General features: G+C 42.0%; 1 protein-coding gene across 1 annotated transcript; it reads left to right on the top strand.

The window, feature by feature from the left end:
* Positions 1-68,379: 68,379 nt before the first annotated feature.
* On the top strand, positions 68,380-143,362 carry STT3B (STT3 oligosaccharyltransferase complex catalytic subunit B). Its single transcript, XM_072153575.1, has 16 exons — positions 68,380-69,139; positions 101,961-102,069; positions 107,562-107,849; positions 116,451-116,516; positions 117,406-117,505; positions 125,321-125,419; positions 126,438-126,584; positions 126,759-126,807; positions 128,673-128,827; positions 131,648-131,859; positions 135,067-135,254; positions 137,476-137,647; positions 138,665-138,838; positions 138,975-139,088; positions 139,240-139,452; positions 141,858-143,362. The coding sequence occupies exons 1-16, from the start codon at positions 68,856-68,858 to the stop codon at positions 141,936-141,938; spliced, it is 2,451 nt and encodes an 816-aa protein (XP_072009676.1). The 5' UTR covers positions 68,380-68,855; the 3' UTR covers positions 141,939-143,362.
* Positions 143,363-144,179: the final 817 nt, after the last annotated feature.

Genomic DNA, 144,179 nt, shown 5'->3' with positions numbered 1-144,179 from the left:
TTTGGCCACTGTCCTCTCATTGCCATTAATGTGTGTCACAGTTAATCATCAGCTTAAAAAACTATATAGAACAAAAATACAACAGCATAATAAAATACAAAATAAAAGATAAGAAAAAACAACTAAATCTCAAGTCCCGATACAGCCATAAAGCAGAATCGGGGCCATAAGCCTCTTAGGGCCTAGTCAAATCTCAACTTTGCTTTTTGGGAGTGTCGGGAAGAAAGTCTGATTAAAAATGTTGAGAAGCAGCATCACATGGTGCGGCAATACGTACTGCCAAATATTGAAAGAAGTATCCTGTACACTGAGCGGCTGAAAATGGGATTTAAATAGAGATGAGCGAACATGCTCGTCCGAGCTTGATGCTCGGTCGAGCATTAGGGTACTCGAAACTGCTCGTTACTCGGACGAATACTTCGCCCGCTCGAGAAAATGGCAGCTCCCGCCGTTTTGCTTTTTGGCGGCCAGAAACAGAGCCAATCACAAGCCAGGAGACTCTGCACTCCACCCAGCATGACGTGGTACCCTTACACGTCGATAGCAGTGGTTGGCTGGCCAGATCAGGTGACCCTGGGATAGACTAGCCGCTGGCCGCGCTGCTCGGATCATTCTGTCTCTGGATGCCGCTAGGGAGAGAGCTGCTGCTGGTCAGGGAAAGCGTTAGGGTGTTCTATTAGCTTACTGTTAGGCAGGAGTGATTCTCAAAGAACCCAACAGCCCTTCTTAGGGCTACAATAACGTTATACTTTTTTTATTTTAATTTGCATCTTTTACCATTTTGTGAGGAATTAGCAGGGGGACTTGCTACCGTTGTGTTTAGCTCTTAGTGGCACACATATCCATAGCAAAGACCGAAGTGGGAAAATTCAGTAGGGGTTGGATTTCTATTAGGCAATAACTCAGTGTCATCTCATCTGGCATAGTAGTGTGCTTCCTTTGATACTTGGCTAGAAAATAGCCATAGGAGAATACAAACAGCTTCTTGAAGCCTACAGTAGCGTTCTATATATTTGATTTCTGGTTGATCTGCTGGTGGCTGTAGTTTCTGCAGTGCATGTACTTGCCAATTCTGAGCAATTTGTAGTGAGACTTGCGACCGCTGTGTTCTGCGCTTAGTGGCGCACATATCCATAGCAAAGGCCGAAGTGGCAAAATTCAGTAGGGGTTGGATTTCTATTAGGCAATAACTCAGTGTCATCTCATCTGGCATAGTAGTGTGCTTCCTTTGATACTTGGCTAGAAAATAGCCATAGGAGAATACAAACAGCTTCTTGAAGCCTACAGTAGCGTTCTATATATTTGATTTCTGGTTGATCTGCTGGTGGCTGTAGTTTCTGCAGTGCATGTACTTGCCAATTCTGAGCAATTTGTAGTGAGACTTGCGACCGCTGTGTTCTGCGCTTAGTGGCGCACATATCCATAGCAAAGGCCGAAGTGGCAAAATTCAGTAGGGGTTGGATTTCTATTAGGCAATAACTCAGTGTCATCTCATCTGGCATAGTAGTGTGCTTCCTTTGATACTTGGCTAGAAAATAGCCATAGGAGAATACAAACAGCTTCTTGAAGCCTACAGTAGCGTTCTATATATTTGATTTCTGGTTGATCTGCTGGTGGCTGTAGTTTCTGCAGTGCATGTACTTGCCAATTCTGAGCAATTTGTAGTGAGACTTGCGACCGCTGTGTTCTGCGCTTAGTGGCGCACATATCCATAGCAAAGGCCGAAGTGGCAAAATTCAGTAGGGGTTGGATTTCTATTAGGCAATAACTCAGTGTCATCTCATCTGGCATAGTAGTGTGCTTCCTTTGATACTTGGCTAGAAAATAGCCATAGGAGAATACAAACAGCTTCTTGAAGCCTACAGTAGCGTTCTATATATTTGATTTCTGGTTGATCTGCTGGTGGCTGTAGTTTCTGCAGTGCATGTACTTGCCAATTCTGAGCAATTTGTAGTGAGACTTGCGACCGCTGTGTTCTGCGCTTAGTGGCGCACATATCCATAGCAAAGGCCGAAGTGGCAAAATTCAGTAGGGGTTGGATTTCTATTAGGCAATAACTCAGTGTCATCTCATCTGGCATAGTAGTGTGCTTCCTTTGATACTTGGCTAGAAAATAGCCATAGGAGAATACAAACAGCTTCTTGAAGCCTACAGTAGCGTTCTATATATTTGATTTCTGGTTGATCTGCTGGTGGCTGTAGTTTCTGCAGTGCATGTACTTGCCAATTCTGAGCAATTTGTAGTGAGACTTGCGACCGCTGTGTTCTGCGCTTAGTGGCGCACATATCCATAGCAAAGGCCGAAGTGGCAAAATTCAGTAGGGGTTGGATTTCTATTAGGCAATAACTCAGTGTCATCTCATCTGGCATAGTAGTGTGCTTCCTTTGATACTTGGCTAGAAAATAGCCATAGGAGAATACAAACAGCTTCTTGAAGCCTACAGTAGCGTTCTATATATTTGATTTCTGGTTGATCTGCTGGTGGCTGTAGTTTCTGCAGTGCATGTACTTGCCAATTCTGAGCAATTTGTAGTGAGACTTGCGACCGCTGTGTTCTGCGCTTAGTGGCGCACATATCCATAGCAAAGGCCGTAGTGGCAAAATTCAGTAGGGGTTGGATTTCTATTAGGCACTAACTCAGTGTCATCTCATCTGGCATAGTAGTGTGCTTCCTTTGATACTTGGCTAGAAAATAGCCATAGCAATAGGATAGGATTGTTTGGTTTTAAAAACTCAAAAAAAAACAAAAAACACAAAAAAAAAAAAAAAAAACACAAAAAAAAACAAAAAGAAGTAAAAAAAAAAAAAAGTTATAACTCTCATTTTAAAAATGTTTAACCCGAGGGCTAGGGGTAGAGGACGAGGGCGGGGACGTGGGCGTCCAACTACTGCAGGGGTCAGAGGCCGTGGTCCTGGGCGGGGTGAGACACCACCTGCTGATGAGGGAGCAGGGGAATGCCGCAGAGCTACACTCCCTAGGTTCATGTCTGAAGTTACTGGGACTCGTGGTAGAGCACTGTTGAGGCCAGAACAGTGCGAACAGGTGATGTCGTGGATTGCTGACAATGCTTCGAGCAATTTGTCCACCACCAGTCAGTCTTCCACGCAGTCCACCCATGTCACCGAAATCCCCACTCCTCCAGCTCCTGCACCTCAGCCTCCTCCCCCCCAGTCTGCCCCCTCCCAGGAAAATTTGGCATTTGAACCGGCATACTCTGAGGAACTGTTTTCTGGACCCTTCCCACAGTCACAAACCACTTGTCCGGTTGCTGCTGAGCAATTTTCCGATGCCCAGGTTTTCCACCAGTCACAGTCTGTGGGTGATGATGACCTTCTTGACGTAGTGGAAGTGTGTAAAGAGGTGTCCGACGATGAGGAGACACGGTTGTCAGACAGTGGGGAAGTTGTTGTCAGGGCAGGAAGTCCGAGGGGGGAGCAGACTGAGGGATCGGAGGATGATGAGGTGACAGACCCAAGCTGGGTTGAGAGGCCGGGTGAACACAGTGCTTCTGAGACGGAGGAGAGTCCTCGACCTGAACAGGTTGGAAGAGGCAGTGGTGGGGCCAGACGGAGAGGCAGGGCCAGAGCTGGTGCATCAGCGCCACTGTCAACTAGTGAAGCTCCCGTGGTGAGGGCTCTTGCGGCGAGGGCTAGATCTTCAGAAGTGTGGAGGTTCTTTAAGGAAACACCGGATGACCGACGGACTGTGGTGTGCAACATTTGCCAAACCAGGCTCAGCAGGGGTTCCACCACTACTAGCTTAACTACCACCAGTATGCGCAGGCATATGAATGCTAAGCACCCCACTCAGTGGCAACAAGCCCGTTCACCTCCGGCCGTGCACACCACTGCTCCTTCCCCTGTGTCAGCTGCTAGTCAGCCCCCTGCCCAGGACCCTGGCACAAAAACCCCATCGTCGCCTCCACGATCCTCCACAGCATCCACCAGCGTTCAGCTCTCCATACCCCAGACGCTGGAGCGGAAACGCAAATATAGTGCAACCCACCCGCACGCCCAAGCCCTTAATGTGCACATCTCCAGATTGCTTAGCCTGGAGATGCTGCCCTATAGGCTAGTAGAGACCGAGGCCTTTCGCAACCTCATGGCGGCGGCCGCCCCTCGGTATTCGGTCCCCAGCCGCCACTACTTTTCCCGATGTGCCGTCCCAGCCCTGCACCAGCACGTGTCAGACAACATCATCCGTGCCCTGACCAACGCCGTTTCTGACAAGGTCCACCTGACCACGGACACGTGGACGAGTGCTGCCGGGCAGGGCCACTATATATCGCTGACGGCACATTGGGTTAACTTGGTGGAGGCTGGGACCGAGTCTGACCCTGGGGCTGCTCATATACTGCCGACGCCGAGGATTGCGGGGCCTACCTCGGTCCAGGTGTTTCAGGCCTACTATGCCTCCTCCTCCTCCCACCCCTCCTCCACCTCCTCCTCCGAACTACCATCCGTGGGCACGGCGCCATCAGTCGGTAGCTCTAGGCACAGCAGCAGTGCCGTCGCTAAGCGACAGCAGGCGGTGCTCAAACTGCTGAGCCTAGGCGACAAAAGGCACACCGCCCAAGAGCTATTACAGGGCATCACGGCGCAGACTGATCTGTGGCTGGCACCGCTGAACCTCAAGCCGGGAATGGTTGTGTGTGACAACGGCCGTAACCTGGTGGCGGCTCTGCAACTCGGCAGACTGACACATGTGCCATGCCTGGCCCATGTGTTAAATCTGATAGTGCAGCGTTTCCTCAAGACATACCCCAATCTGTCTGATTTGCTCACGAAGGTGCGCCGCATCTGTGCGCATTTCAGGAAGTCCAGCCCAGATGCTGCCACTCTCAGGGCAGCGCAGCGCCGCCTCCAACTGCCCGCTCACCGACTGTTGTGCGACGTGCCCACGAGGTGGAATTCAACACTGACCATGTTATCCAGAGTTTACCAGCAGCGCAGAGCGATTGTAGACTGCCAGATGTCAACTTCCACCAGAACTGGTAGTCAGGTCAGTCAGCTTCCTCAAGTCTACAATGAGGAGTGGACGTGGATGTCTGATATCTGTCAGGTGCTGAGTAACTTTGAGGAGTCAACACAGATGGTCAGTGGCGATGCCGCCATCATCAGCCTCACCATCCCGCTGCTTGGCCTGTTGAAAAACTCTCTGGTCAGCATGAAGTCGGAAGCTTTGCGCTCGTCACAAGAGACGGGGGAAGAATATTCCCTTGTTGATAGCCAAAGCACCCTGAGGTCTGTTTCTCAGCGCATATCGGAGGAGGTGGAGGTGGAGGAGGATGAGGAGGAAGAGGAGGAGAATGTTGGCGAGACACAAGAGGGGACCATTGTTGAGTCCTTCACTGTTCAGCGTGTATGGGCAGAAGAAGAGGAGTTGGAGGAGTTGGAGGAGGAGGAAATGGACAGTCAGGCCAGTGAGGGGAGTGAATTCTTACGCGTTGGTACTCTGGCGCATATGGCAGATTTCATGCTAGGCTGCCTATCCCGTGACCCTCGCGTTCAAAGAATTTATTCCAGCACCGATTACTGGGTGTTCACTCTCCTGGACCCACGGTACAAGCAAAATCTTCCCACTCTCATCCCTGGAGAGGAAAGGAGTGTGAGAATGCATGAATACCAGCAGGCCCTGGTGCACAAGCTGAAACAGTATTTCCCTTCTGACAGCGCTAGCGGCAGAGTGCGTAGTTCTGCGGGACAAGTAGCGAGGGAGAGTAGGCGAGCAGGCAGCTTGTCCAGCACTGGCAAGGGTACGCTTTACAAGGCTTTTGCCAGCTTTATGTCACCCCAGCAAGACACTGTCACCTGTCCCCAGTCTCGGCAGAGTAGGGCTGATCTTTACAGAAAGATGGTGAGGGAGTACGTAGCTGACCATACCATCGTCCTAAATGATCACACAGCTCCCTACAACTACTGGGTTTCAAAGCTGGACATGTGGCACGAACTGGCGCTGTACGCCTTGGAGGTTCTTGCCTGCCCTGCCGCTAGCGTCTTGTCCGAGCGGGTTTTCAGTGCAGCTGGTGGCATCATCACCGATAAGCGTACACGCCTGTCGACTGACAGCGCTGACAGGCTGACGCTTATTAAAATGAATAAAGGCTGGATTTCTCAGAATTTCCAATCTCCACCAGGTGAAGGAAGCTCAACCTGAATAATTGATCCACTCCTCCTCCTCCTCCTCATTTTCCTCCTTCTCCTCCTCTTTGTACAGTAAAGCAGAGGAAAATGGCTATTTTTTGACAGGGCCCACTGGCTCTTGCTATAGTACTTCATGCATTTAATTTTTCTGGAGGGCCACCTACCCGGTCCTCTGTTTGAAACAATTTTTGTGAGTGCCACATACAGGCACTCAATCTATTCCATTTTTCTGGAGGGCCACCTACCCGGTCCTCTGTTTTAAAAAATTTTTGGGACTGCCACATACAGGCACTCAATCTATTCCATTTTACTGGAGGGCCACCTACCTGCTCCTCTGGTTTGAAACATTTTTGGGACTGCCACATACAGGCACTCAATCTATTCCATTTTACTGCAGGGCCACCTACCTGCTCCTCTGGTTTGAACAATTTTTGGGACTGCCACATACAGGCACTCAATCTATTCCATTTTACTGGAGGGCCACCTACCTGCTCCTCTGGTTTGAAACATTTTTGGGACTGCCACATACAGGCACTCAATCTATTCCATTTTACTGCAGGGCCACCTACCTGCTCCTCTGGTTTGAACAATTTTTGGGACTGCCACATACAGGCACTCAATCTATTCCATTTTACTGGAGGGCCACCTACCTGCTCCTCTGGTTTGAAACATTTTTGGGACTGCCACATACAGGCACTCAATCTATTCCATTTTACTGCAGGGCCACCTACCTGCTCCTCTGGTTTGAACAATTTTTGGGACTGCCACATACAGGCACTCAATCTATTCCATTTTACTGCAGGGCCACCTACCTGCTCCTCTGGTTTGAACAATTTTTGGGACTGCCACATACAGGCACTCAATCTATTCCATTTTACTGGAGGGCCACCTACCTGCTCCTCTGGTTTGAAGAATTTTTGGGACTGCCACATACAGGCACTCAATCTATTCCATTTTACTGGAGGGCCACCTACCTGCTCCTCTGGTTTGAAACATTTTTGGGACTGCCACATACAGGCACTCAATCTATCCCATTTTACTGGAGGGCCACCTACCTGCTCCTCTGGTTTGAAAAATGTTTGGGACTGCCACATACAGGCACTATCCAAATTAAATTGTCTCCATAGCAGCCTCCACACGTTGTCTCCATTGCTACCTCCAAAAGTCGTCCATATAGCTGCCTCCATACATCGTCCCTTTATCAAACGAGGTGTGTCAGGCAGAAATTTGGGTTGTTTTCATGGATTCCACATCAAAGTTGTTAACTTTGTCGCCACCCTGCTGTGTTATCCACAAAATATACTGGCAAACTTTTACCATTTAGGGATATTATTTCAGCGCTTCTTGCGCATCTGTTTACATTCCCCTCACCCGGCATATCCTAAACTTATAAGAACGCTACTACACTTGATCTTATACAAAAGGTTCTTAGAAGTGCTGTTTGGGGAGTAGCCTAGAGACAGGGGCTTGGATTGGCGAAAGCTCGCCTGGCAGCGGAACGCCAGCTCCATGCGCATCATGCGCTTCTTGCGCATCTGTTTACATTCCCCTCACCCGCCATATCCCAAACTTATAAGAACGCTACTACACTTAACTTGGTGCAGGCTGGGACCGAGTCTGACCCTGGGGCTGGTCATATACTGCCGACGCAGAGAATTGCGGGGCCTACCTCGGTCCAGGTCTCAAAGGCCTACTATACCTCCTCCCACCCCTCCTCCACCTCCTCCTCCTCCGAATTACCATCCGTGGGCATGGCGCCATCAGTCGGTAGCTCTAGGCACAGCAGCAGTGCCGTCGCTAAGCGACAGCAGGCGGTGCTGAAACTGCTGAGCCTAGGCGATAAAAGGCACACCGCCCAAGAGCTATTACAGGGCATTCCACATCAAAGTTGTTAACTTTGTCGCCACCCTGCTGTGTAATCCACAAAATATACTTGCAAACTTTTACCATTTAGGGATATTATTTCAGCGCTTCTTGCGCATCTGTTTACATTCCCCTCACCCGCCATATCCTAAACTTATAAGAACGCTACTACACTTGATCTTATACAAAAGGTTCTTAGAAGTGCTGTTTGGGGAGTAGCCTATAGACAGGGGCTTGGATTGGCGAAAGCTCGCCTGGCAGCGGAGCGCCAGCTCCATGCCAAGATCCAACTAACATAGTTTTAACTGCAGCACCTTTAATCTACTACTAGTTCACTGCCTCCATACATGGTCCCCTTATCAAACGAGCTGTGTCAGGCAGAATTTTGGGTTGTTTTCATGGCTTCCATGTTAACTTTGTCGCCACCCTGCTGTGTAATCCACAAAATATACTGGCAAACTTTTATCATGTACCGATATTATTTGAGCGCTTCTTGCTCACCTCCTTTGGTTCCTCTCTGCCACCCATTGGTTTGAAGCCTGAGTCCATTTAGGGTATGTCGCCATGACACTCTCTAGCCTGCTGCCGCTGCCTCTGCATGCCGTCCCCTATAGTGTCAGGGTCAATTATTGGATGTTTTAGATGCTATCTAGCTTCATTCTGTCACTCTGTCATGGCCATGCTGTTGCCCATAATTTTGGCATAATGGTGCGATTAGGCAGCCTCAGAGGCATCCATGCATGCTGCCCCTGCTGTTTCCTGTCCATTTCCGTGGTGTTTCCATCCTTTTCTGAGGTTCCCAGGTGTTTGGCCAAGCTTCCCTGTGCAGAGCCTTGGTCCCCTTGAAAAATGGTCGAGTCTCCCATTGACTTCAATGGGGTTCGTTATTCGAGACGAGCACTCGAGCATCGGGAAAAGTTCGTCTCGAATAACGAGTACCCGAGCATTTTAGTGTTCGCTCATCTCTAGATTTAAACCTCTTTTTGATGTTCATTCACATTCAGATGACTCGGCATGTATTAGCCACTACTTTGAAGCCTTGCACACCCCATGAGATAACCCCTAATGGGTTTAATCTACACATGCCATAGACTGTATAATTTATTATAGGATAAATAAATTGCATCTATACCATATTCCGCTAACATCAAAGAGATATATGTCCTACATTTTCTATCACAGATTCCAATGAAAATTCCAATTACAGTACTTCTTTACTCAGCATTAGATTATATGCTTATAATTCAGTTTTATGTGCAGAAGACTACATACTATATACTGGTCAACATTGAAATTGGCACTGGTACAGTATGCATGATTGTTTCTGCTATTCACAGACCGTGTATTCACAGACCCTGTACAGTAGAACAATCCTTGGGCCTGTGATTGGAAAGCCCAGATCTGAGATTTACCATCTACTAATATGTACTGAACATTTACAACACAGGTCATTAAGCCTGCATGGAAATATATTACAGGTTGAGGCCTTTCAATACAGGACAGGTGTCTGCTGTAATATACTGCAGCCTCACGCTATAAATAACCCCCAGTCAGTGCCGATACTGTATAGTAATCCTTTAACCTTCTAAGGACACTGCCCTTTCCATGTTTGTGTTTGCATTTTTTACAGTGTTCTTTCTAAAAGTCATAACTTACTTTTCAGTTTAGAAAGATGTAAGGACTTAATAACTGTGATCCAAATTGTATTTCCAAGCAGCACCATTTAGTACACATTGTACTGAGAATTTTACTTGATTTCTTTTCCAAAATGCATTTTTATTCCCACTCACTGAGTCTGATGCGTCAATATATAGGCTTAAATTGTATTCTCCAAATGTTTTCTCCTGTTACTATACAGAGTCTTAGTGGTGATGTCAGATAGACAGCATGCGCCCACTACATCCGTATTCCATGATACTTCCACATGTTATCATTGGTGTGTGCTGTCAATGAGACGTCATCGCTAAGCCTCAGTACACCAACATAGGCCAGTGCTGGTGGGAGGTGCGTTACTGAACCGGAGGTTTGGGTTTTTTTACATCTAATATAAAAACAAACACTAATATAAAAGCAATGATCCAGAACCACTTTAAGCAGATTTTTGGTTGATTGGATATAAATTCAACGTAAATGAGTTTGGATGACACGTTGCAAAAACATAGCCAAGGGTTACACGTTGACCAAGCAGGCTACTTCTCTGACAGTTCTAGGGAAGAAGGGAAGAGAGCAGCCACCAGTGAATGTGAGAATAAGAATTTACAAAAAAGAACTCAATCGAGATGTTTCCTGAAAACACATTTAAGGAAGCAATTATTTTAGCTTAGAATGACGCAAAAATTAAAGTGTGCTCTTTTGCGGATTTTCACCATTGATGTAATGTAATGCTTTAATTTGCAATGATTTCTTTTCTAGTCCCATTTTTGCAACAGTACAACCTCTTTGACAAGACTGTCCAATTTTGCACAGAAATTTGTTTTTTTAAAGGGGTGGTCTGCTCAAATGGGGGTACCACCTAAAATGCATAATGAGAGAAAAAAAACTGGACACTTAAAAATTCATCTTTAAGAGGGGGGTCTTCTGGAGAGGTTTCATCATACTAGGTATTAATTAGCACATTACTTAATTGGTCTATCAAATTTGCTCTTTCTGTAGCATTTCCTAGTATATTGTTTGCATGTTTATTTAATTGGTCTATCAAATTTGCTCTTTCTGTAGCACTTTCTAGCATATTGTTTGCATGTTTATGATAGTTTATAGGTCACCAGCTCTGGAAATCCTCTTTGATATAAGTATCTTACAAGGTTAGAGGGGGGTTGGTTTAATACAAAAGAGACTTTCACAGTTGTAGTTCAGTACCAGTTTAGGGATTTCAGCAGGAGACATCCTTTTTTTTAACTTCTTACTGTGCGATTGACAACTACAGCATTTAGGATCTTTATTATTTCTTTTTTCCATTCTTTCTCTACAAAGGAGAATTTATTATTCTGAACGTTTCTGTCAGCTGCCTCTGAAAATTATGGTTTTGTCAGCATAAAGGAGAAATTTCACTGTTGCTAGTTTTGGTATGGAAGAGTTAGAATGATTATCTGATTGAATTCTCAGAGATCTCCCTATTTGCATCGATTCTCCCTCAGCCGGCAAATTAAATTGCTGTGGAAACCATTTTGAGACGACTTGAAATAATTAATCAGTCTTTATTTTATCTAGCAGCCTTATCATCCTGAATTCACATTCTCTTCTGGGTTTCGGCAGAATCTTGACGTAAATTATTTCTCTAATTAATTTTCTCATTTTCTCTCAATGGAGCCAAGTGCCCATGCTGTGGTGTTTTCATACCCTCGCTGCCCTTTGGAAAGTAAATGTCTTCTGTAAAAGGTTTATATACAGTAAGAACCCATAAGGTACCCAGACACCAGAAAATGCCATTCATATACAATCATCATATATGGATAAAACAGATGCATAACAATCAGCATGAGATGCTAAAAATAATAACATCTCTCTGCAGATTCAATTATTAATGTTCTTGCAAGAGTTTTTTCCAACTTGCATAACACTTAAGGAGACATTAGGGATTACCAGAATGAAATAAGAAAACAGCTAATGAAGAGCTAGGCTCTGATGTGCTCCCATTTCTATAAATACTGCTATTTTAGACAAAGACCGGTCTTTCTCAGATGTGTGAGTTTAACAAAACATTTGGGAGAGAGACAGGTGAAATTTGGCTTCACATTTGCCAAATGGTCAGCATATACAGTAAGCAAAAAAAAGAGTTAACATTCCATTGAATAATGTTTGTGAACACCATGGGTAAAGGAACACTGCATTCAAAGATAATTCATTAAAGGGATTTTAACATGAAGAAAAGTTAGGCCCTATCCATGGGATAGGACCTAACTTGCTGATCAGTGGGTGTCTCAGGGCTGAGACCTCCACAGATGGCAAAAACTAACCCCTCGTTGCTCTGTCAGACTAATGGAGAAGACGGCCGTGCATGACCGTTCTGCTCCATTAATCTCTATGGAACTGATGGAGATTGCCGAGCGAAGCGCTCTACACAAAGTATAATTCAATGAATCTGCTTTGTCTGAAGTGGTCCTGAAGAGCTCTACGGCCCAGACTCATAGGCTGAGTCCTCTTCATACAAGGGTGGGGGTTGTTGCATATTGCAGCAAACCCTCAACTCTAATAACTGCGGTCGGCGCTTGCACCGATCGCGGCTATTAACCCTTCGGTTGCCGCCGGCGGAGTCGCCACCGTCTTTATTCCGATCGGAAAATGAAATAATTAATAAAATATTAAAAATTCAAATCACCCCCCTTTCCCTAGAACCGATATAAAATATAGTAAACAGTAAAAATCACAAACACATTAGGTATCGTCGCGTCCCAAAATGCCCGATCTAGCAAAATATAAAAACGGTTACGGCCGGCGGTGACCTCCAAGACGGGAAATGGCGCCCAAATGTCCTTTTTACATCACATAAAAAATGGAATAAAAAATTATCAAAATGTCGTACAGACCTCAAAATGGTAGCAATGAAAACTTTGTCTCATTTCGCAAAAAAAAGACATCACACTGCTCCGTACCCCAAAGTATGAAAAAGTTATTAGCATTAGAAAATGCGTTCTTTTTTGTACACATTCGTTTAATTTTTGAAAATGTACTAAAACGCAATAAAACCTATATAAATTGAATAAATACCGAACCAAATAATAAAGTAGAGGTGTTATTTGGAGAGCACAGTCAAAGCCGTAAAAACTGAGCCCACAAGAACGTGACGCACATGCTTTTTTTTTTCAATTTTTCCACATTTGGAATTTTTTTCCGGCTTTGGAGTACATGGCATGTTAAAATATATAACATTACAGGAAAGTAAAATTTGTTACACACAAAATAAGCCCTCACTCAGCTCTGTACACGTAAAAATGAAAAAGTTATGGATTTTTGAAGGTGGAGAGCGAGAAATTAGCAAAAAAAACCTGCTTCCTTAAGGGGTTAAAGAATAAACTTGGTATAACCTGGAATTTTTACCACATAAAATTTATGACTGGCACAAGGTACATAGAGACACATTACAGACTTTTCTTTAGGAGCCAAAAGCAAATAATTGGAAATTAAGTCGGGAGGAGTCAGAGAAATAAAAGCTAGTTAATAATTCTAAGCAAATATAATGGGACTATCAGTACTTGAGCACCATAGAAGGTGATCACAGTTATTTGCTCAAGAACATGGAGATCCAGCTCATTCCTCTTAACAAGTTGGACTACTGCCATCCAGGTGAATGGGATGAAGAGTGCAGCATGGTCTAGAAGGAAAAATTAATCTGTAGAGGCTGCAGTGGAGACATACTCAGAGGCAAGTCTGGCGCCAGCACTGGGCATACCTGGGCAAGTGCCGAGGCCCAGGGCTGCTGGAAGGGCCTACTTAATGCTGTACATAAGAAATACATGGGGGTGAGGGACTTTATATAAAAAAGGAGAACTTCAAGCTCAAGGAACATTGAAAAACGCATTGAAATTGCATTGAAATTGCATTGAAAACACGTGAAAAACTGAGACACTGAACAAACTCTGACTGAAAACTGATTGCACTCTGATGCAAAATGCCAGTTTTTCACTGGCCATACCCTGATCGCACCCTGATCAAACTCTGACGTGATCTGCAACGCAAGTGTTGAAGGGGCCTTAAGGTCTTCGGCATGATTACGGTGGGAGCAGGAGAATCTACAGCAATGTCTAAACACAGGGGGCTGTCCTAAATGAGTTAAATAAGAAATTGTTGCTGCCCATCAATTTGTAAAGAGTTATCAAAGTGAGAAAGAATATTTGCAAGTGGAAAACATTCAAGACAGTTGATACTCTAACTGGTACAGTAAATTTACGGTGAGGTCAGACCATGCAATAATCAGAGATTCTGCAAACAAAAAACTAAATCTTAGAGTTTAAACGAGGTCCAATTAGCATATTAAATATTTAAATTCTGACACAAGTAAAATGAACACAAATGAAGAATAGAAAATAGGCCATGAAAAGGTTAAAGGCCAGATTACCATATAAATTAAAGAGGGTTATCAAAAATTTACATCAACTTTATAGTTTGTTATATTTTTGGAATTACAAATGCAGTTTAAAAGCAAAACTGAAAGCACTAGGCTGATATACTTCACAGATGATAAAGTTCCTACTTCTCAGCAACATATGCAATATGACGCAACACTTTTTGCAGAAATTAATTTATTTTCCTTTTTTCTCTCTTATGAAACCCTGTCTGTAATTAAAATGTTTCTTAGCTGCTTATCCTTCAGCTGCAACAGCTGGCATTATAATGTTAGTCAATATTTGCATTAAAACTTCATCCATTTTGTATTGCATTACTTTTGTATTGGAGAGAAAACATGATCAGATTCGTCACTTCAAGGGGAAGACATCTGCTCCTTGAATAAATTAACTTGCAATGTTGTTTGGTTTGGAATGACATTCAGAGGGACCATCGGAATTCTGCTATACAAACTGATATCACACCAATGTAACTGTATGCCTACACTCAGAGACGGCTAGATACACACCTTACACACTTAGTACATATCCATCACTTGAGCATCTTTCAGAGATGCTAGACTTTACATTGCCCGTCTACACTCACAACCTTGCATATCATTTTGGCAAAATTGTTTACATTTACTTGCCTTATGAAGTTTCTTTTTAATATACTTGTTATCAAGAGTGAAACAGATAATTTTAGGGCTCATCTTGTAATAGAGCCTCAGTGTGGAATTATAGGTCTCACATTTTGCTTTATGTAGCTCTAATATGCATCAGTCTGAAACCGTTTTTTCCTTTTAGACTGTCAGAACTTTCTGAATTCGGCACCATCCTTGCTCCTTGGTTATTGTTGGAGCAAAGTCCGGCGTTGGTTCTCCAGGCCTCTGCTAGAGGCTATGTGAGTGATGGATCTTTGTCTCAGGTGGCTGTGTCTCAGGTGCCAACTGGATTGACGGATGGCTAAACCAATAGGCAGGTGGAAAGACGATGTTCGGTCATTCCATTTATACCTGCTAGTTTAATAAAGTCTTGCCTGTTATTGATTTTGTCTTTTTGGCTCCTGTGATATCCTGCTGTGATTTGGACCTTTCACCCAAAACTTACTATTAAAATTTACTATTTTTGTTACCTGGTTGTCTGCCTTGTCTCTACTTCTCTTTCTGAACAGTGCACCTATACAAAATAGGGAACACATCCATCTAGTTTAGCATAGGGCCGTCAAGAAGGCAAAGACAATGGTTGTGGGCAGTGCAGGGATCACAATTCTTCCATGTCTTGATTATTTTGTGTACAATTTTTAGGTGTATATTTAACATACGATATGTTGAGAATAAATAGCTGGTGGCTTCTGGAAATCTCACGCAAACTTCTCTATTGCGCAGCCAGCGGACTACCAGTGCAGCTGCGCAAGGGATAACAGAGGGGGTGAATATTAATAAACCAGGGGGCGTGCATAATTAAGTAGCGGAGGAGCTATGAGGCGCTCAGGTAACATGAACCTTGAGCGTCTCAGGCTAATTTACATTTCTTTAAAAAAAAATTTAAAACCTTATTTTCCCTGGATTATGCTGAAGATGGTTGCATCATCCCCTAGAGGTAAGCATTCATAATAGGACAGCCTACCACCGATAATATGGTGGTAGATGTACTTTAAATATGTAAGTTAACATTTAATATATACTTTTATATATACCATATAAAAAAATGTGCTGATAACCCAAACTCGAGTAAAAAAAAATTTAGGTTTTACCTGGTTTCTGTGGTAAAATTAGGGGCCTCGGCTTATACTTGGGTCGGCTTATAATCGAGTATATGCAGTAATTTATATTTTGATTACAGTTTGAAATATTTTATAATTGCAGGTCATTATTATACCTTGTATGTCAGTTTTCTGACTCACGGCCATGAAAGTGCAACTTTGTACTTTTCACACCCTTAAATCCACTTTTTAAAAAAGGATGCCTTGGAAAAGGTGGATGGGGCCACCACTTGCTTGCCACATTTACTGCTACAGGTTATAGCTCTAATCTATGCCAGGTTGAAAATGGCATAAATTACATTCCAGAGCACAAGTGCAGCACTGGATTATTTAGCGGCCAGAATCTCTTGGTAAACCCTTCCGGCTGTTGTGTACCGATTCAGGGCAGGTTGAGCAACTTCTCCGGTATATAGCATCTTAAGTGTCCATAAACATTTTATGAATGTTAAGTTGACCGATTGAATGAGGTAAAGCATACTATTTTCTATTAATTGTGCATTATATAAAATGGCTGGATTATAAATCGTGCAGATATGTTTTCACTTTTCATAATGAAATAAAACCCACTTCAATAAAAAATAAACCATTCCTTTTCAAAGCACAATTCTGAATAAGTAAAAATTCAATTACGCATCAGCTGTACTTTTCTCCTATAATTTTAATTGAATTGGTGAATGAAAATCTATGATGATTTAATCCAATGTTAATTATATTACCTACTGTTTTAGTAAGGATTCCTGTTCTAATTAAATGGAATAAGTTATGCCATTGTTACAAAGATTGATATTTACCATGCTAACATTATTAAATGCATATTATAAATGTAAAGCCATCTATTCAATTATTATTTAATTGTGTGGCGTGTAAACAGCTGAGGCTTTTTACCATGTTGATCTAAGATTTGAGACAGGATACTTTTTTGACCCCCCTTCCCCACATGTAAATCATCAATTACATTAACTGCCAGCACTGTTTCAGTGGGCACCAAGTGACCATGTGTTTTGGCAAATTCCCTATCTTCTTTCAATAAAATGTTAAAAACATATAACATAAACATTTCAGATTAATATGTGTAGCTTTGGTTTTACATTTGATATTGCTCTCTTTCTGTTTTCCCCCGATTGCAAAGACCATACCTCCCAACATCTGTGAAAGGGAAAGAGGGACAAAATGGCGACACGCGTAGCGTGCTGCGGCGATCCCCCTAAGCCACACCCCCAATCACTCCCTGGCCACGCCCCAAATTTTAGCCATATTATAATAATAAAAATCATCTCAATTAAAAAAAATTTCCTCATTGGGATTTGAACCTAGAACCTGCCGTGTCCATGATCAATAATAACACAGCGCCCCAACCCACTGAGCTATTAGCTCTGTGATTATCAAGGATTAGAATTTTGGTAACTAACTCCCGGGCTGAGTCCTCTTCATACAAGGGTGGGGGTTGTTGCATATTGCAGCAAACCCCCACTGCTAATAACCGCGGTCGTTGCTTGCACCGATCGTGGCTATTAACCGGTCCGTTGCCGCCGCCATCTTTATTCTGATCGCCGCGCCTCCAAACGTCATCGGGGGGCGGCGATCGGTTGCCCTGGTAGCCTCGGGTCTTCGTTTGACCCGAAGCTATCTGGCTTCTGCAGATTCGTTACAATGAGCCAGTGGCTCATTGTAATGAATGAGCTGCAAAAATGCCATATATTGCAATACAGAAGTATTGCAGTAAATAATAGGAACGATCTGACCATCTAGGGTTAATGTACCCTAGATGGTCTAAAAAATAGCGGAAAAAAAAAGAAAAAAAAAAGTTTAAAAAAGAAAAAAAATTAATAAAATATTAAAAATTCAAATCACCCCCCTTTCGCTAGAACTGATATAAAACATAATAAACAGTAAAAATCACAGACATATTAGGTATCAAAATATAAAAACGGTTACGGCCGGCGGTGACCTCCGAGGCGGGAAATGGCGCCCAAATGTCCGAAATGCACTTTTACACCTTTTTACATCTCAGAAAAAATGGAATAAAAAATGATCAATATGTCGCACAGACCTCAAAATGGTAGCAATGAAAACGTCGGCTCATTTCACCAAAAATGACCCCTCATAAAGCTCCGTGCGCTAAAGTATGAAAAAGTTATTAGCTTCAGAAAATGGCAATTTTTTTTTTCTTTTTTGTACACATTTGTTAAATTTTTTAAAATGTATTAAAACACAATAAAACCTATATAAATTTGGTATCACCGCGATCGCACCGAACCAAAGAATAAAGCTGAGGTGTTATTTTGAGTGCACAGTCAAAGTCGTAAAAACTGAGCCCACAAGAACGTGACGTAAATTTTTCTACATTTGGAATTTTTTTTCAGCTTCGCAGTACACGGTATGTTAAAATAAATAACATTACGGGAAAGTACAATTTGTTACGCACAAAATAAGCCCTCACACAGGTCTGTACACGTAAAAATGAAAAAGTTAGGGATTTTTGAAGGTGGAGAGCGAGAAATGAGCGAAAAAACCCTGCGTCCATAAGGGGTTAATGCCTTGGTATATAGAGAGGGATCTTCTCAGAGATTATTGTAATTATTGCGACTATTATTATTATTATTATTATTATTATTATTGAGATGATTATTATTATTTTTTCTATTATTAATAATCGTCTCCATAATAATAAAAATAATAAAATTTATAATAATAATAATAATAGTCTCAATAATTACAATAATAATCTCTGAGAAGATCCCTCTCTATATATCAGTGCATTAGTCTGTGTCACAGTGTAAATGGAAGATAATACTTCTTAGTTACCAGAAATCCTCGTGTATAAGCCATGTATCACTGGGCTTATAGCTCAGTTAGCTAAGCTCCTGTCTGCAGTGCAGAGGGTCCCAGGTTTGATTCTCAGCCTGGCCAAAACTTTATGTAATTTAATTAAATAAAGAGGTTGTGTCTGGGGAAGCCCTGGAGACCATATATGGACAGATGCTGATCTGACCTGATGACGTGGTCCCTGCTCTCCGGCTAAGCCGACACTTCTCTGAAAAGGATTCCTTCCCGATGTCTGCTCTGGGGAACCCTAGGAGATGCAGTGACCATATATGGACAGATGCTGATCTGAACCTGATGACATGGTCCCTGCTCTCCGCTAAGCCCGACACTTCTCTGAAAAGGATTCCCTCCCGATGTCTGTAGAAGCCATTCTGTACTGTGAGTTCTGGCTTTCAAAGTATTTACTATGCGGACACAGCGGGACCTGGGGGGAAAATCCGTGACAATCTCATAGCTGCCCGTGACGCGGGGCAGAGGTACGAAAAACGGGAAAGTCCCGTCAAAATCGGGACGGTTGGGAGCTATGGCAAAGACTGTCGTAGCTTTCCTCTGACAACACTGTATTACAGCTTCCTCTGTCCTTAAAGGGGTCTTCCACTTTCAGCAAATAATTGATATTGTTTGTGTAATGAAAAACATTTCCCAAAACATTTTCCTATATCCTTTATCAATTCCTCACTGTTTTCTCAATCTTTATTTGCTGTCATTCTCCAGGATGCATGTTGTTTACTTCTTGTTGATAAAAATCTTTTCACAGGTGCATGCACGGATCATTATATCACAGAGATCTATGATGTGCCGTGTACCTGTGTGACATGACCAGGGAACAGTTTTCATACACAGGAAGTAAACAATGAACCTTCCTATTAAATGACTGCAAGCAGATATTTAGAAAACTGTTATTAATTGATACAGAAAGTATATTGTAAAATTGTATAATTTTTCAGTAAACAAATGATCTGGGCCATTCCTTTTTTTGTGCAATACCTTAAAAATTTTTGCTGAGATTATTATTTTTTTTAATTTTTTTTAAATTTCTCTTCCAGCAGGTGGCCCTAACATAGCAATGGTGCTTTCAATCCATAAAGACTTGCTCCTACCAGAAACGCTGCTGACACTTGAGTGAGTAGCTTTTGAGTAAGCCCTCCTTCTACCAATGCCACTGAGCAGTCTCTCCTTATTTTGGAGGTTGCCAATCCACCAACTTTAGCTTCAGCACCCTGGCTGCCCCTCAGCAGAGCACTAACTTGTCACTGAGAGCCTCCTCACATGTATGGGGTAACTTCTCCGACCCCTGCTCCCCAGGGCACAATGCATAGGATCACAATATAAAACTACTTGTTTCCAACCAGCAGACAAATATTTTTAGAGAGCTACAACAATTACTCCAGGGAATTTGGTCTGTAGTTAACTCCTTACTGAGCAAAAGATGGCTGAGATAACAGCAATTCACAATTATTTGGTGGATTTTTCAACAAATATGGAGTATGAGTTGGAGGCTATTAAAGCTAAACAAGTGGATATGGAAGACTAGAGGAATAAGTGAAATAATCAGCAGGAATTGGTCAAGCCTGAATCCCTAATGGACCATTGCCTTCCTAAATCTAAAGCGCTGCCATCTACCATTCCAAGGGATAACATAGCACGTGTTCTTTTTTTTTCATGTAAAAGAGAAAATAGCTGCTGCAGCCATAGCAGGAAAGTAAATGCCAGAGTTGTTTAAGCAAATTTCTATCTTTGCAGATCATTCCACAGTGACCCTAGCCAGAAGGAGGACTTTCAACTACATCACCATTATTTTCAGAACCCAGGGAGTACCCTGGGCTTCCAAGTAATACTGTTTATATCCAGGAATGGATCAGTATGTAGCCAATACTCAAGAAGAAGCTCTTGACCTTTGCAAGGAGTGAGACTTATGAAGAAGCACCTACCAGCCTTATCAAGAGACAACTCTCCACCACCATTTCTAAAGAAAGGGTTACAGTCACATGTGACAAAAAAGTTCTGCTTGACATTTTCTTTCTGAAAGTCTTGGTTGGTCGTGGTAAGACAGGGTGGAATATTTGAATTTCTTTTGTAATGCTGTTCTTTTTTTAATTACACTTATGCCACTTAGTGGCAAGTGTTTTCCGGTCACATTTTGACTTGGAACCCCTATGGACAATAGCTCTTGGTCTAAAGGATTTGTTTTTAAGTTTGTTCTCATTAGGATATTGATGTTTTAGTCTCTTTCGGTTTTAAATATTACTCTCCGCTTATTATGATTACAGGGCTGGGTACCTCCCACCTCAACTATTGCTCTACTCCTTAATTTAGCATTTATCATCCCACTTTCCCATGGTAGTAAGACTCTTATATACTTGTATATACTCGTGTATAAGCCAAGTTTTGCAGCACAAAAAATGTGCTTAAAAACCTCACCTTGGCTTATGCAAAGTCAATAAAAAAAATAAACTTACATACTCACCCTCCGGCATCCCCAATGCTCGGCACGGCTCCCGATCCTCCTTGCTGTACTAGCTGGCAGAGATGCGTCGATGCGCCGTCCAGAAGATCGCATGTACGCGTCTCTGATGGCTAATACAGCAAGGAGAAGAAAGAAGAGGAACCGCCAAGCATCGGGGATGCCAGTGGGTGAGTATGTAAGTTTTGGTTTTATTTTTATGTGCTTGCTTTATGTGTGGGCTGGCTGGTTGTATACTACATGGGGCTGGCTGGCTGTATACTACTGTGGGCTGGCTGGCTGTATTCTACATGGGGCTGGGTGGCTATATACTACTGGGGGCTGGTTGGCAAAAAAGGACACAACAGGAATCCCAATGGAAGGCTGATTTAGTCCACAAAGAAGCTCTTTTAGCAGCCCGACCTACCATAGAGCTCCTCAAAAAAGTGATAGATCTCAGGGCTAAACTGAGAGAATTAGCGATGTTTTGCATAGAAAGGCTCTTACTTTACACTAAGCAGAAATATTACAAAAAAGGGAACAAGGCTAATACCATACTGGCCAGACAACTGAGGGAGGACTCTGCTAGATCCACAGCTCAAGCCCTACGGCGATCTGTTGGATCAATAACCCATGACCCAACTACAGACCCATAGCCCTGTTGAACGCGGACTATAAGCTCTTCTCAAAAATTTTGCCCAACTGACTGCTACAGTGGTTTCCCCAGTTAATCAATAAAGATCAGCTGGGTTTTGTCCCAGGGCAGACAGGCCAGGACAATACTAGACGCACCATAAACTTAGTAGATGCAATTAACCAAACTAAGGGAGAAGCCCTATTATTGGGGCTAGACGACGAAAAAGCGTTTGACCGCTTGGGATGGCCTTTCTTAGTTCACACTTTGGAGACATTTGGGTTCAGTGGCACATTTCTAAAGGCAGTTAGGCCACTTTACTCAAACCCATCTGCCTCTATTAAACTACCCCATGTTCACTCGCCCAGGTTTGAGATTCAAAATGACACCCGTCAAGGCTGCCTGCTGTCCCCACTCTTGTTTGTGCTTTGCATTGAAGCACTGGCAGCGGCCATACGACACTCAACAGACATCCAGGGTATTTGGTTACGGGATAGGAAATTTACTGTTTCTATTTTCGCAGACGATGTCCTTTTAACCATCACCCAGCCCTTGATATCCCTCCCCAACCTACATAAACTACTGGACCATTATGGTTATAAGATAAACCTGAGCAAGACCGAGGCATTACCTATTAACATCCCAGAGGATACCTTGGCCCAACTCCGTTCCTCCTTTAACTACAGATGGCAGACGTCTGCACTGACATACCTTGGGGTTAAAATCACCACCTCATATAGGACCCTATATAACCAAAATTTTCCACCCCTCTTTACATCCCTAAGACAGCTTCTGAGCAGGTGGGATAAACTGCCCCTCTCATTCTTTGGCAGGATTGCAGTGGTAAAGATGACAATTTTACCGAAACTCCTATACTATTTTGAAACTCTTCCGGTTCCAATCCCCCTACGCATACTAAGGGCCTTCCAGGCCTCTCTGCTACAATTTATCTGGAATCAGAAATGTTACAGAGTATCTGGATTAATAGTGACATTACCCAAGGACAGGGGGGTTAGCATTCCCTGACATGATCAAATACTACTGGGCTGCACATCTAAGAAAGATACCAGCCTGGTCCACCTTATATGCATTCACCAAATGGATGGAGGTGGATAAATTGTGGTGTGCCCCGATTCACCCTAATGCTTTTCTTTGGGTCACAGCCCCCATCCCTCCACCCAGCAGATTGCTAGGCCCCATGACTCACACCAGATCAATCTGGAAATATTGTGCCTCAAAATTCCAACTGCAATCAGAGCGCTCTCCAATGACCTCCTTTCTTCTTAACCCCAGCCTAAGGTCCAGTCTGGAGGGACAAATGATCAAACCGTGGCTTACAAATGCCTATTTAGATTTGCAGACATAGTAGATTATCAATCGAGAGAGATAAAAGACTTTCCGGACCTACAGAGCAGGTTCTCCTTGCCTTCCTCCTCCCTATGCAGTTATCTACAATTAAATCCTTCTTATCCACTACAAATGGCACAGCATCATTTTCCGTACCCACGGAGTTTGAGAGGTTGTGTAAGGCAGGTACCTCTACCGCAGGTCTCATATCAGCGATTTATAGGATACAAATCCACCCCTACTCTAAAGACCCACCCCGTCATAAGTATCTGGGCAGAACCCTACCCCCTCAGTGTGGAGCTCCATATGGGACAAAGCAGCTAAGACCTCCCAGTGCATCCAATATAAAAAAAACCAATACAAACTACTCCTGTTATGGTATCATACCCCTGCACTTCTCCATCAGATCTACCCATCATCTCCTGATATCCTCATATTTTTTGGACCTGTGCCCTTAATATCCCTTTTTGGCGCATAGTCGAAAACCTACTGGAGACAGTAATAAGTAGCGCAATACCGATGGACCCAGCTACATATCTACTTAATGTCTTCCCACTGGTTCTTTGAAAGCAGAGCGTCAAACTCTTATTTAATCTTCTAACAGTGGCAAGGTGTCTCATCGCTGCTAAATGGAAACAGGTTCCCCCGCCATCAAGACTTGAGTTAATCACTCGTATAAAGGAAGTGAGAACAATGGAACACCTGACGGCACTTTTACTAAATAAAGTTGACAAATTCGACATGGTTTGGGCTCCATGGGATGAGTACTGGTCCAATACGACTCAGGTCTAAGAATGTTTTCACCATTAGCGTGTCCGCTCCCCTCCTCCATTCCATAATTCTTGGGTCTATGGTCTGCCTCTTCTTTCCAGTTGTTTTTCCCTGTGTCTCCTGAATGTCAGTCTACTGTTTGTCTGAAGATAAGTTGTAGGTTTTTCTTCAGGGTTTTTATACTTATCGGTTTTTATGTTATGCTACTGGTCGGGTCGGTTGCCTTTAGTCCCCCGAGAGGGGTGGTAGAGCTTATTGCAAAAGGAAATACATTGTCGATGCTTCTTTCTATATCCCTCCTGGGACAGATGTAATGTGCTTACAGAGACCGTGTTCAAATGACCATTCTTGTATGTATTATGCTGTTGCATTTGATAAAAAAAAAATTTGAAAAAATTTTCAATAAAAATACAGTTGAAAAAAAATATCTATTTTTAAGTTTCTAATGTGAAAAATATTTTAAGAATTGTTCTCATATTTCTCATGTCGCTCTTATATTTAAAGCAAAGCAGAATATTCTGTAATTACCCTGGCCACTAGGTCAACAACTGTACTATAGGAGTGAATTGAATATAAAACCTCTATGGAAAACAACACCATGATTGCCTTTAATGCTGACAATAGATGATGTCACAGGTTATTTACACCACCTAAATGCCTTGAGCATGTCTAGAAAACTCACCAGGGACCTTATTGTGTCACTTGCAGAACATTGTATGCCCATGAGGCTTCTGTAAAGCAGCCAAGGTGGCAAAATGAAAATAAAAAAATCTACAATCTAAAAATAATAACAGACTACAATGAAGTACAAGGCAATCTAGACTAAATGACTGCAATATTGGAAACATACACTTTAAATGGTGTGAAAAAGTGAGAAGTGTCATTTGGGAGAAAAGCTATCCATTCTAAAGGCAGATAAAAGGTACATGGTAAAAGCCCTGGATTTGTCTGCACTACAGAAGGGTTAATGCAGACATGTGGTAAGCAGGAGAAGTCTGTTTGGTCTAGGTAGCACAGACATTTTTGGAATGTCTGTACTGGGCCTGCTTATTATGGATTAGGGGTAGACTGGTAGTGGGACACCTACTCCATCCAGGCTTTGGTCCTGGGTTTCTGTATAGCCCATAGGTGCAGGTCATAGGTCTCTTTAGAGCCTGATTTAGACTGCAGGCCAGAAGAAGTAAGAGAGGCACTACCAGGAGAGCTAAAGGCTGGTCTGAGTTCAGACAGCAAAAGTAACTGAATGCCTCCATATATCTTCTAGCCAAGAGCAGGTGCTTGGCAGACAGGTACATGTATAGTTAGGTGCTGTTATTGTATTAGGCAGTGCCCAGTCGGGCAGGGTTTATTTTGTATGTGCCTAATCCAAGGCTGAATTTGTGTTTTGACAAAGTGAGAATAAAACACTTGTTTTGGACTTTAACTCTGCCTGTGGCCCTGCTTCCTACTACCAGAGCAATTCCCCACAATGGTTATATAAATGCCCAAGCAATCTAAACGTATAAAGCAAAAAAACTGGTTTAAAACAGGTCAGTAGTTTCAGTTGTCTCCAATTGAAAAGAACAGGTAGCAATTCACTGTAAAATCAGTTCTTTATAAAGCTCTTTTCATATTGTCAAAAGCCCCATAATTTCTTTAACAGCATTGCAATCTGTGTCAAGTGAAAAGAATATAGTAAAAAAGGCATTAATTAGGATTAATATAAACATACATCTCTACATAAATGATGGCGTTCACATAAGGTCAACAATGTAGCATCACTAAGTAACTAAGTAATTATGATGGAAATATTTACAGACAGCGTACTGTCATGTTAAAGCATGCGTACAAAGTGATCAGCACAGCCGAGTGCAAATCTAATGGACTTTTTTATCTGGGTGAGCAAAATTATTCACTGAACATCATGACTAAAATTGCTTCACTGCAAGAATCCCTGCTGAGATTTTACAAATAGTAACGTCTCCATAACAAGTTGAAGTGGACACATAATTATAAATGTTATTTTATGCAACTGCCATTGTATTTATGGACTTTCTGTAAAAGTTGAACATTACATTTTGGAAAACAACTTTTGGAGGTTTCTGAAAAATTGGAATGAAGTGGCCCCACCCCTTGAATATGGCCTTTTAAAATACCTTTTTAAGGGTGGCTTCACATGTGATGGTCAAATAACTGGAAACAAGAGCAACTTGTCTAAAGTTTCATCTACCACTTCTCTGGTAGCAACTACCAAAGGTTTGGCATCTAACTTGTACACACTTAGCCCCCCTACACACAAACATGAACATTGGACATGTGCTAGATGGTGTTTCAATGGCAGGCACACATCCCCGTTCACTTCTATTGATTCATTCAGATGTCCATGGATTCCATGACCAGGTGTGTGAGACGACTTTGGGAGCTAAGCAGATCCTATCACTGCTTACTCACTTGCGGATGACACAAGAGACACAAACAACAGTCAGTGGGACTCTTTTTTTTGAGTCCTGTGAAACTGCACTTGTCTTTTGCAGAAGACCTTAAATTCCTGCAAATAATTGATATTGTTTGTGTAATTAAAAGTTATACAATTTTCCAATATATTTTCAGTATCAATTCCTCATGGTTTTCTAGATATCATTCAACTTTATTGGTTATTTCCGGTGGTCAGGTGATGTCACAAAGGTGCATGACACGTTATATCACACAGCTCTGATAAATCTTAGTATCGCGTTATATCACACAGCTCTGATTACTCTCTTTGATACTAATGAGCCATGCACCTATTTCATAATCTAAGATTTAAAACAACCAAAAAACTGCTTAAAGGGGTTGGTCACCTAAAGTAAATAATTGACATTATTTGTGCAACGAAAAGTTCTACAATTTTTCAATATACTTTCTGTATCAATTCCTCATGGTTTTCTAGATCTCTGCTTGCTGTACTTTTATAAAAGCTTCTATGTTTACTTCCAGTGGATAGGATCTGTCCATGGTCATGTGATAGACACGCAGGTGCATGAGCCATTATTGTCATTGAGAGTAATAGGAGCTGTGTGATAATAACGGCTTGTGCACCTGCATGTCCATCACATCACCATGGACAGATTTCTATCCACAGGAAGTAAATAGAGAGATAAGCAGAGATCTAGAAAACATTGAGGAATTGTTAGAGAAAGTATGTTAGAAAATCATGTAACTTTTCCTTACACATACCATATCAATTGTTTGGTGAAAGTGGACAACCCCTTTACCCCCATTACTAGTGATGCCATACTCCATGTCCATTATCCATTAATGTATACATTTTAAATTACTCTGGACCTTTGGTAATAAAACAGAACTTCTTACAAAATTTTAAGTAAGCATGCTATGATACAATTGGTTGCTGTGATCAGAAAAGATAGTTTTTCTTTATTGAAATGAATGTATACATTGGAGAGAGCAGGAAGCAGATGGCTGCATTTCCCATATTGCTGCTGGAATATACTATTTTACTATAAAGTATGAAATATGGGCTATTTATCTTCAAATGGTTATAAAAGGACTTTATTTTTATGACTTATTCTTAGAAGAGGTCATTAGTATTTGAAGGTCAGTAGTCTAGGTCTCCTGCTGATCAGCCCTTTGAAGCCGTCACATCATACACCCACAATTAAAATCATTAAAACTGGTATAAATATGAAAGTTAGCTCACATTTAAACCATTTTTACCTTTTTTTGACTTGTTCTATAAAGATGAGTGGCCTTTTGGAAAAGGTTGTGGTCTCTAGAAAAGGGGCGCGTCTTTGTGCAAAATAGTTTGTCCACCAAAATATGGAGGGTATTCCACATAGTAGTGCACAGTTTAGACCAGCTAAAAGTAGGTCTAAAATTAGAACCCACAGGCTCAATGATGAATCTGTTGCCGCAAGACTAGTGTTCTGAGCTTTGCACCTTTTATGCATCCTCTCATTTTTATAAGATGTAATGGGGCTTTGAATTAGGGGGTGACATTTTTATGAAAATTGCCAAAGCCTATATTTAGAGGGACCTGCTCATCTTTTAAGTAACTTTGAGAAGTCTAAATAACAGTAAAACCCATAAATTACCCCATTATAGAAACTCCAACCTTAATGTGTGAAAAACAAACTTTAAAAAGTTTTTAACCCCTTTGCTCTTTAAGAAGGGTTAAAACACAAGGAGTTGTAATTTACAATTTGTAATGTAATGTTGTAATTTATCATTTAGTTTTAAACATTCACAATGGATTAAATGATGAAAAGCTCCGCAAAGTTTGATTTCTTTTGAGTTTGCTGATATATGTGGTACACGGCAGGGCCTAGAATGGAAGAAGCACTATTCAGAGCAGATTTGCATTGTCACAATTTACAGGCTATAAAATGTATATTTTTTCTAATGTGGATATATGGGGGCTTATTTTTTTCTAGGATGAGATCAATAGAATATCTAATAGCTAATTGATGAGATTTTTTTTACTCTTTTTTTGGTGGGGATAGAAAATAATTAATTCTGATTTGGGCTTTTTAGCTTTTTTGTTTGCAGTGCAGCATACCATAAAAATAAATGTTTACTTTATTCTATGGGTCACCACATTTACGGTGACACCGCCATTTAAATAGCTTTTTATGGTTGACTTGTTTAGCATAATATAGAACTGATTTGGTCAGAATTTTTCTTGTTTTTGCATCGTTGTGTTCTAAGAGGCATAACATTTTTTTTCCTGGTTTTAAAGGGCCAGTGCGCCGATAATTGCCACTGGCCAGATGCCCTTCTCTATATATTCCCAGCCGGATCTGTGTGCCTCCCAGCCTTAGAAAAGCTCCCTAGCGATTATCCTGCATTCCTGCGTCTCCTGCGTTCCTGTGTATCCTGCGTCCTGCTCCCATGTGTTCCTGCTTCTGAGTTTCGGGGTCCTGTGTCCCATGTGCCAGTGTTCCCATTCCCATCTGCCTGACCTTTCCATGCTGACCCCAGATTGAACTTGAAGTTGCATTTATGCCGCCTGCCCTAACCTTGTGCCTGGACCTGACCACAAGACTGTCTTCTGTTAAGGTACCTTGACTTTGGCTGCCACCTCAGGCTAGTCACACCTGTGGAACGACATGGTGGTACCCTGCCGCAGCAAGTCAAACCCACTTTGCGGCGGGCTCTGGTGAAGACCAGTTGCCACTTAGACTCTGGTCGCAGGTGTCAGCTATTACCACCTCCCGCAGTGGTCCAGTGGATCCACACATCTCGAATCCTGACACACAAGACAACAAGAGGAAAGAAAAGGGGGGGGAAGGGCTAGTAGTAATCTAAAACAACCTATAAGAGTAGGTTTATAGAGTAGGTTTCACAGTTATTTTCATCATCATTTGAGCTATATGGCTCCAAAATACAGTCATCCCTGGAAATGTCCATCAAATGTGGGACTTCATTCCCATCTGACCACATCTTCTAACGCACAAAGGGAAGATTTTATGAATACGTTCCGGTACCAGATAGGTGAGTAAATGGTTTTTTAATTGTATGTCTTGGAGTGGGGGACATAATGGTTATATACAGGGGAGAGGCTGGCTGGCTGTATACTTGGGGGGTGGCTGGCTGTATACAGGGGGGGCGCCTGGCTGGCTGTATACAGGGGATGCTGGCTGTATGGAGGCTGGCTGGCTGGATATATAATGGGGAGGCTGGCTGGTTGTATACAGGGGGCTGGCTGGCTATATACTGGGGCGGCTGGCTATATACTGGGGAGAGGCTAGCTAGCTATATACTGGGGGGGCTGGCAGGCTATATACTGGGGGGCTGGCTATATACTGGGGAGGGGATGGCTGGCTATTTACTGGGGGTATAACTACATACTGGGTGGGCAGGCTGGCTATATACTGGAGGGGACTGGCAGGCTATATACAGGCAGGGGTGGTTGTATACTGGGGGAGCTGTCTGGCTAGATACAGGTGTAGCTGTCTGAATACTGGGGGGCGGTGTGGCTATATACTGGGAGGCTGGCTATATACTAGGGGACTGGCTGGCTATTTACTGTTTAAACATATAGTATGGCTCTCGCAGAGTTATGTTTTTAAATATGTGGCGCTTATGGCTCTCTTAGCCAAAAAGGATCCTGACCCCTGGGGTAATTGTTGCTTTTTGATCACTTTTTATCCTGTTTTTATGAGTTTGGATGTGAAAATATTGTCATTTTTGCACATTTTACAGCATTTAGCGTACAGGTTCAGTAACAATTATGTAGCGTTTTGGGGGTGGTTTTTAATTTTTTATGTTATATATTCTTTAATATTGGATTGGGGAATTTGGGGACTTTCATTCTTTTATAAATTTTTTGTACTTTTTAAACTTTTATTTTTCCCAGTGTGGGACTTGAACAAGTGGTTTTTTGAGCAGTGTAATATACTGTAATACTGAAAGCACAATCTAACAGGCATCTTCTGAAGGCGTTCAACAATTGTGATGAACTCGCATCACACTCTCAGCGAGTGCTGCCTGCATCTCCCGGCCTGAACGCTGCAAACCGGAATTGAACTCAGGAGATGCAGGCAGCACTAGCTGCGAGTGTGATGCAAGTTCATCGCAGTGTGGAACAAGCCTTACTTTAAAGTTAATGTTCAATTACCTGAATACACAGTCAAAATGCCCAAAACCCTCCCCCCACGTAAATATAAAGAACACAGTGAGCAGGTAAATGCTGGTGACTGAACTATATTATGGGCTGTGAGAGAGATATTCCTCTACAGGCGCCATTTTGGATCAAGCGGGCGCCATTTTAGTCTTAGCCGGGGGTGCTGTTGACCACTGTCAGCCATGTTGTAAAATATCTATTCATCTCATGATTAAAACATACTTTTGTTTAAATCTGAGAGGCAAGTCTGTCCTTCACTCTTGTCCTATATTTTTGCTTCAGCATCAGATTATCTTATGTTTTGGCTTGACCGAGTCTTCTTCTCAGGACTTTTAGTAAAAGCATTAAGTCTCCCTGGAGACAGTGCTCGATGTGAGAAAAAATATGTAAAGTTTGTCTATATGTTTTGGGAAAGTAGATTTATGGAGAGATATTCAAGCCTATAGCATTGCAGTATTATATCACCTTTTCACACCCCTATGAAACTGATCTTCTGTGTTTTATATATGCGGCTGCATTTATTAAAGATTGAGATTCTGCATTTTCTAAGAGACTGGTGTGTCTTAGTGTGTGCTCTAATCCCGGTACCGGGGAGCCATGAAAGGGTTAATACGAACGTCGCCTTGCACCTGCAGTGGGGTTTGAGCCCCAGATGAAAATCTTGGGCATAACCCCATACTGATAGAAAGGAATAAGTGAACTGACAAGTATAAAAATATCAGTCGCAATATCCACCAAAGAATCAGACTAGTAGGTTAAAACATTGATCCTACTGAAGAAAGAAAAAGCTATTCACTTCTGACATTGTATCTCAAATGATACTTTAATATCTATGCTGGCGCACATGAGCCTAATAATACATACCCAGCAGCTGAACCTACTTGCCCCTGCAGATAGACTCACTTCAGACCCTGTATAAGTGGTGTGAACGGCCTTTGATTTGTTACCGTTTTCTTTGTAACATAAAAGATCAAAGTCATTTCATCTTGGCAGAAGTCTGTTGTATTCATTTATTGTAACTGTGAAATAAATAATCCATTGAAAAGGACTGATTCAGTCTAACTGACTTTACATCTAAAGGACAATGGCAGAGAAAAAATAATAATATTAATCTTTATTTATATAGCGCCAAAACACAGGGGACATATACAAATAAAATATTACAGAGCACAAACAGTCATGTGGAACAATAGGAGCGAGGGTCCTGCTCACAAAAGGTATAAGGGCTTGTATAATGGGAGCCAATTCTTTATAAGGAAACAATACAAAATAATTTAATAAGTAAAGATGGTGCTCTTTGAACCAGCCATCAGTCTCCATCTTATATACAAAGTCCAGAGGCAATGGGATTGCAGAGAAGCCTATAGTTTGGTATTTGGACAGTGGCGTAACTAGGAGAGGCTGGGTCCCATGGCAAACTTCTGCATGGGACCCCCCTTCCCCTGAAAAAAATGTATACATATTTGCACAGACATATTTATAAACACATTTATATACTTATATCTCCTTCACGCTCACGGGGTTCATAAAGAGGTTTGGGTAACTGCATATTGCAGCAAACACCCACTGCTAATAACCACCATTGGTGCTAGCATGTATTTTGTGGGCGCCGCCATCTTTGTTGAGTTCTCTGTTCCCCGTGACATCACTGGGGAGCAGTGATTGGTTGCCATGACAGCCTTCGGTCTGCGTCAGACCCGATGCTATATGGCTTCTGGAGATTCATTAGAATGCACCTGTGGCTCACTGTAATGAATTCTATGTAAAAATGCCACATACTGCAGAAACCTAAAAATTCAAATAACCCCCCTTTCCTTAGAACTGATATGAAATCAAATAAAAATCACAAACACGTTAGGTAGCGCTGCGTCCCAAAAATGTCAGATCTATCAAAATATAAAAATGGTCAATGCCAGTGGTGAATCCCATTATGGAAAATAACCAAATGTCTGAAATGCCGATAGGGGGGGGGGGGGGCAGGCGGGATGACTGGAGTTTGTGCTCGGCAGGCTGGCCGGTGTTTGGCCCCTGCCTTCAACGGGCCCGGCCGCGGTCACACCCTCTGTGACCATGATTGTTACGGCCCTGTCAGCCAGAGTGATAGGCTTGCCTAATGAGATGGGTTTTAAGAGCATATTATAAACTGATCTGCTGATGGTTAGTCCAATGGGGAAGTAAAAAGAGAACAGAGAAGAGGACCTAGGACTGAGCCCTGAGGAACCTAGGCTGTGAGAGTAAGAGGAAAAGAGAGAAAAGGAGACACTGAAAGTGCGGTCAGAGAGATAGGAAGAAAACCAAGAGAGTACAGGCCGATGGAGCTAGACATCCTGAGTAGTAGCTGCCGAGAGATTAATAAGCGATAATAGTAACCTTTATATTTAGCAGTGAGAAGATCATTGAAGACCCTAGTAAGAGCAGTTTCAGTGGAATGTATAGTATGAAAACTATATTGTAGGGGTTCCAGGAGGGAGTTAGCAAAGACATAATGGGTAAAACGAGAATAGACTAGGCATTCCAGAAGTTTGGGGATGAAAGAGAAATTAATGCTGTCGGTAGTTAACAGCATTGTGCGGAGGGTTTCTTTACTATGCAACAGCATATTTGAAAGAAGAAGAAACAACACCAGAAGAGAGAGGTTAAAGATTTTACTGAGGTTATAAGTGACTGCTGGGGAGAGGGACTGTATGAGATGTGAGGGGATGGGTTCACAGATACAGGTAGTGGGGCGAGCAGAGAAAAGGAGCCTGGACACTTCTTCCTCTGTGAATGGCTCTAAGGAAGAGAACAAACAGGGTGAGGTTTTGGAGGGAAGGGAATTAATGATGTGAGCAGATTGAGAAATTATTTCCTGGAGAATGCAATCAATTATATCTTTGAAGTATTTTGCTGCAAAATAATTGTATGTATTTTTTGAAAGAATAAAACAATCATAGGTGTAGTTATCAGTTGAATCAGTCGGATTGTCCCACAGCACGACCCCTGATTCCTGAGGCATAAAAGCAAGAACAGCTGTGGCAAAAACTGATCGCGTGCAACACAATCCCAGCGCAAAACCCTTTTAAATACCCGCTAATCCCGAACACGGCACACAGTCCGATGAAAGTGAGCAGCCCGACCCTCAGTAAATAAGCCCCAATGTGCTCGAGACCTTACCCCCTAACAGGTGCTTTAGCAAGATCCATTGGGGCACGCTTACTAAGGGTCCGCGGACCGCATTTCCGTTGGGTTTTATCGACTATTTCCGTTTTGCGCCCCATTTTACAGGGGTTTTTGCCACACGTGATCAGAGTTTGGCACAATCATGCCGACTTTCATGCAACACAAATCCATGGCCAACAGATTTGGACTAAGCGCAGGATTTAAAATTCAAATTGTGTAAAAAGACATGCACTCACATACACTAGGAAGAAGATGGTGAATTCCGGCGGACCTGAGCGGGGAAGCGACACATGCAGGATCTCGGGCGCACGATCTTAGTGAATCACGGCAGACTTCATCCTCATCGGACAATGCACCTCGGGGATCACACAGGGACCGGGTAAGTAAATGTGCCCCATTGTGTTAGAAGAAGTAACATCAGGTATGGCCTTATTAATCTCCACTACACAGAGAATGTCTGTGAGTAGATGATCATTAAGATGCCAAGAAAACATTATAGAGGTGACCAAGCTAGGGCAGGTTGCTCCAGAAACTAGGGCATGATCGGAACACAGTATATTATAAGTAGAACACGTAGGGTGCAGGTAAAGAAGGGTGTAAAACCAGCAGGACATCTATTCTATCAGTATTGTGTACGCTAGAGTAACAACTAAAGTCCTTTTCTTTGAGATGGAGGACTCTTCATAAGTCAACCAACTGGAGTTTAGAAAGCTGGCTGAAAAGAAGACCAAAGACTTACCCTCCAGCGGGGAATTGATATCCCCACCTAATATAGTAGCCAGGCCCACTAATATAGTATAGTATAGAAGTCCTTGAATATTTTAATGCCATGAAAGTCTTGACCTGTATAAGGAAAGTAAACCGAGTATACACAGATCCTAAAATTGAGATAACTAAATGTCTATCCTTAGGATCAGATTTGGTAGCTAATAGCCCAGGGTTGAAAGAGATGTGGAACACTTTAGAGACCCCCTTGGAATTTTGCAGAGCATTGGGCATATGATACCAAGAGTTCTCAAATTCACTTCTGAAGTTTCTAACACAGGAATATTTAAAGTGGGTCTCCTGAAACATTGCAAACTGGAAGAATTTTTTGTGCATCTTGTACAATATTTGACTTACCTGGAGGATTGAAGCCTCTGAAGTAAAGGTACAGAAATTTAAGTTAGCCATGATTGTGTACCTCATCAAGTAAGGGGTGAAAAAAAACAATGCAGACAAGACAAACTATGGAATAGATAGGGACAAAACAGACATAACAAATTAAATTCAAACATTCTAATATGACAATAAATCTACATCCAGGCATTAGTAAGAACAATGGGACATAAAAACACATCTCCTACACGGGGAGTGGGAGAGCCAAGAAAAACAGAACATTCTCCTGGACTCCCATGGAGTGGTTGATATTAGAGGTGGTTCTTATAGTAGCTTTGTAATGGCTTACCTAAAGTTCAATCAGCTACAGGTCTCTTAGAGTTGTCACTATAGGTCACGAACTTCTCTGGGCTTTATGCGGCATCACAACCTCCCATGAGGTTCTAGTTGGCAGGGGCAGTAGTGATCTCATAGTAGGCTGGTTAGGTAAGTCCCTGTGAGGCAATGCAAGTGTACCAAGGAAATGTGGCATATCTACAATATTCTTAAAGGTACTTGGTCAACCATCTTTCTAGACTATCAGTTGAAAGGGGAATCCAGACCAATATGCAATGCCTTTGTCCCACAATAATTGAGTTAGCAGCTTTAAAGCCTTGCAGAGTACCACGAGTGTCACGGGTGCTCCCGCGATCCATGTCGCGGATTGGGGGTTCACCCATGCCTCGCTGTGTGCCTGTCCCCGTTCTCCTGCCAGGACTTACCTCTCCTGGCTCCTGACTGTGCTCTGGGTCCCGGCGTGGAGGCCGCACGTCTCCTGCCTTCCAGGCCGCCCGCTCCCGCTACTACGGCGCGCACTGGCTTCTTAGAACTTAAAGGGCCAGCGTCCTTCCCATTGGTGCTGGTCACTTCCGCGTTTCTTATATAACCCAGCGGCTCCCTTTACTCCCGGCCGGATCTTCAAGTCTTCCCACTGAAGTGAAAGCCTCCCGTGTGTTCCCGTGGTCCCGTTCCTGTGTGTTTCCCAGACGCCTCCTTGTTCCTGTGCGTTCCCAGACGCCTCCTGTGGACGGTATTCAGTGGTCCGTGTCCGGTGGTCCGTGTCCAGTGGTCCATGTCCGGTGGTCCCTGTCCGGTGGTCCCTGTCCGGTGGTCCATATCCTGTGGTCCGTCCCCGTATGACTGTGCTCCTGTTGTTCCGTTTAGGGTTTCCAGCCCAGAAGTGACCCCCTGCCATCCTGTTCTTTTGCAGTTTGCGACTGTCTTATAATTTCTAGCTGTAAAGCAGATTTTTGGTTAATTCAGTTTTTGTTTTTATGACATTTATTCATAAAAAACGTATGACTATAAGGAATCTATAAACTCGTGTAAATTTATTACATTTAGGTGTGAAGAGATTTATCTTTTGTTTGGGGCACATTTTTACCATCAAAGCCAATTTTTATGCATTTTTAATAAAATTTTATACTTTGAATTAAAATTGCATGAAGGTGCTTATATCTATTTTTAGAAGTGGGGCAAATGTCTGCTTTAAAAAATACTGTATATGTTTTGTTGGGGTTAAGATTATATTTTTTATGCTGTAATTTCAGTTTTATTTGTATACCGTATATAAGCCGACCCGAGTATAAGCCGAGGCCCCTAATTTTACCACAAAATACTGGGAAAACCTATTGACTCCAGTATAAGCCAAGGGTGGGAAATGCATTGGTCACAGCCTCCCCAGTATATAACCAGCCAGCCCCTGCCCCAGTGTATATAGCCAGCCAGCCCCTGCCCCAGTGTATATAGCCAGCCAGCCCCTGCCCCAGTGTATATAGCCAGCCAGCCCCTGCCCCAGTGTATATAGCCAGCCAGCCCCTGCCCCAGTGTATATAGCCTGCCAGCCCCTGCCCCAGTGTATATAGCCTGCCAGCCCCTGCCCCAGTGTATATAGCCTGCCAGCCCCTGCCCCAGTGTATATAGCCTGCCAGCCCCTGCCCCAGTGTATATAGCCTGCCAGACCCTGCCCCAGTGTATATAGCCTGCCAGACCCTGCCCCAGTGTATATAGCCTGCCAGCCCCTGTCGGACAGATCGCACAGAAGATATACAGGGGTCGCCGGAAAGGTGAGTTTAGATATATTTATTTTTTTGACTCGAGTATAAGCCGAGTTTGGGGTTTTCAGCACATTTTTTGTGCTGAAAAACTAGGCTTATACTCGAGTATATAAGGTATATCAAAATTGTAAAAGTTGTTAAACGCTTGGCAGAGAAAGTCAGGGGATTGTTTATATTATAATGGATTTAGGGGAAACAGTATGTATAATATTTATTTAGTGGCCACACCATATTTTTTTATTAAGGAGAATGGCTTGGAGAAATTTCTAATTACGTTCTTAAAGACACATAATCATAACCTGTTAGTAGCGAGATGACACTTCTAACTGGCTTTGACTGTAGACAGTGACTAATCTCCTACTGTGGAAGACAATAGATATGTGATTTAGTGCACATTGTTAAATTTTAACGTACATTGGGATGAGGCGGGCACTAATTTTTCCTGTATGGGGCTTGAAAATTTCCAATGGCAGTCCTGCAGGTCTCTGATTAGAACAAAGGTTTATAAGTTCCTAAATGCCACCATAACAACCTGGACATTCACATTTATTCATCTGCCATATTCATACATTTCTTCTTGTAGATGTTATTAAAAATATGTACCTGAGTGAAGTTTATTTCCCATAAATATAGTCATATAGGGGCTCATTTACTAAGGGTCGCAGATTGCACTTTTGTCAGACTTTGCACCTTTTTCAGGGATTACAGGGCTTGCACAGGTATTTAACAAGTGTCTGCAGTGGGATTGTGGTGCACATGATCCGTTTTTGGTGCAGCTGCGCTGGCTTCCATGTTACACAAATTGGGGGAGGGGCATGCCGTTGGATGATCCGACTGATTCGGACTGAGCGTGGGATTTAACTTTCAAATTGTGTCGCAAGCCCAAGCACTTGCAAGCACCACTAAAAAGATGGTGAACTCTGCCGGACCTGAGCAGGGAAGCGACACATGCAGGATATCGGGCACACGATCTTAGTGATTCGCAGCACACTGCATTTTAGTTGGACAATGCACATTCAATGAACTACAGCGGGCAGGTAAGTAAATGTGGCCCATAGACTCATACAAACAGAGGACAGCTGTCCTTAAATAAGACCACCATGGCTGGAGTAATTGCACAAAGAAAACAAATAGTTTTTGCATAAGAAATGTCCCACAACCATTTTATGGTAATAAACATTGAATTAAGGTGGTCGGGCAGTCCAGAGCATAGGGGTGGTCGTAACCAAGGATAACTTTGTTTTGAAGGGACATCATGGCTACATAAAATATATGGAAAATTATCCCATTTTTGGAAATTATATGCAACTGTAGACATGTACATATATATATGACAGAGGAAGTAAATTAAATGTGAGTGCCTAGGTTTTCCTTTTGCAAGGCAGGATGGGTGTAGCTACAAAGGACACTAGTTTAAGGCCAGAAACATTAAAAATGAGCTAGTTAATCTAGGGAGAAATAAAAAAAAACAACAACCCAAAGTAAAAAATTTGACGTTTAAGCTCCCCAATGGAAATATTTTCAATAGCTCAACTGAGGAGCTAAATTATCGCATTTTTCACTTTGGGTAAAAAAAACAGCTTTTTTCACAAGGAGTGCTGCCTCGCCTGCATTTTTTGAATTTTCATCTATCTACCTGGGAGTTGGGTTTTGCTGTGCTCTGCCACTCATTGCCTTTTCTCTCTCTCTCTCTCTCTCTCTCTCTCTCTCTCTCTCTCTCTATATATATATATATATATATATATATATATATATTCGAGACTTCAGCATCTGGGTTAAGTTGATAAATCACATATACACATATAACATAGGAAAACTCAGGCAAACTCTGCAAGTAGTGTTTTTGTCGCAAAAAAAACTGCAGAACCACCAATGCACCAGAAAAAGCTGCAAAAAATGCACAAAAAACTAAAAGTATTTAATAAATTCCCCCCTTGAATGCTTTTCGAAGTTCTGCATCTCTCCATCTTCATATATGTAATATCCTTTGAGTGTTTACTGGATAAGAAGTTTAATAATTGATATCCAAGTTAAGCTAATTTAATGCTTGCTGAGGTTATATGTACTTTTTTACTTATCACTTTCAGGATTGGGAGAAGGAATGCAATATCTAGCTATTTATTTTACTATTTAAATCTTTAGTTAAGCCCTGTCTTGGTATTTGTAATATTTGCTCAGTTTCCAATATACCCAAATCTGTTTTAGAAAGATGCAGATAAATCTTGCTCTTAGTACTTTTTAAGTGGAAATGTGAATAAACTGTAAAGCAGATGTCTAATCTGTCTTAAAAACATGTTTCACTACCTACCCCTTTGTTGTAGTTCTTATATTGTTTTAGGACTCCACACCAATAAGTGACGACACTAAAGCTGCATTCCTGCCACAACTTGTCATAGGCAATCCATGAACCTATTCTCTATTAACCCCAGACAGCTTGAAACACTATTCCGTCTATGGCTGGTCATATGGCACACAGGCAAAAGAAAGGGCAGGAAAGTATTAATATATATATATAAACCTATAGCCATTTTTCCTATCTCCTGACCTGTACTTCTTCTGCCCTGACCCTGGCTTGTTCTTGACCATCCATTACCCTGATCCCTGATTGAGTTATGTATCTGTGCCTCTGGGTCAGCTGCTGTGTATACTAAGGACACCTCCAGAGATAGCGAACTACCTATTTTCCAAATTAAAACTTATTGTAAAGGACAGCGAGTTCCATTGTGGACTTCCACAATGGACAATAAGTTCCACAATAAACATAGAAAGTGTTATGCCACTTGGAAAATGGTGATGCAAAAATTATAGATGTTTCCCCACATCAGGTTTTATATTCAAAATAGAACGTAAAACGTAAGAAAAAAAATATAGAAATTTGGGTATTGCTGTAATCATACTGACCAATAGCTTAAATATAACATACATCTTAGGGTATAAGACAGTGATGGCCAACCTATGACACGCGTGTCAGTGCTAACACGCATAGCCATTTTCAGTGACACGCGGCCGCCGGAGAGTTAAGTTTCATCCTCGGCTCCTACACGGCCAGGTGCAGTAACCGGGAGGCTGAGAGATTGTCCAGCACATTGTAATAAATAGATGTAGTATGGCAGTACATGGTAGGATCAATCACACAACCTAGGATTAAAGTACCCTAGAAGTTAAATAATTATACATATTTGTTATTTAAACTATAAATATCACACGCCACCAGAGTTATGCTCGTTTTTTTGGTGAATTTTGACACACCAAACTCATAAGGTTGCCCATCACTGGTATAAGATGAACACCAAAAATAAAATGTCAAAAATCAATTGCAGAATTTATGTTTTTTATACGCCCCCCCCCCCCCCCCCCCCCCACACACACACACACCAAAAAGAGTTGAAGGGTTATTCTCCTCTGGTTATTGACATTTCATTTAATTCATCTGCCATACACATATAATTATGTAAATAATTGGATGTTATTACAAAACAATCTAGAAACAAGACTGTTGTTTGATATAGCCACCTCTGCTGGAGTGATTGCACAAAGAAGCAAATTATTTTTGTATATGAAATGGGGGGGGGAGTTACTGCATGTCCCAGAGTTGTACCATGGTAAAGATCATTGAATCATGGTGATCAGGCAGGGTTCAATAGCATATGTGTGGTCAACACTGTCACAATGCAGGGGTGATCATATCCAAGGACAACTATCTAATTTCTAAGAGCAAAATTAACATATATGGGGACACACAGCTATTTTTTTAATAGAATGAAATAAAAAAAAGGTTTATATATGGCAGATTAATGAAATATGAAATTTACATACCCTATGTAAAAATACACATATGCATGTTTTTATCATTATTTGACTACCTGGGTTAGTTAGGATTACCAAAATAGTCATATGTGCCAAATGCCAGAATAATGAAAGAGATAATTTTAAAGGCATTTTTTTTAAATAATATTCTTTATTGGTTGATGACAGGAATACAGGCAAGGAACAGGAACCCAGTCCTCATTATATCCAGTAAAATGTAATCCAGCAAAATATATCTGCATGAATCAAAACATGTTAACCAGTTTATACAGTTTAGTATAAAAAGTTTATACAAATTTTATGGAATACCGTATTTCGATAGTGTAAGAATTGTGTCCAAAAGGCCTATAATGAATACCATATCAACTTTCTTCCAAAGTATAAAAGGGGTGTTTTTACCCATATAGTAAGTAGTAGTTTGCATTTCTATGCCCACATTATTATGCATGCCGCAGTTCTCCTGCTCATCTAGGAAAAGTGTTAAATGATGTATGTGCAACCTGGACTGACTTGTCTCCTGCTCAAGGAAAGTAACTCGTTCATCCATTGCCGCAGCAGCATTTTCCACATCCTCCCCTAAAACCCTCTAAGGCCTGCTGATGAGATAATTCAAGCTGCTGGATAGAAGAGACTGAGTCCTGTCAGGTGGGAAGAGCTTGTATGAGCTCCCTCAGGTGTTGAAACTCAGAGTGCATGCCCATAGATCCTGGTCCCTGTGGTTGGTATTGCAAGGAAGCCCTTGATTAGGTTAAGGCTGGGCTCTCTGGGCACCCCATGTGTGGGGTTTGGGGCATTGTCAGTACCTGAGCTTCTCTAGAGCTTCTCTGAGTGCCGAGAAGGTGAGCAAATTGGTGGTAACAGTGCCTGTCGGGATAGAGCCCATGCAATGAGCCTCCTCACGCCACCATTGCTAAGCCACACCCCCTTTAAAGGCATTTTTATCACTTTCCTCAAAGTCAAAAATTTATATATAACAAGATTACCATGCCTTTAAACAATTTTGGTTGATTAGAGATTTTATTTTATTTGTATTATGGTTTATTTTATATTGTATTTTAAGGAACACCTGAAACACAATACTTCGTTGTGCAACATTGTGGGAAAATCTAAAGAAATCGGCCATGCTACCAGGAAGAGAATTTTGGACCTGCACAAGTCTGGTTCAACCTTGGGTGGAAATTTTCCAGATAATTATGCGCAAATACATACAAGATGGGAATGTACAGACATCATACCACTCAGGAAAGAGACTGTTCTGTGTCCAAGAGATGAACATGGTCCAAAATGTGCATATAAAACCAAGAACAAAAGCAAAAGACTTTGGGGTACATTTACTTAGAGTAGTGCAAACTGCACTAAAAGTGTATTTGCCTGTGTATAATGCAGGGTGCGTCACAATTTGTGTCTCGTGCGTCACAATTTGTATCTCGTGCGCCAGAAATGTTTTTTTAGACACTTCTTAAATGCTTGTGCAAACAGTTTGCACTGAAAAGAACATGCAAAGTCAGACAGACATAAAACTGCTGCAAGGACCTTAGTAAACATGCCCCTTTGTGAAGTGTTGACTGAAGCCGGTAAGAGTGTGTCTTTATCCACAGTGAAACAATTACTGTATCTACATGGGCTGAAAGGGCATTTTGACAGGAGAAAGCCAATACTCCAAAAGAAACATAAAATATGGTTTGCAAATGTACACAGGAAGAAATACCTTAATTTTTATTCAAATGTTCTGTGGTCTGACAAAACTAAAATTGAACTGTTTGGCCACAATGACCATTGGAGGAAAAAAGGAAAAGGTTGTGGAATTATATCCAAAATGCTAAACCCAAGAGCAATGGTACCAAATAGTAATGAAATTTGAGTAAACTTTGGTCTTTAAAGACAGTAATAAAGATGTCTCTCTCATTATTCTGGCATTTGGCAAATATAAATAATTTTAGTTATCCTAATTGACCTAAAACGGAAAAGATCTAATTACTAACCCATACCAAAGTACATTAGATGTAAAAGACTCTCTGTACCCATGAGGTTTCATTTTTGAGTTTGTTAGGATTGCTGTTATTCCCTAGATATGTCAGACAGTAATTGTTTCATATCATAAATGATGGAAATACTCTGTACACTGCCCCCGGGCTTATAAGTTATTTAAACATTTTAGATTAATAAAGCCAAAGACTCAGACAAATGATTAATTCTATTGTCATTGATTGTGGAACAGAAACACTGTTTCTAGGAAGTAACATCAATCACAAAGAATCTTATGTCATAACAGAAGAAAATTGTCAATGTCCAGTTAGAATCAAATAAATAAATAGAATGTAGAATGTAGCAGTAAAAAAGATAAACATTTTTAGAATTTATGAGAAAATATCAGAAGTATATAAGTATCAGTAAGACTTCGGATCAGTATAAATTAATACAGAAGTTCTAAATTAAGTATATTTAAAATCAGTAACATTGTTTCTCGCCCCAGTATGGCAATCTTAAATGGACGACCATTGGTTATAGTTGTTCACAATTTTAGAAAGGAAAATCCAAAGACTCACTAAGATTGGTCTGGCCCTAATGGAAATCAGCCATCAGATTTACTGATGTATCCTGCCCAAATTTATATGCTCGTTCTTTAATCTAGGGGGTGGCAACATCTTTCATATGTCCAGGAAAGGCTGGATTTGTCTAAAAAACTTCTGTATAAAAAAATGCAGATGAGTCTGAGGCCTAAATCACCAGAGTGCCCTTGGCTCAGCTGTCTGATTATTTATGCATTCTGTTAGGGCAGGATACCATCAGTAAATCTGAAGGGAGGTGTACTTTAAAGCAATATTTGTGACTGATCACTAAAATAGAGTGGAATTTGTACCAAAAATAAATTATAATTATGCAACATTTTGGGGGGAGAGGTTGCTGTTTTTGTATCATTTTTTTTCCAGTATAGTAGTAAAATATAATTTTGTAGAATTTTCCATAGGGTTTACTTTCAGACTTCCAAAGCGCCTGAAAATACACATGTAAAAACTTTATATCACCAAAAATACATATTTATCATATTTTTAAATCAACTTTTATTTGTACATTGACAGCATAAAGATAAAACATATCCCAGACCCCTCCAACTCCCCCTAAACTCCCAGGTCCGCCAGTCGCAGCTTCTTTCTTGGTCCTACATGGTCCTAGCACACATAGTGCATCTCCGAATATATATACTGCCTCTCTACAGCCCTAACACCCTCTCCAAGTTCAGCAACAACCAGCCTCTCCCCAGCTCCTCAGTTGCCAACCCCGAAAACTCCACCCAACTAGACCACTGTTTTCAAATTATTGAATACTCCCCTTCTTCTCCCTCTTCTAATAGACTTTCATATCCATCCATATAGTCCTATTGCTCATAAGTACCGGCCCTCCCGGGGTGTCTTTATGCCTAGCTATACTTTTCTGAACCTGATATAAAAATTTTGCCACAGCTAGGCATCCATTTTAGTTCCCCTGTATACCATCCATACAGCTCAACAGACAAATCTTAGGATCATGAGGAATCTTATATTATACACTCTGCCTATCAAATATTCTGCTTCTTTCCTTGGACTTCTTTGCATATATGCATTTTAATGTGTTTGTTGGGTGGCTATTAACTAATAAAACTGATTTAAGTCTGTTGGGTGTGCAGAGTGCTGATGTGTCCTTGTTCTTGTTGTTTATGTGACTACATTGTTGGACTACTTTGCCCCCCTGCTGTGTGCTCACTTTCTTAGGTTTGCGGATTCTTATATTATATACTCTACCTATCAAATCTACCTATTTCTTTCAATAGGCTCTCTATTGCAATACAGGACCAAAACATATGCCATCTGTCAGCTCTCTCCTCTGAGCAGCAGGGGCAAACAGTATCTCCCATTTTCCAAAGCAAGAATGGTGTCTTGTAGCAAAAACAGTTGAGATCTCCTCTGAGCAACGTTCATCAATAAACTACAAGGAGAGCCTGTTGCCTCTGACCATTGCTCCCCCAACATTTCTGTTACTTCTTACTTCCTTCACATTCTGATCTCTGCCATGGGATCCCCCAAGACTTTAGAAAGAAGAGAGCTGTATAGTAAGGAGATCGGTAAGGAGACAATGGGGGTCATTTATTAAGGGCCCGATTCGCGTTTTCCCGACGTGTTACCCGAATATTTCCGTTTTGCGCCGCTTGTACTTAAATTGCCCCGGGATTTTGGCGCACGCGATCGGATTGTGGCGCATCGGCGCTGGCATGCGCGCGACGGAAATCGGGGGGCGTGGCCGAACGAAAACCCGACGTATTCTGAAAAACCGCCGCATTTAAAAACCGAAAATGTGTCGCATAAGGACCGCTTACCTTCACCTGGTCCAGCTCGGTGCATTCCGGCGCGATGAGTTTACTTTCAGCGCAGCAGCGCCACCTGGTGGACGGCGGAAGAACTACCTTATTAAATCCCGGCCGGACCCGAATCCAGAGCGGAGAAGCCGCCGCTGGAACGCGAATGGACCGGGTAAGTAAATTTGCCCCATAGAGTGACAATGAGTGGGCTTGCGTCTGGAGGGCATCCCACAAACATAAGTATTGAAAAAGCCATGCATGCGGTAGATCAAATTCCTTCCCTAGCTCTTGGAAGGATTTCAAAAACCCTCCAGAATATAACTGGTTTAGGTACCATACTTCCCATCTTAGCATACTTTCCAACATCAACAACTCCCCCAAAACAGGGTTATTCCACAACGGCGTATATTTAGTACAACCTTACACCCAATAAATGTTTACAGACCTTCCGAACCTTTTGCAGCAACCCTAAAGTTGGTCTATTCCCGGCTACCGTCCCAAACATTGCCTCCAATGTATCTAACTGGGCCAGACCCCCTCCCAAATGTCACAAAGCCTTTGGGCAGTGAAACCTCTCTTCTCTAGGCCACCCACTCAGATGCTGGCACTGTGTTGACAGAAAATATACCCAAACATTTGTCAATGCCAACCCACCCTTAGGTAACTGCAATTTTTCTAATTTGATTATCGGCAGCCCCTTATTCCACACCAGGTTACAAAATAAGTTGTGAAAGCTGCAGAACCAAAACTTAGGAATCCACACTGGGGCATCAATATCATTTTAATTAAGTTCATCCAGCCAAGAGCTGAGAGCTGCAACCTATTCTAAACTAAAAATACTGCATGGACTTTAATGTGCACATTAGTTACATGTATATACTACATGTAAAGTAAAGTTTATTATTACTATTTTTTATGAAATGTGTGTGCTTACTAAACTTTGTAAATGTCAAAAGGATATTCTATATGTGTATTAAAATAAGTGACTATTATCTTTCATTGGTCTATTTTTTAGGTTTCTGGGTTTTTTTCACATTAAAAAAGGAATAATCCCTTGAAATTATAGATACCATTGAAGGTAAATTACGTCCGGATTATACAGCTATTTGTTTGTTAGTCATTAAATTAACTTCAATTTTTCTGTAAATTAAAGAGGACCTGTCACCCAAAAAAAAGCACTAGGAGCTGCTTACTTTAGCGCTACCCCATTTTTAGCAGTGATAAACTGCTAACTTTATCGGAACCCTCCCGTACAATAGGAACAACAGACCGGATTCATGAGGGGACGGGACTACAAGGCGTTGACTGCCACATGAAACCGGGCAATCACCGCCGGCCTGTGGTGTGAGAGGGGGGGTGCAGGGAAGAATCGCTGTTAGTTCGGTCCTGCATACCTTTTGTATGGCGCCGCAGTGTCTGCTAGCTTTATCAGAGGGTTCCGATAAAGCTAGCAGTTTATCACTGCTAAAAATGGGGTAGCGGTAGGAGCTGCTTACTTTAGCTGCTTACTTTAGTAGTGTTTTTTTGGGTGACAGGTCCCCTTTAAGTGCTTTGGGGATATTACCAGAGCTCTTCCAGGATCCGTAGCCTCTGGCTCCCTGCTTCCACAGCACTCGCCCCCCCCTGCTCTGTGCCAAAATCTTTCAGCAGCTAGGAGTATCAGCTCTGTGATGCCACAATATTTCAACCCAGAGGGAAGCAGTGGGCACTGGTGGAGCTTTGGGAGGGTATAACAACGAGAGACCCCAGAGCCCTAATCTGGTGGTAGTCTAAGTTAGGTTTCATACAAATATATGGTACATTCTATTGTATTAAAATTTCTTAATGCATCTTGGAATAATAAATAATTTTAAATCATGTATTCTTTTTATTACACATATGGGGCGCCTCTCCAAAAAATAAAATTTCCTAATTAAAATTGTTTTTTTTCCAGTGGGGAAGTTAGTAGCAAATATACACAACAGAAAAGCAATAAATATGTAAATAGTTTGATGTTTTGTCTGTTTATTGTGAGGTTTATTGTTAATCCTCTAAATTGCAAACAGAACCTTGCTGTGTTTAGTATTCAATGCAGCAAAGGCTTTATATAGAGTTTATTGGTCTCATTTGTAAGAGTATAATACATAAAGATAAACGAACCACCAGAGTACAATGGAGTTTGGGGATCTCAATATAATTTACAGTGTATACTTGAGTATAAGCCGTCCCAAGTATAAGCCGAGGTACCAAATTTTAGCGCAAAAATGGAAAAAACTATTGACTCCAGCATAGGGTAGGAAATGTATTGGTCCTAGCCTGCCCCAGTATACAGCCAGCCAGTGCATGCCCCCCAGTATGCAGCCTGCAGCCCCTGCCCCAGTATGCAGCCTGCAGCCCCTGTCCCCCAGTATGCAGCCTGCAGCCCCTGTACCCCAGAATGCAGCCTGCCAGCCAGTGTATGCCCCCCAGTATACAGCCTGCAGCCTCTGTCCCCCAGTATACAGCCTGCCAGCCCCTGTCCCCCAGTATACAGACCCTGACCAGCCTATAAGGAAAAAAACAAAAAGAGCCGCTGACATCACAGCTCGAGCAACAGCAGCGCATGGAGAGAGGGAGCCGGAACATCGTTGAACAGAAGAGGACCTCCCGGGGTGAGAGGTGAGAAGGTGAGAACACTTTTTTTTTTCTTTTTGTATTTTTATATATAGACTCGAGTATAAGCAGAGTTAGGGTTTTTCAGTACATTTTTTGTGTTTAAAAACTCGGCTTATACTCGAGTATATACGGTAACCTAAAAGACAAATCCAGTCGTATTCAATATTGTCTAAACATTGCAGTCAATAGGCCCCATATATAATAGTTCCTTTGCCATTTTTTGACATGTTTTGCCTTTATGTGCAACTTTTTGGGGCCCATTGAATTTTTCTCAATGTTTTGTGGGCCAGTTTAGGGGGATATTGTTAGCTTGTAGATTAAAGCACGGTGAATAAAATATTATTTTTAATTCCAAAAATGGAAAAATCTCAAATACATACAATAATAACTCATAAGCTAGCACAGGCTAATGCATATGACCCATTGACATGTAAACACCAGACACATAAAGGACACATAGTTGCGCCTAAATTCTGGCGCACTGTTTTGCCAGAATTATCACCAACTTTGATAAGGTAATTTCCTGCCTCTTATTAATCACTTTACTTTAACACAGTTTAGGCGCAATTTTGGCGCAGTTAAGGTGCGATGTTAGATTCGGGCAGCTACATGTGATCCTGCTACAAGCTCCTCTCTGCTTCTCCCACATCCCAGAATGAAGATAACACTCACAGCAGCACCCAGGTGTGTGACACCCTGCACCCAGTCATCTCCTCAGCAGGGGCTTCTCCAAGAGGGCATCCCCCAGTGCTGGTCTCCTGCTGCACCCCTGTAATTCTGCACTGTATCCCCTTCAGACACACTAGTGTCTGAGGGGGATACTGTTCAGAATTACATGGGGGACACTTGTCTGTACTATCTGCAACATTCTGCAAAGTTCTCAGCTCTTGCCTTGAGCTCAGGATTTTGCAGAATGTTTTGTAAATAGAAGGTGATGAACTGTAAATAGAGTCTGCAGCTCCTGTCTGTAGTGTATATATTATTTGTATTAGAGCTCATTCACATGGCCGTCTGCGGGAACGTACATGCGGGCGCAAATTTGCGGCCGCATGTACGTCCCCATAGACGGCAATAGCGACACGGCGCAGAAACGGTGCCACACATGTGTGGCACCGATCCGGGCCACATACCGCAAAAAGATAGAGCATGCTCTATCTTTCGGCGTGTGTGCGGCCGTGTGCCGCTATTCTCTATTCTCTATCCTCCTCCTCTCCAGCACACGGCAGTATGCCCGCATGGCAGGCATACCGCGTGTGAATGTACCCTTTTCTGTTCTAGCTTCTGGCTGAGCTTTGCTGCTGGGAATGAGCTGCTCTACAAAGGGGCACAGTGCATGCCACCTTCAGGCTAGAGTATGTTTTTGCGCCGGTTTTTGTGTCTAAATAAAAAGTAGCAAGTGATGAATATCATTAGGCGCAGCAAAACATCTGGATTGGTAGGATGAATAAGGGAAAGCTGGTTATTTTTGCTGCGCGTCTAGTTTAGCGTTTAATTGCAAAAACAGTGCGCCAGTATGAAAAGGCACAAAAATAACAGAAATAACGAGTTATACATGTGGCCCAAAGTAGCCGATTCATCAAAAGTTGCAAAGATCTTTATTAACATGGGGCACCCTGCACTGCGCATAACGTTTGCACCAACTATTTTTGGAGCAACTTATACATAGAGAGTGCGCCACAATTCTGTTGAGTTGCAGTAATAATGTGATACGGCCCGACTCTTTACTGGAACGCCCCTTTATGTGCAGAATTTTGTAGTGTGGCAAACACATTGTCGTTGAAACTCAATACTGGCGGTAACACTTCAATGAATACATGTACAAGCAGTTTGCACATTTTCTTTAGTGAGAAGTCAGACAGAAAACTGTTGCATACACTTGGGCCAATATGTTGGCAGAAAATGCTAAACCATTCTTTAAAAGTTTACTTCTGGCCCACTTTTTGTTTTGCTGTTGTAAGGTTTGACTAGTTATGGTGCAAAGGAAGATATTTCAGTAAAGAAAATTAGGACAGCAAACATCTTTACCCGTACACATTGGGGCACATTTACTTCCCCGTGCATTGTCCAACGAGGATTTGGGTGTGTCGCGATTCACTAAGATCGTGCGTCCAATTTCCTGCATCTGTCGCTTCCCCCGCTGAGGTCCACCAGAGTTCACCTTCTTCTTCCCGGTGCATGTAAGTGCTGATCTTGCGACACAATTTGCTTTTTAAATTCCGCAGATTGTCCAATTCAGTCAGGTTGTCCGACGTCCACGCCCCCCGGTTTGTGTCGCATGCAAGCCGGCACCGATGCGACACAATCCGATCGCGTGCGCCAAAAACCCAGGGCAATTCAGGGCAAAATGGAAAAGAATCGCGAAACCCGACGAAAATGCGTCGTTCGGACTCTTAGTAAATGTGCCCCAATGTGTGCAGTTCCTCGGGGCAAGCTGCCCAGTAATACCATACAGTATAATGTGGCCACACAGGAGCCATGTGTTTAATCACATGGCTAAAAAAATGGTCATGTGCAGAAGGGCTTACTCTTACATATTTCTTTTATCCATCTCCATCTTCATGAAGAGATAGAAGTATCAGAATAGCAGAGCAGAAAAAAAATCCTGGGTCTTGCTCTCAGACTACCTGCCGACTATTTTTAGCTCCTCTTTAGACTTTCATAGACTGCAGCACACATGAGTAGCCATATCTCTATTCTACTGGACTGTGAGCTAATAGACCCCGTACTGCAGATAATTCTGTGTCCTAGAGGTGGGACCTGCACCCATCAAGTTTTAGTGTCATATCATGAGAAAGGCAAATACCCCCTTAAGCCCCCATACACTTGTATGGATACCCTATCATAGATTTGTCAAACTCACAAGGCCTTGTGCATGAGTCTTTATTCCAGTTTTGTTTTTGCAGTACATTTTCTTGTTTGTTTGTAAAGCGTGAGAGCAGAACGCCAGTCTCAACATTATTTAAGCCACTAATGATACAAAAAAAATTGAAAGCAACGGAGCACATAACATACCGTCCACATCAATAGTGTGATTCAGTGCAAAGCCCTTGAATGTGACTCATAAAGGCTTGATTACTAAAATACGAAGCAAATGAACTCCATCTTAAATACTCTTCATCAACCATAAATGTAATTAATTAGAATTACCTTATAATTAACAGAAGCATGGAATGAGAATGAAAAATGAACCTTCGGGAAGCTGTTTTAAATAAAAGAAATCAATAATTTGCAGAGAACACTTAGTTTTAAAAGGACAATGTTACCAGATATAGATGCAAACACGCAGAAATCATTACAAGCTATAAAAATTAAAAAAAAAAAATCAATAGTTTTTGTACAGCAGGGGGATATAAACTATATGATAAACTCATTGTTCCATGGTAAATTGATTATTCATTTGTCTGTTTTTTGCACACAGAACAATCAATTTTGGTAAACATCACGACCCTCTGCTGGCAGGCTTGTGAGCCACATCCAGCTTTTCTTCAGTATCTCTGAAAAGCTGGGTGTCTTTTGATTGTGCTCAGGGCTGTACTGCTGGGATGATTGACTCAGGTCCTTGCCAGATACCTGATGTAAGTGGTATCCTGCGGCTTCATATAAGACTGCCCCTCAGGTGTCTCAGGGCAGATCATTATGCCAGTTGCTGGACCAGACTGTGCTGAGGTCCGCTTTGTCTGTGTTTTCTGCAAACCTGAACACTGAATCCTGCCAGCGGATCTGGAACTCTCCTTGTTTCCTGCCAGCATCACTAGGACTTGGTATTTGTGCCATCCTGCCAGCAGCCCTGCGATTCTGTGCCCGTGCCATCTTGCCAGTAGCCCTGTGACTCAGTGTCTGTGCCATCTAGCCAGTGGCCCTGGGACTCTGTGTCTGTGCCATCCTGCAGCAGCCCTGGGATTCTGTGCCCGTGCCATCTAGCCAGTAGTGCCAAATCCCAAAGAAAAGGGTAGGAAGCCCAAGCAATGTGCCACGTAGAAAATGGACTTAATAAAATGGGCCAATAACAAAAAAGCATGGTCCCATAATGAGGATATAATAAGCATACTATTGTATAAATAGAAAATTTAAAAAAAGTATAATGTTAACAATTAAGAACTAAAATGTTTGAATAAATGCAAGACTATTGCTAAGGTTGCATATCACTGAATGCTATTATGAGACCTTAGGTAAAATGGCAACCGTCATGTCAATGTACTAGAAATAGATTAAAATCTTCAAATAGAAAATAAAAACATATTAGAAAAAATTTAAAAAATTTTATTGGTTTTAATGAGTTAAAGCATAAACTGGTGGCACATTTTCTTTGAAGCAGATAGGTTGGTATCCTACTCATATCTGATATCCTGCAGCGGTTGTTTTCTTTAGCATCTGGTATGCTAAATTGGATGAGATGCATTACCAGCATATCCACCCCTGGCTACATTTCATAGGATTTCACAGGATTTCATTGGGTAGAGTTGTATGACTTTGCAGGTGACTATACAGGTATAGGCTCATTGTCAGAAATGGTGTAAGCGCAGCTCTGTAGATTATTTCTCTGGGCTAAGAACCACATCCAGGTGAATTCACTGAGGAAAGCTAAGTGACTAGAGATGAGCAAGTATACTCGTCCGAGCTTGATGCTCGTTCGAGTATTAAGGTACTCGAAACGGCTCGTTGCTCGGACGAGTATTTCCCCTGCTCGAGATCGAGCATTTAATTAAAAAAACAAAGTGAAGAACAATGAAGAATAGAATAAAAACAGTGAACACAGTGAACACAGGATCATTTAAGTGAAAAACACAGTGAAAAACACAGTGAAGAATAGATTACAGATGTTCGGCACATCTGCTTACCTGTCGGAAGATACGCGCGGAACGGTGCGAATAAAATAGTATGTGAAGAACAATATATATGTGTGAAGAACACATTGAAGAACACGGTGAGCAGGACAGAGACAACGGGGAGCAGCACAGAGACACCGGGGAGCAGCACAGAGACACCGGGGAGCAGCACAGAGACACCGGGGCAGCGGCAGCAGCACAGAGACACCGGGGCAGCGGCAGCAGCACAGAGACACCGGGGCAGCGGCAGCAGCACGGAGACATGGGGCAGCGGCAGCAGCACGGAGACATGGGGCAGCGGCAGCAGCACGGAGACACGGGGCAGCGGCAGCAGCACGGAGACATGGGGCAGCGGCAGCAGCACGGAGACATGGGGCAGCGGCAGCAGCACGGAGACATGGGGCAGCAGCAGCAGGGAGACACGGGGCAGCGGCAGCAGCACGGAGACACGGGGCAGCGGCAGCAGCACGGAGACACGGGGCAGCGGCAGCAGCACGGAGACATGGGGCAGCAGCAGCAGGGAGACACGGGGCAGCGGCAGCAGCACGGAGACACGGGGCAGCAGCAGCAGGGAGACATGGGGCAGCGGCAGCACGGAGACATGGGGCAGCGGCAGCAGCACGGAGACATGGGGCAGCGGCAGCAGCACGGAGACATGGGGCAGCGGCAGCAGCACCGAGACATGGGGCAGCGGCAGCAGCACGGAGAAATGGGGCAGCAGCAGCAGGGAGACACGGGGCAGCGGCAGCAGCACGGAGACATGGGGCAGCGGCAGCAGCACGGAGACATGGGGCAGCGGCAGCAGCACGGAGACATGGGGCAGAGGCAGCAGCACGGAGACATGGGGCAGCGGCAGCAGCACGGAGACATGGGGCAGCAGCAGCAGGGAGACATGGGGCAGCAGCAGCAGGGAGACACGGGGCAGCGGCAGCAGCACGGAGACATGGGGCAGCGGCAGCAGCACGGAGACATGGGGCAGCGGCAGCAGCACGGAGACATGGGGCAGCGGCAGCAGGATGGAAACATGGGGCAGCAGCAGCAGGGAGACATGGGGCAGCGGCAGCAGCAGGGAGACATGGGGCAGCGGCAGCAGCACGGAGACATGGGGCAGCGGCAGCAGCACGGAGACATGGGGCAGCGGCAGCAGCACGGAGACATGGGGCAGCGGCAGCAGCACGGAGACATGGGGCAGCGGCAGCAGCACGGAGACATGGGGCAGCGGCAGCAGCACGGAGACATGGGGCAGCGGCAGCAGCACGGAGACATGGGGCAGCGGCAGCAACACGGAGACACGGGGCAGCGGCAGCAACACGGAGACATGGGGCAGCACGGAGAGATCAGGGAGACTTCAGTGGAAGAAGAGGAGCGGATCCTGGACCGCGTATCTCCCTACAAGTAAGCAGATGTGCCGAACATCTGCAATCTATTCTTCACTGTGTTCTTCACTGTGTTTTTCACTTAAATGATCCTGTGTTCACTGTGTTCACTGTTTTTATTCTATTCTTCACTGTTCTTCACATCTGCTAACTTGTCGGGAGATAATATATGCGCGGAACAGTGAAGAATAGATTGCAGATGTTTCCATTCATCTGCTAACTTATCAGAAGACATTCTTTTTCAATTAAATAACACATTTTATTCCTGAACCATGGTCCCTTTGAAAAATGCTCGAGTCTCCCATTGACTTCAATGTGGTTCGTTATTCGAGACGAGCACTCGAGCATCTGGAAAAGTTCGTCTCGAATAACGAGCACCCGAGCATTTTAGTGCTCGCTCATCTCTATAAGTGACCCTCTCTGGCTGGGGGTGTGTCACAGGTGCCAGATGGTCTGAGGAAATTCTGTGCTAATCACTTTGTCTACCTGGCATATGTAATTCTGTGCTACTTTTCTGTGATATTTCTGTGTTTTTGGACCTGACCACTCTTACAATTCTGCACCCTGCCGCCATCTTGGTTCTGGTTTGTGTGACTTTGCCTAGATGTCTAGTTATCTATTTGTTTGTCTGTCCTTCTGTTCTCAGAACATACCGAGAGTAGGAAATGTCACCCAGTTGTTGCTTGTGATTTAGTGTAGGGCCAGCAGGCAGACAGGGTCAGTGGTTGTGGGAAGCACTAGGCTTGCACTTATTCCTTGTCTTGCCACTCATCTTATCTTTTCATGAGGCAGAATTATTATTTTCAGCAGTGGGAAAGTGTCTGGAAGCTGCCAGGAGAAATTTAATATGTGATTAATTAATTTGGTCATTCAACAGAAGTCAGTCACACAAACTAACCTCCTGTCTACAAAGAAAGTTAGCTATGGACTAGTATTTAGAGTGGTTATCACATGACTAGGTATGAAAAAGGAGTTTGGCATACCGTATATGGATGTAATTATGCTGGTATGATAAAAATTCCACTTGTAGAATAAAGCTGGAGTGTTAGAGTTATTTCTTACATGGTAGAAATGTCCTTATTTACATAGTTGCCCATTACCTTCCAGTTCTGTTTGTTTCTAGGCACAAAGGTTCAGGAGATATAGGTGTTTACGGTGTGCACCCCTCTAGCCATTCAGAATTGCAGACAGACATGCACCCACTGCATCCGTCTCTGAACCTGGGAAAGGCTGATGGAATAATGCTCTACATATTTATAACATAGTTTTGTAAAAGTTACTTCTTATTAAAAACACTTTAATTGGAAAAATAATTTTAAAAAAACCTTATTGTTTTACATTTGTAGTCAATTATTTGCAAATTTTAAATATGGAATTATTAACACTTTAATATCAAGAGTCTTAGTCTTATATAAAGTCTTACATGTTTTGAAAAAAAAACGAATTAAAATTTGTTATGATATGTAAAGCTTTTCCAGAGTTGCCTGCACAGTTGTATAGCTGACTCCTGGCTGCAGCACTCATGTTCCCATATGTGTGCAGTTTTTGGCACATGGCTTCAAAGTACAACTTGAAAACAAAAATCACAGAAAAATAGTTCTTGGAATAGTAGAACAACATTGCCTATATTACCTGTATCCTGCTCAGTTTAGCCCAGTCCTGAAGTAGCTCTTTCCTCTGTCTGTGCTGACAAGCCCTGTAAATCCATCCTGTAAACAAATCTACAAAATATAGATTTAGAATATAGAGCTGCTCCATGCTCACAGAGGAGGCATGGAGGGGGTGATCATGTGACACAGCTGTTTGTGTGTGTGTATGCATTGCTTAGTGTTCTCAAGACTGTGGATATAGACAGGGCCGATTCTAGCATTTTTGCTGCCTGAGGCGAATATTAAAATGCTGCCCCCCCCCCCCGCTCCCTGTTAAGTAAATGCGGAAAACTTTACTAACAATTAACAACCCTACAGACAGCTCCCTGACACTGTGTGACTGACTACATGATCTGAGAGGCATTAGTGACATCTAGTACCTTATAGATGACAATCTCTTCCATCAGGAGGACTTTATTCCGGGTTCTCCAATCCATGACGTATCAAAGGTGAATTCACGGCCGGATATCTTCAGCTCCATGCAGCATCTCCACCCGGCGTCCCTAAAAATACCACAGTCACTTACAGTATGAAGTCTCCTGGAAAACAACACTGTGCTCCTAAATAATATATACCCCTCACAACACAACTGACCGCACTCTCCCCACATATAACACATCCCTTCATTATCCCTGCTCTCATATATTTAAAGGCCTCGTTATTCACCACCCAATTAAATTATATACAGCTCCCATATACAGATCCCCTACAGCTTAAATAAAATTTTGCCCCACATATACAGCCCCCCAGCTTAGTAATATACTGTATCCCATATACATCCCCCCAGCTTAGTAATAGACTGTATCCCATATACATCCCCCCAGTTTAGTAATATACTGTATCCCATATACATCCCCCCCCAGCTTAGTAATATACTGTATCCCATATACAGCCCCCCAGCTTAGTAATATACTGTATCCCATATACTTCCCCCCAGCTTAGTAATATACTGTATCCCATATACTTCCCCCCAGCTTAGTAATATACTGTATCCCATATACAGCCTCCCAGCTTAGTAATATACTGTATCCCATATACAGCCCCCAGCTTAGTAATATACTGTACCCCATATACATCCCCCCAGCTTAGTAATATACTGTACCCCATATACATCCCCCCCAGCTTAGTAATATACTGTATCCCATATACATCCCCCCCCAGCTTAGTAATATACTGTATCCCATATACAGCCCCCCAGCTTAGTAATATACTGTATCCCATATACTTCCCCCCAGCTTAGTAATATACTGTATCCCATATACAGCCCCCCAGCTTAGTAATATACTGTATCCCATATACAGCCCCCCAGCTTAGTAATATACTGTATCCCATATACATCCCCCCAGCTTAGTAATATACTGTACCCCATATACAGCCCCCCAGCTTAGTAATATACTGTATCCCATATACAGCCCCCAGCTTAGTAATATACTGTATCCCATATACATCCCCCCAGCTTAGTAATATACTGTATCCCATATACATCCCCCCAGCTTAGTAATATACTGTATCCCATATACCCATATATCCCATATACAGCCCCCAGCTTAGTGATATATAATATATAGCATCCCCCCCAGTATAAAATAATTATGGCCCCATATAATACATATAGCATCCCCCCAGTATAAAATAATTATAACCCCAAATCCCCAAATAAAATATAGCATCCCCTCCCCCTAGTATAAAATAATTATGGCCCCAAATAATACATATAGCACCCCCCCCCTAGTATAAAATAATTATGGCCCCATATGATATCTATAGCGTCCCCCCCTCCCCCAGTATTAAACGTTTTCTAGCCTTATATAGCGCCCCCCCTCCCCCCCCCAGTATTAATTATTAGCTACATTTAATTAAAGTACTTGAAAAATAATAAAATCATACTCACCTGCAGGCAGCTGCTCCCTCGGCGCGGCTCCGGTCTTCACGCGGCCTTCACTCCGGTCTTCCTGTGAGCCGCGGCTCCGCAGTGACACAGGCGCATGACGTCATGACGCCTGTGTCACTGCTTAGGACGGAGCGCGCAGCTGCCGGAAAGGCGCTGCGTCGCTCCGCATATAAATCGCGCCTGTGTCTTAAAGAGACAGGCGCGATTTATTTAGCTGGTGGGCGATTCGGGCGTTAATGGACGCCCGAATCGCCCACTTTAGAGCGGCAAATTTCGCCGCCCTTTACAGGGACCCGAATTCTGCCGCCTGAGGCGAGATTTTCATCTCGCCTCATGGCAGATGCGGCCCTGGATATAGATGTATCCTACACAGAATAGCGAGGTACAAAAACTTCCTTGTTCACTATTAGGCCCTACATGCTTTTCTGTGATTCTACACAACTTTTTCTGTCTCTCTCTGTTCACCTCATTCCAAACCCCCACCCTCACCTTGTATTTGGCACTTTCTGCACCGTAAAGAGAAGCTTTTAACCCTTCGTGCTCACACACCACAGACAATGCACTTAATGTAGCTGTTTTACTTATGATTTCTACCACTTACTAAATGTTTCAAGCTCCTTCATGTGATGAAAGCTGCCAGGCTTGTCTCCATATACATCCTGTATGTACAATATGCAGTGTTCAGTGGATTTACTTGTAGGAATCTCACTAGATTTGATGCTAACTTACTTATTGAGAGAACACAAGGTATCATAGGAATTGTGGGCAGAGTGAATTGGACTCAGTATCAGGGCAAATACATGAAGAGCTTAGTCTCTGCCCACTTCACCTCTGGTGAGAGACTTTTGTTAAGCACTTCATTTACTAAGGGCCCGATTCTCGTTTTCCCGACGTGTTACCCAAATATTTCCGATTTGTGCCGATTTCCCCTGAATTGCCCCGGAATTGCCACGCGATCGGATTGTGGCGCATCGGTGCTGGCATGCACGTGACGGAAATGGGGGGGGCGTGGCCTAACAAAAACCCGACGGATTAGGAAAAACCACCACATTTAAAACAAAAAATGTGTCGCGGAGCTTGCACTTACCTTCACTCAGCCCAGCTCGGTGTATACCAGTGCGTTTCGGGGAACTTCAGCGCCACCTGGTGGACATCGGAGGAACTGCTTTAATAAATCCCGGCCGGACCCGAATTCAGCGCAGAGATCGCGCCGCTGGATCGCAAATGGACCGGGTAAGTAAATCTGCCCCAATATCTGCATCATTCTGTTTGTTTTGAAAGTGGGAATCACATATGACAATATGGTAAAATCATTATAATGTTAACATTATCTCTTCTTTAAATATAAAGGAAGATCAACAGCTAACAACTGAAAGAAAAACAACTAAAATAAAGGTTAATGTAACCAAAACAAAATTTCAACAGTGGTAAGTCACTATTCATTTGTTTTTACTTTAGGGAAAGCAAACTTTAACCATATACAAATAAAGCTGCTATGTATACTGTATAGAAAAAAAAACATGCAAAAATAAAGCCCACAAGAATTGGTTTTACTTTGCTGCTGTTTGTATTGCCTCCATTAATAAACCTGTCTTTGCTGTCAATCTACTGGTTCTATCATTATATTCCCTCTGGCATAAACAAACATTAACAATAAATTCTATCAAGTGGAAAAATTCATGAAACTCTTACAGCAGCTGCTATATGTGCTAGTAACCTATGCTTCACATATTTGCCATTGTGTATATTTTAATGTTCGGATCTTAAAAAAAAAACATTAATTAACATATGTAATTACACTCATTGATAAATAAAAAACCCAGATAAAAATATTGGTTTGCTGCAAAAACCGGAAAGCAGTTTTGTCCCAGGTTGCGTTTAATTGCTGTATCTGAATTGCGTTTAGAAACGCAATACATAAGAAGAAGGGGGAGCTTCATCTCATTTACATCTACAGGTAGACCTAAAGACTTGCAATCAGGAACGTGCTACATTTGTTTTGCATTGTTTACTGGGAAAACATGTGCAATTAGTTCTTGAATGCAACTTTTTAGGTCTAATTACATCAGTGATCAGTAGAAACTTATCCGCACTGCACTTGAATTGCATTCCTAAATGCAAATCAAATGCAATGCGTGGATGCATCCTTTCATACAACGTGTGCCAGAATATTGATATATATTTATATTTATTTTACTGATATATTAACCTGTATCTTGATTGCATCGTAATCAGTTTTGTTGTTTTAGGTGCAGGTTCTGAATTTAACAGGTGAAGAACATTAACTACACAGATGATTCTGATTCAGAAGCAGAAACCTGTTCAATAAATGTAAATGTAAATCAGAAATTGACCTAATATACTATTAAAAGTATGTTGTCAAGTAGCTTAACACATTCTAGATCATGTTTCTTTCATGGGCCAACAAGGTGGCATCAATCAGAAAATAAACTTTGAAGTGAGATGTAAATTGGGTATGTAAAGTCAAGGAGGCTAAGAGATTAACACTGAAGTCAAGCTCTCCTTCACTGTTATAGATGGTCCTACATCCAGAGACATTATTAATCAGATCTCTCTGTAGTCCGGTGGATGATGTCAAATACAGAGGACGAGGTGTTCAGCATTGGGGAGAGCTTGACTTCAGTGTTAAACTCTCCACCTCCTTGACTTTATACAACAAATTTACATCCCACTTCAAAGTTGATTTTCTGAATGATGCCACTACACTGAACCATGAAAGAAACATGATCTAGAAGGTGCTAATCTGCTTGACAACAAGGCTCTTAGAAGACCTATTTTGGACAGAATACTAATTCTTCGTGTTTTAGGACTTGTGTTAGCTTTTAAAATTCCAAGCCTACTTCCCGATGTATATTTATAGACACAAACACACAGCTGTGACTTCCTCAGTGTATGAGCCTACTGCCCAAACTGCAAAACATAGAGCATGTCCCATTCTTGTCTGTGTTTGCAGCTCTGCCTCTCCATAGAAGTGTGCTGGAATGTAAAAGATGAAGATGCCACACAGGTGCCATCCATGTGCAATCCATATTTGAAAATCAGTTGCTATGTAAGGCTCAGTTCACAACTGTTCTGAGGGTTCCTGTTAAACTCTCAACTTTAGAGTAATGAAAATTAAGAATGGAATTTGAACGGAAAGTCTCTGTCTCTTAAAGTCCCCTTCCATTTTCCATTGACTTCCAGGTATAGAATGTTGGCTTCTGTTACAATTCCAATGTTTTCTGCTATTTCATAAAGGAAGTAGGAACAAACCTTCCAATCATATGATACTGGATTGGGACAAGCTATTGGCATCAATAGCCTTGTCCCAACCAAAATATACGAATGAAATGCAAACTGTTTTTGCAAACATACTTTAAAAATACTGAAGACATAGTGCCCGCAAAAAAACAACAAGTGATCCTTGATTTGCAGCCAGAGAAAACTAGTGTTTGTCAGCAGGAGGCCTTCGTAACAGTTTCATCTCTGACAGAGAAGAAGAAGGATGGTCATTTTGAACAATTGCCTACCTATTGCCCTTAACTACCGATTACAGCTTTTTATTTCTTAAAATTTGTAAGAATTTAAATATTTTGGATATCCTTGATCTAAAGGGCCTAAAAGTGCCAAAATAAAAGTGTCATATAGTTATTTCCATTGTACAACCAGCGATACTATATGATATATCTGCTATACAGATGACACATGGCTGCACTAGATGGTAAATAGTAGAGCATGTTCTAGTCATACCCGTTTTTCACAGATCACACATAGGTTATAGTTCATGGGATCTGGATGCCATATTGAGGCAAATTAACCGGATGTTAACTTCTGTTTTTCATAGCTCATTATTTATTAATTGCTATGTATTGTTAGTAGACTAACACTGGCTGTTATCGCCTTCACCTGCCTCTATCAAGGTTCAAGCTTGGTCAATACTAAAAATGTTCCAGAATAAGAAAGTGGGCACAATCCTTAGAATTCTTTATTTTGGCTACCACAAGACAGAATAATTTGGATTTGACTGAACTATAGCTGAACTTTAATAATAATAATAGTAATAACAATAAAGAAATTGTTGATTTGAGAGTCAACTTAAAAATCTGAGGAGTTCTGGATGCTAAGACCTCCCACGTATCCCTAAATAGGAATGGATAGAAGCCCTCTGATGAGTAATGTGCCTCTTTGTTTCTTATAGTGTGGCTATTTGTGGAGAGTGGAGAATGTGGAGTACAGATTTATTGAGTTTGTTAATGCAATAATTTATTATATTTCTCACGTAGCCGACAACCAAGAAACTGTCGATTGGGATGAATAAAATGAAAGGATAAACTAAATTTCAAAGTTAGAAAAAGTTTCTTTAACACTTAACATTTTTTTTGTAACTGTTGACTTTTAGGCCTCTTTTTCCAGAGTTCAGCATAAGATTTACAGACATTTGGGATTATAGTGTGTAAGCAATCTTTCCTTTTCCTGTTAAATAACTTTACTGTTAATAAATTTATGATAATAACCTAAAACTTGTAAATATTTATGTAATTCCTTAATTTATTCATTTACTTGTCACTACTCAGACCATAGAATGAATCCTTGAATAAAACAGGCAGAATGCAAGATATGGCTCTGGAAATGTGGTCTTATTCTTTTACAATTCCACATTATTAACCCCTTCCTGCCGCCGCCCTTTTTCGTTTTTTGCGTTTTCATTTTTCACTCCCCACCTTCAAAAATCTAGAACTTTTTTATTTTTCCATTTACAGAGCTGAGTGATGGCTTATTTTCTGTGTAACAAATTATACTTCAAAATGGTGGTATTTAATATTCCATGATGTGTGCTGGGAAGCGAGAAAAAAATTCCAAATGCAGTGAAATTGGTAAAAAAAACGCATTTGTGCCGTATTCTTGTGGGCTTGGATTTTACGGATTTCACTGTACGCCCCAAATGACATGTCTACTTTATTCTTTGGGTTGGTACGATTATGGGGATACCTAATTTGTATACGTTTTATACTTGGGTGTACGGAGCTTTGGAAGGTGTCTTTTTTTGCGGATTTTGATGACTTTTACAATGTTATCACTGTATGACCTTTTGATCACTTTTTATATAATTTTGTATTTTTTTTAAATGGCAAAAAAGTGCCATTTTCGACTTTGGACACGATTTTATGATATTTTGCTATATCGGGCATTTTTGGATGTGTCAATACCTAATGTGTTTAAGGTTTTTTTATTATAATTTTTTTTTTACTTTTTTTTTTATTTTTACTATTTTTCAGACTCCCTAGGGTACTTTAGCCCTAGGTTGTCTGTATGATCCTATCATATACTGCCATACTACAGTATGGCAGTATATGGGGATTTTACTCCTCATTTTTTACAATGTGCTGACAGCACATTGTAATGAATAGGTTAACCCGAAGTAGCCTCAGGTCTTCAGAAGACTCAAGGCTACCATGGCGATGGATCGCCGCTCCCCGATAACGTCACGCCGGCGGCGATCAGCGGGAAAACACCCACGATCGGTGGTGGCACCAATCGCAGGTGTTACCGGTAAGCCTTTGCTGCAATATGCAGCAAAGACTTACCGGCTATGGAGAGGGCTCAGCCCGTGAGCCCTGTCCATGCACCCGGCATGTGACGTAGTATTACGTCACATGTCGGTAAGAGGTTAAACTCTTGTTATAGAACCCACAATACTCTCTTCGTTACCCAGTGAAGCTACTGCTTAATCACTAGAAATAACTATTGAAAGCTGTACCGATGCTTATGTGATGAAAATTGAGAGAGAATGATATTTACAATAAAATAAGTATGCTATTATATCATATCTCAAATTCATTGTTCAGATTGTTTATCCACAAAAGCAAGACTTGGAAATTCCAGATTTATACCAGCTTGCATTTTGCAAGGAAAATATGCAACTTGTGAGAATTTTTAACATAATTTTTTCATAAAGGTTTCCTTTAAGAGGATTGTGTCTGAAGAGACTACTGTATGTACTATGCCAGCAAGTGGTTAAAGGGGTTCGCCCACAAGAGAAAGTTCTCAATTTTTACTCCCCTAGTGATGTTTACACAATAAAGATCACTTTAAACCCACTTACTTTACAATTTTACTCGGTTTTATTCCTGTTTTAGCTCCGATAACTCTGGTCAGTGTAAGATTCCAGAGTGTGGGCGGGGACTCTCTTACCAGACATTTCATAATCCCTCTAGTGCTGTGAGATGCTTCATGCTGACAATGTGCTTAGATTATCAGGGTACAGGGTTTATCTACCATTTTATTTATCTTCTGAACATTCTACTAGTATCTGCAACATAGAAAAAGAGATTCCGAGTCATGAGATGGATATAAAACATGACAAACTCCAGGTCTGCTATCTCACCTATAATACACACAGGGTCAACACTGCTATGCGTCTGTCCCTCCGGCCATGTAGAGTAAACTCATCACACTACCTGTTGGCAGGGAATACCTGTGTATGAGCTGGTTATGTAATGCTGAAGGCAGAGAGCACTGCCCTGAGCAGACATCTATAGCTATACATAAGAAGAATCCGCCATAGTCAGAAGATTTACTGTCAGATCCAGGGGCAACAAAAACTGTTTGAATATAGTTTTGAAGGCAATTTTTGGTAAAAGGGAAATGGGCAAGATTTAACATAAAAATAGATTGCTAGAATGGTTATTTCATCCCCTAACTGAGGAGCCTAGTAATTTAGTGGTGTAAAAGCTGGTGATCAATTCCTTTTAACAGTACATACTGTATGATTGCTGCAGCTCCACTTTATCTGTGTGGGAAACATTGTGTGTCAAGGCTAGGTTTATACCACAGTTCAAACCTCTTTTCCTTAATTTTGTTAAAAAAAAAGGAAAGAAAGAAGGTTTAACGTACAGTAAAAAAAACATTGACATCGATATAAATGTTATGTCATCGATTATGTTGTGTTCGTTATGCACGTTTTTTTACAGAAAAAATTATAATGATATAAAATTTACATTGATGTCAAAGGGATTTTTAATTGTTAAATGTTAAACATCTGTCCTTTACTTTTTTTTAACAATGGTAAGAAATGGAGGTTTGAGCAGTAGTGTGATCTAAGCCTTAGACGGAGATATTTAAAATAACCCCTTAAATTCAGGAGGCTAGACGGTTTGGTAAACTAAATACAAAAACTATTCTACTGGTTTAGGGGCTCAAAATCTGCTTAAAGGTTTTCTTAAACTGTACATATCTTTATATAGTTTAGATAACTTCATTTACATGCATAGGTGTAAATAATGATAGCTTTTTCTTCCATGACCCATACTTTTACTATAGCACAGTGGATGGCTGTTTCATATTATGTTGTGAAGCAATCCGCTTCTATACAGTAAAAGCTGAAAAACCTTTATTGTAACTCTATTACAAATAATTGCACCTATCGGCCAAAATAGCTCTCATTTCAACACAACACAATACAGATGTATTCTTTTGACAGGAGCCACATTGGTAGCAACTTGAAGCTGCAATATCTGACTGTGGCACTTTAGACAAAATAATTGTAGAAAATATGTGACGACGCTAAGGAAAAAGAGCTGTGAGGTTGGTGAGTGTTATAAAAATATATCTATAATTAGTTACAGGTATTATACTTTCACACCCTCTGAAGAGACCTGATAATTGCCACTGGATATCTGGTACTAGAATAGAGCTCAGTTATAAGAGAGAGGAATGGATCTAGTTATGCTTGTGATATATTGTGATGCAATCTCATGAGATTACAACATGCAACAGACACAATGGGGCTTAATTACTAAGGGTCTGCGGATCCCATTTCCGACTGACTTCCAACGTTTTCAGGGACTGCACGGCTGGGACAGGTATTTAGAAGGAGATTGTGTCGCCGGCTTTCATGCAACAGAAAATGGGGGGAGGGCTGTCACACGATCCGACAGATTTGGAGCGCAGGATTTAACTTTAAAATTATGTCGTAAGACATGCACTTACATACACCGGGAAGAAGAAGGTGAACTCCAGACAATCTTAGTGAATTTCACCAGAGTGCATTATCGCCGGAACAATGCACTTCGGGTGTGCCCCAATGAGTTGAATTACTATACTGGTAGTCCCCGAGTTACATACAAGATAGGTTCCTTGCGTTTGTTCTTAAAGGGGTATTCCCACAAAGACAAGTTTCTTAACCCCTTCCCGCCGCGGCCCTATTTCATTTTTGCGTTTCCATGTTTCACTTCCCGCCTTCAAAAATCTATAACTTTTTTATTTTTCCATGTAGAGAGCTTTGTGAGGGCTTGTTTTCTGTGTAACAAATTGCACTTCATAGTGGCTGTATGTAATATTCAATGCCAAATGAAGTGAAATTGGTGAAAAAAACATATTTGTGCCATTTTCTTGTGGGCTTGGATTTTACAGCTTTCACTGTGCTCCCCAAATGACATGTCTACTGTATTTATTGGGTTGGTGCAATCACGGGATACCAAATTTGTATAGGTTTTATAATGTTTTCATACATTTACAAAAATGAAAACCTCCTGCACAAACAAATTCTTGTTTTATTTTGCTGTATTCTGGCTCTAATAACTTTTTCATACTTCTGTCTATGGAGCTGTCAGTGATGTTTTTATTTGCGATTTTTGGTGATGTTTTTAATGTTTCTATTTTTAGGACTGCACGGCCTTTTGATCACTTTTTATTGAATTTTTAATATTTTTCAAAATAGCTAAAGATCGGGACTGACGTGCTCAGAAACGCTTTTTAGTAAGCAGCTCCTAGTGACGATAAATGGGGTGACAGGTCCTCTTTAAGAATCTTGTCTTTGTGGGAATACCCCTTTAATGAATGTCTGGACCTGGCTTCTATTGACTGAAGATAGATTTTTGGTATTTGATGTTGACAAATCCGGATGTGACATATGTCCATTCTCAGGGCCGCATCTGCTATGAGGCGAAAAATTAATCTCGCCTCAGGCGGTAGATGCCTGAGCCCTGAAAGAGGCGCCAAAATATGGGGCCACAACGTGGGCGATTCAGGTTGCCATTGCCTGTATCTTTAACATATAAACGCGATTGATGTACAGGTCGGCACAGACTGTTGCTCTTGAGGACCCAGGTGGTGTGGGATGACGTCACGCTGCCTGCTTCCGGACACAGAGCAGGGAATATGCAGAGGGGTCAACGGTGGCGAGGGAACAAGGTGAGTATCTTCTCTGTTATTTTTAGAAATGGGCATATTTTATAACATGAGGGGGGCTGGCTGTGTATATACCATAAAGGGGGTTTGGCTGTATATATACACCATAAAATACCATAATGGGGGTTTGGCTGTATATATACCATAAGGGGGGGGCTGGTTGTATAATATTAAATAATAAGGGGAGCTGTATATTATGTAAGGGGGTGTATATAATGTAATTAGGGTCTGTTGTGTAGTGAGAGGTTTATATGATTTAGGAGCACTGTTATTTAGGTGACTTTATACTGTAAGATTAGTCCACCTTTCTCAGTAACACTTGCTACACGCATTGATCTGAAAAGGGGACAGTGCGTTTCCGTAATGTGTCATCAATAAAGCAACATTTAAACCAATATTAATGAAGTGTGGGCACCTTTCCTGAATGATTACCATCCAGCTAGCGCCGTTCCAGTCACCCCTCCCTGGTCTCCCCAAGAAATAACCACCAAGTGCAGTCTACTAACGGTTTCTGACTGTTGGGCAGCTCCTCCTGGATAGTTAATGAACCTGTATAGTCACCCTGCCTCCCGAGCTGCGCACAGCTGTGGAAGACAGGAGAGGAGAGCAGCAGGAAAGGAGAGTACAGGTGATCCCCTACTTAAGGACACCCAACTTACAGATGACCCCTAGTTACAGACGGACCCCTCTTCCCACTGTGACCTCTGGTGAAGCTCTCTGGAAGCTTTACTTTAGTCCCAGACTGCAATGATCAGGTGTAAGGTGTCTGTAATGAAGTTTTATTGGTAATCCTTGGTACAAAAAAAAAATTTGAAACTCCAATTGTCACTGGGGCAGAAATTTTTTTGTTGGGATCTACAATTATAAAATATTCAGTTTTGATTTACGTACAAATTCTACTTAAGAGCAAACCTATGGAATCTATCTTGTATGTAACCCGGGGACTGCCTGTATATGTTTTTTATTTTCGTTATTATAGCAAAGAAGATGGAGTCCTGTATCACAAGAGCATCATGAGCGGGAGGAACCATAGGAAAAGGAGTATAAACCAGGGGCATTATAGGTGTGGGGGGTAAAGGAGGAGATTTTAACGGCGGCCGAAAAAATTGGAACATAATAAGTGGCTACAGAAAAGGGGAATGATATTGTGCGAGGGGCACAGGAAGGAGGCAGAATACAGCGCCAGAGGTCCAGGAATAGGGTCGGGGTTATAGTTTTGTGGGCACTTTCGTGGGCGGTGAAAACCCTCGATGCAACTTTTGCCATGAGAAAGATCTCCGTGGAGTGCAGTGGCTCATACAGGATGCACAGTCTACATCCTGCGGTAACTATGCCGTGTGTGAATACACGCTTGGAGGGAATCACGTGGAGCTGCGACAGTACAAAGTGCACCTCCACAGCAGGTCCTCCTCAGCTATGTCTGACAATACATGACTGAGGAGGAAGAATAGGTCTGAGTACACACTACTATAGAAGGATCAGAAGCCGCACACTGCCCCCTGCACACCGCAGCCCGTAACAGGTTAACTCATTGTGGTCCAGCCCTGTGCTGTGTCACTGCAGTCACTGGTGACATGGACCTGATGTGCGCAGGTCACGCCTGGACTCGGCCGCTAGTGGTCACCGTGCGTACACGCTTCCGGCAATGAACGAGTGGCCTGCCGGCATTGGTGAGAAATAATTGGATGACGAGTACCAAGGAGCCACGCCCATAACCAACGCTCATTTTCCGCAGTCTCCATAAAGACTCCGCCCTCGCTTTCGCTAATCAACGCCATTGGTGGATGAGACCAGTCAATCATTTGACGCTTTCCTTTTTACCAGTTCATCTGACAGCACGTGCCTCAGGCCCACAGGGAAGTGTTGAGGAGGCCCCGCCCTCCCAGTGACGCCACCGCCAGCAGAAAAGGCGTGCGCTGCGAGTCCATTGTCCGCCACTGGTTCTAGAGATGGCGTAGCTCCGCCTCTCACGTACCTGTCGCTTGTCTATTGGTGGCGAGTTTAGGGTCTGTAAGAGTGGGCGAGGTTTTACGTGTCGCTCCTCCTTTCTCTCAGCGCTGACTAGGAAATGTCATTTGAGCTTTGCGCTGTGGAGCGCTGACCGGCTCCAGCCCCTTCTGCCGGCCTCTTGTCTGGACTACTATCCCGGGAGTGTGATGTGGACGGCGGCCGCTCCGGAGGATTCTTCTACAAGTGCAGCGGAGCGCGGAGACTGGTGTCACCTAACGGACGAGCCCCGTGCCCGCGCATTTTAAACCTCCCTCCTCATTCCCGAACAGTCACCGACCGTCCATAGCCCCCGCCCGCCCCCAACACACACCCCCACCCCGGGAGGAGGAGGAGCGGCCAGCGGGGGGGAATCCAACATGGCGGAGCATGCAGCCCTGGATAATAAGCACAAAGCGGCAACCGCCAACTCCGGGGCCTCCTCCCCCGCCCTGAGCTCCGGGCGCTCGGGATCGGGCTCCTCGGCCGGCAGCAGCAGTAGCGGCAGCAGTGTGGTCGGGCTGTCCGGGGGCTTGTCGCAGCCCGCTGGCTGGCAGTCCCTGCTCTCCTTCACCATCCTCTTCCTGGCCTGGCTGGCCGGCTTCAGCTCCAGGCTCTTCGCAGTTATCCGCTTTGAGAGCATCATCCACGAGTTCGACCCCTGGTGAGTGCGTCCTCCGTGCATTGTGTGCTGCCCCATTGTCAGGAAGGTGACACCTGGCAACACCATGACTGCTGTGCCAGTCATCCCCAGTACTGGTGGGCATAGTGCCCGCACACAGAGAGAGGCACTGCCAGAGCCCCTGCACTTTCTCCTCCACTGAAACTTAATGTGCAGCTGAAAATGAATCTGCCTAGATCTGGTCATGTTGCACCTGTCATGGCAGCGAGGGAGCTGGCATGTCCTGGGTGAGCTGTGTACACACTGCTGGCCACTCTGCCCTGGATCGCCTTGGCTTGTAGTGCCCTGGCGTGGCTAGCAACGGCCTCTTTGTGCTCGACATGTTACTGTTGTATCATGGGGTGATGGGTGCTCTTCTCCAATTGTCTGTGCACCATCGCCCAGTATACTACAATGGTCACCTGTGTGTACTGGGTGACTAGCAGCTCATGGTGACCCGTCTGTCCTACTACACGCTAGATATCATTCTTGGTGGCATGATCTCTGTGAGAACTATCCTAAATTCTCCATGCCCAGCGTGCCCCTTTATGAGAAGTGCCCTGCACCCTCGGTGCCCGGCATGTCCTGATTCTATTTAGAAGTCTCATGTTGAGCGGGCAGTGACTTCTTGTCCCTAGATGCTGGCATTTCGCCCTCATGTTCTCCTTATATAATGTCTTCTGGAGTAAGCAGTGGTGTTTGCTAGTTGACAGGGTTGGCATATAGTGGCTCCCTGACTTCTGACATACTGGGTGACTTTGTAACTGTCAGGGTTGACTAGGCATTGGCATACACTGACTTCCGAGGCTGGCATGCTTTCTCTTTAAAGTGTCTTGGCACACTGCAGTACAATTGTGGGTTAGATGTTGGTGTATTTAATGTGCTTCTATCTAGTAAGAACTGGGACACCTTTGTCTCCATAGCATTACATTACGTGGCATGAAGTGGATGGTGAATCTTTGCCCTCCAGCTCTTTGTTGTAGTGACGTTCTTCCTATGTAGCGTCTCTCCTTCAGAATTCTTGCCCACAACTCCTACGTCTTAATGTTCTCTGCAACGTGCTCCTTATCTGCAGGAGACGACTTTTGGGGAGGGAGGGAGGGAGGGAGGTCTCATCTACCACCCTGCCATATGCCCTTCTCTCGGGTGCACTGTCACATAGCTGTCTGGCACCCGTGAGCGCTGTCACATCCAGAGCCGCCTCCTCACTTAGGCGCCTGTTGAAACTGTAGTGATTATGGGATTGTTGTGGTTTGGATTACACTCCTGCCTCTTCACTATAAAATGCAGGATGCCGGATAACGCTATAAGTATCAATTGATCTGATGTTGGAAGGGATTATTGGTTGTGCACTCTAGGGTGGTCTGCCGAAATAAGCATCTAAAATTTGATGATTCTGCTGTGCAACAATTGTGAAGTTTCGCAATGGCAGAAGTCTGAGCTGAGGAAATTGGGTAAAAAGGATCTGTTGTTCTCCTGACTTGTCTGTCTGGTCTATGAAGTAATTCTTCAACACTGTTTTGTGTTGTTCCTCTGTTATTCCTCCTAAAAGTGGAGAAAAGAAGACTAACTAGCTTTGTAGGGCGCCTGCCAAGTCCATACTCCTGCCATGCAAAGACATCACCTTGTGGACACTTGAAGCATTACACAGACAATTGTTTTCTATTTAACATTTTTAAAGTGTACCTGTAAAGCTAAAGTGTTTTTACCAAATTATGTGATTCCTCCTTTGGAAACAAACAGAACGATGCCTACTTTGTGCTGCTCCCACATGTAAATTCAGTGAACACTGCACAGTGCGTGTACAGGAAGTATATGGTGACAGCCTGACCGCTTCATTAAATGGACGAACAGGGGACATGTAATAAGTGGAAGCAATCATAAGTACATGACGTTTTTAGCATTTGCTGTGTAAGCACTAAGGGTTAATAGCTTAACACAGAGCTGATACTGCGATGACCAGGTGGGGAAGGGGAGCAGCATGAGGTGCAGAGAGAGACAGAGAAAGTTCTATAGAATCAGACTGGGATGGAGGCACTAATGGGGCACAGGGGGGATCTTGTACATCACTATTCTGTGCAGGAGACATCTGCATTCACACATCCAGCTCTGCTACATTCCATGACCTCCTCTGTGAGCAGGGAACAACAGCTCCTCCCCTTCATAGGGCTTGTCAGCTCATGCAGAGGAGGCAGCTATTGCAGCACTGAGGTAATCTGAGGGGGGTAGCAAAGAAACTGCTGCATACAGGTAACAAAGATAATGGGCAAAGTTGTTTTACATCCCAAGAGCTATTGATTTGTGGAAAAAAAAAACCCTTACCAGATACTCTTTAATGTATGTCTGCAAGCTCCTCCCCCTACTGTATCAGACTCTGTTTGAATACCCCCAGTTACTCAGAGGAAGGTCTGTGCAGCAGCATGATGACGAGACCTCGCACACCAGTACTACAATCTTGGAATATAAATTCATTTTTCACAGTCCTGCTGCTACTAAAACAATATGTTTCCACAGCTCTCCAGGGTCAATATCTAACACTATATTCAGCTTCGTCAAAACTGATGGCATTGGGTGGGGGGGAGCGGGAGGTAAGATTTGTGTGTGATGTCGCATACCAAGGCAGTAAATGTCCTGTCGCCTCTCAAATGGTGGTTGTTGTTGGGTGAGGAATTTAACCCCTTATCACCGACACTAGTTTTCAGCTCAATGACCAGACTCGATTTTTCAAATCTGACATGTCTCACGATAATTGGTTATAACTTCGGAACGCTTTAACATATCCTGGTGATTTTGAGAATGTTTTCTCGTGACACATTGTACTTCATGTTAGTTATAAAATTTAAGTGATAAGTTTTGCGTTTCATTCTGAAAAAAAGTGAACATTTGGCAAAAGTTTGTAAAAATTCTTCATTTTCCAAGTTTGAAATGTTCTGGTTTCCAGACAGGAAGTAAAACTACCCAAAAAGTTTGATAATTAACATTTACAGAATATCTGATTTATGTTGGGATGATATTTTATGCTTCCGGTCATTTTTCTAGGATGTTATGAGGTGCAGAACTTTAGGTGCGATTTTTCTTATTTTCATGAAAATTGCCAAAACTCATATTTTGAGGGACAACTCAGCTTTCAAGTGACTTTGAGAGGCCTAAATAATAGTAAAACCCCATAAATTACCCCACTATAGAAAGTTCACCCCTCAACATATGTAAAACAACTTCTATTAAGTCCATTAACCCTTTAAGTGTTTCACATGGGTTAAAAAATATGGACCTGCGATTTAGAAACTAGAATTTTTTTGGAAATACATTCATTTAGGCCAAAACTGACATTTTCAGAATAAATTAAATGATGAAACGCACTGCAACGCTTGATGCCCAATTCCTCCCGAGTGTACTGATACCCCATATGTGGTGGTGAACTGCTGTACGGGCGCACGGCCGAGTATAGAATGAATGGAGGCGCCATTCACTGCAGATTTGTATTGTCACATTGTACTACCTATACATTTTTATTTTTTTTTGGTAATGCGATCATATGAGGGCTTATTTTTTATGGGATGAGATACAATGTATAAATAATTTATTTTGGGAGTCTAAAACTAATTCATGAGATATTATTAACTATTTCAAGGGGGACACAAACAAAATCATCAATTTTTATTTTGGATTGTTAGCATTTTTTTCCCCACTCACCGTAATGTAAAAATAATATTTTATCTTTATTCTCTGGTTCACTACGATTGCGGTGATACCTCATTTATATAGTTTTTCTTATTTTTGCTCAATTTTCCTGAGCAAAACCAATTTTGGAGAAAATCGCATTGTTTTTACTATTGACAACTTTTCAGGGCCATAACTTCTCTATTTTTCTGTTGTCAGATCTGGTTGAGGGCTTATTTTTTGCGAAAACAGTTGTTCTTTTCAGTCATATCATATTAGGTAACGTAACTTTTTTTGATCACTTTTTAGAACATTTTTTGTGATGGTGTTTGATGAAAAATGGTATATTATGGGAAGTTTTTCGAGTTTTTTTTTTACGTAGTTCACCGAGCGGGTTCAATATTGATTTAGATTTATTGTACAGATTAATACGGACGCGGTGATACCAAATATGTACTTGTTTTTGTGTTTTATTTACTTTATTTGCATTTTATGTGTTACTGGGGAGATTATGGGACTTTTATTTTATTTATTTATTTAATTATATTATAAAATGATTTGATTTTTTTTTTTACTTTTTTACATTTTCTACTTCTTGGCTTGAATAAGCGATCATCCGATCGCTTATTCAAGCCTTTACACTGCAATACACTTGTATTGCAGTGTATAGTGAAAGTAACTGAGCATGCTGAGCATGCTCAGTTACATACAGCCGGGTCCTGCCAGGAAGGCAGGACCCGGTGAGAAGAGGAGCCGACAGCCCCGGGTCACTCGTCGGAACCCGGGGCAGCGGCAGGAGGGATCGGATCCCCCGGTAAGCACACCGGGGGGGTCCGATCCACGGGGGACACACTTGCACGCCGCGGTCATGCTTGACCGCGGCGTGCAAGGGGTTAAACACCCGGGATCGGAGTTTTTCCGATCCCGGGTGTTAGTGCCGGGTCTGCGCTGTGATATCACAGCCCGACACCGGCACCAGCGAGACCCGGTGTCCCGAAAACTTCTTCTGATGCGCCGCCGTAGAAAGGCGTCGCATCAGAAGAAGTACCCTTAATGACCGCCGTAAAAACCCGATAGGGCGGTCATTAAGGGGTTAAAGGAGGGTAAGGTCAATTTCACTCTGTAAGCCAACCAGGTCCAACCTTAGTGCAACTACTTTAAGGGTTAATTTGTATCCATGACATGCTGGGTATCTCTGCTATACTTCATCAGTCTCGGGCCATATAGATAGTTTTCTGCTCCTATAACTAGTATCCACGCGGCCCTCTTATTGATTTGGTAATATAAACAAAAATGCCAAGAATCTAACCGATGCGCTGCTTTGTTTCGGTCAAACATTATTTCCTAGATAAAGAAACGGACAATACGTTTCTGGAGCAAACTGCTCCCTTCCACAGGTCTAAAGCAGAATTCCATACTAAAAAGAGACGTGTCACACAAGATTCATAAATGACTGACAGAACTACTATAGCAAATTATTTAAATAAAGTTCTGTACATGTATGTTCTGTCTAATACATAGCCCCCTGTAGTGTGCTGCCTAGTATAGTACCCCATGGTGGGCTAGCAGACCCCCTGCATGCTACCTGAAGCATGAAGCTTTTAATTTAGTGCCTCTGAGTGATTCTATAGTCGTCCCCATGACAGACGCGAGCACTCTGGGTAATTATTTGAGTCAATGTTTGTCGCCTTGACATTGATTCACAGAATACACGGCCTTGACACATGCTCTGGATTTAAGGAAGTAAATGCAGCCAATATGGTTGTCTTTTGTCTAACCTTTGAAATCCTCGAGTCCTGCAGCTTAGTAAAAGGTGTGATGAAAGGCTTCTGCGTTGTGCTTATCAGGCAGTAGGTAGATAATAAAGGGTTATTTTCACCAAGTGCATCGCACCGATTGTGTCTCATAAAGGTCAATGAGCGGGATAGGTAGTTGTACTGGTTTAGTACATACTTATTACTTCTATTATCTGTACACTTTATATTGGATCTATTTATACTGGATGAGGACGCAATGTGTATTGTATACAAGTATGTACTGGTACATTTCCTACATTACAGGAGAAAATTTACATATTTTTCTTTCTGGATTGAGCGGGCAAACGTTCGTGTGCATGTGGCCTCATACTGATATATAACCACTTATTGTAACAACAGTCCTTGTTCCAAAATCTAATATCACAAACCCACTTGGACAAATTCTATTAACGAGCTTAAAGGACACCTGTCATCAGGTCTGTGTCATTATTTCTGTCACCTCTACCTGTTGGAGCAGCTCACATGGATCCATCAGTCTTTTTCTAGTTATTTTATACATTAATCATTGTAAAATCATCTATTCTTTATCATGTAAATGAGGCTGGTCACATGGTCAGAGGCAGTGATGTCACCCCTGTTACCCCTCCCATCTCCTCCCCCTGCTCATGTCTGTGTGTAATATATAGTAAAGCATTGCTGGTGTGTGTGCTTTATCTGCTGACATGCTGCATCCTCCTAATATACATGTGTGACACAGACATCAGCTACACAAGTAACTGACATGTTCTGCTATAACATGGCTGCCTGGTGCTGTTGTATCTCTCCTATACACACACACACACACAGGCGGCAGGGGGCTCCAGCACCAGGAAGCACATCATTATATAGCCTCACATCATTATACAGGCTGTCAGTCAAGCACTGGGGGTGTGGCTGTGCCTCCCACTCATGAATAAGCCGGACAGCTTGAATATGCTAATGACTCATTGGACATTTCACAGGTTATTTGCATACAGCTTTAGGACCTCATTGCTTAGGTTTACAGGCATGTAGAGGGACAATGAAGGGATAGAGGCAATGCTCTCTAATGGCAGTTTATGAAAATATATTTAGTTTAGGGGGTTATTGTGCCTGACGGGATCTCTTTAAGTTGTCCTCTTTTTATGCCCTCTGTCCTCTTTTTATGCCCTCAATCTGTTATACATATTCATCTCTATGTTGCCACTGTTTAGGCCGTGTTCACACCCTGTATTTGGACCTAGTAGTAGGACCTACTCTGTTTTGCAACAATTTTGTGCTCAATGGTAATGCACTAGAGGGTAAGGGCTATTAAAGAATATTCTGATTTATCTCGAAGTGAGCATATTAATGGACTTAATCACCCAGCACCAATAGTTAGAGGTATTCCAGGAATATAAACGTCTGATACAAAAACCCATTAAAAAAATTGAACACAACAAAAATCTGTCATTGAAATTAAAATGAAGCCTTAATAGTTTGTTTTTATGATTCCCCAAATTTTATGGTCTTTCTAAAGTAGGCACAGATATCTCCAAAATGGCCGCCAGTTACAGCTATGACCCATGATCCCTTAGTTCTCTGCTCTTTTATGCTCTGTTCCCAGGGATGATCATCCCGGTGCCTGGCCTTGGGTTACAGGTGAAAGGATTAAAGGGTTAAACATTAATGAACTTTTGTAATAGTTGGTGCTAGTTAGGCTACTTTTATCCTACGGGATTACAGCAATTTTGGACTCCCTTTTTCCTTGAGAATCTTCCTTGGTAAGTAGAGATGGGTGGACCTGATGTTTTGGCATACAGCCCTCGCCTTCCTCCTCTTTCCAGCAGGACCTAGTCAGGTACTGGGAGCCACCACAGGCCCCAGTCCTGTACAGCATACAGCCATCATCCTCCTCCCAGCAGGACCTAGTCAGGTACTGGGAGCCACCACAGGACCCAGTCCTGTACAGCATACAGCCATCTTCCTCCTCCCAGCAGGACCTAGTCAGGTACTGGGAGCCACCACAAGCCCCAGTCCTGTATAGCATACAGCCATCTTCCTCCTCTTTCCAGCAGGACCTAGTCAGGTACTGGGAGCCACCACAGGCCCCAGTCCTGTACAGCATACAGCCATCTTCCTCCTCCCAGCAGGACCTAGTCAGGTACTGGGAGCCACCACAGGCCCCAGTCCTGTACAGCATACAGCCCTCATCCTCCTCCCAGCAGGACCTAGTCAGGTACTGGGAGCCACCACAGGCCCCAGTCCTGTACAGCATACAGCCCTCATCCTCCTCCCAGCAGGACCTAGTCAGGTACTGGGAGCCACCACAGGACCCAGTCCTGTACAGCATACAGCCATCTTCCTCCTCCCAGCAGGACCTAGTCAGGTACTGGGAGCCACCACAAGCCCCAGTCCTGTATAGCATACAGCCATCTTCCTCCTCTTTCCAGCAGGACCTAGTCAGGTACTGGGAGCCACCACAGGCCCCAGTCCTGTACAGCATACAGCCATCTTCCTCCTCCCAGCAGGACCTAGTCAGGTACTGGGAGCCACCACAGGCCCCAGTCCTGTACAGCATACAGCCCTCATCCTCCTCCCAGCAGGACCTAGTCAGGTACTGGGAGCCACCACAGGCCCCAGTCCTGTACAGCATACAGCCCTCATCCTCCTCCCAGCAGGACCTAGTCAGGTACTGGGAGCCACCACAGGACCCAGTCCTGTACAGCATACAGCCATCTTCCTCCTCCCAGCAGGACCTAGTCAGGTACTGGGAGCCACCACAGGCCCCAGTCCTGTACAGCATACAGCCATCTTCCTCCTCCCAGCAGGACCTAGTCAGGTACTGGGAGCCACCACAGACCCCAGTCCTGTACAGCATACAGCCCTCATCCTCCTCCCAGCAGGACCTAGTCAGGTACTGGGAGCCACCACAGGACCCAGTCCTGTACAGCATACAGCCATCTTCCTCCTCCCAGCAGGACCTAGTCAGGTACTGGGAGCCACCATAGGCCCCAGTCCTGTACAGCATACAGCCATCTTCCTCCTCCCAGCAGGACCTAGTCAGGTACTGGGAGCCACCACAGACCCCAGTCCTGTACAGCATACAGCCCTCATCCTCCTCCCAGTCCTGTACAGCATACAGCCCTCATCCTCCTCCCAGCAGGACCTAGTCGGGTACTGGGAGCCACCACAGACCCCAGTCCTGTACAGCATACAGCCCTCATCCTCCTCCCAGTCCTGTACAGCATACAGCCCTCATCCTCCTCCCAGCAGGACCTAGTCGGGTACTGGGAGCCACCACAAGCCCCAGTCCTGTACAGCATACAGCCCTCATCCTCCTCCCAGCAGGACCTAGTCAGGTACTGGGAGCCACCACAGGCCCCAGTCCTGTACAGCATACAGCCCTCATCCTCCTCCCAGCAGGACCTAGTCGGGTACTGGGAGCCACCACAGGACCCAGTCCTGTACAGCATACAGCCCTCATCCTCCTCCCAGTCCTGTACAGCATACAGCCCTCATCCTCCTCCCAGCAGGACCTAGTCGGGTACTGGGAGCCACCACAAGCCCCAGTCCTGTACAGCATACAGCCCTCATCCTCCTCCCAGCAGGACCTAGTCAGGTACTGGGAGCCACCACAGGCCCCAGTCCTGTACAGCATACAGCCCTCATCCTCCTCCCAGCAGGACCTAGTCAGGTACTGGGAGCCACCACAGGCCCCAGTCCTGTACAGCATACAGCCCTCATCCTCCTCCCAGCAGGACCTAGTCAGGTACTGGGAGCCACCACAGGACCCAGTCCTGTACAGCATGCAGCCATCTTCCTCCTCCCAGCAGGACCTAGTCAGGTACTGGGAGCCACCACAGGCCCCAGTCCTGTACAGCATACAGCCATCTTCCTCCTCCCAGCAGGACCTAGTCAGGTACTGGGAGCCACCACAGACCCCAGTCCTGTACAGCATACAGCCCTCATCCTCCTCCCAGCAGGACCTAGTCAGGTACTGGGAGCCACCACAGGCCCCAGTCCTGTACAGCATACAGCCCTCATCCTCCTCCCAGCAGGACCTAGTCAGGTACTGGGAGCCACCACAGGCCCCAGTCCTGTACAGCATACAGCCCTCATCCTCCTCCCAGCAGGACCTAGTCAGGTACTGGGAGCCACCACAGGCCCCAGTCCTGTACAGCATACAGCCCTCATCCTCCTCCCAGCAGGACCTAGTCAGGTACTGGGAGCCACCACAGGCCCCAGTCCTGTACAGCATACAGCCCTCATCCTCCTCCCAGCAGGACCTAGTCAGGTACTGGGAGCCACCACAGGACCCAGTCCTGTACAGCATACAGCCATCTTCCTCCTCCCAGCAGGACCTAGTCAGGTACTGGGAGCCACCACAGGCCCCAGTCCTGTACAGCATAAAGCCATCTTCCTCCTCCCAGCAGGACCTAGTCAGGTACTGGGAGCCACCACAGACCCCAGTCCTGTACAGCATACAGCCCTCATCCTCCTCCCAGTCCTGTACAGCATACAGCCCTCATCCTCCTCCCAGCAGGACCTAGTCGGGTACTGGGAGCCACCACAGACCCCAGTCCTGTACAGCATACAGCCCTCATCCTCCTCCCAGTCCTGTACAGCATACAGCCCTCATCCTCCTCCCAGCAGGACCTAGTCGGGTACTGGGAGCCACCACAACCCCCAGTCCTGTACAGCATACAGCCCTCATCCTCCTCCCAGCAGGACCTAGTCAGGTACTGGGAGCCACCACAGGCCCCAGTCCTGTACAGCATACAGCCCTCATCCTCCTCCCAGCAGGACCTAGTCGGGTACTGGGAGCCACCACAAGCCCCAGTCCTGTACAGCATACAGCCCTCATCCTCCTCCCAGTCCTGTACAGCATACAGCCCTCATCCTCCTCCCAGCAGGACCTAGTCAGGTACTGGGAGCCACCACAAGCCCCAGTCCTGTACAGCATACAGCCCTCATCTTCCTCCCAGCAGGACCTAGTCAGGTACAGGGAGCGACCACAGGCCCCAGTCCTATACAGCATACAGCCCTCATCCTCCTCCCAGCAGGACCTAGTCAGGTACAGGGAGCCACCACAGGCCCCAGTCCTGTACAGCATACCGCCATCCTCCTCCCAGTCCTGTACAGCATACCGCCATCATCTTCCTCCCGGCAGGACCTAGTCAGGTACTGGGAGTTATTACAGGCCCCAGTCCTGTATGACATACAGCCATCCTCCTCAGTCTGTCCTGTCAGTCTATATGATCCATTGCATTTTCTTGCTCCAATAATGGATACCATAATTCTATAGAAAATTTCTAATGAGTACAAACCAGTCTGTAATATATTAGATTGCATTTCCCTTTGCTAAATGACTGTGGTATGGCTTGATTGGCGTGATTGGTATGAAATGCACCTGACAATGGTGTACTACCAGCCCCGTATCCAGGAATATTTTCTATTATAGTTGTATTTGTCTCACTTGACTATTATATGAATACCCTACAGTCTAATTTCATTACTCCATAAGATGTTGTGTTTTACAGCTTAAATATGCAAATTAAAGTGTGTTACCAGCAAAGACTTTATTACCAGCGACAAATGGCGAACTTTTTTATTAATCAGTCAGTGTGAATCATCTCTGTGATGTTTCTGTTTGCTGGATGGGGCTTTATAGCTGATCTAGCTCAGAGAGACTTTAATGTTTTAGTTATTAGGGTTAAGAGAGGTAAATTACTGTTCACTTATATAGAATCTTGTGTGTCCTGTAAAAAAAAAAAAAAAAAAATCAAGACAACTTGTCAATGTCCTATCTAGTGTGTAGTCATAATAGATGGCGGGCATTTGATTTCTTTCTAAATCATTCTGTGATCCACAAAGGAAGATGTATCCATGTGGTGCAGGGTCCACCCGAGCAAAGTAAGGCCACACTTGTTTTTTTTTTTTTTTTTTTTCTGGGACAGATTCATCATTGTGTTAAAAAGAACCTGCCATTTAAATTAACCCACCTAAAATAAAAAAAACTCCATTAAAATTATGATTATAAAGCATTGCCCTTATCCCTTAATGACTCATGTGCATCACTGCAATGTAAAAAACAGAAAGAAAAAAAAATTGTAAACTTCTGTGCAACTCGATGAGTGCTGCATATCAAATTTTACTTGCGTTGACCTACCTCCTTGTTTCTGATTTACAGGTATTACTGCTAGGTTATGTTGCTGTGTGAAACATTGAGAGCTCTGTTAAATCATTGGGCATGTCATGTGACCAGGGGGATGTCAACTAAGGTCCTTTTACATTTGCAACATATACCCCATGTATGTATCTGAAATCACAGCATGGTGGAGGGGGAGGTGTAGAAGTCCATGGAGGCATGCTGTGATTTCATGTGATCAGATACATGAATGGCGAAATATTTTGTCTATATATTTGAGCCAGTATTCTGCTTGACTATATAGGGCATGTCTGAAAGCTCTGCAACAGATTTTTGCTGGAAATTTTATCCTGAATTTCCTGCAAATCAAATATTAACAATAAATCCTCATTCTGTTATTTGGTGACCCATTAACTGTCAATGGTTGAAATAAGACAATGAAGTCCCTGAAAATACACACCTTCTATTTTTATTTTTATTTTTTTTTTAGCAGACCTCAGACTTCACGTGTAATTAAAAAATTTGTAATTAAAATCTGGATATCCATGGATGTTTAGTAATAAAAGGATTCAATATATTTTAATTTTAAATAGTCTGTCACCAGATTGTAACCCTCTATACTAGCAGCACCTTAATGTAAGTTATGAATGAGCTTTCTAGAATTCCCTTTTTTATGTAGAAATTATAAAATGTCTACTTCAAAGTGATGTAAAAAACAGTGAAGAGTCTTATTTTGCCAAGAAGTCAAGTTTAGAGGTGGGAGTGTCACTTCATGCCTCCATCTTCGGTTCTATATTTAGTACCATGGTTTGAGTTCAACCAAGGAAGTGATGTAAGGGAGCACAATTCTATAGTATCACATAACCATCAATGTAATATTTGTGTAAAAAGGCATCGAAACCCTAACACTTTCTCTAATTCACTGTTAGTAACAAAAACAAAGCATTTCACAGATATAATTCCAACCTGTCTATAAGTCCTGATGTACACAATTTCAGTTAACCTGGGATGCGACCAGTAATTTCCTCTATGGTCGGGCAGGGTAGATGCTTCTTCTGTGAGCACACTGCACCCCCCCATCCTCCTGCATTTCAAGACAAACTGACACTTCCTGACAGTAAGCGGAGTTTACACTACAAGCTACAGATAAGGTCTTTATCCAGGGGTGGGAGGCACTCTGTGTTATAGCTGAGGTGTCGCAGAGCTGACAGTGTGTCATTGTGCATCTCATCTCTCTTAACTCTGCACTTTCATCTCTGATTTGTCCCATCTCTCTTTTTCTTGGTGTCAGATACCAGTAGAATATTCAGAAGTTTTATAAGTGTATACGAGGGCAGTTCAAAAAGTACCAGTGTTAGAAATGAAGAAACCATTTTTTCAACATAGTCCCCTTTTTAGAAAGATACAATTCTCCCCACAAGCCTGCCATTTTTTTAAGCTTTCCAAATGATGGGATTTGTTGAACTCCAAAATACGCCTCTGCAGTTTGGCAGCGACAACTCCGGATGAATGTGCTAGTGCGTTATCGTTGTGAAAGAGCACCTTCTTTTTCGCCAAATGCGGCCGTGTCTCCTTAAATTTTTTTGTTGATGTGGTCATATAACTCACTGTAGTATTGTCTATTGATCATTCTTCCGTTTTCTAAAAAATCCATGAGGATGACGCTGTTTGCATCCCAAAAAATCGTCGCCATGACCTTTCCGGCCAATGGGAACTGCATCGCAATCAGCTTTGAGGTGGTTTTAGGTGCAGTTTTGTCAATTGAACAGGTGAAAGACATGAACTGAACGGGTGAATGTGGAGCAGGTTTCTCCTTCAAAATCAAATTCACCCGTTCAGTTCATGTCTTTCACCTGTTCAATTGACAAAACTGCACCTAAAACCACATGTTGCAGTTAAAACTGCATCGCAATCAGCTTTGAGGTGAACGCACCCTCAAGGGGAGAAATCCATTGTTTTGTTGCTTAGTTTCTGGTGTGTAATGATGAATCCAGGTTTCATCAACTGTGACAACTCAACGCAAAAACTCCTTCAGACCTCGCTTAAATTGCTCCAAACACTGCTTCGAAGTTAACAGCCACATCCGCTTGTTGTCCACCGCGAGTAATCGCGGGAAGCAAAGGGGCGACAATTTTTTAATCGGCAACTTATCATGTAAAATATTAATTGCTGTTCCGGTCGACACGCCTTCGGCCTCTGCTACTTCGCTCACTTTCAGTTGTCGATCAGCGAGTATCATGTTGTGGACTTTTTGAATGATTTCCTCGGTAACCACGTCTCCCGGGCATCCTGGTCGCTCCTCATCAAAAACGGATGTTCACCCATGTTTAAATTCGTTGAACCAATTTCTAACTGTGTTCTTAGATGGCGAAGTGACCCCATAAACAGCATCCAACTTGGCTTTTATCTCCTCACATTTTTTTTCCCCATCCAAAAACAAAAAGCGAATTGCCAAACAATACTGATCTTTTTCCATCTTGGCGAAATCACGAAACACTTCTTACACAAATGGCTGCCAAATCCAAACTAACCAATCAATCAGTCTGCAATTTGTTTTGCCCTTGTTTGATAGATGGCATCAGAGGTCGCACTAACATTTTTCTGGAAGGGTAATAATACTCCTCTCACCATTTTTGAGGAGTATTTTTAGCCGAGGAGGAGTATGAAATATTCAGTAATACAAATATATAACTCCTAGTCATATATATATCTATTAATGTCTATTAACGATCTAATAAACATTTATTAATACAAGAAAATAATTAAAGCCCAAGTTTTTTTTTTTTTTTTTGCCACAAGTGGTGCACAACTTTTCCATTGTCTTAACCTACAGAGTGGACAAGGGTTGACACCGGCCCCCGAAGACACCCCCCCCCCCCTTATAGAGTGGGCTGGGGCCGGCTGGAGCCCCCCCCCCCCCCCCCCTCCAACAGAACAGGCTGGAGCTGACGCTTCTACATTTATTCTTGGGGGTTTGAGGGCGTTCCGCTTTTTCTTTTAACACTGTTTGCTTATTTTTTACTTAATGTTTTTTTTTCTTTTTTTTAATTACAAATTTTTTACACTGTTATCAGTGATATATATACAGAGACCTGCAGAGAGGAACACACACTACACATAGGGCACACACACACACACACACACAGCACACACACAGCGCACTCACTACCCATAGTACCTGGCACACGCACACAGCGCAGCACGCGCACGCACGCACACAGCAAACCCACTACACATAGGGCACACTCACTACACGCAGCACACACTCAGCGCACTCACTACCCATAGTACCTGGCACACACACACGCACACAGCGCAGCACGCACGCACGCACACAGCAAACCCACTACACATAGGGCACACACATACTACACACAGCATACCCACTACACATAGGGCACACACATACTACACACAGCATACCCACTACACATAGGGCACACACATACTACACACAGTGCAGTGAGTACAGTGTGGTCGGGGTTTGCACTCACTTGGCCCTGCTCTCCGGTCCCGATAGAATCACATAACACTGACACACGGGCCTGCAGGGGGAGCTGGAGCAGCAGCCCGCATGTCTCCCCCGAGGACTGCGCTGTCGCTCCGGGTCTCTCCAGATCACTGCATCACGTGTCCTGCGGAGCGGCCCGGCGCGCGCTGCGATCCTGCTATCGATATTTCCCTCCTTTGCAGCGCCGAACCACTCAGCCAGAACGCTACAGGAAATAATTGCCATGCGTACTTTGACGCATGGCAATTATTTTGGGGGGTAATGGCGCCTCAGCATGCGTCTATGACGCTTGGTGAGGCGTTAATGCGACCTCTGGATGGCATCACACGATGATACCACCAATACCCTCGAACGCCCTTTGTCGTCAAACAGGGTTACTTATTGAACCGCCCTCGAATAAACATGTACCCTGATAATCTAAGCACTTTGTCAGCTCACATCAGAGGAATCATGAATTTTACACTGACCCTCGCTGAGTGATAGGAGCTAAAACTGAGTAAAATTGTGCAGTAAGGGGTTAAAAATGATCTTTATTGTGTAAACATCACTAGGGGATTAAAATCTGAGAACTTTCTTACATGGGCAAACCCCTCTAATTTGGTACCCAAAGCATGTTTGGTGATTCTATAAAACAATCCCCTCCAACTTCTAAACTTGACTCATCTTGGACAAATTATAACTCTTCAAAGTCATGTGAAAATGAGCACAGAAGGATTTTTTTTTTTTTTTTTTAAAGGTTAACAGGTAAGATTTCACTTAAGATATAATTCTAGAAAAGATGTATCATACCCTACCTCAGTGGTGGCGAACCTATGGCGCTGGTGCCAGAAGCGGCACTCGGAGCCCTCTCTGTGGGCACCCAGGCCATCACCCCAGCATGAAGTTCACCAGACAGGACTCAAAGAATCTTCCTACAATATTAGACAAATTTGCCCTCCTCCTTTCAACTCTGTTGGTGTCCTTAGGAGGGTGAACGATTGAAAATTGTCAAAGAAAAAGGAGAAATAAATTACTGCTTAAATTGCTGTGCTGGCACTTTGCAATAAATAAGTGGATTTTGGTTGAAGTTTTTGCACTCAGGCTCTAAAAGGTTAGACATCACTGCCCTGATTGGGGGGGTGTTGCTTTAAAATCTGGTGATAGTTCCCCTTTAAATATTGGAACATTGTAAGCTACTATGGCATATCTTATGAATCTGTGCACTAATATAATATCTATTTCTAAGAAAGCCACGGATGTAGGTGATTATTTAGCACGTTCCCCAGTAATGCGAGTTTTGTCACACCTCCTGCACATAGCACGGTGACCGTGTGCTAGGAAATGCTTTGAGGCTTCTTGGGAAGCCACATGATATTGTCTAATAACAGTATATGTTTTACTAGCACCAGACAGCGCTGGGGGTTTGTATTAAAAATTATACAGATCTGTCTGTGACTTGATATTGGGTTTTAGAGCGAGCACAGTGGGAGAGGAGTCTCGGTACAAACAAAGGAATTGCCTGGCCGAGTGAGAATGAGTAATTGTCCCATTGTTTCTGCTGTAATAGTCCCTTCTGATCTATCACTATTGGCACCTTTTTCATTCAGCAGTGTACAAGAGCGTCCTCTACTTCTACTATTGCTGGACTGGACTGGGGAACAAGAACCTCATTGGATCTGTCCCAAACATGTCACTGGAGCTAATGATGATCCCGATCATAAAGGGATGAATGATCACAAACTTCCAGAAATGAATACAGGCGGTCCCCTACTTAAGAACACTCGACTTACATACGACCCCTAGTTACAAACGGACCTCTGGATATTGGTAATTTATTTTACTTTAGTCCTAGGCTACAATGAACAGCTGTAACAGTTATCACAGGTGTCTGTAATGAAGCTTTATTGTTAATATTGATTCTTATAACAACCCAACATTTTTAAAATCCAATTGTCACAGAGACCAAAAAAGTTCTGGCTGGGATTACAATGATAAAATATACAGTTCCGACTTACATACAAATTCAACTTAAGAACAAACCTACAGTCCCTATCTTGTATGTAACCCGGGGACTGCCTGTAGTACAATAAACTCCTAGTAGTAAATTACCTTATCAGAGCAAATTGCTTCCTTGTCCTTCCTTAATTTGGCTTTTATAGTCTTTCCTTTTTGCTGGCAATCCTGGGTTGGTATCAGGCTTTTAGGGAGCTTCCATGGCGTATACACTAAACCTATGTGCATGCTGAACATGTCTATAGATTTCTATTGTTTAGTGAGAGCCTAAAACTATATTTGTTCTGAATGCATTGCATACACACTTCTGATTACGTATAATAGCGTAAGCTACTAGGAAAGTCCCTTTCACACTGCTGGCTACCTTTTGATCGGTGGAATAACCTATTCACTGTATGTCTATACTTGTTGGCTACCTCGAAGAATTCTGTTATGTATATGGTGAATACAATGAGGGACCTCATTTTCACTAAAGACAGGTTATAAAACCACACCTTTTACACTTGCATTGCAAATCTGGCTTTCTGCTTTCTATAAGCGTTTGCATTACAATATAAGTGTGTTATAACTTACCTTGCACCCCGACAGAATCATCTTTGTAGCCCCAGTGGTTGGATTTGGTTTGCATACATTTCAAATAACAACACGTGACCTGTCTGTGCTGCAGACTCCTCAGCCCTCACCTTTGTGCTCCTGTACAGCTCCTCCCTACTGCTCGTTCACAGAGCTCACGTGGGTGGTGAGCTGACATCAGTGGGAGGGAGGAGCTATACAGGAGCAAAAAGGTGGGTGCTGAGAGCTGTGGAGTGTACGGACAAGTCACGTGGTGTTTTTGAAATGCTTCCAAACCAAAGCCACCTCCTGGGACTTCATGGAGGAATCTGTCAGGGCACAAGGTAAGTTATAACACAATTATATTGTAATGCGAATGCTTAGGAAAGGCAGATTTGCAATGCAGATGTGATAGGCTCCTGAAACCTAAGTTAGGAAACTCTCCAGTAGGCTCTTTAGGCGCAGTGGTTGAGTCTGAGCGTGGCTGATTGCGGCAGATCTTGGCAGATCTCTGCTATTTTAAAACATTAGGACAACTCTAGTGGTCTTTTTGAGAACAATTTAAAAAAAACAGTTGTGTGTTAAAGGAAACCTACCACTTGTAGTGGCAGGTTTCCGATGGAAATACCGGGCACCAGCTCAGGGTGAGCTGGTGCCGGAGCTTATTTTAGTTAGTGTTTTAAACCGCGGTATCGCGGTTTAAAACACTTTTTAAACGTTATAGCCGGCGCAGGCAGGTACGCGCTCGGCGCTTACCGTGCACGCGGCTCTCATTCACTTCCTATGTAGCCGCGTGCACGGTAAGCGCCGAGCGCGTACCTGCCTGCGCCGGCTATGAAGTTTAAAAAGTGTTTTAAACCGCGATACCGCGGTTTAAAACACTAGCTAAAATAAGCTCCGGCACCAGCTCACCCTGAGCTGGTGCCCGGTATTGCCATCGGAAACCTGCCACTACAAGTGGTAGGTTTCCTTTAACAAGAAAAAGCTCCAAAAATTAATTTCTGTAATTAATACTAAGAATTGATACTAAGCTACCATTTTCTGATAATGTTTAATTTAACCAGCCTTTCCAGATCCCTTCCCCTTGTTCACTGCCTGTATAAGTCGGATTGCTTGATGGTTTCTCCTCCTCTCCCCTTGGCCTTGTGTCTCTCGGATGTTCTTCTGCATCTGTGGAGTCTTTTGTATGTATTTCCTCCCTCCGACGTGCACCAAGACGTCCAGTGTGTTGGGGTTGATTCGGTGAAGGTATAAGAAGAGGCGTCCTGTCGTAGAGAGCGCTCTTCTAGTGTGGCGGCTTCTGCTCGACAATGCTTATTGTAACTGAAAGACGAGTTAAAAGGGATTCATATTCAATTCTGTCAATTGCACTTAAGAGCGCTGCCAATTTCATGCCCTGGGAAAACGGCGTCTCAGCCCATAGATGTTTTCTGTGCGCATCATCTGGAGAGTGTTTGCTTTTCTTTTGTAGCCTCCCAGTGTAGTAATGTCTGTAATGACACTGGAATAGCTTTCCCGCCATCCGCTATAAATAAATGGCTCAGCCAATGTTTTCCTCTGTCTCTAGTATTTGTTTAGCTGGTGCAGAGGAACAATGGGCGGCTGCATCTTGCATATCTAACCTTCATATTCTCCCCGCTTTAAAAGTGTTTCCTGCAGCACAAAATAGATGGTAAAATCTACTGGTAAAAATCAGAAGTTCTGTTCCCATTTTTCACTTATTCCCACCTGCTGCTACCAAATGGCCCTTGTGATGGAAAATTACTGTTTGGCAGCAGAGATAATAGACAGGGAGGTGCCTGCTATGCTGGCAAGTGGAAATTATGGCAGGCATTTATTCCTTAAGATGTTGTGGTCTCTTAAAGGCGCTGGCTGCTTTACTTTTCTGTTATTTTGTGATGTGTGGTATAGGGCAGTGATGGCGAACCTTTTAGAGGCCGAGTGCCCAAACTGCAACCCAAAATCCTGCTTATTTATCGTCAGGTGCCAACCAATAGTAACTTGTTGCTCCCTGTTAACAACTTTCAAACAGAGGACAGCAACACAGTAGAAAGATGAAAAATTTCATAATTTTAGCTTCTTTACAGTTGCCCTCTGTACATAGAGAATCGTGGGGCCAACAGATGGTCCTCCAAAGATAATCCGACCCTGTCTAATTCCCCCTCTTCCTACAGTCCCCAAGTAGCAAAGGAAGTAGCAAAATATGACTGAAAGCAGCATCTTTAAGTTGCTTGGAACTGCAGGAGGATTCTTTGAGTCCTGCCTGGTGCTGGTGCTGGGGTGATGGCCCGGGTGCCCACAGAAAGGGCTCTGAGTGCCACCTCTGGCACCCGTGCTATAGGTTCGCCATCACTGGTATAGGGGGTCAGGATATTGGGTAATTTACAAATATACATTTTATTACATGTTTTTGTCCTGTTTTATTGAAATTCTTTTACTGCATCAGTCAGACAGTCAAATTTATGTTGGTAATGCAACCTGTAAAAATCTCTATTTTACAAAACTGAATACTATCCCTTTAAAATAAAATCCTTTTAAAATAAAATCCTTTTAAAATAAAATCCTAAGGCCACATTCACACGTACGTGTGCCCACCGGGTCGTAGCATATGTCTGGCACCATGGAGAGGAGCAGGGGTGATACCTCCGCTCTCCATAGAAATGCATACAATGCGTACAGGCCATAATACAGGGAAAGATGGGACGTGTCAGTCTATGGGGGACACTTGAGGTCCCCCGTAGGGTTGTGTGAATGTAGCCTAAGATGGGCTTGTGAATATAACATTCTGTTTTAGTAAATCTAAAATAATATATTGATGAAACGTTCATGTATCTATTATCGTAATAAATCGTCAGGCCCAATAACTTTAGAACTTTATGGGAATGTGAAATAATGTGTTGTTCATGTTTACAAACCAATGACGCATGGATCCGTTGTGTGCAAGGCGAATGACATATTCTTGTGTGCAGTTGTATCTTTGCAACCTCATTGTGCAATAGGTTGTGCAATACTCGAATCTAATAAAAAAAAAAAAGTGTACTCGCCTTCAGAAGTTCTTTCCAGTGCAGGTACCTCAGCTTATACTTGAGTATATACGGTATATTGGTTCAGCGACTGGCTGATCAGCCCCATATCTGACCCTGATCCATAGTATGTGGGAACATGCAATCTCACCTGTGGCTGGTTATATGAAGCTCAGTGGTGCCAGGAGCTTGCTGCAGGCTACATAATGCAGGCAGTGACTTCATCATCTGTAAATGCTAAAAAGATACTGCCAAATCCTCGGGCTATTTGCAGATAATGTTATATTCTTTAAAATTGATGAAGTTGCCGACAAATATAAAAATTCTAGGTTTCATTTACATTTGGCTGCAGTGGTACAACAGATCTTCATAGCTATTAAATCTCTTGGTAGGAAGAATCCCAGCTCTCCAGTTATGTATAGAGGTTTTTGACTAAATTCATGTAAAGTTGATGCACAGATGGAGATATGATGTGTAGTTGTATGACATGATATCCTGTGTCTTCAGTATATTACCGCCTGCTCCCTGTACATATCTGATAACATGTTGTAGTGTTTGATGTGATGCTAGATGACTTGTCCAGGATGTGGTGGCACTGCAGAATCCAGGCATTGTGCCATCCCCAACTTATTTTAGTGCTGAGTTTGTCTCTTGACAAGTGATTGTTAAATTGACATAAAAACATGTATGGAAAGTCGTCCTTGGTGTTCTCCACTGCTGACAGTTTTATGACACTTCCCATACATTCTGAAGCCTATACAAATCAGCAGAAATGTCAGTTCATTAACCCAAACTCCCTCTTTTCCCCTCTCCACTGTATACGTGGCCTATGACCTATAAAGTCACTGATATTTCTCTTAAAGTCCCCAGCAGAGTTGCACGCTTCTGAAACCAACTCCCCAATTCACACGGCTTGTGATATGTGGGGCAGAAGCCAGTTTTCTGATTTCGTTCTCCGTCGTCTTTCTGCATCTTGTAGCAATGAGTTGGGAACCCGGCTTCAGATTCACACATCATATACATTGTTTGACAAACACAGTTGAGGAAATCTTCCATCATAATCCAGCATGATAAACCATGGCCACTCCAGATCCAGATTACTTATAGATCCAGGCACCTTGACACTGGTAATCTTTTTCATATTTGTTATCCATGGCCTCCTGTCCTCTTAAACGTATAAGGAAACTTAAGGCTCTGAGGGTTTTTTCCAGAGCCCCCCAGTTCTGTATCTTCGCAAGCTGTTACAATGAGCAAATCGGTCTCCCATCCCTCTGCATTTCTTCTGCTAGGGGGGACGGTGAGACATTGTTCTACTCATTGTAAGAGCCTGTGAATCTGCTGATAACCTCTCCAGAACCCTTCAGGCTAATTAGCATAATTATAGAAGGAAGAAGGGCATGGATAACCAATGGATTACCACAGTGCCTGGATACACAGGTGAGCAAGTGTCCCTGTTTTATTTATCATGCTTGATGTTGGGATATATATTGTTTGACTGCTCACTTATACATTATATAGCTTTACCACCAAAGGGTCCAGTGTAGAGTCTTGATATTTGCCTATTTTGTCATCTGTTTACCACAGAGCTGCCTATAGATGAAGCCTTCTGACCTGCTTGCCAGGAAAGGAGCGTGGCCTTTACAGTAGTATGGTAGTATAACAAGAAGAGTGGAACGAGAGGTCGAAAACGGTTATAAATATATTCAAACCACCTATATAAACCCTTCAGAGCTTTCTCCATGGAAAATATTTGCAGTGTTTCTCCTTTAAAACTTCCTAAAGACAATGTGGAGGCTTTTCCTGAGCTCATGCTGAAGAGAGGAGCTTACAAGTGTCACATTTGTTTACAAAAATGGGTTATCTGGCAAGAGAAGCTGAAGATTAGAAGATGAGCCGTATCTATTTCTTGTACAGGTAGAGGGAGCAATCCATCATCCAGGCCCTTGAAATTGAGTTTCAAGCAATACCAAAATAGAAGAAGTTGCATGTAATGTAGCAGTTCTAATATGAATTTTATGGAGGACATATTGCTACACTTAGCCTGGCATCCACTTCATCTTATGAATATTGCATGTCTTCCCTTGGCAGGACATGGTGAGCAGGTGATTTTGTTTGCAGGAAACATTTAGTGATGAAAGTTTTTTGTTCTTAATGTGGCAATACTTTTGACTTCTCATGGTAAAGTTGCGTCTGAGTAATACAAGTGCTACATGGCGTGGAAGGAAGATCTTATTTTTTTTTTTTTTCGTTAAATATGCTCAGTAGTTCAGTGCAGTTCTTCAGAGTGCTCTAAAAAGGGCAATTATGTCAGATTTCCACCTGTCCCTAATCTCTGCAGCCTCCTGTCCCTACCCTACAAAAGGGCCATCATTTCTATTTGAGAATTCCTTGCCGATGTGACTGATACTATGGACAGCAGAAACCTCTCCCTAGCTCTGTATACTCTGTGTAATGTCACCCTGCTCTTATACTGCATGTGTCCCGTCTGGCCAATCGGAGCCATGCCTAAAGAGGACATGCCTGTGGTTGGTAAAACGGGAATCAAGCTGATTTGTTGACTGTTGAGCAGCCAATTGACTAGCTTGCTGCTTTTTCCCAAACACTGACCTGAAGCTGAAGCCTTATTGGTGGCATTTGTTTAGCTTGTGGGGTTGAGGGTGCGGACCTTCCAGAATCGGTACAGATATATACAGCTCGGGTCTATTCATCACTAAACCTCAGATCAATTAAATTTGAATCCCTGAGCTCAAATGAGAAAGATATAAGCAGTATTCCCGTGTGTGATGGATGTTGTCGAATGCACAGCTTCAGAAATGACATTGTTCAACTTTACTGAGCCTATTGGTATGACATGGTTAAGTTATTGTGCCGGATGTGTAAAACCCACTGTACACATTTTGACAGCCTCCCCAGTGGTGGTTGTGTTTGGATAAAACAGTAGCGCACAGTATGAAATATGCCTCTAAAATTCATGTCCTACAAAGCACAAAAGTAAGACCCCATTGTGAAAAGTGCCGCACTAGATGTTGTGTGCGACGGAAGCAGCTGGAATCCAATTTAAAATGGTCCTGCAAGGAGGGGAGACTTGGGACACAAAAACTGTGAAAATGTCTTTGTTTAGTTAGGGTGTTGGAGAAAACAATATTTCATAAAAATCCCACCGGGCGCTAATTAAGAAATTCTGTAGATGGCCACCAAATACGTAATACATCTCCCCAGGTCGTAGTAGTAGTCCACTTATTTGTTTTTTCCTTATTGTAATGTATGTGAATCTCTTACTGGTTGTACAGCACCACAGAATTAATAATGCTAATAATAATAGGATAAAACATCTTGCTTTATAGCAGTGATGGCAAACCTTTTAGAGACCGAGTGCCCAAACTGCAACCCAGACCCACTTATTTATTGCAAAGTGCCAACACAGCAATTTTAGCATTAACTTATTAAAATCTTCTTGCTCTGTGCTGCAGCTTTCAACGGTCCTGTGGACACCAATATCGTTGACAGAAGGAGGGAAAATTCAGATTGCCATTGGAGTTCCCTTTACGACCAGGAAGAATTATGGAGCTAAGAGCCGGAGCTTCAATGGCGCCAATGATAATCCGCCCATTTCCACACCTTCTCTTCCTGCAGTCTCAGGAAGACCCACTTTAAAATAACGCCGAGTGTGTCACGCCCTGGGATACCTGGGCCTGCAGGAGGTTTTGTCTGGTGAATTCTGTGCTGGGGCAACAAACTGAGTGCCCACTGAGAGGGCTCAGAGTGCCACCTCTGGCACCCGTGCCATAGGTTCGCCACCACTGCTTTATAGGGAAACTCAAAGATTAACCGGCAGCCCTATTCATGTCTATGGAGATTGGCAAGTATGGTACTCCGCAATCTGTCGGCTCCATAAAGATGAGCAGGACAGCCCCTGCATACGTGACCAGGTGCCCCGGTCCTCTGTGTGGTGGTACATCACTTTGACGCCCCACCAATCAGCAAGTTACGCCCTATCCTGTGTATAGGGCCTAACTTGCTTACATGTCTAAATGCCTACAGGTCATTGGAGGAGAATTTATCAAAGCTATCGGGCTCTGCTGAATTTAGCAATTTTCACACCAGGCATAAAAGTCCACTACAATTACCCCTAGAATCACCTTGTACCTCATCATGTAGCTGGTGCATGCTGCATTGGGGTAAAAATAGCATCAAGACTTCATGAAAAATGTTTGTATTTAAAATTCCCTCCTTGCCATCCCAAAATCATTGATATTTGTCCTTGTGGCAGTTGTACATTACAGAGTGATGAATGGCCGCTTGGCCATTCAGTTCATCTCGGCTTACATCAGTCCTGTTAATCCAGCCAGCGCATACAAAGTTCAGATGGGAATGAGCCAGGAAATCCAGCCAACTCTCTGAATTCATTGATGGACCTGAACTTTGTCTTTTGCCAGAGCTCTAATATTGTATCCTGCAGTTTTTGGGGATTTTTTAAACCCCCTTCGTGGTCAAAATATGGAGGTTTTATTCATAATTTTACATGCTGCCTGCAGTACATTTCTAGACCTCATAACTGTGTGCAGTTTTAAACGGCTTTATCTTCTTAATGGTTTCATATTAAAGAAGAGAATCTCCCTTTTACGCTATATTCACATGGTTGTCTGGGGGTATATATACGGCCAATGTGTATACGTCCCCCATAGACAGCTATGGGCGTGCGGTACAGTGTGGCACTGTTCCGTAGCTGGGAGAAAGATGGGACATGTCCTCTTTTTCCCAAAAATACGGCACTGTATTTTTATTTTTTTTTTCTAACAAACCTGCACCTGCTTCCTCAGTCATCCTTGGTGTCCTGCACTGACGTCTCGCCGGTCCGTGCCCCTGTTTGTTTACAGGGCCACAGCCCCGCAAGATACCACTGTGGGACACTGGGTGTGAAGGAGAAATTTTGATTTTTCTTTTAAATCCCTCCCAAACCAGCTCCTAAATTTTAAAAACCGGACAACTAACCTATCCCGTTAAAGTCTAACATCATGAAATTTAAAAAACCACAGAGTATATATAAAGCCATTTAAACCAGAGCGGAATAGAACTGCAAATATTGAACTGGACATTTGGGCACCAATGACCCATAGTCACAAAAGGGTTAAATCTCTTATGCCCTCTACAGGCATCATATTCCAATTGTCTTGTTTGTTATCTTGGGCCCAGCACATACAGAAAAGGAATGCTGTACAGTACAAAGCAATAATGAGCGATGGTGTTGTAAATCCAGATTTGAGGTGAGATCACTTACTCAAAGCAGCAGCAGATTTTCTAGACCTCCATGGGCCACATCTGTAGACCATGATCTCTGTTCTCATTACTCAAGGTGCAATTAAGGAGAGTTTTCTTGCATATCTTGATATCTGAAAGACTGTAAAATGAAACAAGAAATTAATTTATTACTATATGAAGGTAGGTCATGATCCTTAACATTGTTGGGTCTGGTCTGGAAATTTTTATTTATTTCAGCAAAACTGATTTTTCTCCATCTATGAAAATAAAATGAAAATTGCCCAAATCCTGGCGTTCCTGCTTTACTTGTTTACATGTTGTTCCATACTCTATGATGAGCAGAAAGATCTTACCCTGGGATATAACACAGAAACCTCCTCCTGGCAACAATCTCTAATGCGTTAAGATGCTTGATTCTGGCACGTCAGTCGCTTTGTCTGCCTGTGCCCATTCCTGCCGAGCCCTGCACTCTCTGAAATGAAAAGTCATGACTGATCTTCAAAATTGGCTGTAACGTTACCAGGCATTGTAAACTCGCCAGCAATTTCCACTCATCCCCATTTGCTTACTTGACAGAGTTATCTGTATCAATTTGAATGAGTGATTTTTTTTTTCCCTTTTTGGTTTTTTTGTTTTTGTTTTTTTTTTGGGCTCTATGAATACTAACCGCTTCACTTGTATTGGAAGTAAAATGATTGGAAAATCTAAATACTATTTGAAAACTTAGAAATTCAGTGATTTTAGGTGGCGGTCTCTTATTTGTGTAGCACCAACATTAAAGCCAGACCTTGTTTCATCCCGGGCTTAGAAGGAAACTTTCCGTGTGTGAGGTTCTTTCTGAACATTGAAGAAATTTGTCACTGGGTACATCTGGGTTTGTGTGGCATATGTCAAATGGCTGTAATCATCTCGGTCATTGCCCGTATATAACTTATAATTTAAAGGGAACCTGTCATCAGCAACTGGCCTAATAAACACTACCAGTATATTGTCCAATAGGATAACGACTACTAGTTTTGTTTCTTTCATGGCCCAGTGTGATTGCATCAATCTGAAAATCAACTTTTGAAGTGAGATAGAAATTGGATACATTAAGTCAAGTAGGTGGAGAGTTCTGAACGCCTCGTCCTCTGCCATGGACATCATGCATCAGACTTCAGGAGGTCTAGTTAGTGATATCTCTGGATGCAGGACCATCAATTCAAGTGAAAAAGGCTTTCTGTGGAACAGAGCTTGACTTCAGTCTCAAAATCCCTGCCTCCTTGACTTTATACAACTAATTTACAACGCACTTCAAAGTTCATCTGGGTGATGTAAGAAACAGAATCAGAATCTGGAAAGTGTTTTATTATAATCATTTATTTACAGCATTATGGGGTTTTTGTATCACATGTTCATATTCCCGGAATACCCCTTTAGGATTGCTATGAGCACTGTGGAAATGGGGGTGGTGGAAGGAGCTGGTATAAATGTAGTTTACATTTATTGAGTTTGACATCGATTGATAACTACAGAACGAAGTGTCAGTTTTAGTTACGCTCAGAGAATTTTGGGGGATCTGGACTGTAACCGGTGTGTTACTACATTTCTTCAGTATGTCTACAACTACCTGAGGGATGGTCCAGGGCAAAGGTCTCCCAGGATTTCTGTAGAAATAAAAGAAACTTGTGATTTTCAATTTTTGAGCAGATCACTGTACTTGGGTTTATCTGCCTGACTAGTGATTGCAACATAATTGCTTCACAAATAGAGCAGAAAAAATTAATTACCTGTGACTGGAAGGACTGATGAGCGGTCTTATCTCCCAGAGCCATTCAATAAAGCCTGTAAACTCCCAGAAGGCCTATAGTTTACTCCAGGATAAGTTAAGTTGTTTGCACGGCCTATTTCTGCTCGATTTCAGATTTGGGGCTTCCTAAGGTGTTGCTATGTGCAGCATACACGGAGTTAGTCTTCAGGAGTAGGTAGATTATGTGTCACTTGGTCTCCAAGTATATATAAAAAAAGATCTTTGAGACTACAAAAATTTAATGTCTAGGTGAAGTATAGTTGTGTAACCTTTACTTGTCCTTCACTGGTAGCATGCCACCCTTTACGCCTCTAGGGTTCATTTTATCTTTTTATCAAGCACCTTTGCTTGCAGAGAAAAATATCGGTGGCACAGTGGCTTAGTGGTTAGCATGACAGCCTTGCAGCGCTAAAGATCTGGGTTCAAGTCCCAGGGTCAACATCTGCAAAGAGTTTGTATGTTCTCTCTGTTTGCGTGGGTTTCCTCCCACACTCCAAAACCTACTGGTAGGTTGATTAGATTGTAAGCCCCACTGGAGACAGGGACCGATTTGGGAAGCTCTGTGTAGAACTTTGCAATCTGTGTGCACTTTATAAATATAGGAATTAATTTTAATAATATCACAAATACCGTAATGTTTTGAAGCATGGTGCTGTTATTTGTTGTAAAGCTTCTTCCACATCAAAAATATTCATTTGCAGCAGAAAAGTAGGTGGAGTTTGACCTTTTGGTGACCTAGCATTGAGTTTATTACATCCTGTCCTCACTTTAGTGTTGCCCTGTATCCTCTATTGAAGTAACTTGACAGGAAATTCAGTGAGGTTTACCTAGTATATACACTGGGATCCGTATAGTCTCTAAATGTCCGAACAATAAAGTGACTGGCTTGGTAGCATTCATCACATGGAGAAGCATGGACGAAGTAGTAGAAACCAGCAGAGAAATGGTTAGAAGTGTAGAGTATAGTTAAATATATCAAAGTGTATAGTCTGTGCCTTGTAAGCACGCAGTGTCTCCAATTTCCGAGCTCTGAAGAGTGTGTCTGGGGATCAGGAGCTGGAGAGGAGTGAAGAGTCCAGGGTGCAGCTTGAGGTACAGGGAGACACAACGTGGTGCAGGATCACAGATTGGGATGCAGAAGGTTTTCCTCATCTCGGCACTTGTCTGACGCCTGAAGAAATCTTTCTCAATGAAGGATTGGTATTGGAAGTTGTGGGCTGTACCCAATTCAAGGCCACAGCAGTGATTTAGGTCAGCCCGCTCGATGACACCTTTTTAATACAGCTGTATGGATATGTCCTGAGAAATCTGATTAGTATTTCCTTCCTTGTGTAGGTACAGATTTTAAAAGGGTGCACAAGCCAAGTGAAATATTTTCTAGGTAAATCTTCCTGGCACTAGTTTCCTTCGGTGTAAAGTTTTCGTACACAATATGTTCTGTTTTTATCACTTGCTTAAAACGCACAGACTGTTCTTTCTATATTTCTTTGGATTTCATGCAAGAAGCGGGTCATCAATGTGTTGGTCCTAATGTGCCAGTGAAAAGTTTTATTGATGAAATCATTTGGATTTTTTTTTTTTTTTTTGCGCTTCTTTTAATAGTTGCCCTTTAAAAATAAATAAATCCATGATCTGTACTTAAAACCTGATGATGGGATATTAATGACAAAACTCACCAGACTTCATTACCAAAGCGTGAAGATGGGACCTGCTGGGCGTCACATTATCAGCACATACTAACACTGCTAACAGAATTGACCAAGACAATATTGGTTCTTTTGTTCTGTATAGGACCTACATGTCATATAATTGGTAAAGATTCGGTTATGCTTTTTGTGGGTTACGTATCCCTAATGTGAAGTGTAACTCAACAAAAATAGGATAACTATATATATCATATTGATAAAGGGAATGTTCCCAGTTATCAATTTCAGCATTTACTAGAGGAATAACAGAGTGACAGAATTTAATATTAACTTTTTATCTAGTTACAAACTGCAAACTAGAATTATCCTTTCTAGGAGAAATGAACATGTTCACATGATTCTCTCTTCTCTGAACGTTAATTCTCAAGCTTGTTTGTCTGAGCCTACAGTATTTTGTCTGCAATGATCAGCATTGGGAGAAGGGATGGAATAATAATGGGAAATCAATTTTCATGTCAATGTATATGCAGACACCAGCGTCTTTTATAAGCAGAGATCAGGATGTTGTATAGTGCAAGGTGCAAGCTACTGCCAAACTACATGCTTAACCTATGGAAAGCTTTATATGGAAGTCTGAAGAACAGACTTCAGCCATGTAATGTCTGCCTATGGTTTGAGACTCATGGACTTGGTACAAAAGAAACGTTAAATATAGTAGCTTTACCCTGGTGATTCAGCTGCATCAGGCACAGGATTTGGGGACATTACAGTATTTGACCATATGTTCTGCTATGTAGATGGAGTATTTACCACGCAAACCAAGTATTCATTCTGCTCTCAAATAAAGTGTTACCCTGTACTTGGGAGGTCCACCAAAAAAATAGGTTGCATGTGTTATAATGTCATTGCAGTCCTAAAGGGACTGTCCCAGATTATCTTCCCCTGTCTTCCAGAATTATTATTAAAGGGGTATTGCAGGAATCAGCATAATTCATATACAAGTGGGCACTCAAAATATAAACTAATGTGTAATTAGTTGTTATTTAAAATTTTGCTCCCCTTAGCAGAAAATGCTGATGTCATAGACTGTAATGGAGAATTAAAATGCTACTGGCCCTTTAATCAGTCCGTGAATTTCCTCCGCACGGTCCGTTGCAGGACAGAAGATGGCTGCTGGTCACATGTCCACATCACATGACCTGCAGGTCATGTGATCACCACTAAGTTAGGCTGTAGTCGGTTGGTTTCAGTGCATCCAGTATGGTCAGTGTTGTGGGGATGGCAGTTACACATCATTACTATGGTAACAGAGCAAGAAAACCTGTTACATCATCACTGGGAGCAGAGCATAAGAGGGAGGAGGAGTTACTGAGAACTAAAGGATCATGGAACAGTGGCGGCCATCTTAGTGATAACTCCACCTACTTTAGAGAGGCCATAAATTTTGTAAATCATAAAATCAATTTATTTAAACTCCGTTTTATGACTAATGACATTGAGTATTGTTGTATTCATTTATTTATATCATCATGGGTTTTTGTGTCAGAAGTTCATATTCCCGGAATACCCCTTTAAGAGCTAATATTGATAATTGAAAAATAAGTGTGAAGAGCTATTCATTGATGTACTAGATTTATCACTCCATGGGGAACACTGGATCCGTAAGTTGTAGGGAATAACATTTATTTTCTGGTCATTATGATTTTTAAGCCATTTTCCTCAATTCAGGACCTTTACCTAGTTTTGATATCTGCTAACAAGGTCCTAGACAACTAGAAATGCACCAAATGGACTGCACCTCTGTGTTTGCGGTTGTCACATGACCAAATGGCATCACTTTACAATAATGTTGTATTAACTATACAAGTACTTCACTGTACAATCATTACAATAACGACACATCATTTAATTGATAGATATTGTATCGGCTGGCACACTCCAGTAGTCGGGAGAGGACATGGGGTTATAGTCTTAGTGTCTTAACAAAAAAACTAATTTCCAGGGTGTAAAGGGCACATTTTCAAGTGTAAGAGAGTGATGTTTGGGTTGACCTGGAGTGGACCTGAAACTTGCTCTTTAGACGTCTTTTACAAATCCAAATTAATAGTGTGCTAGACAGCATAATGAATGTGATTTCATTTTGGGACATGAGATGTCAGTCACATGATTGCTTCTGCTACAGGAGCTGCTCTTGAAGTATGGGAGGTGTGTGCCTAGTTCATTGACTGCAAATAGGAGAATCATTTGGTATCTACTACTGGATTTGATAAATACAATTCATACAGTGGGATACTTCTTTGCCATAGGTTGTAAGGACACTTCAGTATCCTCCTGCCGTGTCATTACAACGCATGACACAAAACATGATGTTCACCCAGCCTAAGTAGACTGAGGTAAATCTGTAAGTGGGTTGGCAAAAGTCACTAATTTGGCACAAATAGCAACACTTTAGTCATTATAAAACTAATCCAATGATGCACCCCTACCCAACATGTCTATTTTGGTTGTGACATTTCAGACATTAGAGGTTGTCTATTGTGTTCCTATTAAAAGTATGCTAATGGGATTTGCATTGCTATGTGTGGGGTGAATGAAGCCGTTCCTGATATTTATCATTGCCGTCTCTTTCTGTGTTCCCCTGGGGCGCGACATGAATTGGTGGTCATGTAAGAAGTATGTCCGCAGCAGTCATTGGTCTAGTGTCTGGATAACCCAATAAAAAAATTATATTGTGCCATGTTTTTTAATGTCTAATTGTGAGGTGATTTTTCTTCAGGATGCAAACCTTTCAACCACTTCTATAAGGCCTTTATCAGCCTCAACATGGTGGCAGTGATGCATTCGTCCTGGTGAATAATCTCCTATTATTTGGACTGGAATCCACTTGTGTTTGAGCACAAAGATTTGCAGCCAGAGATTAACTTTTTAAAAGGGTTGCCAGAGAGCAAGAAGATGATGCGAGTTGGTTGGGTGGAGGATGCACAAAAAATAAACTTGTACTTGCCTGTTCTGGCGCTCCTGGTGTCTCCCTCCGGGCCGTGCCCCTGTTTGTTTACAGGGGCATGGATGCTCCTCTCTGAGAACTGCCGGGTATGCCTACCTGTCTCCCATGTCCATTGTGCTGGGACAATGGTCATGTGGGAAAATCCTGTGGAGCGGGACACCTGGAGCAACACGCGAGGCAAGTACAAGGTTTATAATAGAAACTGAGAAATCTTTGTATTCCTAGACCTGGTAATATGTAGTCCAGTGCATAGAGCTGTCATGCGAGAGCGCGGCGCCATACATTATGTAGTGTGCTGTGACACATCCGCAGCTCTTAGTCTGATTGCAGCTCCGTACACGGGGCCGCGCTCTGCTTCATGCTGTGTAACTTGCTGCATAGGGTGACATTGATTTTTGTCTTCTCTAAGCAAATGTCAAAGATGTCATTATATGTTCTATTAGTTCTTCAGTACATTTCTAACTCTGTCTGTGCTTCTTCCAGGTTCAACTACAGATCCACACATCATCTAGCATCCCACGGGTTTTATGAATTTTTAAATTGGTTTGATGAGCGAGCATGGTATCCACTGGGAAGAATAGTAGGTGGGACGGTAAGTGTCGTGACTGTGTATTTTCTGCATTGATAGACTTGTGTAATTATACTGCGTTTTACATTGTGGGAAACACTTGTGTAGGATGGCTTAACAACTGCCTGTGAGTGACAGTGTAGTCATCTCTTGTAAAGGCTGGGGTCTATGGGACTTTATTCCACTTTTCAAGTTTTCCTTTTGTATCATTTACAAGCAGTTTCTATTTTTTTTATAACCTGAAAGTTTCCAACCGTTCTTATTCCTAGATTCAAATGAACTAATGAATGGAATAGATTGGTGTTCTGGGATAATGTTATGACACTCTGCTACCAGAAACCACTTGGCTCTTGAATAAAGGAAGAGAATGGAGGTGGAACTGCAGCTTAAAATCATGTGAAAATAAGCAAAAATGAGTCATATTTTGACTGGGATGAGTCAAGTATAGAGGCTGCATGGGGAGTGTAATTTTTAGATAGACTTTTTGGTGTCATATTTATGTAAATCTGCCATAAAAATTGAGCATGATAAACCAGGGACACTTACTCATAAATCCTGGGGGTGTTACCAGAGCTGCTCCGTTCTGCAGCTTCACAGGCTGTTAAATGGCCCGCCCCTTCATGATGTAATCTCACTGCAGTAGAGGAAGTTTCAGCACAGTGGGAGGGGAAAATACTCCTGCACACTATCTGCGGATTTACAGCACGGAGGGGCTTTTGTGCAGGTGCACTCTTCCCCTTGCCCGGATGTAATCTCACGCAGTGTGTGTGTGGGGAAGTGCTAAGGGAGCAGGGGCTGGCGGTTGAGACACAGTAACAGCCTGTAAAGCTACAACATGGAAAGGCTCTGGTAAGATGACATAATTTTTAATTCATTAACATAATTTAAAAGTTGATTTTATAAGAATTAAGCAGCTAGCTGACACCCCATAACACTTATGACTAGAGATTCCTCTGATTGAAGGTGTTAACCCCTTACATGCCATGGTCTATTACATTTTTATTGTACTGTGTTGGCTCTCTATGAACCAACCTATCAATTAAAAAAAAAAAAAGGGGGGTTTAAAACAAGAGTTTTTTTTTAATTAAAATGATGAATTAAAGTGAAAGTCCCCAAACACCACTATTCCCTATGCATTATATACACATCTAATAAAGTAAAAAAAAAAACATGACCGCTGAGTCTTTAACAATCTGTACAATAAATCATAATTGGACCTGCTTTGTAAACTCTGTAAAAAATTTTAAAAACACTGAAAAATTTCATCAAAATTTACAAAAAATGTTCTAAAAACATGTTCATAAAGAGTTCAACTAAAATGGTAAAAGTGAAAAGAACAACTTGTCACGCAAAACATAAGCCCACAAGCAGGATTGTCAATCAAAAATTATGCCGCTGCAAAAGTGGCGATATCAAACAAATGCAATTTTTTTTCTTCTAGTTTTTCTTCAGTAAGATTGGACAAATATAAATGAAACAATATCAATGAGGTATCGCTGTAATAAAGTGATCCATAGAATAAAGATAATATATTTTTATGCTATGGTGAATGCCACCCCTTCCCCCTCCAAAAAAAAACAAAACTAAAATATGGAACAAGAATTGATTTTATTTTTCTCCACATGTTAAAGAATTGATAACACCTCAATAAGCCAAGTTAAGGCGTTAAAGATGAGAATCTCTTCTTTCAGATGACATAAGACTTGTATCTCGAGATACAAATAGCTTAAGATATAAATGCAGCTCACATTTCAAAGTATAAAAAAAAAAAAATTCTCTGATTATTTCAAATCCTACCCAAGGTTGGCTAATAATTTAATGGGGTAAAATCTAGAGACTGGGTCATTTTAACCACTGTGTGAATAAATGTCTGGAATAGTTTTTTTTTTTTTTAATCTTTTTGTCCTCTTGGAAATAATTGAACAATATACATTATCAAGTAGATAACATCAATGGCGCCAAGTTGGATTACAATTTTTTTTAAATAATTTTTTTAGTTTCCTGTTTCACTGAAATCCCACATTTTAGCTCGTTCTAATGAATCATAGAGCGGTCCAAGGTGTCTGACTGTAGTATGGCCCCAGCAACAAATTATGTCCATCTGAAGTCTAAGACTAAGTAATAAGGGGCAATATTCATGTGATCCACTGTATATTGGGTAAATTGGATGTGATTGTCAGGCTCTACCCTTTGAGAATATTGTCAGCAGATCCCATTAAAACCTGTGCCTGACCTGGTCTTGTCTGTGTCCTGGATTTCCGCAGGACGATTACACTTGGATGTGGCCATTCGTAAAGTAAATGCCCGCCCTACCCATAATCTTAGCTCAGAGTTTGGTCATCATGCCTAAATCCATCTTCCAAAATTACACAATTAAACCTCTAAATCTGAAGTTTGCATAATTTACAAATGTAATTAAAGGAACACTCCAGACAAGGCTAATTCACAGGATATTGCATGGTGCAGGGCCTAAGGGGAGGAGCAGGACTAATTTTCATTGTATTCCTAGAACCTACTAGAGTCGTGCTCCTCCCTTCAGCCCTGCACCAGATATCTTTGACTGAATCAGCTGTGACCATTTATGTCCCTTTAAATGGTTTTAAGCTGTCCTCAGCAGCTCCCGGGTCTAAGATTTAATTTCTCAATAACTGAAGTATTTTTACAAGATCATCACGTTTCTCTCTAAGCATAGAGAAGGGTTGTATTTTTTTTTTTTTTCTTTTTTCTGATGAATGTATTTATAAAAAACTCGGAATTTATATTCTTTGCTAATACCAAAGTCGTGCAGTGTTTCTATTTAATTGGGATGTGCAAAGCAAACACCATTTATTTTGTAGAATAGAGAATATTTAACTTTTTAACCTAGGTGATTTGCAGAAATTAAAATGAGAACATTGCATGATTAGTAAAATGTTGTATGTGATATTCCAACGGTGTAATTTATTGACGGGATACAAGTTTGTGTCCGCAACCTTCCTAATTGGCTTTAGTTGTAGTTATGATTTCTCTTCTTGTTTGGAAATCTTAAAATTATCTGTTGTATTTCTTTTTTCTATTCATCAGTATATTTTGCTCATAAATTTGGTATTTTAAATGGATAGTTGGTATATGACAACCCTTAGGCTACATTCACATTTGGATATGGGGGACGTATATACGGCCTATATACATCCCCCATACACCACAATGGCCTCACGGCGCCGTACGGGAGCGGTACCTTGCTGCACACACTCTGTAGCCCGTAGGACATGTCCTATCTTTCATCGGAATACGGCGCCAGGCCCTTTGTTACTCTATGGAGAGGGGCTATTCACAGACCATCAATAGCTTATCCCCAGACTTCTGGCATTAGTGGTTAAAACAATAACTTGTATTAAAGTTTACCTGGCTCCCTGCTAGCTTGTGTCCCTGGTGAATTGTAAGCATGGAGCAGAGTCCCTCCTTAAATGCTCATCAGTTATTTTGAAGACAAAAACCCTCCTCCAGATCACCTAATGCCAGTACAACTCCACTATATCTGCAAGATCAGGAAGCGGAGGCGTGAGTGACTGGGGGGAGGGTTGTGTTTTTTTTTGTTTTTTGTTTTTTTTCCCTTCAAACTCAAAGATGAGCATTTGAGGATGGAGGGATGGAAACTCTGCTCTATGCTGAACAATCCCCAGGATAAAGTGTATATCCAGTCATACGGATAAATTCAAGATATGTTTTTATTCGTGAGTTTCACAGCAAACAAATTATTGATGTTTCGGTCTGTTTTATACCTTCTGCAGAATCTGTGAGAAAAAAAATGTCAAAAGGTTATATAATTGTATATCTATTTAAATTTTTACCTGTCAAACAGAGTTTTATGATTTATGTACATAAAGAAAAACTATAAGTAATGCATAATAGTCCATAATAAAGGGAACTGTCTTATAAGTATTATTATCCTACATGGAAACCGAGATATAGTGTAAAATGTATACCTTCTATATATCAAAATTGCAGATACCTCCATTATGGCATGATTGCAGCATAGGGCTATATTGAAAAACCACCAGTAGTAGGTGGGTAATTATAGATGTTTATGTCCCAAAAGCCAAAAGGGGTTTACTGCAACAAAGAAATTTGGTGGGAGTTGGCTACCTATGGAATTGGGACCTTTCCAGAGCACCCTGAGAACCCTTATCAAGTGTGTAGTAAAACTCTAAAGAACAATCCCAAGGGACACATGATACAAGCTGGCAGGGAGCCAGGTAAACTTTAATATGTTATTGTTTTAACCACTAATACCAGAAGTTTTTTAAAAGCAGTTTGGGGATAAGCTATTCATTAGGTCTTCACAGACAGAGGACGCTCCAAAACAAAAAAAATAAAAATCACATCCCCATGCCCTAGTGCAACTGTTACACTTTTTCCTGGTTTAAAAAAAAAAAAAAGTTCACCTTTACTTGCAATCCTTGCATGCACTGTTCACATGCAGCGACTACAATTCCCATGAAGCTTTGCACATCAGCAAAAGGAAAAGGTGTTACAAAATAGAAACTGAAAGTCACACAGTCCCCCTAAAAAGTTATTTTGTAGATTAGCGTTAATTCCACGAAGAGTGAAGGATTTTCGTCTTCTGGCATAAACATCTGCCCTAGAGGACGACACTTTATATGGGCAACTTTAAGCCACAGATGTGTTATTTTGAGTTAATTTGAAATTTTTAAAAAAACAAACATTTTTTAGGGTAGCTCAGAAATTTTTTTTACCCTTAATCTATTACATCCAAAAATTCTCTAAATTGTTGGCAGGGAGTCTCTCTAAGCAGACATTTCATGATTCCTCTGTGCTACGAGATGCTGACCATTTGCTTAGATTATCAGGGGTTCATCTTCATTTAGCTACTAATATCTGACACCTAGAAATAGAGATGAGACAGATCAGAGTCATGATATAAAAGACAATAACACACTGAGCTCTGCTGCCTCACCTAGGTATTAAAGAGAGACAGCACTGCTATGTCACCCCCTCCCCTGGGATCCAGAGCTTATTGTTTGTAGCGCAGCTGCTCCCGTGTCCTCTCCGCACTGCTAGAAGCATGTGCTGCTGAACCAGTATGTGGCTGTGTCTGTAGTGTTCTGTCTGTAGTGTTCTGTCTGCCTCCTACCCCCCGCCCCCTTGTCCTGCAATGCAAAATAAGCTAGAGGCAATTGTTCGATCATAGTCGGAAGATTTACAGTAGCATCCAGGGACAATCCTATTATAAACACCAGGGCTGATAGACAGGTTGGAATTATCTGTGAAATGTATTTTTGTTAACACATGCTCTAATACAATGCTATTATATTGTTATCCTGAGGATATTTAAGAATCTTGTCTCTGTGTGAAGGGGTTAATTTGCACAGAGTTTAAACGGGCTGAAACCACATTTTATTATCTATACAAAACGTTGTCAGACATGCATTTTGTAGCATAAACCTCACCAATATCCAGTAAGTTCTGCAATGTGGATTACATGAGCCTTTCCTGACGCTGTGTATCTTTTGCAGGTGTACCCAGGGCTGATGGTGACAGCGGGCCTTATCCATTGGATTTTAAACATGCTGAACATCACTGTACACATCAGAGATGTGTGTGTTTTCCTAGCACCTGTTTTCAGCGGCCTTACATCAATTTCCACCTTTTTGCTCACACGAGAACTGTGGAACCAGGGAGCAGGACTTCTGGCGGCCTGCTTTATCGCTATAGTGCCCGGCTACATATCCCGCTCAGTAGCCGGATCCTTTGACAATGAAGGCATTGCTATTTTTGCACTGCAGTTTACATATTATTTGTGGGTAAGTAATTGGATTTTCCTCTTCCCTGTAGCCTTTCTCCACGCTCTGGCAGAGAAACAATAACTACCTTTATGAACTGCATAAATTGTCTGAACATTCATCTGCATTTTACTCACACACCACCGGCTTTTCAATGTATCCCCCATCACAAATTTAAGGAATGAATAGAAATTCTGCTGCCTTTTTCCAATTAGTCTTTGCAGTAGTTTCTTCATTTTCACTGTTTTTCCAGCACATTGCTGACATTTCCTTCCAGCCTGGTGTTCCCATGGCTAGTGGGCATCTACCCACAGATGAGTGGTATACGGTAGTTTTCTCGAGCAGCGTTCATTTATGACATAGACATCGGTGTTTAGCAGACTCCAGGTGCCGCGTACCGGGTCATTAATGAAGGTGCCGGCGCTTTATTGCCGGTTGTAACTACCGATCTCATGTAAATGTTTATCGAATGACTTAAGCACAGCTTTAATATTTTTATTGTGACTATTAACTCCTTGTATTTGTAGCATGAGGCTAGTGTCAGAGTACCAGAACTGTTCTTGTTTGGCAATGCTGGCAAGTAGTGTGACAGAGCTCTTTGTAGTGAAAGTAGTAATTGTATATGGAGTTTATATAAATGTTTGGATTTTATTTTTCTAGATTAAGATGTCAATTAGTTCTATAAGTAAGACCACCATGAAGACTGCTGTGTGATTCCGGGACTCTCGTCCTGTGCAGTGCGTGCTGTCCTAGCGACACCCTATGGGTCCATTTCAATGGGCTGCTCATGTTCCTGCAGCTCACCTAAAAGGCTTTTTTTGTGTTACGTCACACTAATATTTGTATACTGGATTTGCTAAGGCATTGAATGTAAAGTTTCCACTTGTTTGCCCTGTTCTATAGTCTATTGCCCATTTGGAGACCTTATCGATTATCTATTTTTTTTGTGAACTACTTGACTTTCCGGGGTGCTTACTAGTAGAGCTGCACCCTTAAAGGAAATGATTTGCATTGGCCCTAAAGTTGATACATATCAATGCATAAGCATGAAAAGATGTCCTGAATTGTAGATCATACCATAACTAATCTTTATTTTACTTGGTTGTATTAATGATGTTCCATGATTGAATATTTCCAAGGGATATATTCTTTAGGATGGAAAAAAGCGCTGCTGTTCCTATGATGATAAAGGTTTACCTAGAGGCCGCCCTATTACAGTCGAAGTTACTAAGGCCAGATGCGCACACACCGTCAGTTATACAGTTATATAAGGCGCACCTTTGATTTCTGAGAAAATCAAAGGACTTTTTGTGCGCCTTATAGTCCAAAAAATACAGTATGCGTTGATCATTTCACGAATGCAAGAGCTAAATAAAATTGCGTAACCAAAAGTGAAGGCTGTAAATCAAACCAACTTGGGGATCTATGTTCTACTTAGTTAAATATTTCCCCAAAAAAGTTAACATTCGTTTGAATGGCAATACACAAAAATACAGATGCATTAGATTAAAGCTTGCAAGTAATTATCGTTTTAAACTGTCACACGGGATCTTGAAAAGGGACAAAACGTGCAACTTTTTAAAATTGTTGCTAATGCCAATTTAGCGGAGAGAGATTGTATCCAAAAATGGAGGTGGGAAAAACCCAAGGAGGGCACATTTGTCATTCATCATGTGTCTAACAAACCAGTCACTTATTTTCTCTATGAGCAAAGTAAAGTGCCGGACATGGAAACCAGACACCATGATAGTCTATTAAAGAGGTGCTTGTTTTATTCTTTTTAGATAGTTTTTCTGTTTTAAACGGGCATTTCTGTTCACGTAGCCAACTCTTCCAAGTCTGACGGGAGGTGGGCTGCTTGGATTGCTACCTGGACTGGACCGCCTGCAGTCACGGAGAATAATGGCAGGTTGTCTGGTAAAATTACAAGGTTAAGGCTCTGGAGAGAGAAACCTAGTAGAGATGTATGGAGACATCTGCAGGAGTCTTGTCAGTCATGAGAATGTTATCCAGACAAATCTGCTCAGAAGGGGCACGTTATCATCATACTCAAGATTCACACCGTTTTGCAAAAAACTAAAACTTGAGCTTCAAGATAAAAATGATGCATAAAATAACAGCTGAAATTGCAGAGACTTGGTAAATTAAAAGCATTAGAAATTCACAATCGTTTTGCAAATGGTAGGAAATAAGAAAACTTCTTACACAATATGCAAACATTATGGTAAATGTGCCTGTAGGAAAAGAACAATGCTATCCCTCCAGTATTTTCTTATGCTGTTTATCATCCATTGAATATGTAGGATTGTTCATTATTATTAGCTCATTCCTTTTAAGGAGAGATTTTTCCGTCCCTGCGGATGCTCAATAGAAGTGTAGGAAGCCGTAAATTCTGAAGTTTATTCAAGCACAAAAGGTTGTCCTGAAAAAATACCTTTTTAGCAAAAGGGATTTAGAGGGAACTTGTCAGGAGAATCATGGTACCCAAACCATGCATAGCTTAAATTCCCTTTATTTTCTGTACCAAAACATATTGTACAGCTTCTGGGTCATTTGAGCCAGTGAGGTCATTAAAGCTCCTACACAGGTTTGACTGGGGGTGAGAGCATTGCAGAGGCTCTGCTCCGAGAGATCCGATGATATCAGCTTTATCTTCATTTCATTCGATCTCCAGGACAGTGGTTGGGAAGGTGCTGGATCCTCCTGTCTTTGAACCATAAGGTGCTGGAGTTTCTGTTGCTAAAAAGGGCTCTTAATTGTCTTAAAATTGCAGTATTATTTTAACTTTTTATAAACCAAACCAGGTTGCAACTACAAGTCCACCCAAAAAACAAGATCCAATACGACTATGGTGACAGAAAAATTAAATAAATGTATATCTTGTAAAAGAACCTGAGTAATGGCCTGGTCATTAACATGGAAACTGGGTTTAGTAGTTGTAGAGGTCAGACACTTGCTGTATTTCTTGACCAAGGTTGCACACACTGCAGCATGGATTTTGACCTAGTCCTCCATAACAATCTTTTCCAGATCTTTCAGGTTTTGGGCCTGTCTCTGGGCAACGTTGAGTTTTGGCTCCCTCCAAAAATTTTCAAAGGAGTTGACGTGTAGAGATTGGCTAGACCACTTGAGGACCTTCAAATGTGACTTCAATTGTGTTTATAGCCATAATCTTTGAAACTCTGTTCCCAGCTCACTTCAGATCATTGACCAAGTCCTCCTGTGTATTTCTATGCTAATTCCTGACCTTTCTCAGAATCATCCTTACCACATAAGGCGAGATCTTGTATGGAGCTCTTAGACTGAGGAAGATTGACGGTCATTTAGTGTTTCTTCCGTTTTGTAGTAATGTGCAGGTCTATAATTTTGTCTTTATTCATCATGTAAGTGATGGTCAGTGGCGGATTAAGTGTCCCATGTGCCCTCCACTGTTCACATAACTAAGCCCCCACCATCCCACCTACCAGATCTCCTACACAGAGACCTGTAAACTATAGGTATAGTTGTGTCCCAAAATGTCTGATCTATGAAATATAATAGCGGTTATCCCCAATGCGATGGAAAATAGCACCCAAATGCTAAAATGCTACTTTTTCAACATTTCGCAACATAAAAAAAATTAAAAAGTAATCAAAAGGTCCCACAGTCCCCAAAATGGAAACAAAGAAAATGTCAGCTTGTGCCTCGTATGTAACACAGCTCCATACACCAACGTATGAAAAAAGTTATTAGCACTAGAACAAAGCAAATTTTTTTTGTACAGAAGGTGTAATTTAAAAAAAACTTATTAAACACAATTAAAACCTTTTTATTAATTTTTTAAATAAATATATATATATATATATATATATATATATATATATATATATATATATATATATATATATATATCTGTGATCGCACCAACCCTAAGAACAAAGGAGACATGTCTTTTTGTGGTGCACAGAGAAACCTATAAAACTGGGCCCACAAGAAAATGGCACAAGTGATTTCAATGGTTTAGTTTCCATCTTGCACTACTGTATACAATATATACACATCACTGCACCTGTATACAACAGAGCTGCTCATCATACTGCACTGGCAGGTGAAGGGTGTAAGACTTATCATCCTCTGTGTACTATGCCCTGACCATCCCGACCTCCATTCAGGCTCCCAGGGTAAAGCCTCAAAGACCATCGCTCTAGGAGGGGAGGGAGGAGTTACTAAGACAGCAGGACCTCAGCTGCCTCCTGTGTGCTGGACAGTCAGGCTACAGGACCCCTCTGCTGATAGCTGGCAGTGCACACTAGGCGTTAATGAGAGGACACGGGAAGGGAACTTGGCAGGCTGCAGATAACAAGTGAGGTTTTTATGGCGGCACCAAGTTTTCTGCAGTTTTAGGACCTGCACCTTCTCATGGTGTGGACCTGCCCTGTCCTGCTTCTCCTTAGCTCTTACAGCTAACAGCGCTAGGGCACTAGGGAGAAGCAGCCGCATGGAATATGTAATCTTCTGATCCCCTGATTATGACCTTGTGACCTGCACCATTTGAAGCTTTGGTCACTCTCTGTAGCTGGCACGGGTCAGTAGTATTGGTCAATGCTGCTGGCCCATGCCCGCACTTTAGACACTGACCAAAGCTCTAGAGAGATACGATCCTCACACAAGGACGCCCGATGCTGTAATGTGTCTGTGCTGCGGCTAATACATGCATGATTCAAGGTAGGCTGCAATGTAGGTTTTGGGTGTCCATGGGCCCCTGGGAGCAAGAGCGCCCCGGCCATTCGCCCATCCCGCCTTCATTAGGATTCACCATTGGTGTCTCTTTGTGTATTGACACTTGTCTTATTTACAAGTGATAAGGTCAAACAGGTGGAGTTAATACAGGGAATGAGTGCAGAGTAGGAGGAGCTTCTCAAAAAACGGAGAATTCTTGGGTTTTATTGCATGAAATAAGGATTTGACAAACTCTCTAAAAATCATACACTGCAATTTTCTGGCTAAGCATCATATGCAGCTAATGTGTTTTTCCCAGTCAATCAGAGAAAATTGAAATGTCTGTCTGTCTTATCTCATGGATCAGAACGTTGGAAACTGATAGTCCCCAAAAGAATTAGCAGTGTGCTAAATTTAATGTAGTAAACTCAATGGGGGACATTTATCATATGGCGTATGATGAAGATCCCGCTCCTCCGGCACTGCCTGCTACATCAGGAGGCCGGGCTGAGCAACATGTTATTCAGCGATTGTTAGGGAGCGTCTATGGGGCAAAGGTAATGTAAAGGAGATAAACGCATCGCCTGGTGCTTTGTGTGGAATTACGATTATTTCAGGGTATCAGAACAACATATGAAGAACATATGAAGCTATGACTTTAATCTAAAAAAAATACATTAAGATATGACTGGTGTATGGGATAGTTAGTGTATCATGGTATGCGAATTGTGACACGGTTATTAATCATACCAACAAGAACATTGCATTAAATAATAGCCAATTAGGTAGGTATAAGTATCTAAATCTCTTTGAGAGTATAGAAATTGTTTAACTGATATGATATAACTGGTATTATTCACTAAAGACTGGATTACAAGTAGTCCCTGGGTTACATACAAGATAGGGTCCGGAGGTTTGTTCTTAAGTTGAATTTGTATGTTAGTCGAAACTGTATATTTTTATAATTGTAGATCCAGACCAAATGTGTTCCCCCCCAAGTGATAATCAGAGTTTCCAAATTTTTTGCTGTAATGGGACCAAGGATTATCAATAAAGCTTCATTACAGACACCTTACAGCTTATCATTACGGTCTAGGACTCTGACACAGTGGTTCGAGGGGGCGTCTGTAAGTCGGGTGTCCTTAAGTAGGGGACCGCCTATATATTGTGTGCCACTATATGAATTGATGAGTTTTGTGGTCACGTCCTATGTATACAGTACTTTCTTCTTCTGTATATAATTACATCTGGCTAAGCTTTGAGTCTCTTCTCCTCCATGCAATTTTCTATGTTATTGATGTATTTTTCATACAATAATATTTGATACTTTTTAGATGGATGAGTCATAGCTTTGTATGTCCTTGTGGTGTTGTTTTAGGTGATATTACTATGGAGAATATATAGAGGTGTTGTGTAGGTGTACGCCAGTTTTCTGATACTTATCAGAACAAGTCCTGATAACTTCCTCCAATGAAGCATGATAAAATAAAGGGGTTGGCCATTAATAAGAGACATTTAAAGGTTGCGTGACCACTCCCATGACAGTTTTTGGGGGTTTTCCTCGGACATCTGCACTAAGGGGCAGTCATACAGAGCCATCAATCCTCCTTCAAACTGTGTTATGTATCACATGTATAAAAAAAATGGGGTTAGTGTGCCGGTACCGAATTATGTAGAAATGCATAACTATATGATAAAATATCCAAAAAGGGTTTCCATTATGGGACAAGGAAGACCACACATCTATTAGCTACCCTGTAAGGCAGCTCCCTTGACATCCAGCAGGATTAAAGCCAAACCAGTATATCTATTCCAGAAGGAACAGACTCCCAACTATAGGCGGCACTGTTTCAACCTGGTTGGATCTCTTCAGCACAGCGTAGGGAACTGGTTTTGCTGAGTGAGAGGCTTATGACTTTCCTTATCCCATCCTGGCAAACTTATTTGTGTATTTTCCCAGAATCCCCTAGTGGAGCTTCCATGGCTATTGGTCTCCACACGCCTAAATGGTGGCCATTAAGGAGAACTTTTACTTCCCAAACCTATTTACAAACCTCTCACTCAGCCAAACCAGTTCCCTATGCTGTACTGAAGAGATGCAACCAGGTTGAAACAGCGATGTCTACAATTGGGAGTCTGTTCCTTCTGGAATAGATATACTAGTTCTGGTATTAATCCCGCATCATGTCATAAGGCGTCTTGTAGGTCATGCTTGATGTCAAGGGAGCTGCCTTACAAGGTAGTTAAGAGGCGTGGTTTTCCTTATCCCATGCTGCATATTTTCCCAGAATCCCCTAGTGGGGCGTCCATAGCTACTAGTCTCCACATACGTACACGGTGGCCTTAATTGGCAGTCCCCGTAAGGAGAACTCTTACTTCCCATCACTGTATGATAAACAGAGGGTATTTTCAGGATTGAATGTAACTGTATAAAGGTGGGCTTTTATACACTTTTATATTATAGGCCCTCCATGAGAAAATTCACCCTACAGTCAAATGAACTATCGTGTATGAGGGGTTACTTCACCCAGCCCCTTATCTCATATGGTACTATCCAGAGGATTCCTATACACCAGGATCATCCAAGGAATGTTACATGAGCTTCCAGGCTGTCATCTCAATGACGGAGGAAACAATGTATGAGCAGCACATCTCGTATGGCGCTGGCCTCCACACCGTTTATGCGTTTGTGTAAAACTTGGCGCCGAAGTTGCTAATTTGTATCACATTGTTACATGGAAATGTTCTAGAAGAGTTCTGTCATTCTCTACCATCAGCACTTTACTATATTCAGTGTGTAGATGCAGATTCTCATCCCTTGTGACCACATCTTCAGGGGGATTACTTGTCTGGTCATACAAGATATCCATCTTATCTAATCTTACAATGTACCAAATCCTGTTTTACAGTTCATAAACCCAAAACGGGCTCTGCGCTTGCACAATTGTAGCTGGAGCGCAAGAGTGATCAACGGTAATGGTCAAGATTGGCAACAAAGAGATTTTAACCTTTTAGATGCTGCAGAGCAGCATCAGATAGTGTCACTTTCTGATGTGAGAACTAGATCATAATCACATTGTACCTATATACTTGAGTATAAGCCAAGACGCCTAATATTGCCACAAAAAACTGTGAAAACTTATTGAGTCGGGTATAAGTTTGTAATAAAATGTCCAGCACCACCCCCTCAGCAGAGTACCACTTTATGATTAAATGTCTAGCAGAGTCCCCTTGACGCTGAATGGGGCTTTTTTTAGCACAAAAATTGTGCAGAAAAACTTGGTATAACAGACTTTTAGAATCTAAACCTTTACCTAGGTCTGTTTTTGTTTTTTTTTTTTTTTTTTTTTTAATTCACACAGAGTTTTTTGTAGGAATTGGACACTGGTTGCCTACATAGTTTGGGCTCTGTACTTGGTCCCTAGAGCTGCTCTTTGGCATCTGTTGGACAGGTTTTATGATGGGTGACGACGCTTATAACAAGGTCTATATTGTTAACTATTGTTAATTTACCGTAGGTTGTATTTTATTTGCCATTACATGTGTCCCAGTTTGTCCGGTGTAATAAATACTCTTTCTATACAAAACACAATGCTTAGGCCCCATGCACACGACCGTATTGGGGCAGAAATCTGGCCGCACAAATTGCAGCCAGTTCACGGCCACCATAGGACCTGGAGCGGTGAGCACACTGTCTCTCATAGTGACTGAGCTTGGCTGTGCCGAAAAATATAGACTTATCTTTGGCCCGTTTTTCATTGTGGCCACTCAGCTTCCGCTCCCCCCCCCCCCTTCCTTTTCCACTCTGTACAAAAGTCTTAAGGCATTATGCACATGACAAAGTCTTAATAAATGTTTAGGCTTTTTCTTTTTGCTTGTTTTTTAAATTCCCACTTTTTCATTTGTCATACTTTTTCATTCCAGGTAAAATCTGTGAAAACGGGCTCGGTGTTTTGGACGATATGCTGCTGTTTGTCTTATTTTTACATGGTAAGTATGGCTGTAAGACGCAGTAATGTGTATCTCGTGATTACTGGAGCTGTGTATTTCTGATCTAAGAAGGAAAATCCTTCAGCTGTATCTCTGTAATGTAATAATATTAATTACACTGGCCACGTAACACGGCTCCTTAGTGTATTGTGGTGGTGGTGCTGACCCGTGCATCCACTATCGGTATCTGGCAGTACAGCACTGCTCCTATGGAAGTCTGCCTTTAACCATCCATCACTCTGTAGAGATCTTTTTGAGTTATATTCTAGCATTTCCCTTACTGTATTGCATGGCCACTATGACTATGGCAGATTGGAGGCCATTGTGTCGAGAGTCATCCTGCATACATTATATGTGACTTTTTTGGAACAGACACAATTGTTCCTGTTCAGGATGACCCTGCCAATACATAGTTTGTTTTACTGCATATTCTCCCTGGAAGTTAAGGCAATAAGAAAAAAGTGGTATAACACAACAAAACCTGGCCTCAAAAAAACAAGATATGTTATTTTATTGCACCTAAAGCCAAAAACATAATTAATGGAACTGCATGTTTTATTTCATGTATTCCATCCAAAGTGATCTTTACAAGCTCAACATAATTGACTCACTCAAAAATGGAGCCATCTAAAATTACCGCTAGTCACACAAAAAACAAGCCCTTTTATAGCTATGTTAATAGAAAAAGATTTAAAAAAAATTGTTTAATGACAAAATTATGGATTTATACTTTATTTTTTTTTGCCTATTGATTATGTGCAGTTCCTGAAAGCTTGTCACTGTAACACTGTCTAAGACGCTATAAGCATATATAGAGCACATTCATCGGAGCAGAATAAGTACTTTTTTTTTTTTTTCTTCTCACATTCTATTTCCTCTTCGCTTTTAGGTGTCTGCTTGGGGTGGCTATGTGTTTATCATCAATCTTATTCCGCTTCATGTGTTTGTGTTGCTATTGATGCAGCGATACAGCAAGAGAGTCTACATAGGTAAGATACTAGATGTATGGAGCTTAATGGACCATGTGCTTTACTCACTAAAGTATGACTGTACATACATAAGCATACAGAGATTTTATGTATTTATCCAATATATTCTTTACAGAATGTGTCATAATTTTCATTTTCAGTGAACATGAGAGAGCTGGAAATAGTCTTGTCTGAATACCGTTTGCCTTGAGTCTTGACCTGATTATCACGCTCCTAGTACTATGAAGTGATGTCATCGCTGCTTTGTTTCTAAGCGTTATGCAATGACTTATCAGACATCCGTTTCTAGGTTTTATTTCTAATGTGTATTCTTTTCTCGCCAGTGTAAGACATTTAGAGCTTAGGCATTTAACAGGAAGTTAAAGGGAATTATCAATTTTATTGAATTAAAGGGAGCCAGTCACCAAATGGCTCATTTTAGAGACTGAAAAGTGCTCTGCATACATGTCTATATTTTATCACTGAATTACTATATACGGGCTCCCTGCCAGCTCACGGATCTGAGTCCTGTGGGTTGTGCCTCTACTACACCCCCCACCCGTGACGTAGGCTCACCACACAAAAAAAACATGCGTCGCTTTGTACACTGGCTTTCTAGGCATTGAGGAGGTACAGAAGCTCGCTATGCAGTTTGCGTGCCTAGATAGAAAGTGTGCGAAGCAACGCATACGCAGTGGGCAGCAAGCGTGAGGTTTTCTTGTGCTATAGGAAGAAATATCCCAGCACTCACGTCTAGCTTCATTGCAATAGATTTATTGAATCATAGGTCTGTGAGCCTATGTCATGGGTGGGAGGTGGAATATAAGATGATCTTTGGGGGTAGGGGGGTTGTTGTAAATGCTAATGAGCGGGAGGCTGAGCCTAGCGATGATTTAAACAAGCAGGCATTCATTGCAATATGAAAGACACAACCCACGGGACTTTGATCAGCAAGCTGTCAGGGAGCCAGGTAAGTTTTATTATAATCGGATATTACCGTACTAAAACTAAGTAATTTAGAGATTAATTAGAAACGTGTGATGAGCTCTTTTAAGTGTATGTTGTGAGATCGGAGCAACATATGGGCTGCACGTAGCTGGACTTCCTCTACTACACTTGTCAAATACCCCTAGGTTTGAAAACCTAGCACTAGTGTGAATAGGGACAAAAAACTGATTTGAAAATATTTTGTGAGTATTTATCGACATATAATAAGAAAAAAAAAGTTTAAAAAAATGAAACAAAAGTTGTCATCCCGTGTCTGCACTTCTACATTATTATGTTGTATTTTTCAGCAGCCTTGCTTGTATAGTATAATAATATAAAATGTTTATTTATATATCGCACGCAGATAACGCAGCGCTGCACAAAGCATGTCAAATTGGTCCCTGTCCCCATGGGGCTCACAATCTAAACAACCTAACAGTATGTTTTTTGAGTGTGCGTGGGTTTCCTCCCAAACATGGAGAGAACATACAAACTCTTTGCAGATGTTGACCTGGGAGGGAATTGAACCCAGGACTCCAGCGCTGCAAGGCAGAAGTGCTACCCATTCAGCCACCATAGCCACATATTTTACCCTATTAGATTATCAGATGTGATCCCACTGGCTGGCACGGGTAGCAAAGTGCATAAGTGATATTTTTATAGCCCATAAGTCCCTAAATGGAAACACATGGAGAGCATACAAACTCTTTGCAGATGTTAATAAAGTATCTATAGTGCATCCTGCTTTAGTCATGTTGTTTCCCCAAATGCTGAATCTTTAGAAAACGTGAACTGGTGCATTGTACACTACGGGTCACTGCTCTGTGTAACGTTTTACAGAAGGAAAATCTAGTGATAACTTTTTACGTGCAATGAATAAGTTGTGTCTGCAGATGGTCGCTCTGCTTTTAGGATTTTGCCTTCTTTCTATTATAAGTCCTAGAGAAATAGGTGGCATCTTGGCAGCGAGCGCAGTGTTACATGGCATTGTGTCCCTCTTCCAGACTGTTATCAGCAGATATCAAACATTTTAATCCGGCATCAATGGATATCGAATTGTCAGACATTCTAGATTATGTCAGGAGTTGGAAAAAACCTAATGAAATTTCAACCATAAAATGTGAAACCGAACCCGTAATGAGGATTTAGGACCACAGCCTCTTACAAACTTGTTATCCAGAACAACAATGATGTCCTTTCATGTTCTGAGAGGTTCAATACACAGAAAAAAACTTAAAATGTTGTGTATAAAAGACCTGTAAAGAGTCCTGGGTTAACCTAACAAGGGGGGTGGGGGGATGGGGTTGCAGGACATGTGACCAGCAGTCATCTTCTCTTCTGTGTCTGCTCTGCAGGGACAGTCACAGAGACTGTTTGTTTTAAAGGGCCAGTAGCATTTTAATTTCTCCATTAGTATATGTCCACAACATTTTTCTGCCAAGGGAGCATAATTTTAAATAAAAACTAATTTCATAGTTACCCAGTAGTATGAATGATGTTTATTCCTGGAATTCCCCTTTAATGTTGCTTTAGAAGTTTTCCAGGATTCTGCAATGAACTTGGCAAACTGTCTATTGAAGGGAAGGACCATGCCTACGCAGCCACCTTTGGTATGTTCATGGGATCTTTTTAGCCTTTCCATCTGGTATTGTGATGCTCTAATACTGGAAGCGCCACTACTAATCACCGCATAATAAGAGATGTTTCTGATGGAACGGTTTCCGCATTGACCTCATCTTGTTGGCAATTTCCTTGCTGTGCAGAAATGATTATTTCCAAGTGCTGGCCTTTGATAAGGCCTTTTATAACGACAAAGAAAGCAAAATTAGTGGAACCAATTACTTTTTATAATTAAGAGCCCCAGTTGTTGAGCATTTCTTTTACCATTGCTAGGTTTCTGTTGCATATTTTTTCTTCAATGAGATGTAATCGCTCAAATCCCGGTACACTTCTAAAACACAAATTAGCATTTTTGGCTTTTATTTGAATTCATTTAAGCAAATAAGGTCATTTAATCTCTGTTTCTTGGTAAAAGTGTTACGGCTAAAAGAAAAGTTTAGGTAAAATATTTTAACTTGTTGAGTTGTATTGACCATTTAGGGACTTATGGGCTATAAAAATATAATTTATGCACTTTGCTACTCGTGCCAGCCAGTGGGATCACATCTGATACAGCCCTACTGGCTCATTAGCTCAATTTGAACCACTTACTGACATATGAAGTACTCTTACTATTACTGAAATGCGAAGTACTCATGGGCTGATCCCTCTCCATACAAGGTGGACGTTTGCTGCATATTGTAACACCCGCGGTTGGTGCTGGCACCGATTGCAGGTGTTAACCCTGCAAATGCCTCTGGAAAAATATATAATATTAATGTCGAACAGTGCTAAAGATGGTAGCATTGGAAAGTCCTCAAAAGGCGCAAATAAAGACACCACCGACAGCTCCGTACACAGAAGTATGAAACAGTTATTAACACCAGAAAAAGGAAAATTTTAGAATGTGTTAGAGTGTTTTTTTTTTTTTTTTTTTGCTCAGGAGGTTTTAATTTTTCTAACTGTATTAAAACAGAATGAAGTAGAAATGTCATTTTGGGCGCACCGTAAAAGCCATAAAATCCAAGCCCACAAGAAAATGGTGCAAATGCGTTTTTTTCACTGCATTTGAATTTTTTTTTTCCTGTTTTCGCATAGCTACTTTTACTCGGTGGGTTTATGTTTGGCAGTAGTGTATATTTCTAAGCATAAATCTGCACATGTTTTACACTTGTCAGTGAATTTCTGTGAGGAAAAATAGAAGAGGCAAATCCTTGTCACCTGGGAAACAAAGACTTCTCTCAGGTGTTCAGAGGCACAAAGCGGTAACCTGATCACTGCTTCCTGTGTAACCTGCTCAGCGGCCGAGGAGATGTCTATGCACCACCTTCAGGCTTTACAGCCTTTCACTTAAAGGGAACACCCCACTAAACTAGAAGCCCATGTAGGAATTAAATAGCATTTTAAGAAATGCATTCACACTACCGAATGGGGAACTAGCTTGCGGCTGTACTTACGTCTCCCATAGACGGCAATGGCCACATGGAGCGATACGGTGCCACAGTACCGCTCCGTACAGGGGGACAGACATGTGCTATCTTTCCCTGTGTTACGGCCCCTATCCAGTGCATTTCTCCTCTCCATCGCGCCGTGCTGGCATACCTTCATGTAAATGAAGCTTTAATGTGAAATCTTCCACTATTTTCCTATGTCTAAATGAACAGAAAAGAATCGGGCTCAGAGGCGTGTCACTTTAGAGGTCTGTATCTTGGGCACTATAATCTGATTTCATGAACCATGATTTTAGCTGCTAAAGTAGAGAATTGTCTCTTTCAAAACACATCAGGTTTGTGTTTCTGAGAGCTACAAAATCAGATATTTGAGCAGGTAAATTCATGTAAAGTACTGAGTATAGTTGGGTATTAGCTGCGTTTGTCAACACAGTTTTTGTTCTGAAAAAGCCTCATTCTGCCTCTACTCAAGTAAACTTAGTACTTGCTTCTGGCGTTCCCCATAGCTCCTCTTCTCTCTCGGGGTTCGGGTACATTCACACGTGGTATGCCCCTCCATAGGAAACAGCGGCGCATGGCCGCACACTCGCAAAAAGATAGAGCATGCTCTTTCTTTTTGCGGTATAAGGCGCGAACTGTGCCACACGGGCACCGCGCCACCTTTGCCGTTTATGGGGACTTATATGTGGCCACAAATTTGCAGCAGCATGTACGTCCCCATGAACGGTCCTTTGTAGCGCCGTGGGAAGAGACTGGTATGTACTCTCTGCCCAAACACTTCCTATGATGTGATGGTGTCACCACCTGATGACATCTCTTCCCACGCTGCTACACAGGAATCTAGAGAGAAGAGAAGCTGCAGGATTGATATATATATGATATCTATAGGAGCGGTTGCTTGGTGAAGTGAGGAAAGGCATCCAATGCATTTCCCATTCAAGGCTTATACTTGAGTCAATAAGCATTTTTTTTTTTAAACCGGGTGCCTAGGTTATATTTGAGTCTGCTTAGAAAAAAAACCTTTAATTGGAAAATAACAGTAAAATACTGGAAATGCGCAGTTAATCAGTGCTAGCTATATAAATCCTGTATGAGTTATGCCTTCTATACATGATACGCTGTAATGTATCATCTGCCTGTATCCTTCTATCCAGCCTAGTGTGAGGACGTGATCTGTCTTCCCATATAGAGCAGAGCTTTATCATATTGTGGCTCCACAAGTATATAGCGGCACTTTCCACAGGATGGCAGTCTAACAATTATTATATACAACGGCTTTAGGGGAAATGATGTGACACAGTTTCAGATGCCGTCTTCCTCGTCGCTTGGATTGTGTGACGGGCCTTGACTTTGTTCTGTGCTGCAAACCTCTTCAGCGCTATGAATTACAGCAATAAAGGGGCTCGACGAAAAGATATATTCCAACACTTCAGAGATGAGATTCTTCTCAATGACATTAAACAAAAGGGAACCAAAGCGTCTCTACACATGAAATCCAGTAATGCCACGTGATCTTGTCTTGTGACTAGTAGGTCATATCAGGATCAGGGTTGCTCAGGGTTCCTTCTTATGTTTAATCAGTTGTATAACTATAATATTATAGGGATGTGTTATAGGGATTCACTTAATATATATTTCCAATATCTCGAAGTAAGGTCTTTGGTGCTGTGTAGTAAATCTGCAAATATGTGTCCAAGGATGGATAAGGAAAACCTTGCCTCTTGGTTACCTTGGAAGGCAGCCCCCTTTTACATAGTTTGAATTTCAGGAAGTCAATGACATGATACATCATACAATCAGTATATCTATGGACAGCACTGTTGATATTCCCTGAACTGTGTCGACTGCTTTGTACCTATCTAAACCAGTTCCCTACAGTGTGTTTATGAAATGCAAAAACATTGAAACCGTGCTGTCTACAGTTAGGAATCTGTTCCTTCTGGAGTAGATATACTGGTTTGGCTTTAATCCCACATCATGTCATTAGGCTTCTTGAGTCATGCTTGATGGTAAGGGGACTGCCTTACAAAGTAACAAAGTAACCAAGAGGTAATGTTTACCTTTTCCCACCCTCGAAAACATATTTGCATATTTCCTTCCCAGAATCCCCAGCGGGGCATGCTTGGCTGCCTCCTTACACCTCCAAACATGGCCTTTTGTGGCAAATTCTTAAAGAAAATCTACCATCAATATCAAGCATGGATAAACCAGGGACACTTGAAGGTTCAGGCTTCATGTGGTAATCTCGTATGTGTTATCCATGGCCTCCTTCTTTCTAAAAATCAACTTTAAAGTGGTATGGAGAAATATTCCATGGCACAGGTAGAGGATTTTGGCCATCCAATATAAATGAAGGCACCTTTTATTTTTATCCCTTTTAAAATATGGCTGGAGCATTGTACACTCTTAAACACTTTGAGCTCTGCTACATACACAGAGATGGCTCTGTCACATGACCCCCTCCTCTGTGAGCAGGGAGCAGCAGTTTATACTATGGACTCCAGGGCTTGTCAGCACAGGCAGAGGAAGCAGCTATTGCAGAGACGCTCTGAAGGGCATTGCTTAGAAACTGCTGGATATAAGTAACAAAGATGATAGGAACAATTATTTTACATCCCAAGAGCTATAGGTTTGTGGGGGAAAACTTTACAGATCTTTAAGTGGAATCCAAACACAGATTATCAAACTTTGTTTTCCGTTTAAAGACCTTTGCAGGAATCTAATGATCTGAATGGGCAAAGTAGAGAAACGGTGTCTGTGCCTAGTGGTATAATGGTTTTATTGTTATAGACAGGGATCCTTTACTGTAACTGCAGGGAGATTGTGATAATGGAGACACTGGAAATATTCATTCTGCTCTACTATTCGGCTAATTCGCCTCACCCGCATACGTTGTGTTTTTTTATTTTTTCTTATCCAGTGGAGGGCAAGATTATAGGTTGTTTGATGGACCTGGGTCTCTATTCAGACTAATGTAACCTTTGTTATAAGTGTTTTCTAATCTCTTTGAGCCGTTGTAATAAGCATTTCTATGTTGTCCCTGTGTGTCCTATGACGTTCTTCTGGTTACTCACTGACCATGGCATGGCAAGGAAATACATATATTTTTGTGATAGGAGTGGAATTAAAAATTAATGTCCATTTTACCTGCACTGTAAGAGCAGAATATGAGGAAGTCAGAGAAGCTAAACTCTGTGATATGTAAGGGAATAGGACAGTATGCGGATGGGGTAATCCGGACTCTGCCTTTCTATAAGGAGTCCCGTCAAGATTTACTCTGCTTTCTAGTCCAAGTTCCTATAAACCTGCATATTGCAGCGCTCCGCTCTCTCCCTCTGGTATAAGCTTCTGAATTGTCTGTAACACATGCTTTTTCACCTGGAAGAATTTCAGCAGGAATCGATAATAATCTACTTGTAAGACAGAAATGATTCTTTTTGGCCCATTTACCACCTTGCTAACTCTACAAGTCCCATAAGGCGAGGACTCCCCTGTGCACAGCGAAGATGTCCTGGCCTGTACAGTATCGCTGATCATACTGGGCTGGCCTGCTTTGATTTGAGTTTTCTTGTTTTGTCGTATCCTTCTTACTCCTACGTGGCTGGATTCTTTAGTCCCAATAAATGACATGCTATATGTCATGTGCTGTCGGATGCTTCCCCGAAATGTGACCTTTTACTGTCTGGGACTAAGGGGCCACTAGCAGACTCTTAATATTGTGGGTTTCAGGGGTTTTATGATAAATGGGAATGAACAGATTATTTATATTCCCTTTTTTTGTTTGTTTTCTCCTCTACAGCGTACAGCACTTTTTACATTGTGGGGTTAATATTATCCATGCAAATTCCCTTTGTTGGATTCCAGCCTATCCGTACAAGTGAGCACATGGCAGCTGCAGGTAAGATCATAGCGTCATTGTGTGCACAGGTCTGGATATAGGCTATAAGATGCTGCCTCTGCACTTGGCATTCATTTCATCCTTTTTGTGATTGTTCACACTGTTTTATGTAATTTTAGCCTCTGTGCTGGCTCAGGTTTGTACTTAAAGAGAACCTGTCTCTCAGGTTGGGGGTGAAATGTAATTTCTAGAATTGTATGTGAAATGTCATCCTATAAAAAAAATCTCCCCCAAAAGTCCTCTGCCAGTGAACTTCCGGAATCCTACGTTCTTCTGATCTGTAGCACCTAGAAACGTGCTTTTCGTGTCATATATTAAAGATAATATGACACAAGGCTTGTGGTTAATTAAATTATGTGATAGTTGGAAATGAAAGCTGCAGATAAAGATCCAGTTCCCGTTAATTGTTTTTTTTTTTTACTGCCTGAATATCCAGTTTGTCCAGAACCATAAGCACAATGTGGTCTGAAAGATGAGATTCTGATCTTTAATATGACACTGAGCATGTTTCCAGGTGTTATAGAACAGAAGATAAGCGCAACCACTTAACTTGACTCCTCTCATGTGAAAATGAGGTGAGAAGAGTCATATTTGCCTGACTTTGGGGAAGAGTTATTTATTTATATATTTATTTTATAGGTAAACGTTTCCCTTTGATGTGGCACTAAGCATTAATGCGTGAACATTTAACATCAATGACTTAATATACAACTACTTGTATACATAAATCTAATGTGCCATCACTTTATGATCATACAGTTTGGACCCTCGAATTGGTGATTGGTGCAGTCTCTCCTAAGTTTAGATTTATTTTATATTTTTAATTGATTTGTGGTTCTGAAAAATTTATAAATTAAAAAAAAAACCTCTTAACAGAGATTCAAGACATCTGTAACATGGTTAACTACTTGTTAAAGTTGCTGGGCTGTGACCACTCGTACCTTGCCATCACTTCTTTCTTCTTTGTGTAATGTTTTGTATGTAGAATCCTGTTGTGATTTGCTGTCGTCTGTTTTAGGCGTTTTTGCTCTGCTGCAGGCCTATGCGTTCCTCCAGTACCTTAGAGACAAGCTGACCAAGCAAGAGTTCCAGACTCTCTTCTTTCTGGGGGTGTCCCTTGCTGCTGGAATTGTATTCCTTACAGTTATCTACTTAACCTACACAGGTAAGTGTCAAGCATCAGTCTCCCTGTATATTATATGCAGATAATATCTGGCTGCTGCGTCATGCTGCTATGTACTGCATTGATGGCCGGACTATTGTAGAAAACCAATTGTACTTGTTTGTCATTTCTAAGTTGTATACATGTGTTTTTAATATATGTAATCCTTTTTTGCAGGGTACATAGCTCCTTGGAGTGGACGGTTTTATTCCCTTTGGGATACAGGGTAAGGCTACTAATGTGTTTTTCTGTTATTCCATCTATTTACTTGGGACGTCATTCACACAGACTGTCATTGAACGCATTGATTGTTCCTGTGCGCTCTCAACCCATTGTTTGTGTGTTCCTTGATTCCTCACTGCTTTACAGAGAGAATAATGGCTCAGGCCCCTTGACTGTGCCGTAACCCAGGTTTAGCACACAGTTGAAGGGGGGGGGGGATTAATCAAACAAAATATAGGACATTGCTCACCGCTCTGTGACAAGGTGCCATAGACCTCCGTGAGCCGGTTCCTCACTTCCGTTATCAAATGGCGTAGCAGACCACGTCCCTTTTTTTCCCCCACCATTTATAACAGGAGCTTAAGAAAAGGTCATCTCTCTTGCATTGTATTCAATGGGGAATGGAAGGTGAACAGAAGACTTGTTCTGCTGAAACAAAGTTTAATAGAAACCCCCAACACAGGTGTGAACTGAGCCTAACCCATTAGTTATATACTGCTCTTTCATTTCCCATGGTATATAGCACAAAAATTTGAGCCTTCATTGTAGATTGTTGGCCCAGTTCACCCTTGCGTTAAGGGTTTGTTACACTCCATTTAGGTGACCGTAATGGAAACCGGAAACTGATGGGGAAGGTCCCTTCCATGTACCTTCCTATCCACATAGACTTCAATGTATATTCAATAATACATCAGTTCAAAGCATGTGAAAAGACATGGACTGCTGCACTATTCTTTCCAGTATTAATAATAATGCAATGTGAACTTGTCCTTAGAATGGACTGTGAGAATTACCCTGTATGCATTACTAGTTTTCTTGGCAAATTAATATACTACCCCCCAGAGAGAGGTATCATTAGTGACCTCTTTTTGTTAGGTTCACCAGTGCTCTGTGGTTTCCCTTATGGTTGGGTGACAAAGAGCCGGGTAGAAATCTGCTCTGTTAGGCCCATCCATATGACTGTATTGAAAGGGTGTGGCGAGATCTCGGCACCCATAGAGGGCTATTGCACCCGGCCTTGGTGTGGTGAACACACAGCTTACCCACCGCACTGTGTCCAAGGCACACGCTGGGAAAAATATAGAGCAGGCCGTATCGTTGTACCTATTTGTGGAGTGCCCATTCAGCATCACCCACCACCAGGCTTTGTGCTGCACACGTCCATCTGCTTGAGGACTTGGTACTACCTAGTAACCACACACAGCAAAGTGATGATAAAATGCTAAATTTTTCTCATTTTCCACTAAATATACACCAGTAATCCACACATTTTCTTCTGCTGGATGTAGCTGGCTGCGATCATCACATTCTCCGGATGGAAAAGCCCAGCCAGCTCAACAGCCGGGGAGGATCAGGCATCTGGACAGCAAACTGACCTGTAAAATTGTAAGGCACATCCCTTGTTAGATGCAATTGGTGTCCAAGCATTTGGCAGGTGTTCTCTAAAATGTTTTGGAATGAAATGGTAATGGGCTCTGTCTTTCTACCTCGGATCCCTGGGAAATTACCGGCAGCTTAGCGGTTTAAGGATGGCCAAACCGTTTAGTCTGTATTTAGGAGGTCATTATTAACATCAGGTTCAGTGACTTCAACGTTTCCGTCCTGGCAGCAATCTTTATTTGGAGAAATGTGAATAACAAATTGACAGTAACGCTGCTGGATCCTCTCGTGTAATGACGATCCGCCTGCGCTGCTTCTACCTGCATTTACTTCTTTACTGGGAAGACACATTGTCGTCTTGGGTGGTTGACAAGGTCTCCAGCAGAACACTGTATGCTTTATGGGATATTTTAATCGCCTTTAGTAGCGACCTGCAGTAGAAATGAAGCTGTTATTGTAACCACCTATTTTGTCTCATTTCTCTAATAGGTATGCAAAAATTCACATCCCCATTATTGCTTCGGTATCGGAACATCAACCTACAACTTGGGTTTCCTTCTTTTTTGACCTGCATATATTAGTATGTACTTTCCCCGCTGGGCTTTGGTTCTGTATAAAGAATATCAATGACGAGAGAGTATTTGGTAAGTACTTGGCAGAATGATTATTTGGTTTCCCAGTGTCCTAGCTCCCAAGAGAGAGACTTTGAGCCCCTGCCTGCGCATAGCATCCGTACACAAAGCATTGTGCAGTAGTTTGATTCCCTGGTACATAATTATGTGATTTTCATTGTGCTCTATATACATGGAAACATTGCTTCTAGAGGAGAAGAATAATGTATGGACAGAGCCACCACACCAGGAGCCTATTCCTAGAAACCCATATAAGGGTCATGGACACCTTTTGTACCATATGTGTTATTGGACCTCCATTGCACAAAGTTCCTTTAGTAAAATAAGATGCCTGTAGGCTGTTCCATAGCGCCGCTGCCTGTAGGCTGTTCCATAGCGCCGCTGCCTGTAGGCTGTTCCATAGCGCCGCTGCCTGTAGGCTGTTCCATAGCGCCGCTGCCTGTAGGCTGTTCCATAGCGCCGCTGCCTGTAGGCTGTTCCATAGCGCCGCTGCCTGTAGGCTGTTCCATAGCGCCGCTGCCTGTAGGCTGTTCCATAGCGCCGCTGCCTGTAGGCTGTTCCATAGCGCCGCTGCCTGTAGGCTGTTCCATAGCGCCGCTGCCTGTAGGCTGTTCCAGGTCTGTTTTTATCTCTTTCAATGTCTGTAAATGAGTATATTTATCACAAGATGTTGTATTTTTTTTATCTTCATACATGTTGAAGAGTAGGAGTAGGAGGAAGAAGGCAATGTTACACACAGAGGTGCAGTGGAGTAATTGAGGAAAGCAGCTGGACTGCGTATTAGTCTGAACTGTCTGCTGTTAGATGGAAAGGCATGACTGAGCACCAGAAATGAGTGTTAAGAGTATTAAGGCAGTTTCGGACATTTGTGCTGTCTCTGAACCATGGAACGGGCAATTCCCCTTTTCACTGCTGGGCCATGGTGCTGAAAATGGAATTCCATGCATCATAGAGATATACGATGCATGGACTCCCTCCATCTTGCAAAAAAATCAGCGCTGGACCATATTGACTGTATTAACTGCTTCAACCCTTAGACTGAGCTGTCTGCTGTGAGATGGTAGGCGTCAGGCTGAACTGCAGGACTTTCTGCAGATTGTAGCGGAGCCTCACCTATGAGAAGATAATCTTATTAGTCTCTTTATAAATGCAATAGGCTGAAAATAAAAAGGTGTGTGTATAGTGTTTGATTTCTGCTCCATGGGTAGCAGGCACAGGTTCTGTTCACCTTTTGAATACTTGCCACTTCATTGAGATGAGGTAGAAATGAAAGCTGCAGATAAAGATCCAGTTCCCGTTTTTTTTACTGCCTGAATATGCAGTTTGTCCAGAACCAGAAGCACAATGTGATATGAAAGATGAGATTCTGATCTTTAATATGAAACTGAGCATGTTTCCAGGTGCTATAGAACAGAAGATGGGGGATAGAGATCCACATTACATTTGTAGTGGAAAACCTATGACACTCCCTCCAGCATCTGTACATTCACCTGCTAATGAGCCTGAGGGCAATCCCATTGAGATCCATGAGAAAGTGATGCCCTGTCTGCTTCACTTATCCAGATCTTAAAGGGGTATTCTCGTCTTGGAATTCACATTTCATTTAACTAATTTGTCATATATATATATATATATATAGAGATAAATGATCACAAATGTAGTCATATGGTCCCTTAGAAACGAGACTGTCCTTAGATACGGCCACCTCTGCAGGAGAGATTGCGCAAAGAAACCAAAAGTTTCTATATTTGAAATATCTGGGAGTTACTGTATGTCCCGCAGCCGTCCTGTGGTAATGAACGCTGAATACAGGTGGTCAGGCAGGGCTCAATAGCACATGTCTGGCCACCGCTGCCAGGGTGTGGGGTGGTCGTATCCAAGGAAGCTATCTAGTTTCTAATGGACAACATGGCTACATTAATGAGAAATTATCTTCACACAGGAACATTTTTTTAATAACATCCAATTGAAGAAATTTTTATGTATTGCAAATTTAAATGTTAATGCCCAGATAGGAATACAGGCGGTCCCCGGGTTACATACAAGATAGGGTCTGTAGGTTTGTTCTTAAGTTGAGTTTGTATGTAAGTCGGAACTGTATACTTTATCATTGTAATCCCAGCCAGAACTTTTTTGGTCTCTGTGACAATTGGATTTTAAAAATGTTGAGTTGTCATAAGAATCAATATTAACAATAAATCTTAATTACAGACGCCTGTGATAACTGTTACAGCTGACCATTGTAGCCTGGGACTAAAGTACAATTAATTAGCAATATCCAGTGGTCCGTTTAAGTCGAGTGTTCTTAAGTAGGGGACTGCCTGTTCTCCTTTAAGGTGAAGGCCATCAGGCTGCAGCTCTGAAGTTGTAGGGGTCTGTGCACCCAGATTCACTGAGATGTTAGAAGATGTGTAGAGACACAAATGGCCTACACAAAGTGTGTGATCTGAGTAAGATGTCTAGCAGAGTCTGATTTAAGTTCAATGCTGCTATTTCAGGTCTGAGTCTTATTTGGATGTAGTAGTCCGTCTTTATATAGATGGGCCACTATCTTACTGTGCAGTTCTGATGATCTTTACAGCTTTTGCTATGATGTTTATATGACGTTCTCTGCTTGTTCTACCTAATCTGCCTGTCACCACAAGTAACGTGGAGCGCTCCTCTGCCGGCAGGGCGTCCTGCTAAATTGCTGTACGTAGGAGAGTTATACTATTGTACTAGGCACATAACAGCGTAATGATGTAATAATTCATAAGCCCGCGCAGGGTGCTGGATATGTATCATGGTATTAGTGGAGCCCTACAATAACACCTCTCCTCCGTCTCTCCACAGTCGCTCTCTATGCCATCAGTGCCGTATATTTTGCCGGGGTGATGGTCCGTTTGATGTTAACCTTGACTCCTGTGGTCTGCATGCTTTCTGCCATTGCTTTCTCTAATGTCTTTGAACATTATTTGGGTGATGACATGAAAAGAGAAAATCCGCCAATAGAAGACAGTAGTGATGAGGATGATAAAAGAAATTCTGGAAACCTTTATGACAAGGTAATGGCTATGCTTTGCTTATATCAAGATAACGAAATGTTTTGTTCCCTAATTTCCAGGTGCTGTTCGTAATCTTTATGACATTTAGAGACTTATTTTTGGATCATGTTTCGTCTTAATTGCATGAAATGTAAAACGGAGAGTAGTTAAAACTTCAGATACTCCACACACATTGTAACCCTCACCCAGCTTCTATACAGTGGCAGCATAAGTAACCAATGAGCACTTTTATCCTTGGTGCGAATGCCCAGAGCAGGAGAGGATCATGGAGGGGCGAGTCCTCTCCCTGGGGCACGGCACTGCTCAGTCGCATAATGCCCCAGAGGAGAGCGGGGTCACCGAGTAGGGGAGGACCAAGAAGCATTCGGTACTTGTTACCTGTACTTTACTGACGGCTCCCTGCAACTCGCCTGCTCTGTGTAGAGCTCTGGGTCCTGATGCTGGTAAAACGCGCTGGCATCAGGACCCAGAGCCCCGCACAAAGCAGTGCAGCACACCAAAAACAGATGAGTACTAAAGAGCTTTACATATATTTCTGTTTTTAGAATTTTTTTTTTTGTCTTGTCTGGGGTCGGTTGCTTTGTTTCTTGACGATTCTAGGAGTCTACATTGTGACACTTTCAGAGTTGTGGGTCGCCATTATAATTTTTGTCTTGCCTGGAGAGTCTGTATTATTAATGCAGACTAGGGCCTAAATTAATATTATACTATTATCTGCTCTGGGAACATTATTTCAGTTGTTTGGTCTGGTTTGTGTGGTTATTGTCTGGTCAGGGTCTGTATTGATTGTCTGACTATTTTAGTTGATGATTGGTTAAATTTAGTATTTTACTGTGGTATTTTTCTTGGATGGTATTTTGTCCTCTGGGGGGTTTTCCTACTTAGCTGATGGTACTCTTATGTAGCCCTTGAAGTTTAACAGTAATACAGTGTGGCCCTGGGGCCCAGAAAGCTTGTGCACCCCAACTCTAGAGCCTTGTTCATTATGTACGTCTCTTCTGGGGTCCTGCATAGTCAATCATCACATCTGGGGCACTTAAATGTGTGTATTTATGTGCATAAATGTGTCTATTATAGTCTGCTATACTTTCTGGTGTTAATTATTACTGGGGGGCTTTACTATGGTATTTGATGCTGGTAACAAGTTTGGTCTGTTGTTGTTGGACAGTATAAAAATACTATGTTCAAACTATAAAAAGTTGTATACATTTCCGGTAAAAATATATACACAAGTCCAATAGGTCCCTCACAATAGCTGACAGACGAAAATCTGAGGAGTTTCCTAGACCCCTGTCTGTCTTAGACTTCTTTCTTCCTTATAATCCAGGAAAGTGCTTTTCTTGGGCAGATTACGGGAAGAATGAATCTGTCCCAGAGCAATTAAATGATATGGTATCTACGTAACCGCGATGGAAAGCTCCGTCATAAAGAATATCAGCCGCTTAGACCTTCGTTTTCTCGGGACTTGTCTCCCTTCCATTGATGCGCATGGCTGCCTGTAATTGATGTGAAGTTGCAGGCAGTGTTTAGTCTCTGCATTGTGTAACCACCTCTATAAGAAGTTAGGTAATGAAGTGCAGACAATAGCGATTCATGTTTTTTTCCTACTTTTAATTACCCAATAAAATGTGAGCACTTGGCTGGCACTGGATGCGGGGGATAACAGTTTGATTATACAATTATCGTTCTGAATGTCAGATTATTCTCCATGCTGGTTGCCACTCAGCAGGGTGAACGCTGGATTGCCTGCTGCGGTGTTAGTGTTACATTATGAAGACTAGTCTGCCAAGAGGCCACCTGGGAGTCGCTGGCTGCTCTTGTGCTGTTTGGAAAGAGCAACAGCGCATCTGATGAGTTCAAATTAACCCATTTGCTGCCAAGGCAACAGTCGACCTAGATGACCCCGTCTCACGGGTTTGTTTTTCTGCCTATACTTAGTGGTTCATATTAATACAAGCAGTGTTTTGTTCTCTGCTGAAAATCATAACCTACATAGACTAGAAAACCAAAGTATCTGACCTATAAATCCTGCAGCTTGTGCACCCACTATTTTTAATAACAATAATAAAATATCCGTTATATTCCTTTGGCTGGGGCTGGACAATGCATAGAACAGGTGACTTATTACTCATGCCATCTGAAGGCGAGTGCTGTAAAGCAAAACACTAAATGCTGCAACTAGATCAGAAAAGGAATATAGATTAGGAATGTTATCTATGTGCACATTCTCTTTAAATTGGTGGCTCAGTGATGGGAGAGATTACTAGGGAAGCTTGATCCTCCAGACCAGAGGTAAGTGGGACTATGTTCCCTGAATCCACTAGTGCAGTGATGGCGAACCTTTTACAGACCGAGTGCCCATATTACACTTTATAATGAGGGCAAGACTGGTAGGTAGTAATGTTCAGTGCACAGTAATGTTTGATTTGATGGTTGTATAATTTTTAAGGGTTGGATATTTGTGGGGTCTTGATGGTACAGGTAACTGTTTTACAGTGTGTGTTAATATATATTAATGTCTTTCTATTGTATGTATTATTTTCTTTTAAGGAATAGTGTGTAGCGGTAGTATTACAATAAGCTTATTTATGATTAATTAAGAAATGCCCATTCTACGCTATCGCAAAATATTTCACATACCGTATATATGCTGGAGTATAAGCCGAGTTTTTCAGCACAAAGAAAAATTAACAACAGATGTTGTTTTTATATACGCATAGTGGGGACAGGAGGCTGGCTATGTAGTGGCGGGAGGGTGCTGGGTATATAGTGGGGGCAGAGGGCTGACGCCAACTTCCTTTATACTGGGGGGCATTTGAGTATTTACTGGGAGGACAGGGGCTGCTGGCTTGCTATATACTGGGGGGGGGGGTGCTGGCTATATACTGGCTGGAGGATGTGACCAATGCATTTCCCACCCTAGGCTTATACTCAAGCCAATAGGTTTTCAGTTTTTTGTGTTAAAGTTAAGTTCACCGGCTAATGCGTGAGTATATATGGTATATATTTTTACAAAAAACAACATTATTGGAGGAAATAAGCCTTTAAACATGGTGTAGGATGTCATTTGTACAATTTATCAGGACATTCAGAGTATTAGAACCTGGAATTAATTATCCCAGACAATCAGATGTAAACAGGTTTGTCCTAAAAAGTCCTCACTGTAACTATAACAACTAAGTCTCTTTCCTTGTATACACTCCTTAGGCTGGAAAAGTGAGGAAACATGTGTCTGAGCAGGAGAAGACTGAGGAAGGCCTGGGACCTAACATAAAGAGCGTGGTCACCATGCTGATGCTCATGTTACTGATGATGTTTGCTGTGCATTGTACATGGGTAACTAGCAATGCCTATTCTAGCCCCAGCGTGGTTCTGGCTTCATACAATCATGACGGGTAAGAACCGGACATCTCATGTTTTGTGGACTCAGTAAAAGGTTTTTAGGTTAACTCCGCACATTGCAGAAAACCTGTATGTATATCTGCACAGGACACGCACGGTTTTGTTATTTGTAGTGCGTCTTAACACATTTTGCAGCTTAACACAAAACCTATAACAGAAAGCTGCAACACAGAAGTGACCTGGTGATTCATTTATCTTCCATGCACACAATTTCCTCACTAATTGGGGGAGATTTATCAGCACTTCTACGCACGGAGCGTGAATGATAAATCTCCCCTGTTTTCTACATTACTTTTCCCAAATCACATTCACTTTAATAATAAAGAGCTTATACTCCTCTGGCGACTCCTTTCACTGCCGACCTCTGCTTGTGGCTGAACGGGAGCACAGAAAGTGGCGAATATAAGCGCTTTATTATGTTTTTTTAGGAATGATCAATACTGATAATTTATTGTACCGATATGTCCTTCCCTCATTTCTTCTTGGCTTGAAATATCCCCAGATGAACAGCATCCACAAAACGCATTCACATATAGATACATGCATACTCTTACATACATACATACATACATGAGAATACGCTCACATACATGAGAATACGCTCACATACATGAGAATACGCTCACATACATGAGAATACGCTCACATACATGAGAATACGCTCACATACATGAGAATACGCTCACATACATGAGAATACGCTCACATACATACATACATACATACATACATGAGAATACGCTCACATACATACATACATACATACATACATACATGAGAATACGCTCACATACATACATACATACATACATACATACATACATACATGAGAATACGCTCACATACATACATACATACATACATACATGAGAATACGCTCACATACATACATACATACATACATGAGAATACGCTCACATACATACATACATACATACATACATGAGAATACGCTCACATACATACATACATACATACATACATGAGAATACGCTCACATACATACATACATACATACATACATGAGAATACGCTCACATACATACATACATACATACATACATGAGAATACGCTCACATACATACATACATGAGAATACGCTCACATACATACATACATGAGAATACGCTCACATACATACATACATGAGAATACGCTCACATACATACATACATACATACATACATGAGAATACGCTCACATACATACATACATACATACATACATGAGAATACGCTCACATACATACATACATACATACATACATACATGAGAATACGCATACATACATACATGAGAATACACATACATACATACATACATACATACATACATACATACATACATACATACATACGGACCATTCGACCTTTAAAAAAGAGAATCTCAGAACGTATTACAGACGGAACCAAACCGATCGATAAAAATATATCTAGTCTTTCAAGACGTTTTCTAAATTTACATGCAGGAGATCTTGCAAGCCTGGCAGTCACTGGAATCAAAAGAGTTACCGCTGTGGATTTTACAACTGGGAACGCGCATGCCCAAAGGGCTTAATCATAAAACGGACACTATGTATCTGTATTGATTTATATGCTTTCATATCTTTTCTCTCTTTTCTAAAATCTTTAGCTGCTCCATATTATCTACATGTATAATGATTTCTTCTGCTGCAATACATTATATTGTTTTACTTGCGCTAGAACGGGATTCCCATAATTCTGCGCATGCGCTCATTACTTAGCCCTCCTCACACCTGGCATCTGTCCAGTGTTGTATCATTTCCTCCGACCATGATTAAGAACTAAATGCTTACGTTGGAAACGCGTAGGTCCTCCGGGATGTACAATGTAACTGCTCTTTTTTAATAGATATGAAATAAAAGAAGATTTTATTTTTTTAGCAATTTTTTGAGTGCCGGTCATACTCTACTTTTCTTATACGGACATACATGCATACTCTTACTTACTTACATACATGCATACTCTTACTTACTTACTTACATACATGCATACATACATACATACATACATACATACATACTCACATACATACTAACCACTGTTCTGTGAAACAAGTCTAAAAGTGGGAATGGATGTCTGTCTTTGGATATAGAATATAATTGTCAATTTTTGTGTATAAATATTAAAATTATTGCGTTACAAAATATTTTTTGGGCAATGCTTTGTGTGACATCATCAGCTTTTTTACAGAACAAGGAACATCTTGGATGACTTCAGAGAAGCCTACTACTGGCTACGGCAAAATACTGACGAACATGCGCGTGTGATGTCCTGGTGGGATTATGGCTACCAGATAGCAGGGATGGCTAATCGGACAACGCTGGTAGACAATAACACGTGGAATAATAGTCACATAGCGCTGGTAAGTAAACTATATTATGTATGGGCAGTTTACATGTATTTCTTATGCACAGCTCCTCTGTCCCACTTTCACTAAAATCTGTGGTTTCAGAGCATCAACTCCCTCTCTCCAGTTATGAGGCTCTTTCCCAGCCCTAGCAAGTCCTTCTATTCATCCCTGTCCCTCCTATGTATAGCACTCGCTGCACAGAAAGCTCAGCCTTGGCCCTCATCACTGCCATGGGCCCATGCACAAGGCGCTGGATTCTGCCAGATGGAGAAGGTCCTATCCCTGCCCGAGATTGGGGCTTGGGCAGACCTTTCTTCTCAGAGCATGAGCGGCACTCGCTCTCACCCGTGACAGACTGGACGCTTCTATGGGGCCGTTGTTTGCTTCCTATGATACTGCACTCACCATTAGCAGGAGGGATTAGACTCGCTAGTCATTTCTGTCTATAGAGAAAGTCCAAACCTATGTAATATAGATCTCATTGCTCTCCAGTCTACTAGAACATGGGGAGAAGGCAGCTGTCAGGAAGGTCAGTATCCTGTCAGTACAAGACATACTAGTTACTAGATGGGGCAGAGGAGCGCAGAAGTGCTGCTTCATGTGACCAGAGCATGGGGAATGCCCCACAGCATGAAGGCTGAATGTATGAACACAAGAAAAGCTCTTATGTTACTACTGGAGGGATATGAGGGTTGGTGTCAAGTTTTAAAGTCAATGTGGAATCCGAAAATAACTTAAGTGCAATACGTATGGACAGAAGTGCATTTGTTCTATTGTTTTCTTCTGTGATTTTAGTTAATCATTTTAGCTTGTAGAACATCTCTTGTTTAGACCCCCAAGATGTACATGAAAATTATTGTACAATAGCCTTATAACGTTATGTAAACTTCTATGAGCTATAACTACATAGGTGGAAGGATGTAAAGCTAAAACCTTCCTATCCGGGGAGATGAGGCATAAATGCATCTTTTTATCCTCGTCCTTTACTTTCTCTCACACATTCTTCTTCTGCTCCTTATTGTCTTCCAGGTAGGGAAGGCCATGTCCTCGAATGAGTCTGCAGCTTATGAAATCATGCGCAGCCTGGACGTAGACTACGTACTGATCATCTTCGGAGGTGTGATTGGGTACTCTGGCGATGACATCAATAAGTTTCTTTGGATGGTTAGAATAGCTGAAGGAGAACATCCTAAGGATATCCGGGTAAGGGAATGTCTTGTAGCAGACAGAAGAAGCAACGCTAAAGCCAAATGTTATCCATGGAAAATGAGTTTTCTCCACACAATAAGGTGTAACATAACCAGAGCTTTTGTTTACTTTCTGCTTTTATTTCTAATAGGAAAGTGATTATTTTACACCTCAAGGTGAATTTCGGGTAGACAAGGCCGGCTCTCCAACATTGCTCAATTGCCTCATGTATAAGATGTCCTACTATCGATTTGGTGAAATGCAGGTAAATGTACAACTGGATTACGGAGTCTAAGGTCCATTTACACGGACAATGATTGTCTGCAGGTTGGGGCATGTGAACATTCAGCAGTTACCTGAATACATGTTCCTGTGACACTTGTTCTCTATACTGATGTTTTGTTCTCTCCTTGCAGTTAGACTTTCGGACCCCTCCGGGCTTTGATCGGACCCGCAACGCAGAAATTGGGAATAAAGATATCAAGTTTAAACACTTGGAAGAGGCTTTCACTTCAGAACACTGGCTTGTCAGAATATACAAAGTCAAACAGCTAGAAAACAGAGAGGCCCTCGACCATAAACCAAGGATTTCCAACATTGTCCCTAAACAGAAGTATTTATCCAAGAAGGTGAGTTCTTGTGTCTCCACCTCTTGGAGGAGTTGATGGGTTTGTATTGTCCATTGTATTAATGAGATGCTTTTTAATGCAATTGCATAATTTAATTATAGAAGTAAAAACTAAGATACCTTTTAATTTTGGGGTGAAAGTCCTTTCTTTCTCCACTTGCTTTAGCCTTGATCACACCCCCCACAAAACCAACCACCCACCAACCCCCTTCCTTTCTTGTTCGTAATCTTTTTTTTTTTGGGGGGGGGGGCTTTGAATGGCTGCCATGAGCTCAAGAGTATGAGGTGGAAGCTCCTTGTACAGGGGAGAAGAGTGAGTGACAGCAGCTAGGACCCACATCACCTGATTACAAGTCCCATCATGTCCACAAACCATATATCTTTTCACTTGCTGGACTGTTCATTTCTGAACAAAAGATTAGGGGCATTTCGATGATGGCGTCTGCATTGTCCAGACAGCTTGTGGTTACAGTTCGTCAGATTGGGCTCCTCCTGTCTGGCTATATGACATTAACTTGTTCATCGAGATTCAATCAGAATTGCTATAAAACGACAGACGGGTAACAGTCAGAGCTGAACACAGTGTTACATCTACAATGAACCTGCACAAAAAAGTTTGTGCACTTCTTAACAGAATGAAAGAGATTCACACTTCTTTCCTTTCCACAGGGGACAATCCAACTCCTAAAAACTTGTCTGACCTGATTGACAGGATCCAGACCGATCCAATATTTTGTGCAAATAATAATGGCGACACTAAAGGCTTCTTGTTCCAAATGTAGTTGTGAAAGGAACAACACGATTTATGTTTTAATGTTTCCATAGAAGAATCTGAGGCAATTTTGTCACATCTCGCTGCTGACAGATGGACTTCTTATGGTCCTTCTGGTTCTTTATGGCACAGTTTGGGGCGGGGGAATGGTGCAGGTAGTATCTTTTTCACTTCTGGGTTATATTGCAGCAAGGGAGACTGAGATGATTTCCTATATATATGAGGGGTCCAACTGGGGTACATGGGGTCCCTGTGTTTTGTGATCTGTTCGGTCCCCTGCCCCAAAGTTGATTTTAGAAGAAAGGTGGCCATGGATAACAAAAATAAGATAACAGTCACCAGAAAATAATTATACCAGTATAAAAACAACTGATTGTGTGCCCCAGCATCAACCATGAGAACCTTCCCTCAAATACTCCTGTAGTGACAATGTGCACACAGTATGGGGTGAAGAAAGATAAAGTCCAATTCGGAGTCTCTCCAGGCAATGTTGTGCCTTATCTTTTGTGTCACTCATTGGATCTGAGGTCGATCAGTGGCTCAAATCACTTTACATCACTGTTTCATGTCTTGAGGACCTCTTCTTAATCAGTTGAAGCAAAAGTTTTATGTTTTTTTTTTTTTCACCAGTTGTACTTACTCCATATACTAATGAGCAGGCACATAGCTTGACTCATATTATACATATGTATGTTTAGATTACAGAATTAATACAAAATGAGTCATATGATGAGTAAGGTTTAGTACCAAAGTTCACCAAAAATAAGTATCAAAATATATCCTGTCCATTTTAGAACTAAAGAAATGGGTTAATCCTCAAAAATGTGCACTATTCACAAAATCTTACCAATGAGGGTCTACGATCTTGGTAAGGTGGAGCGAATGTATGTTGGGGACTGCCTGTATTACAGACGGACCTCTCTGCCCACTGTGCCCACTGGATGCTTTACTTTAGTCCCAGGCTGCAATGATCAATGAAAATCCAATTGTCACAGGGACGGAAAAAAAAATAAAAATCTTTGGAGGTACAATAATAAAGTATTCCAGTCCTGACTTGCATACTGTACAAATTCAACTTAGATGGTTTTTTTAATTCTTGAATTCCTTTAAGGATACGCACCTCTGCTCTTCTTCAAGCTGGTCCCAGTGCTGTCCCCCACTAAGCTTGATGCGCCGGGATCGCAAAGAAAAGAAAGTTATAAAAAGCAGCACATCTCCCGGCCTCTTTCATGACGTCACCTCCCTCTCTCATGTTCCCTGCATACGAGAGGGAGGTGGTGAGGGCGTGCATAATTAGCAGCCCGGGAGCGCAGGACATCTTGTCCCCGTGCTCTGTGCTGCTAATTATTACTTTTTTTTCTAGGTGATCCTGGCATGTAAAGATTAGTGGAGTTCAATGCCGGGATTGGAATGAAGAGGAGCGGAGCCAAGTATCCTTGGATGGTTTTTGGTGGTGTTTGTTTTTTTTTTTTTTGTTTTTTTTTTAATGCTTGATTACCTTTAAGTATAAACCTTAAGAACCTATTTTGTACATAACTGGTACGAAACTGCCTGTATGTCTCATAAATCTGAGAAATACATGACTGCTTTTTTTGGTCTCTAATGTGATTTCCCCCCCCCCCTCCTGCTTTCAGACATCGAAGAGGAAGCGCGGTTATATAAAAAACAAGCTGGCTCTGAAGAAAGGCAAGAAACCCAGCAAGAAGACCGTTTAACCCATCGATCTCACAGGAAGGAGTTGTCCTCGAGTGATAACCAGTCTTTGCCTTTAGATGAACTCATGTTCTCCAGTAGCATGAGAGTACAGAACCATCTCTGGTCCAGAATATTGTACAAAATTTTCAGGCAATGTCTGATTACAAAATATATATTTATTGGCTTATTAAGAACAGCTGTTTTAGATTTGTAACGTGAAGCCAGACAGACAAAGCTGCTGTCATCTAGTAACAGCAGGAATTTTGTTTTTTTGTTTCCAATTGTGGGATTTTGAATTTTCTTTTGGGAGGGGTTAAAAATAATTTAGAATTTGTTGACAATTTGGACTGTTTTCACCAAAGAGCCCTCTATTTTGGTTGCTATACACATGCATACTTGTCAATTTTTTTTTTATCACAATAAAGATAAAATAATAAACCCTTGAGCTGTATTTTCTTAAGCGACAGACGGCAGCGTTTCCCTGGTTACCTTCTCCTTTCAGGGTGTTTTTTGTTTTGTAATACTGGCTCGGGTGTAGGGGTTTTCTGTAACTGCTGCTGTATTTTTGTAGGAAACCTACAATCAATCACAAATGTATCCAGGACAATGTGATACACTGCTGGGAGTCATGTGTAACTGGACAGTCAGAGATTTTTTATATGGCATCACTCTACTGTATAGGTTATGTGCCCCTTTCAGAAAAAAAGCAAAAATCCCAGATGTTGAATGTTTTTTCTTTTGCACAATCCTAAAAAAAAATGCAAACAGCCAAATACTTTTTAGTGTTTACATGTGTAAAAAGTTGACAAGTATCCAAAATGTTACCTTGTGAAATCTGCCGTTATACAGAGGGTATCTGAGCTAGAATCTCGAAATGATTTTTCATTTTATTTTTCCTTGCAGTAAAATAATTGCAGCATATGTTATGTTTAATGATGCTACCGTTTTTTTTTTTTTTGTTTTATTTCCCTTTAATGACAATTCTGTCAGTGTCATGCACTAAAATGTATATTGGGTTAAACATTTGGGTGGCTCTCTAGACTTTTGCTTATTTTTTGCCATTATGCAGACTTGAACTTTTCCTAGTTTGACAGATGTCAACATTATTATTATTTGTTTTTATGATTTTCTTTCCTAGGTTTTTTTTTTTAATTTTTATTTTGCCACAATGGCTACTGGATTACCCTGTGTTTTAGGAGATGTGTCTTTTTTATAATAAAATTTAAGAGGTCAGGACTGGTGGTATTTGACAAACAGAATATCATTTTTTTTTTCAGTTTTGTTTTTCAAGCTTGTGATATTTTTACATACCATGAAGCTGCATCGCTGTTAAGCATTTGAATGCGGATCTAAGGCCACTAGTAAATGCTGGCAATCTGTATATTGGAATAAAACCTTTGGAAATTGACAATAGAAAAAAAATAAAGATTTAATTAAGGTTTTATGTAAAGTGTCCTGTTTTTTTTTTTTTCTTTTTTTTCTTTTTTGTAAGGAAAGTTTTCAAATGGCCAATCTCTAAACTTGTTTGCCGTCATGATGATGGCTGATGGCGCTGATGAAGGTTAGACTTAATAGCTCTTTGGTATAGAATTTTTGGTATAGCTTAAAGGAACTTATTTTAAAAAAAAAAATGTTTATTGAAGAATTGATGTGTGAACAGAAATGCAGTAAAAACTTTTAATTTGAAATAAAAATGAGACAAAAAAATGTTGTGGGTTTTTATTGTTTTGTTTTATTTATTTTTTATTTTATTGTAATTCTTAGGATATACATAAATAAACCTAATATAGAAAATGGATACTTTGATACACGCACAATCTATGATGCATTGAGTCATGGTTTGGGTTACAATGGAGTGAATAGAATACAAAGAAATAAAATAAGAATATTGCATTGTAGTCTATGGTGATTCATAGAATTTCCCCAGATGTATATATTTATAATTCCTGGTGTTAAATTTGTAGAATACAAAATGCCAAAAATGATGTGACTTCCGTAAAACCAGGGGTTTTTCATCTGGTGTTCAAGTTCAAAGGGCTTCACTAGTAGCCACCACCATAGAAGGTTGGACGGTGGAATACTTTGCAGAATACACATCGAAAAATCTCATACAGATGAAAAAAAAAAATATAAAATAGATTTAAAAAATGTATCCACTGATGCCAAACTTTGCCTCCTACCCCCCCCCCCCCCATCCCCCCTGGATGGGGTTGTGGGCAATTAAACCCTATGTGGGGATCCACATTTTTTTACTGTGGATT

Source organism: Engystomops pustulosus, chromosome 5 (genome assembly GCF_040894005.1).
Source record: "Engystomops pustulosus chromosome 5, aEngPut4.maternal, whole genome shotgun sequence".
In the NCBI taxonomy this organism is placed as follows: domain Eukaryota; kingdom Metazoa; phylum Chordata; class Amphibia; order Anura; family Leptodactylidae; genus Engystomops; species Engystomops pustulosus.
Note: the sequence above shows the minus strand (reverse complement) of the source record. Positions and strands in the feature narration are given on the sequence as shown.

Coding starts and splice junctions, on each gene's coding strand:
- STT3B (XM_072153575.1), top strand. CDS start 68,856: ATGGCGGAGCATGCAGCCCTGGATAATAAGCACAAAGCGGCAACCGCC. Junction 117,506..125,320: donor CAGCAAGAGAGTCTACATAG/GTAAGATACTAG, acceptor TCTCCTCTACAG/CGTACAGCACTTTTTACATT. Junction 128,828..131,647: donor CAATGACGAGAGAGTATTTG/GTAAGTACTTGG, acceptor GTCTCTCCACAG/TCGCTCTCTATGCCATCAGT.